This window comes from Benincasa hispida, chromosome 3 (genome assembly GCF_027475165.1).
Source record: "Benincasa hispida cultivar pf3 chromosome 3, pf3_genome.v1.1, whole genome shotgun sequence".
Classification (NCBI taxonomy): Eukaryota; Viridiplantae; Streptophyta; class Magnoliopsida; order Cucurbitales; family Cucurbitaceae; genus Benincasa; species Benincasa hispida.
In genome coordinates, this window is record NC_143480.1 from 28,313,090 (window position 1) to 28,457,268 (window position 144,179).

Consider the following 144,179-nt stretch of genomic DNA (forward strand, 5'->3'; position numbering starts at 1 on the left):
CTCATAAGTCATCAGACTGCTCTTCGCGTTGAACAGCCAGTACAAAGAGATCTGTCCTGCAAAATACCACAAACGTACTCAAACAATAAACCGTTAACCAATCCCCAACAATGGTTCCATAAAATTGTAACACAAATTTTGATCTAAGCTACAAGCTCATGGCCCCATACCAGTTCCCCAGCAATGGTGCCATAAACTTGTAATGCAAAAGCTATACAATGATGCACACAAGGTACAAATCCATGTGATACTACTTCTAGATATGTGTTAATTAACAATGTTCTTGTAGTATGTTGTGCGTTGTCACAAGTTTCCTTGCATTGAAACCAAGTATAATTTCATCGCAAGTTTCTCGGTGTGATCTGAGGTCGAACACAGGGACTGTTTGAGGTTATTGCGTTATGCTTGTGATACATGCGACCAGGGGTTTTTCCAATTTATAAAAGAGTTTGTGTACGAGAAATTAAACATGCGATAAAATAAAGTAAGGTGGTAAAAATGCGATAATAACATAAATTGCGTTAAATTAAATCTAAGCTAAGATGATACAAAATACAGGTTTTATGATACAAGATACTAAGGTCAAGGCTGGCTGTGAAGATATACAAAAATCGTGAAACAGAAAGAGAAAAGATAATTAGTACAAACATCGCAAGTTCCTTAATTACGTTAAAGGCATAAATACGGTTCCATGTTTCCCTTGACGTACACCTCTCGGTGATCGGCCGCGCTCCCACATCTCTGTGGTAAAACAGGGATAAACGTGATGAACGCAAGGTTGCTTCCATCTCTGGAAGTACTTCTTGCTTTAGTTAACGCATTCTTCTAACCTTCTCTTGAAAGATCAGAATGGCATCTTCACTTCTGCTCTCACAGGTGAAGATGTCGTCTAGCATGCTTTAGCTAAATATTCTTATTTCTTTAGCACAAAGTAAGTTACTTGTTTAATTCATATTAACTACCAAGGGATTAAGAAGACTTTATGAAGAAAGTGATAAACAGAGAATGGAAATAAACAAAGAAGGGGATTTGAAAACGATCAAGACATTCAATATTTCTATTCAGCGTCTGATACATGATTTGTGAATGAAGAGATTAAGAAGATGAAATACAGTGATGAATAGAGTTAGAAACAAATACAAATAAACACCAACGTCTTGGCGTCGATCTGGATGGAGATTTTCTTGCCAATGTGGATGGATTGTGCAGACGGATGAGCTTCCCTCTTAGGCTTGTTCAATCGGTAGCAGGGATCTGAGTATAGAGCTTCGTGGCGAGGATCTGGCAGAATAGCACTGAGACTCACCTCTCGGCCTTGTCTCTTTTCTTCTCAGATTTCTTCCGATCAGTACTCAGTTCAACCTCTCTCTCAGTAATTTAGCAGTAATTAGCCATCGTATCAATTATACCCGTATCAAGTATATCTTCTCTGAATTCTATGGGGGTATTTATAGGTGAAAATCTTTGACTCTTGGCTTATGGACCCCACTTCTTGTTATGAAAATTTCGGAGATGGAAGAATAAATATTCCTTCTGTTATGCAATCAGACCGTCAAATCTACACAACGGTTAGTTGTACACGTGTCGCAATCCTCTGCCTTTCTGTTGCCCATTTGCATCTTTCGATCAGTTGCTCGCATGCGGTGTTGTTTTTATTACCGCATGCGGTGTAAATTCAGCTCAGGATCGACTGTCACATTGTGTCGTCTTTGCGTTAATCGTCTCTTCATTGTTAATTGACGGGCACAATGTAACAGAGATGCGTTGTTCAGTTTCTCGTTGAGCCTTGATCGCAAATGGTGACTTGGTTTCCTGCAAAACAGAGTAAAAATATCCTCTTCTACCATCTTGATGATGTTAGTGGGTGTAATTGCGTTAATTCATAATTATTATATTTCTGAGTTAATTTTCATACAACCAACGGTATTCCTTCTCTTTTGGCCGCAATATCTAGATAAGGTAGCATAAATAACTTGTATTTCTACAAGTTATCACCCGCCACTTGATAATCTCCTTTTTGACCACCTCCTTCATCGTAGGTTAAGTCTATGTTGATTTTCAATAGTTGCTTTGTGGTCGTCCTCAAGACGAATGTGATGCATGCAGTACGCAGGGCTAATTCCTCTGATGTCAATGAGCGTCCAGCCCATTGCTCGCTCATGTTTCTTGAGAATGCTCATCAACTCATTCTCTTGATCTTCGTTGAGCGCAGAGGAAATTATCACTGGCAGCTTCTTATCCTGCCCCAGAAATGCGTACTTCAAATGTGTTGGTAGGGTTTTTAGTTCAAGGGTTGGTGGCTCCATGAGGGAAGGTTGCATTGCTTTTCTTTCTTCTTTTGGCTCTTCTTCTTGCATTGCGATCGTCCTTCTTCCTTGTTTGTTTTTGCTACGATCACATTACAGGCAGCTATGGATGCATTGGCATCCTCTTCTTCACATTCTTCATCAGACTTTTCTTCTTTAATCAAATTCAGGTCATCATTAGAATCTTGCAGGTCTTCTTCATCCAGAAATTTCATGGCACGAATTATATTAAATTTGAGCTTCTGTCCGTTGATACTCAGTGTGATTTCTCCCTTGTGCACATCAATTTGAGCACGACCCGTTGATAGAAAAGGTCACCCCAAAATGATGGGTACATCTTTTTCGGCTTCATAATCTAGGATGATGAAGTCAGCTGGCAGAATAAATTTATCAATCATGATCAACACATCCTTCACCTTACCTTCTGGATGAACCAGAGATCTATCAGCTAATTGGAGAGTCACTGATGTGGGCACAAGTTGCCCCACATTTTATTGTCTAAAAATTGACAATTGCATCAAATTTATGCTGGCCCCCAAGTCACACAGGGCTTGCCTAATATAGAGTCCTCCTATGGAGCAAGGAATCATGAAGCTCCCAGGATCGCTCATCTTCGGTGGAATAACAGATTTGGAACTTTGCGTTAATGTCACCGTGGCAAATTTTCCAGCGCCTCTCTTTTTAGTTACCATGTCCTTCAAAAACTTGGCATAGGCAGGCATTTTCTCAATCGCTTCACTGAAAGGAATATTAACATGTAATTGTTTTAACATAGCCAAGAAGTGTTGGTATTGTATCTCTTCGTTTTTCTTCCTCTTTAGCCTCTAAGGGAAGGGTGGTAACTGAACTTTCACGGTTCTCGTTTCATTTGACTTTGAGATTGACGCAACCTTAGGTTCTACTGCTTCATTTTCTTTTTCTTCTCTTTGCATTGCTGCAATCTCAGGCTCAGTTGCGATGGAAGTTGATTTGTTCTGCTCCTTCTTTTCTCCTTCCATAGTCTTTCCACTGCGCAATGTCACAGCCTGACATTGCTCTTTTCCTGGTCCCCCTGGGTTGCATGGAAGCTCGGTTGAACTTGGCAATGCCCCTTGCGATCTACTTTTAAGCTCATTTGCAATCTGGCCCATTTGCAATTCGAGGTTGCGAATGGACGTAGCCTGACTTTGAAGCACTGTCTCGTTTTTCTCTATGTATTGCTTCAATAGGCTCTTTAGAGAAGAAGATTGCATTGGTTGTTGTGAGCTACTTGCTTGGTTGCTCTGTTGACCGTTGTTGCATTGAAAGAATCCTAGGGGCCCTTCTTTTTGCACTATAGATTGAAAGTTTTGTTGTTGATTCTTACAAGCAAAATTGGGGTGGTTTCTCCACCCGGGGTTGTAAGTGTTTGAAAACGGATTATTCTTTACAAAATATACAGACTGTGGATTTTGCGGGCAATCTTCCATCGCTTGCCCATCACTGCAAGTCGCACACCTTGCGGTGTTTTGACTTATTGCGTTAATTTGCCCACCTTGCGGTGTTGGACTACTGATCACCATTCCTTGAATTAAATTCATCATTGCGGTCACTTGGTTTTGTAATGAAACAATGGCACCGTTATTTGCATTGGAATCTTTGAGTCTCAATCTTTGGTCGCTCTCCCTCCAGTCTTCATGGTTCTTGGAGATGCAGTCCAGAATATTCTTCGCCTCCTTGTAAGTTTTGTCAAGCAGACCACCAGTGGCTGCCGCATTGGCAACGGTCTATGAAGCAGGATTCAAATCGTGATAGAAAATTTCCATTTGAAGGCAGTCTGGTAGCCCATTATACGGACAATCCCGGACCAACCTTTCAAAACCTTTCCCAAGCATCGCTGAGTGATTCGTCCATATCTTGTTCAAAATTAGTAATAAGTTTTCTTCGTCTTGCATTCTTGGTAGGTGGAAAATACTTTTTCATGAATTTCTCCACTACCTGCTCCCAAGAAGTAATCTTTCCTAGTTTGAATGAATAAGCCCATTTCCTAGCCTGATCACAAAGAGAAAATGGGAACAACGTTAGTCGAACTTCTTCAGCAGAGATGTTCGGGAACACAAAAGTATTGAAGATTTCAATAAAACTTCGAAGGTGGGCGTATGGATCCTCGCCACGCCTTCTTCCGAATTGACCTGCAATCTGGATCATCTGCAGCATTACCAGTTTCATCTCGAATCTACTTCCGTCGAGGGCAGGCCTCATGATTCCCGGAGAGAAATCATAGAGGTTTGGCGATGCATAGTCCCTAATGGGTCTATTGCGATCGTTTGCCAACAGAATCGAATTCGCCATGACATTATTATCATTTGGTGCTCCACCTCCAAGCTGCTCTGCCATCTCTTCTTTATCAGATTGTGGTTGCTGTTGGTGGTCTCATAGTCTCCTTTGAAATGTTCTCTCAATCTCTAGGTCATAGTTCGCCAGAGATTAAGAGTTCTGCAAAGAAATCACAAAAATTACCGTTAACAACTATTTTACCGAAGTCCCCGGCAATGGCGCAAAAAACTTGATGCGTTATTTTTTTTATGGAAATATGGATGATATGTGTTGATGGATTACATTGTGCACTCAAGTTTCCCCAGCAGAATTCAAGTGTAAATTCCTCTGAGTTTCCTAGTAAGTCCAGGGTCGAACACAGGGACTTGTGAAAATAGTTGCATTGGTAATGTTTATGAAAACTTTATGGTAACCAAGTAAATAAATAAAGTGTGGGTGTGTTGTTGCGTTGATGAAAAAGAAGTAAATAAAGGCAGTGGATTTGAGAAAGATAGTTACGTTGATAGATGCAATGAGTATGCGATGAACGGGTTGAGAAGAACTTTAGCTAGTGTTACTCGGGAATGTGTCAAACTTTGCGATCATGTTACAACCATGCACAGCAAGTCATTTCCCAATGTAAATGCGATGCTCCTAAGTCTAGGACGCATGTGTTGAATGCAAAATGTCCATAGAGCTTATCCCTAAGTCTCTACTCTTGTCCTATGCGTTGATGCAAAATGCATGAAAGCAAGGTGACCGCATACAATCATATCTTATTGCTAAGATGCATGTGATGCATTAATAACAAATAATGCTCATTCCTAAGTGCCTATCTCCCATTTATGCATTCTAATCTGGTTCTTCCAAACCTAGATTCTGACCTGACCTTTCCAAGTCTAGATCCTGTCCTTAGACTACCCTCCCAAGAATTTCTAATAGAAGAATGAAGCGTACATAAATAAGATAATTGCAAAGATGAAGATTCCCTCGTTATGCTAGCTAACTACTTCTCAACCCATTCAACTAACTTAGCTACTCATGCATAAATAACAGAGAGTGAATAGATATAGAGAAAGACATTCCATTCTTATAATTGAGTTGAGTACAAAATGACAATGGAAAGGAAAGGTAGAAAGCCTGGTAGCAATTCCTTGCTGACCGAGGCTTTTTTACACTGAATCTCTATTCTGATCTACAAATGTTCCCACTTTCGCAAGCGTCAGCCCTCTCTCTGTCTTGGAGCTTCCAGTGTTTCCCAAGCTTACCAGAACGATCTACCGGCACACCTTCTTCCTCGCGTCCGCCTTAAAATGAAAGAAAACTATGGACAGAGGCATGAACTTGTAAAGTGATGAAGTAATTGACTACTTAACCCCTCCTCTAAAGAATGCACTTGGTATTTATAGAGTTTCCATGGTGAAAGGCGGCTTCTCTCTCCCGGTTGTATAGATGGGGCAGTTTTAATTCCTGACTGATGCGTCGGACAATTGTCACCGATAAAGCTGAATGTACTTCGTGACCGTTATCGGCAGTCAACTTAATTTGGATCTGACTGTTGTCAGCTTTCTATCCCATCGCTCTTAATTATCCTTTCACCTGGATGCGCCCACCATGTTGCACTGACCAATTGCGGTAATTCTTCTTGGGTGAACATTTGCGAGCACGATCAACACAAAGTCTTGCAGTGAAGTTGCGCTCGACCAATGTATTCCTATGATCGCAATCTCTGCATTGCATTAACGCATATTCTGCACAAAAATGTAAAGATCAACTGCTCTAATGTGTTGGATGCATGCGACCGCAATATTATAGAATTTATGCTTAATGGATGCAATTTAACATATTTCATCAACGCAATCCAACATTGTTTAAGAACTTAGTACTATGATAACGTGCATTTCTGCCCATTATCAGTTGTTTGTTAGATAGCAGTAGGAATAGGATTAACGTAGCACTATCCCTTCCATTCTTTTATTCAACAGTCGCATGCATAATCACCGCAAACATATAGTTACAAGTCCCTGTGTTCGACCTCGGATTACTCGAGAAACATGTGTCCATGTTATACTTGGCATGAACGCAAGAAAACTTGTGGCAGGACGCATGGTCATCGCATACATTTATTAACGCATATTCATTCCAACACATGATCATCGATGCATGACTATCAACGCATATCTTAGGAACATGCATCGCATACCGCTTGCAAGGGAAGTTGGTTTTCGAGTAAAATTGACTTCTAATTTCCCGTCATCAATTCCAGGGCTTGAACGATGTGGCGCCACATACCTTCTCTTGGCCTGAGAGGTGTTCACACATAGTTGGACTATGTTGTATTATTCATTAGAGGGATCAGTGGTACTTAAGAACTGAGATGTAACTACAGGGGCAAAACGGTAAATTGATCCAGCTGTACTTACGAGCATCTGTGAAGGGTCATCGTACTCGTGATTGGTTATATCTGATGGGCACAGAAATATATCTATGGTAAGAAGAGTTCAGCTGTTAGTCTTTAGTGGAATGCCTGGCAGTTAACGGATGGTGGATCTCATGGCTAAAGAGTTTAGTCAGCTATTCACGTACCATTGGAGCTTCAAGCCATAGGTCCATAAAGTCCCTTGGTAGCTTGAATAAAGTTGAAAATCAGTTTTTGGGTTAGTTTGAAATGTTCAAATTGACAAGAGGTGCCTTATTTCTATGTCCATCGGATATCACCAATCATGAATACGATAACCCTTCACAGATGCTCATAAGTACAACTGGGCTAATTTACCATTTTACCCTTATAGTTACATCTCATTCCTTAAGTACCACTAATCCCTCTAATGAACAATACAACATAGTCCAACTATGTGTGAACATCTCTCGGGTCATAAGAAAGTATGTGGTGCCATATCGTTCAAGCCCTGGAATCGGCCCTTAAGGGAGCTATCTATCTACTTACCACTACTTTGGGCAAAGAGTGAGTTCCATCTTGTGTAGCTGAGTTTTCAGCTCCCAAATTAGATGAATCCCCAAAGTGGTAGGTTTGAGTCGGCGGCCTGGCCACTCGCACCCATGCAAATCAAAGGACCGCCCTCAATGGCAGGAGTTCCCAACTCACTCAGGATAATGGTCAGGTTACCTATGGTCATCCTAGTGAAATAAAATCTCTGTCATGAACTGTGTTATATAATGAGACGTTAACACTTCATAGTCAAGTCTTATACAAACTCTTTGTATAGGACGCCTCCATTCGCATGTCCTCTACACGAATGATCAGGATCAGACCATCTGTGACAAGTCACAACACTTGGAACTATTCTACGGATAAGGTTTCCCTCCTATATCCATATACTATAGACCATTTTGGTTATCACTTAAGACATGATCCAGTTATATGTCACCACATACATGCTTAAGTTACATAAAGACAACCAGGGATTTTAGTTTATTGGTTTGTGGTAAAGCAAATAAAACATCCAATATGAGCAAAATCAATAAGTAAAGTAAATATCATTTATTATACATGACAAGTGTTCGTACAAACTACAGGACACGAGACTTTAGGGCATCATCCCCGACTGAAGCAACATTTGCTTCTCACTTCTTCTCCTTGCTTTTCAACAAGGACTGGAAGGTCTATAGCTCATTAAGTAGGGTAGTCAGATTGTAGCAATCCTATTCAAAACAGCATTGCTACAAAAGTGCAGGAAACTTTCTGGTAAAGATTCCAGAATGATGCTAACCTGGCTAGCCTCATCGATGCTTGACCCGTTCATCTTCGCCACGTTGAAGTGGATCATCATGTTCAGAACGTGTTCTCTAACAGATGCCCCTTCTTACATACAGGTATTGAAGATGTAATTGAGAGCGTCGTGTCTAAGCTGTGTGGACAGTTGTTCGAACATTCCCGTCAGAGACTCCATGATCTCACGGGCAGTAAGCATGGGCTCATGCTTCTTGGCCAAGACTTCGTTAAAGCTAGCCAAGATATACGCTCGGGCCTTTTCGTTTGCCCTTGTCCAGTGCTCGTATGCTTCCCGAACTTTTTGAGGAGCATTAGAAGGTGGAATGGGAGGACACTTCTCCATCAGGACGAAACATAGGTCATCGAGTATAGTGGGTCAATCCTCTTTTCTTAGTGCAAGGCTATCGCAATGCTTGTCTATGAGCTGAGTGTCTATAACCAACTGCCCGAAAAGGTAAGTAGTGGAACTCGCTAAGCAAAGTAAGCAACGTTTCTAGAGATAGGAATAATCTTATGCTTAATGCAACTTGGTGCGAGGAAATGTAATTCTGATTTTGATGTTGATATGCGTCGAATGGTCATGCACTGATCATGCATTGATGAGAAAAATATGCAATAGGGGTATATCCGATGATCACACGATAATCTAAAGGATATGCGGTATGCGCTAATCGTGTATGCGATGACCATGCATTCCGGCCACAAGTTTTCTTGCCCTCTCACCAAATATAACGAGAACACAAATTTCTCAAGATGATTTGAGGTCGAACACAGGGACTTGTAACTAAAGGATGTTTTTAAAGTGATGTGTTTGAGGCGGTGAATAAAAGTAAAAAGAAAGAAGTTAACGCGTAATGAGATGCATGGAGGAGTAGGGTTGGGGGATATAATTTTACCAAGTTGTTAAGTTGATCGCAAGGTAATCCCAGCTCGTCGTTGATGACATGTAGAAATGTATGCCATCTTAGGCCTTTTACTTAGAATTATGAAGGTTGTTAGACAAAATATGCGTCGATCATGATAGGAATTCACAAGAATATGAGTTTGTGTTGATCAGCATGTCGAATCTCAGCTAACACATTATTTTGCGTTAATTATGCGTTTAATGTTCTATTTTTGTAGCCAATGCAGGAAATGAATGCAAACGCGGAAACTAGACCACCGCATAGACGACCGCATGCGGAGAAACACTCCATCGTAAAAGAAAACGCATCAATCAATGCATGGATGTTGCGGTAATTACCCTTATGCGTCCATCGCATGGGAGCTGCGCTCTTTAGGCGATTGCGGTCATCATGTAGAGTTGCAGTATTAAGCGAATGCAGCCATTGAATGATTGCAGCTACGCAACAATGCATTCTAATGGGATCAACACAAGGTTGGTGGAAGGAACGCATCAACGCATCTACCTCAAGAAAATCCAAAAGATGATGTTGACATTTCACCTACCACACTGTTAATAGCAGAGGTTCAGAAAGGACGAACGCGTCGAATGTCAGATTCAGAGCAGTCCAATTAATGTTATCAGCGATCTAAGGTTTTCGCATGAGGTTCGCCTAGGGCGGATCCTTGCAATCTAGACAAATGCGTGAGAAGATGGTTGAGAGTTCTTCACCTCCTTCATCCATTCCGAGTGACAATCGAAGCCTTCAACCGGAGCTAGATCTCGAGAGAGTCAGATCCTCCGCCCATCCATGGCACCATCAGCAACCTTGACGCACATCCGCTGGAAGAACATTTTTGCTTCCTGATAACTTATAGAAATACAAGTTATTTAGACTGCCATATCTAGATATTGTAGCCAAAAGATAGTAAATATGTGCCGATTGTATGAAAATTAGCTTCGAAATACAACAATTATAAATTATCGCAATTACACCCACTAACATCTTTAAGATGGAAGAAAATGAGATTTTACTCTGTTTTGCAGGAAACCAAGTCACCGCTTGCGCTCAAGGCTCAAGAAGAACTGATCAACGCATCTCTGTCACATTGTACCCGTCAATCAAGATAAAGAGACGATTAACGCAATGACGGTGCAATGCGATAGTCGATCCAGAGTTGACCTTCAACCGCATGCGGTAATAAAAACAAACACCGCATACGAACTCACGATTGAAAGAGGCAGCTAAACAATGCAAAAGCGGAGGATTGAGACACGTGTACAACTAACGGTTGTGCAGAATTGACGGTCTGATTGCGTAACAGAAGGAATAATATCCCTCCATCTTCGGAATTTCCATAACAACAAGTGGGGACCACAAGGCCAAAGTCAAAGATCCTAACCTATAAATACCCCATAGATTTCAAAGAAAACATATGCTACTGGATGCGGGGCTAATTGGTGCTAAAGTATTGAGAGAAAAAGTTGAGCTGAGTGCAAATCTGGGAAGAAGACGAGACAAGGTCGAGAGGTGAGTCTCACTTCTATTCTGCCAAATACCCACCGAGAAGCTCTGTGCTGAGAACCCTGCTACCGGTTGAGCAAGCCTGAGAGGGAAGCTCATCCATCCATCTGATCCATCCAATCCGGCAAGCAGATCTCTACCCTAATCGGTGCCAAGACGTTGGCACTTGTTTGTATCTGTTCTATCTCTTTTCATCATTTTATTTCACTTTCTTCATCTCTTCATTCACTCATCATGTATCAAACGCTCAATGTTTCGATTACTTTCATATTCCATTTTCTGTCTACTTCCGTTCCTCCGTGAATCACTTTCTCCATGATGTCTTCTTAATCCCCTGGTAGTTAATATGAATTAAATGAGTACTTAACTTGTGTTAAAGAGATAATTGTGTTTAGCTAAATCATGCTAGCCGGCATCTTCACCTATGAGAGCAGAAGTGAAAATGCTATTCTGATCTATTGAGAGAAGGTTAGAAGAATGCATTAACTAAAGCGAGTAGTACTTCCAGACATGGTAGTAACCTTGCGTTCATTACGTTCGTCTCTAATTCACCACAGAAATGTGGGAGTGCGGTTGATCACTGAGAGGTGTACACCAAGAGAAAAGCGGAATCGTACTTATAAATTCAACGCAATTAAGAAACTTGCGCTGTTTATATTAGTTATTTTTCTCTTTCTGTTTGTACATAAGACTTGCCGCCGCATTCCATGTTCTTTGCATAACCTTCACAGCCAGCCTGGACCCCAGTATCTTGTATCATGAAGCCTGTATCTTATATCATCTAGCTTAGGTTTACTGTACTTATTTTATTATCGCATTTTACTACTTTCCTTTACTTTACCGCAATTTTATATACTTGTACAAACACTCTTTAAAGATTGAAAAACATGGTCGCATATACCACGAACATACCATAATAACCTCAAACAATCCCTGTGTTCGACCTCAGATCACACCGAGAAACTTGCGATGGAATTACACTTGGTTCCAACGTAAGGAAACTTGTGACAACGCAAGGCATACTACAAGAATATTCATATCTAGAAGTAGTATTACATATTTGTCCACATGCTTAAAGATGTAAAATTTGCATCAGTGCATTGTTTAATAAGATCATTTTTTTGTGTTACACTTCCAGCCAGTCATTTCTTTTCCTTTCTTTTCCTATATTGTACCGTATGACATTTTGAATTAAGGAATTAATACAATTTGTTTTCAATGAATTTCTCTGTTCCTTCAACTCCATCTCCATCTTCTTTGCTTAGCATCTTTACTTTCATTGCAACACTTAGTGAGATTGCTTGGATGTTGCATACTTAGTCATGTGGATTAGGGATATGAAACATGTAGCAACCTACCAAGAGGTATATGTTGCATGAGTGCGTGAGTAACCTTATTTGCTTAGTGTGAAGTTGCGGCAATGCCTGTCTATAGGCTAACACATTGCTTGTCTATGAGTAAAGTCAGCAACAACCAACTGCCCGAGAGGGTAAGTGGTTGGTCGCATTAAGCGATGCATGCATTGTCCATTAAAGATAGGAGTAATCTTGAGTCAACCAAGTTCATGCGTTTGTCTTGTTTTATTTTGTGCCCAACACCCCTTTAAAGCTACTAGAGAGAGAATCTAAAGAAAGAACCTAATGACTCGAGAGAGCTAAGTTAGAATTTAGACTCGAGAGAGCAAGATTAGATCAGCATAAGCAAGAGATAGAGACTTAGAGATAAGCTTTGTTTGTCAACACTGCATCACATGCACCCTAGGAATAGGTATGATATTATGTGGTCGCATATTTGTGTGGATATCATCTTGTCATCGCATAAATAGGAATAGAGGCTTATGTGTAGGCCCTGTAGACTTAGTGCATATATCGCATGCGTTCTAGCATTAGAAGCCATAGCATTCGCACCGAGAGGTGGTTTACAGTATGTGGGTTGCATGATCGCATGGCTTGCGTTGACTAAGGTTGCCCTTGCGATCACTCTTAAGTATTGCAATGAAAACATCTCTGCATTTTATCTATTTTTCCCATTCATTTATTTCATGTCAAGAGTTATCGTATCTCTACCTCTCATGCATATTCTCATTGCGTTGTCTGTTAGATAGGAGTAGGAGTAGGATTTTCTTAGCAACATCACCTTCATTCTTTTATTTATATCGCCGCATGCACATCACCGCAAACATATAGTTACAAGTCCCGACCTCAGATTACCCAAGAAACTTGCGTTGGAATTATACTGGGTCCAGGACAAGAAAACATGTGGCAGGACGCATGGTCATCGCATACATTCATTAACGCAATATCATTCCAACGCATGACCATCGACGCATGACTATCAATGCATATCTTAGGAACATGCATCGTATACCGCATCCACGGGATTTTGGTTGTCGAGTAAAATTGACTTCTAATTTCCCGCCATCAGTCGCGTATCGCACACCTCTCGGTGGTCAGCCACATGCTTATATCTCTATAACGCATGGTTGCGTTAAGCATAAGATTATTTCTATCTCTAGGAACACTGCTTACTTTGCTTAGCAAGTTCCACTACTTACCCTTTCGGGCAGTTGGTTATAGCCACTCAGCTCATAGACAAGCATTGTGATAGCCTCGCATGCAAAGAGGATTGACCCACTATACTCGCGCAACGCACACCTCTTGGTGATTCGCTACATGCGTCCTATCTCTAGGCCGCATGATTGAGTATGTGATAGCTCTTGCAATCTACACTTAACTCATTGCAATGAAATTTAAAGATGATAAAGTAGAAGAAGATGATGAACATGGTGTTGAAGGAACTAAAGAAATACATTGATTACAAAATGTATTAATGTCTTAAGCCAAAATGTAATACAATACAGAGGTAAAAAGATATATGGAGGGCTAGACATAGGCAATCTCTTGCTTCCATTAGATGTATGTCAAGGCTGCCGGTGGAGCCATGGATGGGTGGTGGAGTAGTCTCTCTCTCGATCTCTATCTCTAGCGAAGCTTCGATCGTCACCCGAAAAGGGTTGTGGGAATGAAGAATTCTCAAAGACTGTCTGCTCATGCTCTTATCTGTGATCACAAGAATCTGCCTAAGGTGGAGACTTGGATGCCTTGAATTTGGGCTCCAAGGCTCTATTTATATAGCTCAAATCCCATGTTGAATCTCTGCCATCCTTGTCGCGGTGGGTGAAATGTCATCATGTCCTTATCTCTTTGACAATCCCGAGGTATGCGTCATGATTGCGTCTTCTGAAGTATCAACGCATCCCACCCACTTTGCGATCATCCTCCTATCATGGCTATCACTCTGTAATTGCATCATTTCATGCGACGAACTTGTCTTCATGAAAATCAATGCATGTGATCTATTCCTGTAATAACTACAAAAATAGACATTTTGACGCAAGATAATGCATGATATAAGGTTAGCAGGAATTTTCAATGTTGATCGATGCAAGCTCATTTTTCCACATGAATTCTTATCAATATCAATATATAATCTGCTCATCAACCCTCATAATTCAAGTAAAAGGCTATAATAGCTTGTATTTCTACAAATTATCATCTATGCCTTTTGAAAACCCTATTAATTAATAATTAAGGCATTCTCTCAAAAAAGATACCTTCCATTCTCTTGTCTCCGACGATTAACCTATTCCAGAGCATTCTGGTGATTAGCCTATCATGCACTACTCAAAGTCTTCGTTGTCTGTAGTGGAGGTTACTGTAAAGAGATCCTTGTACCAGTGAAGATTGCTTCCAGTGATCCGAAAATCCAAAATTTAAAAAAAAAAACATCGATTTATTCCAACACTCCGGATAGGCGAAAGGATCTATATCTATCCCAACTTCCTTTCAATCCACGTCGGCAAATTGAGGCTTTCTCTATTGGGAGTCATCAAAGCAACAGTGTTTGTCACGCAAATACATTATATTATTTGAAATTGAACAAAAGTCCATTTTGTAACTTCTGAAGGACAACTTACATTTAGGCGTATCTTTGAACATTTATGTACTTGTTGGGTTTGTTTCGATACAAGTATATTAAAATACCCAAATCCTGAAATGTAAACTAGTCTTACAGCACTTCTATAATCCAAAATTGTTTCTCATATAGTTTGAAAGAAATAATGTTCAAAATGCAATATTTATTGCATGTCCTAAGCAAAGCTTGGCAACAGTGTGTAACTTTTAAATGATGTGACTATGTCTAATAAAATACTCGTCATTAATTGACCAACTCCAACAAATCAAATTTCTCCTATTACTTGACAATTTCTCTCAAAATTGTATTTAATGCTTGAGTTGGGTTATAACCCCATCTTTTTCAATTAGGCGCAATACAATAAACTCTTGTACAAATTATTATGATCTGATTATAATGTCTTGATAGACATACCTATTTGATTTAAACTTTAATCTAATTTCTTTTAAACATTTCAAAGAGAATGAGACTTGTGTTGCATTAGATGAAGATACTTATATACCAAATATTCATCAATCACATTGATAACACATTTATGATGTTAAGATGACTCTTACATTCTTCATATCATTTAGGTTAGAATACATTCTTTAGACCACTTAGGTTAGAATATGTAAGCTTAACAAGTTCTTTGGCCATTTATCTTTATCTAATAAGGTTTAATAACTCTCTTGTATGAAAGATAAGATCTTTACATAAGTAAAGTAGCTTAACTCTAATCTTTAGAGAATTACTTATAGTAGTCATTAAAATTGATAATAATCAACTTTAAATGCCAAAGAAAGGTATTTTAATGAGAAAATTTTGTCTTTTCGTTCTGGATTCATAAATCCTTAACCTCTTAGTATAGTAGTTAGACATGTTAACTTTTAACAAACAAATTTTATTTATTTAAGGCTGAACATATTTTCAAACAACTTTTGAAAATATGTTTTCTAAAACAATCCATACTCTATGAATTATGTAGTACTAAAATTAGGAGAAATTGAATTTCTCATATGGTGATAAAAGCACCATTTTCAACATAAATAAGTAATGACATTTTAATGTCTCCTACTATTTTAAATGAGATGAGCTTCCTAGTGCCAATTTGTAGAAGCTATTCTACATAATTAAATATTTTGGAAGATATACAATTTCATTGTACTAAAGAAAAATTTTGATAGTGAATCCATATCCATCTATCTTGGTTTGAATCTTTATTCTCGACCAAGAAGTCAATAAATCAACCTTTATTCTTATATTCTTCCATTTTAAGGTATTTCTAAAATTTCTCATAATACTACTTCTCGAGCTAACTTGGAAACAATTTCCTTATTAGCTTCAGTCACAGAAGTTATATTTTCTTAGACTATCATAATAGTTAATCTTGAGAGTATTTAAATAATTATCTAAATTAAACTTATATTGACTTTAACATCCTATATTGTTGTCTGATCCTTTATCCTCTAAGTTGGACATCTAATATGTCTATTAAAATATAAATATAAGTTCTCTCAACTTATGATTCATCAATCATATAATGAATTGGTAACAATATTTTGATAACGTTTCCAATTCAAAGACAACCTCAAAAAAATTACATTTCCACTTAGTGTCAATGACATTTTTCAAGTAGCATCCTTATCTATTTATTTGACTTGTATCAGTAATCAAAAATTAAAACATGTGAGAGAATAGACATAACTTTGAAATATATAAAATATGTTATTCGACGATATGTAATAAATTATCCATTCAAGTTCAGCATAGAAATTAAAAAAGTGAACCCTATAGATTTAATATAAATCTCATTCATATTAATTAATTATTTCTATTGCTATGATATTCCAGTGATTTAGAACAAATGCCACCGAAAGATGGTCAGTTATTCTTTCATTGGATTGAGACATTCTCAACCAATCATTACATCAAAATAACTCTTATTCCTATAACGATTAGTTACTATTTATTCAGTCAAAAAACCATTGACTTGCGTAATGATTTCTTGTAAGTGTGACCCTTCATTCTAGATGATCCTATAATTTCGCCCCGATAAGCCTGCCCAAGGGAAGGACAATAATGGTGTAAAAACTATAGTGACCCTATCCATTTGTGGAGTTTACCTTGATATTAACTCCATGCAAACACCTTCCGAAAGGAGGACGTGCCTAAGGCAACACGAGGCCGAGCATGAAGTCTTACATTATCCACCAATGAAGAAGACCATAGTATATGTTGACAAATGTCATTCTCCCACTTACTATAAATACTGTAACATCCAAACCTTCACAGTATTCCTTGGGTGGAGAGAAGAACTCAGAATTCAAGCCCTGGAAGGAAAAAGTTTGACTAATTACCTAATCTATACCTTGGAGAAAGAAAAGTTTCTAAGTGTTGGAGGCATAATAATTTGGAGTCAAAAATTTGGTTGTCCAAAATACGCTATGAGAATAAAAGTTGGATTCATAGCATAAGAGAAAATGGAAAATCTTGACTAATTTCAACTCATAGTGTAGTTGAGGAAGTAGGTCATAGCATAGGTAAAAAGTCATAGCATAGTTGATAGCATAGTTGACCATGTCATAGCATAGTAAGCCAAAGCATAGCAAGTTGGACACATAGTAGGTGCATCCTAAGGGTGACTTTGGATAACTTTGGATGCTTAGGGGATGTTGAAAACTATGCTATGAGAAAAAAAAATACTATGCCATGATTATAAGGAGATATGCTACGAGCATAAGAGACTATGATGTGAGCATGAGGGGCTATGCTATGAGAAGCTATGTTGTGAGTATTAGAAGCTATGTTGTGAGCTTGAAGAGCCATGATTTGAGGTTAGGGACAAGATGAAAGCATGGGAAAAGATTTGGTTAAGTGTTGAGTGAACTTTGGGTTGAACTATGCACCATCAAGAGAGGAAGTTAGAGTTGGATGCATAGAAGAAGATTGGTGGGTGCATAAGGTATTCAAGGGAGAGGAGTGGGCTAAGTGTTGGACAATAAAAGACATTAGAAGTGGAGAAAACCCAAAAGATTGGAGTATTGGATGCATAGATGGAGAAGAGGACGCATAAAAGTCCATATGGACGCATATTTGGAGGTGAAGTGAGACAAAGAGGAATGCCTTGAGCTCAAAGGAGAAAGCATGCTTTGAGAAGAAGATAGAAACCAAGGAATAATGAAGGGAGGAAGAGTTGGACGCATAGTGCAAGGGTTGGACGCATGGGTGGATTTTGGGGATTCCCTTTTGGGTCTATGAAAAGCTAGATGAAAACATGAGACAACCCTTTGGAAAGAGTTACACCAAGGAAGTCCAGTTGCCCTAGTTGGATGCATACCTAGAGGGGAGGGTATAAGTTGGACGCATATCCATGCTATGAGCCAAAGAGGGAAGCTATGCTATGAAAGGGAATCAAGTTGGTAGCATAATTAAGAAACCCTACGTCCAAACCTAGGGAACCATGCATTCAAACACTATGCGGGCACATAGAGAGTGATGTTGGATGCATATAAGGTGGTTGGTGAGGCAACCATGTGCTCAACATAAGCTACCATTGACTTGAGTAAATTTGGGGAGCAAAGTCAGATTGACAGCAAAGTGGAGTACGTGGCTCAACCAAGTGAAATCTTGGTCGAGCCAAGAATGAGGTGGGAGCAAAGAAGGATATCAAAAGGTCGAAATTCCACTTCAAGGGTAGCTATGAATTGGCCTATACATGGTATGGACACTTAAGCTTTTCATACAAGTAGAAGGTGTCAAGGGTGTTGTGTTGGTCGTTGCATGTTGTCGACACATAGGGTTCCCATGCACTTTAGGCGTAATGCATTGAGGGCATAGGATGAGTGACAAGGACACTTCTAAAGTCCTATAAATACCCCGGAAAGGTTTCATTTCATTCGCGGGGAAGCCTACCCTACGCGCAATGGTTGTTCATCAGTTTTTTAGGGCCTAGTTTCATATCAGTTGGAGTTGGCTCGAGATCTAGGAAGAAACTAGGGGAAATCAGGGAATTTGGAGAAGAAGGGAGATCCCTACTAACAAACTGTGAGTGGTATTCTCTAAAGGTTTCTTGTGATTTTTATAGTTATAGATGTATGTGTAGCTTGTTATGATGATGAGAACATGCAGCATGGGATGGTCAGGGGGTCAGAGGACCAAGTTTCTGAGCCTGTGAGGGGAACCTCATAAGGGATGGTCGGAGGACTAACGGGTCTAGCTTTTGAGCCTATAAGAGGGGTATCCATGTGCACATAGTAAAAAGAGGAATATGTTTAATTATCTATCATGTGTGTAGGTAAAACAGGGAACGAACTCATTCAAGCTTGAGGTTTGAGTAATAACCTCGTTATGTGGAGATGTTGATTGAGCTATTTGTTTCTTAAGGTTGAAAGAGACCCTGTAAGTTGTTTATCATTCACTGGGCTTCTAACTTGACTTTTCCTTTATATTTTTCTTTTGCAGGTAGTAGAAGATTCCAGGTTGCTACAAGAAGATGAGGCTTGCCACAAGTTAAATTTTTGTTATAGTAGTGGTCTAAATGGGTTGGGCAAGTATTTTGTAAAAACCTATTAAATGTATGGAACTTGATTTCTGTTAAATGAAAACTAGAAGTTAATTTTATTCCCAGCTTAGATGAGTTAAAGTTTGTTATGTAGAGATGGGTAGTAGGTTTCACAAAAGGGTAGTATCTATTGTCTGCACGCCTCCTGTTACACTTAAAAAATAAACTCAGGAGGAGGTGTGACAAATACTTTATCCATTCCCCTTGATATTGATCCATTAAAATTCCGGAGGGAGGTTGCACCTAGGGTGACACAAAGACAAGAATGAATCTCACAGTGTGAACTTATACGGAGAGGATAAGAGAAAATGACATATCATATACATTTTTTTCTCCCACTAAGTATTTTAAAATTGAGGGTTTAATACTTAAGTAATTTAGGCTAAAACATTTATCTACATGAATAAATTTTTCCCAATATAACATTTATATTGGATAGTTTTACTAAATATTTTAATAAATTAAAACATGATTGCATGCTTAATAAAATATTGACTAATTCAACCTCCAAGTCGGTTCCCAGGTGGGGGTGTTCCCTTACGGTTAACTTAAATACCTCAATCTTAGACAGAACCTTCCTAGATAGGGTTTCCTTATAAGCAATAATGTATTATTAATCTTTTATTTTCTCATTTTAATCCTGTTAAAACATAATAAAATATTTTAAATTTAATCTCATTAGATATAAAATTAAAGATTAATTAACTAAATTTTAAACTATTTAAAACAAATTAATTAATCTTATCCTAATCTCATTAGGGTAATATGCAACTTTATTTTAAGTTTTTCATTCATTAAACATACAATATAACTTTTATATTTATATTAATGAATTAAAACTTATTATGTGCATTACTATGATATTATTATTAATTAAATATAACTACTATATTCTAAATAATAACAATCATATTTTATGCATATCAATTTTAACATAATATAACTCTTATATAAATATTGATGAAAAACTATATAGTAGGCATGCTTTTAAGCATACATTAAAACTATATAATATAACTCTTATATTATAAACATGCAAACTATATAGTAGAATATGCATATACCTATTTTAGAAAATAAGCTAAATTTTAAATATAACATTTATATTTTAAAATGGCGCATGATCATGCATTTTCATTAATTAAGATAACTCTTATATTAAAACTAATGAAAAAACATAAAAGATGTTATCATATAATATAACACTTATATATTACCCTGCACATCCGGGATGTTCTTCATCAGATATAATTCATTGATGTCCTTTGCACTGAAAGGCACCACTTCCCCTTCATGGTCACCGTATCTTTGGTGCCATGGAGTCGTCCATTACAGAAGTCTCACACTACCGTTGGGATGATGATGAATGGACATTGGCAAAATGTTTCCTATCCATGTTCCAATACAACACTTGTGATCAAGTCCGGTAGTGGCATTGGCGCAGGGAAGAATCCCATCTCCATCATCATATCATCATTCTCTTTCTTCTTCTATGGTCGTCCCTTAGCCAACGCAGGCTTACTGCTTTCTACTACTGTTGTGCCCTTCTCTTTAGTCAATGCAAGGCGGGATCTTTATTTTTGTTTCCTTTCCCTTTCCTTGCGTTGTTCTTCCTTCTCCCACTGTGCAATTTCTTTGACCTTCTTTTCTCGAATGCGCTGAACATTTGCTCGGCGCCTTTTCTCCTTCTCAACCTTCTTCTTCTTTTCTTCCTCCTCTTCTTCTCCCATTTCTTTTCCAAAATCTCTTTCAAATTTCTTTGAGGCCAGCAAAATGCACTATTCTTCCTCAAGCCTTATTGTTTCCTCTTCTGTCGATATTGCGTTATTGCGGCGCACCTCCTCATCTTGTAATTTTCTTCTTCGACTACCTTCTACGATGATTTACTTTGCCCGCAACATCTTCTCTTATTTTTCTTCCTTCTCTCTTCTTCTCCTCTCCTTTTCTTCTACTGCATTGTGCAAAATTGGTGGGTCGATTGTTGACCCTTGCGGCGCATTCTCCTTGCAACGCCGCCTAGGGGGGTAATCTGAATCTTCACCATCATCAGTCGCAACTATTTTTACTTGCGTTATTTCCTCCTCAGGTTGCGCTGATTTTCTCAGTTGCGCTGACTCCACCTTATCCACCTTTGCGGAGGTGGATTCTCCGTCAATTTCTGTGCTCTCAACCCTCTTTCTCCTCTCTTCTTCCTTCTTCAAGCGCTTTTCCTCCCGCCTGCATTCTCTCTTCTCACCTGTCCTTCTTTCTTTCTTCTTGATTGGATGGACTTCCTCATCTTCTTTAACCCTCTTCTCTTTGATCTTCTTCTTCTTCTTCTTCTTCTCCTCCTCCTCAACCACTTCAGGCTGCTTCTCCGCCACTGCTTCCTCCAAAGCGACCCTGATGGGTCCCTAATAGGACTCTGCTTGAACAATTTCCTTAGGATCCGAAATGGCCAAGGCGCTCCTTCTTTAAGCTTCCTCCATCTCTTCCTCCGAAGGCAGTGGCTGATTAACAACCCCTGGTTCAGGCAGCCCTCCTTCTTTTTCCATGTTACTCAAAATACTCCCGAACACTTCTCTGTCGTCTTTTCTTTTTCTCTCGCTCTCAAAAGACAATGTTGGGAGTGGGGCACTCTCCGTGCTCTACCCCTCTCTAATGCGGAGTGGCCCGGCTACTACAGGATTTCACCAAGGTTTTTCGGCGATTCGATGGATGGTTTGTGGCTGGGTAGCAAGACAGCGGTTTGTTGCAAGGATTGCCACCTCTCTTGCAATGATTTTGGCTTACGACGATGATGAGGATAAAGAAGATGGATGGGAAGACTGGTCGGCCATGGATGAACTGAGTAAGAAAGCTGGGAAACTCTTAGGGTTTTAGGAAGAGAGTAAGTCCGGGTATGCAGAGCTACTAGGGTTTCTAATTGAAAAAGACTCAAATAGGATCTCAGACGAAGGAAATGGGAATTTATAGGTTGGGCCTTGATGATCCCAACACAAATTCTACAGTGGCAGGCCTCGAGGTAATCAAAAAGCCTGTCGCCGTGCTCCTCACATTTATGACTCAACAGAGAAGTACGTCCTTTCATCTACTAAATCATCATTTCTTAGGAAGCCTAAATGATTGGACTACTCTATTTGCAAAAAGAACTTATCTTTGGTGTTTTATTCGGATGGGTGCAAGGTTGAGAATCAACGCAATGCTTCCATCAACGCAAATGCATCTTTGCAGAGAACGAGCAACGACGCATGTATCAATGCAACACGGCTCAACGCATTTCTGGAGGATGGACGCACTGTATTTCTACTGGCGCAACACTACCTCAACATAGCACGTTTTTGCTAAAGACGAGCGAAAAATACATACGAGTGCAACACACCCCTCATCGCAATGTATTTAGGTAAGATGAACGCAAAGTGTCTCTTGTTAGCACAAGATGCACCCATCATCGCAATGCATACCGGATGTTGATTGTTATTATTTTTTTTTTCATCAACGCAAGCCACAAGGACTTTGCGGTAATAATTCTCTTCTTATTAAACAATCATTCACCAAAATTTAAGAATACGCAATTAATATAGAAAAGCAAGGAAATTAAAGAGAGCACGAAAATTAACGCAAATGAATTAAATGAGAGATAATTTCATAAACAATAAAAGCAAATTTAAGGAAGCAATAAATAACACAATTCAGAAAGCATTAAAGAAGGTAATTAAGAAAGCAAGTAAACATAGAATTTAGAGATATGAACTGGAAGAAAGTTTCCCATGATGAACGCAATCCACACCTCCGCAGGCGGTCAAGCTTGCCTGCACAATGTCGTCAAGGACATTGCTCCTTCCCGTGAGATCGTGGGGCTTCGAAATTACCTGGCAGCGTTCCAGGTGTTCTATTGCTTTGTTCGGAAGCCAGTTGCCCAACTTGGACCTCCAAGTTTCTGATTGAAGACGCCTGCGATTGCATTACACCATCATTTTTCTCAATATATTGCTTGAGCAGGGACCAATGAATTTCCAGAGGTGTGTGAGGAAGATGGTTGGTTTTGCGGTTGTCTCTGATGACCCTGATTCTAGTTTTGACGAAAATGTGGAGGGTTTCCTCGATTCCCAAAGTTACTATTCTGATGGTTACTCGGCCCACCTTGGTTATGATTTCCTCCCCAACCGAAGTTAGGGTGATTTCTCCAACGAGGATTATACGTGTTGCTGTACGGATTATTCTAGATAGCACACACTTGCTATGGGTTTGATGGGCACATTTCCACCACATGGCCCCCTCAGTATTGGATGCAACTTATTGCTGCCACTTATGCCGACGCATTGGATTGCGTTGATCCTTGGTATAGGGCACCTTGATTAAATACCATCGATTGTAGAAGAGAGGTCATCATGGCCATCTGTGCAACCAAAGTTGTCATTGTGTCCGCAAGTACAATGGCATTATCATTTCTTCTTCTCTCTGCACCTCTTCCTCCGTTTCCGTCATCTACCCAATCATCTATATTCCGCGAGATGCGGTCAAGGATGATCTTGGCTTCAGTGTATGTTTTATCCATAAATCCTTGATAACTTGTAAAAATACAAGTTATTTAAGCTGCCTTATCTAGATATTGCGGTCAAAAGAGAAGGAATATGCGTTGATTGTATGAAAATTAGCTCAGAAATACAATAATATGAATTATCGCAATTACACCCACTAACATTGTCAAGATGGTAGAATAAGATATTTTTACTCTGTTTTGCAGGAAACCAAGTCACCACTTGCGATCAAGGCTCAACGAGAAACTGAACAATGCATCTCTGTCACATTGCGCCCGTCAATCCACAATGAAGAGATGATTAACGCAATGACAGTGCAATGCGACAGTCGATCCCGAGCTGAGTTTCAACCGCATGCAGTAATAAAAACAACACCGCATGCGAGCAACCGATCGAAAGATGCAGCTGAGCAACGTAAACGCGGAGGATTGTGACACGTGTACAACTAACCGTTGTGCAGATTTGACGGTTTGATTGCATAACAAAAGGAATATTTATTCCTCCATCTTCGGAATTTCCATAACAAGAAGTGGGGTCCACAAACCAAGAGTCAAAGCTTTTCACCTATAAATACCCCCATAGAATTCAGAGAAGATATACTTGATACGGGTATAATTGATACAAGGGCTAATTGTTGCCGGATTATTGAGAGAAAGGCTGAGCTGAGTACTGATCGGAAGAAATCCGAGAAGAAAAGAGACAAGGCCAAAAGGTGAGTCTCAGTGCGAATCTGCCAGATCCCCGCCGTGAAGCTCTGTGCTTAAACCCTGCTATCGGTTGAGTAAGCCTGAGAGGGAAGCTCATCCATCCGTTCACTCCATCCACACCGACAAGCAAATCTCCATCCAGATCGGCGCTAAGACATTGGCGCTTATTTGTATTTGTTTCTAACTCTATTTCATCAAGTGTATTTCATCTTCTTAATCTCTTCATTCACAAATCATGTATCAGACGCTAAATAGTTTCATTGAATGTCTCGATCACTTTCATTACCACTTTTCTGTCTATTTCCGTTCATCCATTAATCGTTTTTTCCATGAAGTTTTCTTAATACCTTGGTAGTTAATATGGATTAAACGAGTAACTCAAACTGTGCTAAAGAGATAAATGCGTTTAGCTAAGGCATGCTAGATGGCATCTTTACCTGTGAGAGCAGAAGTGAAGATGTCATTCTGATCTGTTGAGAGAAGGTTAGAAGAATGCGTTAATTAAAGCGAGTAGTACTTCCAGAGATGGAAGCAACCTTGTGTTCATCACATTCATCCCTGTTTCACCACAGAGATGTGGGAACGTGGCCGATCACCGAGAGGTGTACGCCAAGGGAAAAGCGGAATAGTACTTATATCTTTAACGCAATTAAGGAACTTGCACTGTTTATATTAGTTATCTTTTCTGTTTCTGCTTCGTACATAAGACTTGTCACCGCATTACACGATCTTTGCATAATCTTCACAGCCAGCCTTGACCTCAGTATCTTGTATCATGAAACCTGTATCTTGTATCATCTTAGTGTAGATTTACTTTAACGCAATTTACTTTAACACAATTTATGTTATTATCGCAATTTTTACCGCTTTACTTTACTTTAACGCATGTTTAATTACTTGTACACAAAATCTTTATTAATTTAAAAAAACCCCTGGTCGCATATATCACAAATATAACGCAATAACCTAAAACAGACCCTGTGTTTGACCTCGGATCACATTGAGAAACTTGCGGTGAAATTATACTTGGTTTCAATGCAAGAAAACTTGTGACAACGCATAGCATACTAAGAGAACCTTTGTTAATAACACATATCTAGAAGTAGTATCACATATCATAAGATAAAATCTTGCATGTCAAGTTTATGACGCATAAGATTAAATTTTGCGTGTCAAGTTTATGGCGTCATTGCCGGGGAATTGGTAACAGGGACATGGACTTGAACCTTACATGCATCATTGTATAGTTTATGTCATGTCAAGTTTATGGCGCCGTTGCCGGGGACTGGTTAACGGTTTATTGTTTGAGTACGTTTGTGTATTTTTCAGGACATATCTCTTTGTATTGACTATTCAACGCGAAGAGCATCCTGACGGCTTAGGAGTGCTGGAGTGATCCAGAAATTCTAAGGGGACCCAGAGATCGAGTGTATTATTCGCGCAAGAGTTCATCAGGGCCGAATTAAGTGGTGAAGAAGCATGGCTAATAATAACGAGGTTCCCGCAAGGAATTAGAGGGAAAATGGGCCAGCGCAAGGCTTCATATTTCTTGCTGTTGATCATGACGTCCCAATGAGAGACCATGTGGCGTTGAATTTCTATAACTTCTCACCAGGAATCACAAGAAAAATGGTTTACGAGAATGTAAACATTGAAATAAAACCAATTATGTTGCAGATGATTCAGAATATGGGTTAATTTGGAGGATTACAAGGAGAAGACCCACATGCGCATTTGATGAATTTTGTAGACATGTGCAGTGCATTCTCCTCACCTGATGTGACTCAAGAAAGACTTAGGTTATATCTTTTCCTGTACACACTGTGGGATGAAGCAAAGTGGTGGGCTCAGTCATTAGAGCCAAATGAGATTAAAGCATGGGAACAGTTGGTTGATAGGTTCATGAATAGATTCTTCCCTCCAGCCATCAACGCAAGGAGACGGAGGGATGTGCTGAATTTTGAGCAAAAGGGTTATGAAACCTTGAGCACTGCATGGGTGCGATTCCGACAGTTAGTGAAGAGTTGTCCGCATATCGAGATTTTCGATAGTATTCTGATGGAAACCTTTTACAATGGCTTAGACCAATCAACGCAAGCATTTTTCGATGCCTCCACAGAAGGAGGACTAATGAATAGATCATATACGGAAGCAAAGAATATCTTAGATCGCATCTCGCAACATTCTGATGAGTGGTTTGATACCGAGCTTGAGGTAAGAGATCTAGAGCAAGAAAGAGTAGAAAGTGTCGATGTGTCAACTGATACAAAGAGTGCACTGGTCGATCAAATGACCACGGTGACCTCACTCCTCCAAATGGTGGCTAACCAACAGAGAACTCTCTCTCAAGGATCAGCGCAAGTTAATGCAGTGACTCACATGGCCGCAATGAATTGCATTCAATGTGGAGAGGGACATCTAGTAGAAGTCTGCCCATGGAATCAACAACCCGTATATTCTGTCTACGACGAATCGGTTGGCAACATCTACAACTCTAGTTGGTGGGATCACCCAACTTCAAGTTGGGACAGGAATCACAACCAGGGGGGTCATAGTTTCCATCAAAACAGTTATCAAGGAGATAGAGGCAACCCTCCAGTCTTCATTACTCCGTACTGTAACCCAAGTAATTCTCAAGGTATACCACTCTGTGACCAACCCTTCTTATATGATACCTCTTGCAGCACCTCGTCTCTAGAGACATCGTTAAAATATTACATTGAAAAGAGCGAGGCAATGAGGCAATCACAAGCTGACTCCCTTAAAGAATTAGAAGAGCAGATAGATCAGCTTACGAGGGAATTAAAGAAGAAAATGCATGGTACGCGGTACAGCAACTCAGGAGAATCGGGGCAGTGAGATAAAGAACAATGTCATGAAGTGACATTGAGAAGTGGCAAAACAACGGCCCCTATGCCATAGTACTAGATGCGACAACAACATCAGTAGATTTGACTGTTGATGATGATTAATCAACTAATAGTGGAAAAATTACCAGTTTAGAAGCAAGTTCACCTACAAAAGATGAAGCTCCTCGAGACTTGAATTCTCAATCAATGCAACCTCCAGATAATGAAACACAGCAAGAACAGAACCTCAACAAACAGCCAATGCAACAAGAAGTAAGGCGAAATCCTCCACCTTTCCCGTCCAGGCTGAAGAAAAAAGATGATAGTAAGCAATTTCAGAGGTTCTTGGATATTCTTCGACAACTACACATTAACATTCCCTTAATAGAAGCACTAGAGCAGATGTCGAGTTATGTAAAATTTCTCAAGGATATCCTTGCCAATAAAAGAAAAATCGGGGAAAATGAAATAGTTGCGCTTACATATGAATGTAGTGCACTATTTCAAAACAATATCCCCACTAAAATGAAGGACCCTGGGAGTTTTACATTGCCCTACACGATAGGAGGGAAGATGGTCGGGAATCCGTTGTGCGATTTATGGGCAAGCATAAATCTAATGCCCTTGTCGATTTTTAAGAAGCTGGATATCGGCAACGTAAAACCAACTACGATCACATTGCAGTTGGCCGATAGATCAATAAAGCATCCTGAGGGCAAGATAAAGGATGTACTCATGCAAGTGGACAAATTTATCTTTCCAGCAGATTTTGTAATATTGGATTACGAAGCTGACAGAGAAGTTCCTATCATCTTGGGTCATCCATTTCTCGCAATAGGACGAGCCCTGATCGATGTGCAAAAAGGGGAATTGACCATCAAGGTCGACGATCAGGAAGTAAAATTCAACGTGTTCAATGCGTTGAAGTATCCATGTGACATAGAAAACTACGAATATATTGAGGAACTGGGGGAAAAACATTGGCATGAACCCCTGAAAAAGCTGGAGGAAGAAGATCTTGGAATCGGCGCAATATTAGAGAAGGACTGCACAAAATTCATACTGAATCAAATTTTGAACCGCTCAATTTATCTGAATGGACCTCACAACGCATTAAACCATCTTTGGAAGAACCATCTGTGCTAGAATTAAAGTCGTTGCCCATGCACCTTAACTATGCTTACTTAGGAAGTAACAACACGTTACCGATTATCATTTCTGCATTGCTGAGTAAGGAGAAAGAAGATGCACTCATACAGATTCTAAGAAATAACGCAAAGGCCTTAGAATGGACCTTGGCGGATATTTGAGGAATCAATCCCTCGTATTGTATGCACAAGATTCGTCTAGAAGAAGGAAAGACAGGATCGGTAGAAAGCCAATGCCGCTTGAACCAAGCTATGAGGGAGGTCGTAAAAAAGGAAATAGTGAAGTGGTTGAATGCAGGAGTCATCTACCTGATATCTGATAGCAGCTGGGTGAGCCCAGTGCAGTGTGTTCCAAAGAAAGGGGGATGACAGTTGTCACTAATGACAAGAACGAATTAATTCCCATAAGAACGACTACGAGGTGGAGAATTTGCATGGATTATCGCAAGTTAAACTTGGCCACCAAAAGGGACCATTTTCCACTCTCATTGATCAGATGCTAGACAAACTTGCGGGGAATGAATTCTTCTCTTTTCTTGCGGCTATTCAGGGTACAATCAAATAGCAATTGCGCTAGAAGATCGGGATAAGGCAACATTCACGTGCCCATTTGGTACGTTTGCATTTCGACGCATACCATTTGGACTCTGCAATGTCCCAGGCACTTTCCAACGATGCATGAAGGCAATATTATCAGATTACTTGGAGGATTCAGTCGAGGTATTTATGGATGATTTTTCAATCTTCGGTAATAATTACGACTCCTATCTATCTAACCTTGAAAAGGTCTTGAAGAGATGCGTGGCAAAAAACCTTGTTTGAACTAGAAAAAATGCCACTTTATGGTGGAAGAAAGAATAGATCTGGGTCATAAAATCTCTAAAGTATGATTGGAAACTGATCAGGCAAAAATTGACGCAATTTCCAAGTTACCCCCACCAGTGAACGTAAAAACACTTAGGAGCTTTCTGGGACATGCTGGAATTTATAGAAGATTTATTCACAACTTCTCCCATATCGCAAGGCCCCTAAGTGCGCTCCTTGAAGCTGACCAAGAATATAATTTTGATGATGCGTGCACCAAAGCATTCAACACATTAAAAGATGTGTTCGTCACTGCACCCATTATGGTGGCGCCAAACTGGACGCAGCCATTTGCGTTGATGTGCGACGCTAGCGGATATGCTGTGGGCGTAGTCTTAAGTCAGCGCAAGGACAATGTATTGCATCCCATTTATTATGCGAGTAAAACATTGAATGATGCGCAGGAGAACTATACAACCACAGAGAAGGAAATGCTCGCAGTGGTATTTGCATTAGAAAAATTCCAACAATATTTAATCGGAACAAACGTTATGGTGTATACGGATCACTCTGCGATCAAGTATTTGATGAGAAAGAAGGATGCAAAACCCAGGCTTATACGGTGAGTGTTGCTACTGCAAGAGTTTGATCTAGAAATCAAAGACTGGAAGGGCACCTAGAACCAAGTCGCGGATCATTTGTCAAGATTGGAGAATTGCGAGGTTCAAGGTAAAGGAAAAGATATTGAAGAAAGGTTCCCCGATGAGCTGCTGATGTCATTAGGCATTAATGTTCCCTGGTATGCGAACATCGTGAATTTCATTGTTTGCGGTCAAATACCAAATGACTATACTTATCAGAAGAAGAAGAAGCTAAGACATGATGTCAAATTTTATTTTTGGGATGACCCATTCCTATATCGACTTGGTCCTGATCATATATTACGTCTATGCATTCCTAAGCACGAAGTCAAGCACATTCTGGAGATGTGTCATGAGTCCCCTTACGGAGGACACTTTGAGGGGCAGCAGACTGCCGCAAAGGTTCTATAGTGTGGCTATTTCTGGCCAACACTATTCAAGGATGCCCAAGCCCATGTTGTGCAATGCGACAGATGTCAGAGAACGGGCAATATGTCAAAGAGAAATGAAATGCCATTGACATCAATCTTAAAGGTGGAATTATTTTATGTTTGGGGAATTGACTTCATGGGCCCGTTTCCACCATCAGAAGGTCATCACCATATCCTGGTTGCGGTTGATTATGTATCCAAATGGGTTGAGGCTATCCCATGTGCCAAGAATGATGTGGCCACAGTGGCGAAGTTTCTTAAGAAGAATATTTTTGCTCGATATGGGACGCCACGGGCCTTAATCAGCGATGAGGGCTCTCACTTTATCAACTGCATAATTGCCAACCTATTGACTAAATTCAACGTCAGCCATCGAGTTGCGACTGCTTATCACCCGCAGACTAATGGGCAAGTGGAGATTTCTAATCGAGAGATCAAAACTATCTTGGAAAAGGTAGTCAATACTTCCAGGAAGGATTAGTCACCCAAGCTTGATGAAGCACTGTGGGCATACAGGACAGCCTATAAAACACCAATTGGCATGTCCCCGTATGCCCTGGTCTTTGGAAAAGCTTGTCATCTGTCGCTCGAGTTGGAGCATAAAGCGATGTGGGCATGCAAGAATCTGAAGTTTGATTTAGCAGATGCATGAAAAGTCCGGAAGTTGCAACTGAATCAGTTGGTCGAGTGGTGAAGGGACGCCTATGAAAATGCCAAGATCTATAAGGAGAAAACCAAAAAGTGGCATGATGATCGTATAAATGACCGGACATTCACCGAAGGTCAACAGGTACTACTATTTAACACTCGTTTGCGGTTGTTCCCAGGAAAGTTGAAATCTCGCTGGTCTGGGCCGTTCAAAATCAAGACTATCTTTCCTCAAGGCACAGTGGAACTAACAACTTTAGATGGGAACAACGCGTTTAAAGTCAATGGTCAACGGATTAAATCGTACTACGAAGGCGATTCGAGTGACGCATGGACACCATTGACTTGGGCAAGCAGGATTAAACTGCTTGGGGGGGTAGCGATTGCGGTAATTCTGAGAACTTCTTTCAATCAGCATCCCTATTTATGTTTACGTGTTTTATTTACAGTTTTCTTTTACTGCTTTCTAAATCTCATTATTTACTGCTTTTTAGGAGTAGATTTAATGCTTTCGGTAATTCTCTTCAATTTAATTTTTCATGTCATGATTAAATTCCTTTAATTTGTATAAATTAGTAGCGTTGTTCTTTAATTTCTGTGAATGATTGGATGAAACATCAGACACCGCAAAGTCTTTTCGGCTTGCATTTTTTATGACTTAAAAGGGGGAAAATTTTGGTATATAACGTGATGATGGGTGCATTGTGTGTTAACAAGAGACACCTTGCGTCCATTACACTCAACTGCATTGCGTTGAGGGGTGTGTTGCGTGCGTGTGTGTTCCCGTCCTTAGTGAAAAGGCACTATGTTGAGGTAGTGTTGCGTTGGTAGCAATATCGTGCGCCCGATCCTCCAAAAATGTGTTGAATTAAGAAGTGTGTTGCAGGAGTGCATGCGTTGTTGCCCCTCCTCAGCAAAAATGTAGTTGCATTAATAGGAAGCACGGTTTTAATTTTTAATCGTGCACCCGTCTGAATCAGATTCAAAAGATAATTCATTATTTTTCTAAGTTAATGATATTCTTTGATTCTTTGTATAGGCAACAATTTTTGTATTGCGTTAATTTTTAATTATTTGTATACTTTGTTAATATTCAATACAAATGAGTACATATTCACTCCTTTTTGCTTGTGCCTTTTTCTTTATCATCCTTTGTCAATATTTGCGATGTTCTTAAACCTTTACTTTTGCATTATTCATTGTGTTGCCATGATGTAATATATGTTTTTACTTAGAAAAATTTCCCATACTTTGTAAATTCTGACCAACACTTAGTTAATTCTTAGTTTAGTAGTACTTTACCTTTTATCTTTCAAAGTTCTGCTCAAACCTTCTTTTTGAAATTTTTATTCTAAGTGTTTGTCTAGTCTATCCAAACAACGCAATGAGAACCTTGCTCATCTTTAAATTTGGGGGTGCGGAAGGTCTGAGTAGATAAGATCGAGAATATGCGATCTTCAAGAAAATGCATTCATTTTCATTAAAAAAATAATAATTTTATGCAAAACTCCAATGTCAGCGCAAGGGAAAACTTCAAAAATGTTCCCAACCTGATAAGAGTTTAGTTGTGAAAGGAGCCTGCTTGTAGTTGGATGTTTGTATGACACCTGTAGGAGTAAGCCAAAACGAAGGTGAGTTTCCAAGAACAATGCAATATGAAAGAAAATAAAAGAGTATACGAGACAACTCCTCTGAACATCATGAGATAAAGTTGAAATTGGCACACAACCGTAGATGGATGTTCGCATGACACCTGTGGGACCAAACCAAAATGAAGAGTGTTGAGAAAGATAGTTATGTTGATAGATGCAATGAGTATGCGATGAACGGGTTGAGAAGGTCTTTTAGCTAGCGTTACTCGAGAATGCATCAAACCTTGCGATCATGTTACAACCATGCACAGCAAGTCATTTCCCAATGTAAATGCGATGCTCCTAAGTCTAAGACGCATGTATTCAATGCAAAATGTCCATAGAGCTTATCCCTAAGTCTCTACTCTTATCCTATACGTTGATGCAAAATGCATGAAAGCAAGGTGACCACATACAATCATACCTTATTACTAAGATGCATGCAATGCGTTAATAACAAATAGTGTTCATTCCTAAGCGCTTATCTCCCGTTTATGCGTTCTAATTTGGTTTTTCCAAAACTAGATTCTGACCTGACCTTCCCAAGTCTAGATCCTGTTTTTAGACTACCCTCCTGAGTATCTCTAATAGACGAATGAAGCATACATAAACAAGATAATCGCAAAGATGAAGATTCCCTCGTTATGCTAGCTAACTACTTCTCAACCTATTCAACTAATTTAGCTACTCATGCTTAAATAACAGAGAGTGAACAGATTTAGAGAAAGACATTCCATTCTTATAACTGAGTTGAGTATAAAATGATAATGGAAAATAAAGGTAGAGAGCCTGGTAGCAATTCCTTGCTGACCGAGGTTTTTTTACACTGAATCTCAATTCTGATCCACAAATGTTCCCGCTTCCGCAGGCGTTGGCCCTCTCTCTGTCTTGGAGCTTCCAGTGCTTTCCTAAGCTTGCCGGAACGATCTATCGGCATACCTTCTTCCTCGCGTCCGCCTTAAAATGGAATAAAACTATGGACAGAGGCGTGAACTTGTAAAGTGATGAAGTAATCGACTGCTTAACCCCTTCTCTGAAGAATGCACTTGGTATTTATAGAGTTTCCATGGTGAAAGGCGGCTTCTCTCTCCCGGTTGTACAGATGGGACAGCTTTAATTCCTAACTGATGCACTGGATAATTGTCACTGATAAAGCTGAATGTACTTTGTGATTGTTATCAGCTGTCAACTTAATTTGGATCTGACTACCGTCAGCTTTTTGTCCTATCGATCTTAATTATCCTTTCACCCAAATGCACCCACCATTTTGCGCCAACCAAGTTGCGGTGATTCTTCTTAGGCGAATGTTTGCGAGCACGATCAACGCAAAGTCTTGTGGTGAAGTTGCACTCGACCAATGTATTCCTATAATCGCAATCTCTGCATTGCATTAACGCATATTCTGCACAAAAATATAAAGATCAACTGCTCTAATGCGTTGGACGCGTGCGACCGCAATATTATAGAATTTATGCTTAATGGACGCAATTTAATATATTTCATCAACGCAATCCAACATTGTTTAAGAACTTAGTACTATGATAACGTGCATTTCTACCCGTTATCAATAAGCATTGTTTGCTATTAACCCATCACATGCATCCTAGAGATAGGATACGATTGTGTGCAGTCACCGCAGCGTTGTGTGCATTTTGCATCATCACATAGGTGATAATGGGCAGAAATGCACGTTATCATAGTACTGAGTTCTTAAACAATGTTGGATTACGTTGACAAAACATGTTAAATTGACGCCATCAAGTATCAATTTCATAATATTGCGGTCGCATGTATTCAACGCATAGGAACAGTTGATTTTTGTATTTTTATGCAGAATATGCGTTAACGCAAGGCAAGAATTGCGATCATAGGAAATCATCGGTCGAGCACAACTTCACCGCAAGGCTTTGCGATGATTGTGCTCGCAAACATTCACCCGAGAAGGATTGTCGCAACTTGGTCAGCACAACATGGTGGGTGCATCTGGGTGAAAGGCTAATTAATCGTGATGGGACAGAAAGCTGATGACAGTCGAATCCGAATTAAGTTGACAGCTGATAACGATGACAAGTACATTCAGCTTTTCGGTGACAAATATTCGGCGCAGCAGTCAGGAATTAAAGCCGTCCCATCTGTACAATCATGAGAGATAAGCCGCCATTCACCTTGGATGTTCTATAAATACCAGAGGCATCCTTTAGAAAAGGGGTTAACCAGTTCACTATTCTTTGTTCCACAAGCTCGCACGCCCTTGTTCATAGTTTTCTTTTGTTTTAAGGTGGACGTGAAAGAGAAGGTTGTGCCGATAGATCATTCTGATAAGCTTAGGAGCGCGCCAGAAGCTTCAAGGATAGAGAGAGGGCTGATGCCTGTGGAAGTGGAAACATCTTTAGAACCGAATAGAGATTACAGTGTAAAAGCCTCAGTCAGTAAGGAATTGCTACCAGGCTCTCTACCTTTAAATTCCATTGTCATTTTGTACTCCACTCATTTATCGAAATGGAATCTATTTCTCTATATCTATTCACTCTCTGTTATTTACGCATGAGTAGCTAAATTAGATGAATGGGTTGAGAAGCATTTAGCTAGCACAACTAGGGAATCTTCATGCTATGCGATTATCTTGTATTATGTATGCTTCATTCGTCCATTAGAGATACTCGGAAGGGTAGTCTAAGGACAGGATCTAGACTTGGGAAGGTCCGAGAATCTAGGCTAGGAAGAGTCAGATTAGAACGCATAATCAAGAGATATGAGCTTAGGAATGAGTACTATTTGTTATCAACGCTTCGCATGCATCCTAGAGATAGGATACGATTATATGCGATCACCTTGCTTTTATGCATTTTGCATCATCGCATCATCGCATAGGACAAGAGTAGAGACTTAGGTATAAGCTCTATGGACACTTTTGCATTCAACACATGCGTCCTAGACTTAGAAGCATCGTATTTTGTTTATTTTCTCATTAACACAATCAACAACAAACCAACAATTTATTTATTTGGTTACCACAAAGTTTTCTGAAAAATTACCAACGCAATTTATTTTCACAAGTCCCTGTGTTCGACCCTGCACTTACCAGGAAACTAAGAGGAATTTACACTTGGATTCCACTGAGGAAACTTGAGTGCACAACACAATTTCATCAACGCATATCATCCATATTTCCACTTCATAAAATTATAGGAAAAGAGTAGAGATTTAGGAATAAGCTATATGGACACTTTTGCATTCAACACATGCGTCCTAGACTTAGAAGCACCACATTTGCATTGGAAAATGATTTGTTGTCCATGAGTGTAGCATGATCGCATAGCTTGTGTTGACTAAGGTTGCCCTTACGGTCACTCTTAAGGGTTGCAATGAAATCATCTCTGCATTCTATCTATTTTCCCATATATTTATTTCATGTCAAAGTTTGTCATATCTCTACCTTCATGCATACTCTCATTGCGTTGTCTGTTAGATAGGAGTAGGAGTAAGATTAACTTAGCGACCTCCCTTCCATTCTTTTATTTAAATCGCTGCATGCACATCACCGTATACATATAGCTACTAGTCCCTTTGTTTGACATCGGATTACCCGAGAAACTTGCGTCCATGTTATACTTGGTGTGAGTGCAAGAAAACTTGTGACAGGATGCATGGTCATCGTATACATTCATTAACGCATTATCAGTCCAACGCATGACCATCGACGCATGACTATCAATGCATATTTTAGAAACATGCATCGCATACCGCGTCCACGGGATTTTAGTTGTCAAGTATAATTGACTTCTAATTTCCCATCATCACATGTTCTAATAGTTACTCTGACCTTGACCCTAGTGGTGAAAAACTGGAGGATTGCCTCTATTCCCATAATGATTGGTCTGCATGTTTCTATGGCCCCCTTAGTCATTGTTTCCTCCCTAACTGAATTTGGGATGATTCCTCCAACCTGGGTTATACGTGTTGCTAAATGGGTTGTTTTGGATAGAGTACACTGACTGTTGATTTGATGGGCAAACTTCCACTGAATGACCCCTTCCACATTGTACACAGTTTACTACTGCCACTTGCATTAGCACATTGGCTTGTGCTGCACCCTGAGAGAGAGTTCCTTGATTTATAGCCATTTTCGGGAGGATCGAGGTGACTGTGGCCATCTGGGCGGCCAGGTGGTCATTGTATCAGCTGGTACAATGGCGCTTTCTGCTTTCCTTCGCTCTGGACCTCTTCCTCCATACCCTCATCAACCCAGTCATATGTATTTCGCGAGATGCGATCTAAGATGACTTTTGCTTCAGTATATGTTTTATCCATAAACCCTCCTGCCACAGAGGCATCTGCAACTACTCGTGTCGCTCTGTCTAGGCCATTGTAAAAAGTCTCCATCAGAAAGCAATCGGGAATCCCGATATGCAGACAGTTTTTCACCAATCGTCTAAATCGCACCCATGCGGTGCTTAGAGTTTCGTTTTCTGTTTGCTCAAAATTTAACACTTCCCGTCGTCTTCTTGCGTTGACAGTGGGAGGAAATAATTTCTTCATAAACCATTCAACCAACTGATCCCACTAATTTATCTCATTTGGCTCCAAGGAATGAGCCCACCTCTTTGCTACGTCTCTAAGTGTGCAAGGGAAAAGATATAGTCTTATGCCTTCTAGAGTCACACCTGGGATGGAGAATTTGTTGCACATCTCTATAAAACTGGCAGATGTGCATGCGGGTCCTCTCCTTGTAAACCTCCAAACTGACCAGCATTCTTAATCATTTGAAGTATGACAGGCTTAATTTCAAATCAGGCGTTCTCTTCTACTGTAGGCCTTGCGATACCCGGCAAGAAGTTGTATAAATTAGGCACCGAATAGTTTCTCATGGGAATGTTGCGGTCAGCAACCAGAAAGACTGGGTCTTGCAGTGGCTAATTCATTCTCTAGTTCCCCTCGGGCCTCTCATTATTGTTTGCCATATTTCTCCTACGCCTAGTACGATTTTGACGTGCTCTTCTACAAAAGGTTCGCTCGATCACTGGGTCGGCATCGAATTCTGGTTCTGTTCTAGTACTCATGCACCGTCAGCCTGTTCTTCGAGTAAACAGACTGTACAATAGAAATCTGTCTGGCAAAATATCACAAAAATATTCAGCACTAAAATTGCCAATCCCCAGAAACGACGCCAAAAACTTGTTGAATGAAATTGCGGCGAACGAACAAAACGTAATGCAATGCAATGCAATGCCACCGCAAAGATGGAAATGAATGGAATGATGGTGATGTGGATGATGACGTGTGGATGATGTGTCACGCTTCTCAATAATAAATGTGATACTACATTCTAAAATAATGTATGCAATGCTGTTGATATGCGTTCATGTAGTACACGTGTGTCACAAGTTTCCTTACGCTGGAACCAAGTATAATTCCAATGCAAGTTTCTCAAAGTGATCTGAGGTAGAACACGGGGATTACGATATTAATGTGATATATGCGATTGAAAACAAAATAATAATGAATTGTATTGGAAAAGTAAAATGCGATAACAGATAAATAAATGAAATGCAGTGATAAAATGAAATGCAATGATAAAATAAAATGTGGTGACAAATAAATAAATAAATGGCTGACTGTGAAGATGTGCAAGTATCTGATGGAATGCGGTGGCAAGTCTTGTGAAATGTGTCAGAAAGAGAATGGGTTGGGGGAAAGGACATCGCAAGTTCGTCAATCCTGTTGAGGACGCAACTAAGGTTCCGCTTTCCCTTGGCTTACACCTCTCAGTGATCGGCCATGTTCCCATATCTCTATGGTGAATCAGGGTTGAAAGTTGCGAACGCAAGGTTATTTTCATCTCTGGAAATATTTCTTACTTTAGTTAACGCATTCTATCAACCTTCTTTCGAGAGGAGGATTAACATCTTCACTTCTGCTCTCATAGGTGAAGATGTCTTTGAGCATGCATTAGCTAAATTTAGTTGATTTCTTCAACAAGGATTAACTTACTCGTTTAATCCTTCCCCTTACCCTGGGGAATTAGTTACACATAGTGAAAGAGATGGACGATGAATGTATGGTGGAGAACAGAGAAATGACGATGAATATGATAATGATATTAAGAGATAAGATAAGCGTTTGTTACAGATGGATGAATGAAAGATTAGAAATGAATACAGTTGATGAATAAAAAGTGAGAACAAATAAGGAAAGCATGTCAATGTCTTGACACGGATCCCGATAAGAGACGATTTTCTTGCCCGCGTGTAGGAGGAGTGAGGTGGAAAACTTCCTTCACAGGATAGTTTCCCAGGTAGAATTGATCTTTGAAAAGAGCTTCCCTTCGGGTTTGTGAATGAATTTCTGGCTCCCGAGACCTCCCTTTCAGACTTGTCTCGTCTTTCTCCTAGATTTTCTCTAAATGTCTCTTCAGACCAGCCTCCTTTCTTTGGAATTGATGTAGCTATTTATAGACCTTAGCACCTCCTTCGTCAATGGTCTCACTCTGAAAAGTTACTTTTTCTGCCACGGCTTGGTGGATACATCCGCTCTGCTCCACATTCAATTTGTCAGATCGTACAACAGAAAAGCTGTACAATTTCAGAAATCCAGGCAAATGCGTCGCTCTTTTTATCTACGATAGATCACCACATGTGATGCAAATGCGTTGATCTTTTTGTCCACGATCGATCGTCGCATGCGGTGCAAATGCGTTGTTCTTTTCGTTCACAATCGACCGTCGCATTCGGTGCGAATACGTTGCTCTTTTTGTCCTCGAGTGATCGTCGCATGCGGTGACCTGTTTCCTGCAAAACAAAGACTTGGACATCCCTTTTTTTCGTCGCAATGGGTTTAACGGGTGTGCTTCCGACACTTTACAACTTTTGCGTTTCTAAGCCAATTTCTATACATTTGACGCAACTTTTTCCTTCTTTTTGCCGCATATTCTAAATAAGATGGTATAAATAACTTGTATTTCTACAAGTTATCAGTAGGATATGGTGTCATCTTTTTTATGTGTGGGAGCACATGAGCAAGAATAGAGACTTAGACATAAGGCCTCTCGACACTATCGCATGCGTCTTTGTCAAGTGTGTGTAGCATAATCGCATAGCTTGCGCTGGTTGGGGTTACCTTTGTGATCAAGCTTAGTGTTGCGGTGAAGTCATCCTCGCCATTTTATCTAGTTTCCCATGCATTTTATTAGCGTTAATAGTTATCGTGTCTTTATCTCTCATAGTCATACTTCCACTGCTTAATCTGTTAGTTAGGAGTAGGAGTAGCGCATAGCCCATAACCTTTAATATTCTTTTATTCTTCGCCGCAAACACTTTACTTCATAACATTTAGCTACAAGTCCCTGAGTTCGACCTCGGATCACCTGAGAAACATGCGATCTTGTTATACTTGGCGAGAGAGCAAGAAAACTGGTGGCAGAAACGGAATGCATGGTCATTGCATAGATTCTTAAACGTATTTTGCATATCCCTTAGATCAACGCATGGCCAGCGACGCATGGAGAACGAACAATGAATGCATATTTATCTACTCCATTTTCCCATACCATTAGTATGCAGGGTGTGCGATCGTTTAGGCGATAAGGCGCTATCGTACAGGCTCTCAGCTCAGCGATCGTTATGTTTTCACACTGTGAGCGATTTTTTTGAACTCTTTGCAAAAATGAAAACAATTTTCATTTTATTCTTTAGTTACAATAACCGAAATTTATCTTCCCACGAACGCACGATTTAGGAGAAATTTTCGGCCAATTATCACATTATTGCCTAATTAAACAATAAATGAATATAATCATATTATATTCTTAACCTATAGTTTGATATCATATATCTACTATAGTAATTTCTTCTCTACTTGATATAAATCACATTTATATCTAATTTCCTCCAAAATAATGTATCTCATACATTTAGTCGATTATATTATATATAATTAACCAGTTCAATTATATCATATATAATCAAATTCCCTCTAGTCAATTTGAACATTTCAAACTGACCCAAAAACTAATTCTCGACTTTATCCAAGCTACCTAGGGGACCTTATGGACCTGTGGCTCGAAGCTCCAACGCTACGTGAATAGTTGACTAAACTCTTTAGCCACGAGATCCATCATTCGTTAACTGCCAAGCATTCCACTAAAGAACAACAGCTGAACTCTTCTTACCATAGATATATTTCTGTGTCTATCGAATTTAACCAATCATGAATACGATGACCCTTCACAGATGCTCGTAAGTGCAGCTAGGCCAATTTATTGTTTTTCCCCTATAGTTACATCTCATTCCTTAAGTATCACTCATTCCTCTAATGAACAATACAACATAGTCCAACTATGTGTGAACACCTCTCGGGCCAAGAGAAGGTGTGTGGCGCCACTTCGTTCAAGCTCTAGAATCAGCCCTTAAGGGAGTTATCTATCTACTTGCCCCTACTTCGAGGAAGGAGTGAATTTCATCTTGTGTAGCTGAGTTCCCAACTCCCAAATCAGACGAATCCTCAAAATGGTAGGTTTGAGTCAGTGACCTGGCCACTCGCACCCATACAAATCAAAGGACCGCCCTCAATGGCAAGAGTTTCCAACTCACTCAAGATTAAGTTTATGTTACCTATGGTCATCCTAGTGAAGTGAAGTCTTTGTCATGAACGGTGTTATATAACGAGACGTTAACACTTCATGGTCAAGTCTTATACAAATTCTTTCTATAAAACACCCCCGCTCGCATGTCCCCTACACGAATGATCAAGATCAAACCATCTATGACAAGTCACAACATTTGTGACCATTCCACAAAGCGGGCCGCATCCATAGCATTACCAGGATAAGGTTTCCCTTCTATATCCATATACTACATACCATTTTGGTTATCGCTTAAGACATAATCCACTTGTATGTCACCACATACATGCTTAAGTTACATACTGATAACCAGGGATTTTATGTTTATTGGTTTGTGGTAAAGCAAATAAAACAAACAACTGAGTAAAATCAAGATGTGAAGTAAAATATCATATATTATACATCACAAGCGTTCATACAAACTGTTTACAAACTACAGGACACGAGACTTTAGGTCATCAACCCCAATAGTTGCGTCCATGGATTTAACCATTACTAGTAAGTCGATCCTTTATGAGAAGTTTGTAATGAAAATTGGGTCAACTTACTATTTTACCCATGTAATTAACTCTAACTGCTTAACTACTACTGATCCCTCGAATGAACAATATGTTTATGGTCCTACCATAAACCAAGATCCTCTAAGGGCGGTGAGAGGGTAGATACTCTTTGCTTAGGACCCAGAATCAACACTTAAAAGAACTACTCCTATACTTACCCTAAAGACGAGAAGGAGTGAATTCCATCTTGTGTAGCTATATTCCTAGCTCTTTACTCGCAAAACCCCAAAATGGTAGACTTATTAAGTTGAGTCTCATGCCACTCTCACCCATACAAATCAAAGGACTAAACTCATAGATAGGAGTCCATAACTCATTCAGGATTGAAATCGAGTTACATGATTATCCTATGAAATATTAATATCTTTGATTAATGGCATTACAATGAGAGATTAAATATTTTGCGGTCTGATCTTATACAAACTTATTATGTAGGATACATCCACTTGCATGTCTTCATATAAAGATTTGGATCAAATCGTCTGTAATACTTGCTACATTTGTAACAATTACAAAGTGGGTCATATCCATAGTATTACCAAGATAAAGAACTCAACTTTAATCCATAAAATATAGACCCTTTAGGTTATTACTTGAAACATGATCCAACTGTATGTCCACTACATATTGTTCAAGTCTCATGAAATAACCTTGGATTTTTCATGTAATGAATAACTAACTATTGCTATACAATAATTGATTAATATATCGAATAACTAATTAACTATAAGGCTTTAGGGCATAAGTCCCAACATATGAGATATGAAAAATGGACGTCAAAACTGCCTTTTTGAATGGTAACTCGAAGAGACCATTTACATGTAGCAATCAGAAGGATTCATTGAACAAGGTCAAGAGAAAATGGTTTGAAAACTTAATTGGTCCATTTATGGATTGAAACAGGCATTTCAATCTTAAAATATAAGATTTGATATTGTGATCAAGTCTTATGGTTTTGACTAGAATGTTTATTAACTTTGTATCTACAAGAAGATCATCATCAGTTCAGTAGCTTTCTTAATGTTATATGTGGATGATATCTATTGTATGTGGGTGATATCCTACTCATTGAAAATGATGTAGGTTATTGACGGATGTAAAGAAATGGCTAGTTATCCAATTCCAAATGAAAGATTTTGGTAAGGTGCAGTTTGCTCTAGGGATCCAGATCATTAGGGATCGTAAGAATAAAATGTTTGCCTTGTCTCAGGCATCGTATATTGACAAGATGCTTGTCAAATATTCAATATACGATGCATAATTTTAAGAGAGTTTATTACCTTTCAGGCATGGAATTTTATTGTCTAATGAACAGTGTCTTAAGACTCCTTAAGAGGTTGAGGAAATGCGACAGGTTCCTTATGCATCGACTTTAGGCAGACTTATGCATGCCATATTGTGTACAAGGCCTGATATTTGCTATGGCAATAGGTGTTGGGATTAGTGTCCCAATTCTCCCGGAGTCTCATTGTTTGTAATGATACACATTGTTCGATGAATAAAATAAATGTTATTTCATTCTGGCATTTACTCATATCCAATAAACAAAGCTCCATGGTTATCTTATGTGAACTTAAGCATGTATATGTGATATACAAGTGAATCATGCCTTAAGTGGTAACCTAAATAGGTCTGTAGTATAAGGATTAAGGTTGGATACCTGATCCTAGTGACTACTTTGTAGAGGTTTACAAGTGTTGTAAACTACTACAGATGGTAGATCCTGACCATTCATGTGGAGACGTGTGAGCGGAGGTGTCCTATACAAAGAGTTTGTATAAGACCGGACCACGAGATGACTAGACTCTATATATAACGTCATTGATACTAGAGACTTACATGTTACCTAAATGACCATAGGTGACACGACCTCAATCCTGAGTGTTTTGGGAACTTCTGCTTTTAAGGGCGGTCCTTTGATTAGTATGGGTGAGAGTGGCCAGATTTCCAACTCAACATGCCTACCTTTTTGGGGACTTGTCTGATCTAAGAGTTAGGAACTCAATCCAAAAGATAGAAGTCACTCCTTTCTCGAAGCAGGGATAAGTAGAGAGATTGCTCTCTTAAGGGTTGATTCCAGGGCTTGAACATAGTGGCCACGGCTTCTCTTTGGAAGAGACGACTCAGTTGATAACTTGTAGAAATACAAGTTATTTATGCTGCCTTATTCAGATATTGCGGCCAAAAGAGAGAAAATATGTGTCGATTGTATGAAAATTAGCTAAGAAATACAATAATTATAAATTTTTGTCAATACACCCACTAACACCATCAAGATGGTAGAAAAGAATATTTCAAGTATGTTTTGCAGAAAATCCAGTCACCGTATGCGTTCATGGCTCAAGAGAAAAAGATTAACGCATCTACGTCGCTTTGCGCCCATCATTCAGGAATGAATAGACAATCAACACAATGAAGGCGCATGCGACAATCGATCTAGAGTTGAACTTCAATCCCATGCGGTAATTAAAAACAACACCGCATGCGAGCACACGATCGAAAGATGCAAATGAGCAACACAATCGCAGAGGATTTTGACACGTTGTGCATTTTCAACGGACTGATTGCATAACAGAAGGAATATTTATTCCACATTTTTCGGAATTTACATAACAATAAAGTGGGGACCACTCAAATCAGAGAGTCAAAGCTTTCATCTATAAATACCCTCAAAGAATTCACTAAAAAGATATACTTGATACGAGGCTATTGAGAGAGACTGATCTGAGTTCTGATCGGAGAAGATCTGGGAAGAAAAGAGACAAGGCCGAGAGGTGAGTCTCAGGGGGAATCATTCCAAATCCCTACCGTGAAGCTCTGTACCTAGATCAACTCTACCGGTTGAGCAAGCCTGAGAGGGAAGCTCATCCTTCCATTCACTCCATCTACGCCGGCAAGCAATCTCTCCATCCAGAACGGTGTCAAGACATTGGCACTCTTCCGTATCTGTTTCTAACTGTTATTCATCAATTGCATTTCATCTTCTTAGTCTAAATCATTCACAACCATGTATCAGACATTTGATTTTATAATTAATTGTCATAATCATTCTCATTTCCACATTTCTGTCTATTTTCGTTCCTCCATTAATCACTTTCTCCACGATGTTTTCTTAATCCCTTGGTGATTAATATGAATTAAACAAGTAACTTAATCTGTGCTAAAGAAATAAAGATGTTTACCTAAAGCATGCTAGACGACATCTTCACCTATGAGAGCAGAAGTGAAGATGCCATTCTGATCTGTCGAGAGAAGGTTAGAAGAATACATTAACTAAAGCAAGAAGTACTTCTAGAGATGGAAGCAACCTTGTGTTCATTACGTTCGTCCCTATTTCACCATAGAGATGTGGGAATGCGGCCGATCACCGAGAGGTGTACGCCAAGGGAAAGCGGAACTGTACTTATATTTTTAACGCAATTAAGAAACTTGCGCTGTTTATATTAATTATCCTTTCTCATTCTGTTTCGCACATAATCCTTGCCACCACATAACACAATCTTTGTATATTCTTCACAGTCAGTCTCAACCTCGGTATCTTGTATCTTGTATCATCATAGCTCAGGTCTATTTTATCGCACTTTACTTTCATCGCAATTTACTTTATTATCGCATTTTTATCGCTTATCTTTACTTTACTGCACAATTTACTTTACCGCATTTTTTAATACCTATACACACAACACTTTTATTAAATTGAAAACCCCCCGGTCGCATATATCACAAATATAACGCAATTAACCTAAAATATCCCTGTGTTCGACCTCGGATCACACCGAGAAACTTGCGGTGAAATTATACTTGGTTTCAACGCAAGGAAACTTGTGACAACGCATAGTATACTACAAGATTCTCATGAATAACGCATATCTATAAGTAGTATCGCATAAATAAAGTGTGTCTGAATAAGCATAACATAGCATCCACCTTCCATTTCCATTCCAAGTCATTGAGTTTATGGTAACATGAGCTTGCATGATCCATCATTCATCACAATCCATATGCCTATTAAGAATCACCACATCTTAAGCGTTGTATGGCATCATCATTATATGCCTTAACAAGTTTATGGGGCCGTTGTCGGGGAATTGGTAACAGGGACATGGACTTGTAGCTTAGATTAAAATTATATGTGTCATTAGTCATAGTAGGACTATGACATATGTTCATTAGAGAGATCAGTGGTACTTAAGAAGTTAGATGTAACTACAGGGGCATAACAGTTATTGGCCGAGCTATACTTACGAGCAATCTGTGAAGGGTTATCGCACTGTTGATTAGTTAAGATGGACACATAATATATCTGTGGTAAGGAGAGTTCAGCTATCGGTCTTTAATGGAGTATCTGGCAGTTAACGGATGGTGGATCCCGTGACTAAAGAGTTCAGTCAGTTATTCACGTACCGTTGGAGCTTCAAGCTATAGGTCCATAAGGTCCCCTTGATAGCTCAATGGATTCAATTGAGGATCAATTCTTGTTGTTGATTTGAAATGTTCAAATTGACAAGAGGTAATTCGATTCTATATGATATGATCAGTATGATGTATGAGATACATCTAGTGGAGGATTAATGTAAATGAGATTTATATTAAGTACCATGGAATAGAAAAAGAGCTATGGTTTATATGTTTCATGAGATAAAATATTAAAACTATAGATTATAAATACAGTATTATAAGTTGGTTATCATTTATATTTATAATAATAATTATTATTATTGGATAATTAATTCTTTATATTTATGAGTCCAACAACTCTGCCTAAAGCTCCAAGAGCATAGTAGGGAAGGCTTTGAGGTGGTTCACGTTGATATCAAGTGAAGACAGCAGCTGAACAGATGTTTTCTTGGAGAGTTCATCAGAGGTAGGTTCTAAAAACCCACTTTTTAAGAAGAGCATGCTTTAGTTTTTATCAAAATTAGTGAATTAGAATGCTTATGGGTCCTTGATACTTCTGCTGCATGTTTTTTAACTCTTTCAACTTTTCAATTTTGAAATTGATTTTCAAAATCAAAATCAATTTTAAATTTTAATTCTTTAATTAAATTGAAATTTTATTAATTTTACAAAAAAAAATAATTCAATAATTAATTTTTCTTAATCGATTCTCCAATTCAAAAAAATTAAACGTAATTATATCACATATAATTACTAATTTCCTTAATTCGTATTTGAATGTTTCAAATCACTTATCAGGCTATTCTAAGGCTTATTCCGTTTGTGAGTTAGTAGAAGGACCTAATGGACCTACAGATCATGGGTTCCAACAATCTGAGATTAATCGACTAAACTCTTTACACTGAATTAACCCCCATACATTAACTACCGAGTCACTCCACTAAAGCCCAATAGTTGCATTCCCTTCACTGTAGATATATTGTGTCCACTCAATATAACTATAATTAGTAAGTTAATCCTTCACAAGTTGTTTGTAATAACGGTTGGGTTAAATGATTGTTTTATCCCCGAGATTACCTCGTATTCCTTAAGTTCCACTGATCCTCTAATGAATAATTTGTTTGTGATCCAATCAACAAACAGAATCCCTCTTGAGCTAATGAGAGGATGGGGCCTCTTGTACAAGACCCAAAGTCAGCATTTAAGGGAACAACCTCTTTACTATCCCTGAAATGGGGTAGGAGTGAGTTCCATCTTGCACCCTATGTCCCCAGCTATCTACCCGGTCTTACCCCTGAAATAGGAGGCTTATTGAGCCGGCGCTGTTGAGTCAACCCTCACGAATGCAAATCTAAGGATAATCCCGAATAAACAGAAGTCTATAGTTGGCTCAGGATGAAGGTTAAGTTACTTAGGTCATCGTTATGAAATAGTTAGTCTTAAACAATAAACATTGTTATAAAGTAAGAGTAACTTATTTCTTGGGTCGATATGCAAATTTATTACCTAGGACGTCTCCACTCCTCATGTCACCACATGAACGAATAAGGATCACTTCATTTGTAGTACTTTACAACTCCTTGTAACAACTACAGAGTGGGTCGCATCCGATAGTATTACCAGAATAAGGTATCCAATTTTATTTGTATACTATAGATCATTTTAACTATTTACCTGAACTCGATCCACTCTTATGTCTCCACAAAAAGTTTAAGTACCCATGTAATAGTCATGGATCTTTTAGTTTATTGGATTTATTTCTAAACGAAACAAACAATTCATATATTTAATAACAACTGTATTGAACAAACTTCAATAATAACTTTATTGAATTTAAAAATAAGTTTATTATTTAACAAACTACAAGTTTTAGGACATAAAATCCAACATATATAGATACACCCTAACTAACCATACACTGATGCAGTTTAGGCCACTGACCGCGATCTCTCTCTCACTCATAGTCATCAGACCAGTTCTCCCTCCGCCAGAATCTCTATCTCACTCATAATCGTTGGACCAGATCTCCTGAACTAGATCTCCCGAACTAGATCTCTCATCTTTCACCTCGATCTCTCTCTCACTCATCGGACCAAATCACTCACCTCGATCTCTCTCTCACTCGTCGAACCAGGCTCCCTCCGCCAAACCAAATCTCTCTCACTCAAATCTCTCTCACACAATCTAACTCGTCGGACCAGGCTCCCTCGACCGAACCAAATCTCTCTCTCACAATCTCACTTGTCAGTCATCGAACCAAGCTCCCTTCACGGGACCAAATCTCTCTCTCACAATCTCACTCGTCGAATCTCTCATTGTTTGATTGAATATAAATTTTAAAACTATATTTGGAAAAGATTGTAAATAAAAATGGAAAAATGGAAGGAAATTTATTAAAAATTTAGAAAATAGGGGGAAAAAGAACAAAACCGCAACCAAACCAAGCCAAACCACAAACAAGCAGTTCAATTGGGTTTCATATAATACATTTTTAAAATTTGCAGTTTGGTTTGGTTTGAGCCTCAAACCAAACCAATCCGAACCGTGAACACCCATAATATATATATATAGCTATATTGAAGAATGTAAAAATGTATTATAATATAGTAACTTATGACAATATATTCTACTCGTATTTTTTTCTCTAAATATGAAAGAAAAAGAGAAACTTTCAGTGAATAACATTAAACAATAATTACATTACTCGGTTCTAAAAAAAAGAGAAACAAAAAAATCACATTGCTCTTATAAATAGGCTTGCTTTCCAAGCATATTACTTCAAAACTAACATTACATATGATTATTTTCAATTTAACATATGATCATCAGATCAACATCTCCATAATAGAATTCCAACGACGAATAAATCCTCTTTCAGAAAGAAAGTAAAATAAACTGAATGATCATGCTTTATATAATATTTTGTTATTTCAATACTTCAAAAAACACTTTAAAAAAAAGATATTTAAAAAAAAAAAAGTGTATTGACTACATAAATACATGTGAAAGTGGGTGGCCTTGAGAGTTTACATATTCATATGTTTATGGAAGAGATAATAATTGTATTGATTATTACAGTGTAGAGTGGGAAATGAAGAAGTTTAGCACAACAACTGAGAGTAGAGAAACAAACAAGTTAGCAACATTTGATACAGCGGCTGATGATTTGGCGGCCGGCCCGTCGGCAGCATCGGAAGGATCGGTAGACGACATTTTGATCACCCCCGGAAGCGGTGGATCGACAATATCTTCAGCATCCAATGGCGGCAACGGAGGATCGGTAGGTGGTTTAGCCTCCGGAGCCACCATACTCATCAGTAGACCAATTTCAGGTGGTACGATTATATACGGAGCTCCATTCGGGTTTGGCTGAGTTGGTCGGCACGGACATGCTACAATCAACAAATAATTGTCAATATATGTCTTAACCAATTGAATTATGTTGTCTGTTAGCATTAGAAGCGGGATAACTTACTAATGTATCGTTTTGCGGTATTGGGGAATTCGGTAATGATGCCATCGACGTGGAAGTAATCGACAAAGGTAGAGATTTCCATGGAGGCTTCAGAGTAGTAGTCAAAGGCCAAGGAAACATATTCATTTCTCATGACATAAACAAAGACAGAGAGATTGGAAGCCTTGATTTCAGCAACTACTTTAGTGAGACCAGTAGTGAAATAGTTTGTAATTTCAATGATAGAGCCACGAGGAATGGCTACAACTTGAGCAAAGCGTTTGATTTCTTCAAGAGCATCTTCTGGGGCATCTCCAATCTTTGAGTCAACAGTTAAAACTCTAATGTAACTTGGGAACTTTGTCTTGAAAAAGGATAACACAGAAGTATCATCTGATCTAATGAAAACTTGTTGTGTTGATTGTTTGTCAAAAGTAGCATTGGTTAAGGCAGAAGATACAGTTCCCACCATGTCCAGACCTTTCTTTGAAGCCAAATACGCCGCATTCTGACATATGAAGGCTATAGGTTATTAGAAGCGGGTATTGGAATCTGTTTGGAATGACTTTTAAAATGAAACTAAATTAAGAATCATAAAGAAATAAAGGGTTTTACTTGGACGTTGATCATAATCCCAGAAACAGCTTTGGCTTTAGCAAACTCCAGAAACTCATTAAGAGTCATGAACTTGCCTTTGTTCTTAAAGGCTGGATTACGAGCAAGACCAGAAGAAGCCATGAAAGGGTTTGAAATTTGAGCTGAAACAGAGAGACAAAGACAGAATTAAAGGAGAAACAAAGTGTAAAAAGTTTTAAGAAGAGAATTAAAGAAGGGCTTACGTTTGAGAGTTAGAATCTCAGCCCAAGTAAGATCAAAAGAGAAGATTCCAGCTTCAGCTTGGACTTCAGGGATAGTTGTAGTTCTTGCTGAGAAAGCAGTGACAACAGTTGTACCTGTCAAAAGATCTGCCATCTCCATACAGAAAGGAACTCCATCTTTTGATAATTGAACTGAACAATCAATAATATCAGCCCCATCATCAATTGCTCTTTGGTAAGCAAGATCAGTTGAGCCTGGGAAATCCCCACTTGCTCCATTGCTGCTTATCACCAATGCTTGCTCTAATCCTGTTTTTGTTTATGTTTAGAAAATCCATTTATTACTACTAAAACAATGTTCGAGCCTCTAACACCCAAGTCCATGATTCAAAATCCAAGATTCTGAAACCTAGGTCTGGAGCGTTATAGGAGGCAAAACACAAAAGGCTAAAAACGAAAGGGTTATCAAACAAAAGTAGAGAGAATGATTAGCGAGATCGTTACCAGGCTGAATTTTGCCATTGTTGCGAAAACTCGAATAGCAGGCTGCAAGAAGGACAGAAGGGTAAGAATACAACTACTTGACATAGAATGAATGAGGAAGAAGGGATATATATAAAGAGAAAATGCTAACCAATGGCTTGAGAAGCAGCAGGAGAGAAATCAGAAAGGACTCCATCAACAGCAAAATGGCCATTGTCAAAATATTGAAGGTACTCACGGATTGGATCGTAGCTATAATTGTAACCAACAATGGCATCATTTGCAAAGCCAGAAGCATAAACTTCCAAGCCGAGCTTATGAGCATCCATGACAAGAGTTGTTGCAGGCTGGACATACTTGTCTTGACCAATTGGCCAAATGTATTCTTTTCTTACAAGAATTCCTGAGGCGAATGTCTTAATCATGGGAAGCTCTTGAGCCAATGCACCATATGTTTTCTTTGTTGTTGGCTCTATTTCATTAGCTTCTAAGAATCTGAAGATCAGCTTTGTTCTAGCTATGTTCACACTCCCACTTATCCCTTTCAATATTCCAATCTCTGAAGATGACACAAAGTTTATTCGCGTCGTTCTCAATGCCTTCTGAAGGTACGATGATACGCTCAGATCATGTTCTGCATAGAACGCTTCGTGCTGCAATAACGTTGTCAAATGAGCCCTTAACAAGACGAAAAGAAAGTCAGAGAGCGAGAGGGGTTAAATACCTCAGCATTCAACCAAAACTGACTCGGTTTAATCCCAATGACATCTTCAACACCCGCGATCGGTAAAGTACCATCATAGAGACTAGGTCGAGAGAGGCTACTTTGAATCACTGATGATGAAAATCCAATCCAACAAGTTAAAGAAACAAAAAGGGGTAATTAAAAATGGGAAATGTTATTATAAATCAATGAACGAATGAATGAATGAATGAAAATGAACATACTGTAAACTCTGTTAAAGAGATCCTTAGACAAGTAATCAACAGAAAACCATCCTTTGATTTTTTTTCCATTAACAATATAAGACTTATGCTGCCTAGGGAAGACATCTTCAATATTGGTTGAGTTTTGAAGCCTGAGATCAGTTAAGCAAATGCCAACCCCATCTTTGGTGAGTTGAAGATTGCAATACAAAGCTGTGTTACGTAAACCCGCAACCAAAGCCATTTGATTTGCAAAAGGGCTTGATTCTGGAAACACTCCAGATAATCCTCCTCTTGCTATTACTAGTGGCGGTTCCCCTGCATAAATGTCGTCGTATTATTTTACGGTGGCGACGGTCTCCTTGAATAATTTCTTTTTGTTTTCGTTTGAATTCCGAATCGAAGAATAATAAAGGAATCACCTTTCAAAGTGAGCCATTGTTCTTTAGGAGGGAGACTGTGTTGTGCAAAAGTGGAGGAGAAGATCAACGAAGCTATGACCAAAAACCACTTTAGCATTGTGAGTCCCAACACTGTTTTACATGAAAAATCAAAAACAAGAATCAGTAAAATGGAAGAAAAATTATGGAAAAAAAAAACAAGACAAAAGAAAAGAAATTAATGGGTTACCTTTGATCTGTTAATAACTACAAAACTGATTAGAAATACCAAAATTTTAAATTAAAAAAAAATGAAAAATTAAGTGGAAGACATGGAAAAATGAAATGAGAGAAAATGAAGGAAAAACGGATAGGAAAAGGGAGAGGGAGGAATTAAGTAAAAGACAGAAAGAACTCAGAAAGAGCATTCCCTGTCAAGTTTCTTAGGAAAAAAAACTCTCGAGGGAATGGGGAAAAAATTTTGTAAAAAAAATTCTTTAAAAAAAAGAAGAAGAAGAAGAAGAAGAAGAAAGAAAAAACAAGAGATGAAAAATAGTGTTTTTATTTATAGAAATAAGGAGACAATAAAGGCGTAAACAGTCCTAAAAAAAAGGGTGTGTTTTTGGGTCCTCTGGTCTTTAAGGTTGTCCCTCTCCAATAAGTTAATGAAAGAGATGGAATGAATTAATAGATCCAAATGGTTTACTAATTAAAGGATTAGTCAGTTTCTGAATTTAATTGTTTTTTTTAATTACCTTTCATCCTCAAGTTTTTTTATTTTTTTCAGTGTCTGTTCCGCGGGAAAACAGACAATTTCTCAACCTTTGAACCTTAACCGCCATTTTCAACGACTATTTTCTGACTCTCCTAAATGGGAATGTTTTGTTCTTTTTAAAACCCTTTTTCGCTATCTTTTTCTCTCTTTTATCTTAATTTTCATCTCTTTCTTCACCTTTCCCCATTCAAACTTTAGCCTCACTTTTTCAATTTTCTGTCAAAATTAAATAAGTAGTTTATTGAAAGAAAGAAAGCAAACCGGGAAAAAAAAAAACGTTTACTTTATTTAAAAGTTAATTGATTTAAAAGATATATCAAATTGGTTTTCATCTCTAACGGGAACATAAACTTGTAAGGTTGTGTTTATTAAGTCTATAAATTTAAATTTTTTTTAGTAGATCATTGATCTATTATATACAAATTTGAAAACCCAATATTAAACATAAAAAGAGAGTTTAAAATTTTATTATATACTTTCTAAAGAACACAAAATTGAAAGTTTATGAATTTATTATATTGTTTTTAAAATTTAGGGACTTAATATAAATAAAAATTGAGATAGATTAAATTTGTAATTTAACCAAAAATTTTAATATATATTTGATAAATAGACATTTGATTTGATACAATTTGTTATTCATGTCAACTCAACTGAAAATTATTTATCAACTTAAAATTGTTGTTAAAAATAAACTTGAAGTTTAATGGTGATTTAATTGAAGTTTGAGAAACTTAAAAATAGTTTAATGTTAGAATAATAAAGTGCCTTTATTATTAATATAACCTGCCACTTGAATCATTAGAGATGAAATAGAAAGAAAAAAAAAAACTGTCTTGCCTCCTAGAACACAATAAGTCAAGGGTTTGATGACAATAATTAGTATTAGAGGCTAGAAGCTTACAAACTAGTTTGCACTTGTCTTTTAACTTTAAAAAATGGTTTACATATTTCGATTTTTCAACTTTCGGTTTTTGTTCAATTTTATTTGGTACTTTTAAAAGTTCATCCATCTTCATTTTTTTAACTCGCTTTTTTTCTAAAATTTTGTAAATAGGGATCAAAATAGTCATTTTGAAAATATTGAAAGTAATTTAAATTTAAACTATAATGAATGTAAAAAAATGAATCATAATAGTGAGAGATACTTAATGAATCAATAAATTTGATAAAATATTTATTATTCACTCTTTAGCATTTTGTCTCTTTACAAACCATTTAAAATGAAGGGATGTCTATTTTAATGATCTTTTTAATTCGATAAATTTTGAATGATGAAATATATATCTTTATATAACGATTCCTCTCTCTCTCTCTCTCTCTCTCTCTCTCTCTCTCTCTCTCTCTCTCTCTCTCTCTCATAAAGAATAGTACAGTATTTATTTCATTGTTCTAATTCACTTTAATAGATGCTTGTGCTTTCAACGTTGGTTGGGCAAAAGGGGCTCTTACCTCTTCAATGAATTAACTTTCATAAGATGTAACATTTAGTGTAAAAAAAATCAGTTTTTTTTTTTTCATTAAACACTTCATTTCAGTTTTTCGTTTGCTTAAATTTAATTAGATAATTTAATCACAAATAACTGGTATAATATTCAACCACAATTGTAAATTAAATTTAGTTGTCATATTATTGGTTGTGGTTACCAATTGCTTTATGTAGTAAGTTAAATAAAAATGTGACAAAATATAAATTAAGTTTTTGGAGTGATTAATTTAGACCCTATTTGATAACTATTTTATTTTTTTATTTTATTTTTTTATTAAAATTAGACCTATTTCATCCACATTTCTTAATTTGCATCTTTAGATTCTTAGTCAAATTTTAAAAACAAAAACAACTTTTTGAAAGATTTTTTTTTTTTTTTTTAGTTCTGAAATTTTGATTTGATTTTTTAAACCATTAGTGAAAAGTAATTAATAAATGAAGAAATTTGAAGGTAGAAGTAATGTCCATAGACTTAATTTTTTTAAAAAAAATTATCTAACGGGATCTTATTAAACAAAAATAATATTTCTTATTAAAGAATAAGAAAAAAAGAGTCTAGAATTTTACACCACCTGTTTTTTAAGAATATTACAACACAAAATAGTTTAGAAATGATTCTTTAAATGAGCCACTTAAGAGAGTAAGATTCATGTGAGCATATATAATCCACCAAGACTTCATCATACATAACTCTCAATAAGAAAAATTGACAGTTGAAAAAAGATATCCATTCCAACATGAAAGCGGAAGACTAAAAGTATGTTTTGTTTTAACTTTTTAAATTTAAATTTGAGGATAAGTCGTTTTGAAAAAAAAAAAAAATGAAGTGTTTGAGAATCAATTAAATCAAATCAAGAGTTTAAATAAAAATATTTTTTTTATAAATACTTTTTTTTCTAGTCAATTGTAAGATTTTGCACCTGATCAAGCAAATTTCCAAACCTCACTTCTCACCGACGTAAGTTTGGATGATCCTAGAAGCTTCAACCAGATTTATATAGAAATTAACTATCACTAATACTAGTTGGGGTTGGATACAATGGTGGATGGAACTTCGAACCAAATATCAATTGTCAAACGAGGTGAGGAAAGGAAAGCAATAATCCTCCACTAAAGGCGACGAGTAAAGACGACATTATTAAAAGAAAAGAGATGTGGTGGGCAACACAGCATGAGAGCTTAAACTACTTCAATAATCCTTCACAGAGAGATGATCAAGCAGTTATTGGCTCGGTGGCTTTATTCAGCCATACCTTCTCAGATTCATCCAAATATGGAGCAAGAATATCCCTACATTGTGAATGATAAGTGTTCACCCAATTCAATTCTTCAGATGTGAGAAGACTTGTATTTATCAACTTTCTTTGGTATGGTGCCTGTTCAACAACAAAAAGTTACAATGATTAAAAATTATTTCTCAATTTCAAGAAAGATCGATGAAAATAGAAGCTTTACCCATGTTATGTGCTCGAATGCTAAGTAGCCTTTATCGCCAAAATTAAATTTTGTATCAGCATCCTTCACTACAAGTACATTCTCCAATCTAATACCGAAGGCACCATCCTCGTAATAGCCAGGCTCTGAGATTTGCAGTTAAGAGATATCAACAAGAGATGGTTCTAGTACTAGATATTTAAGCTATTTATGTTTCTGACATCCAACTAAAAACCCAAGTTTAGAAAACTATCAAATTCGATTTGGTTAGCTCTTTGTACAAATATTCGTACTGAAAAAACCTGACAAACTCCAGGGAAAGAAGGGGAAGGGTATAGATATCATGAGGCAACCATATATGGAAACTGAAACTATGTAACACTTTTGCTTTAAACCAATTTCAACCATGTAACTCCAGGTTGGTTTGGTTCAGGCTCTTTCACCCCTATGCGACAGAAGGAATCGGTACTAAGTGTAATGATTACTTACCATCTGTAACAGTCATTGAAGGTTGAAGTGGAACATTTCGAGCCTGTGGTCTGAAACTAATTAAATGGGGTCCTGAAGAAAATATACAAAGAAATCATTACTTTGATCACAACTACTACTCAATAAGAAATGTGAAATCATTTCGAGCCTGTAGTAGTTTTCTTACCTTCATGAACATTAAGGAAAGAACCAATTCCATGGCCAGTGCCATGTCGATAATCCAGACCATCCTTCCACAAAGGAACTCGAGCAAGAATGTCCAATGAGTGGCCTATAAACAGGAAGTTCATGTATAATCAGCTCATTGGGAAAGCAAAATACAAAGTTGAAAAGGTGAGAACTCCTACCATTTGTGCCATTTGGAAATCTTGCATTTCCCAAAGCAATATGGCCTTTGAGAACCTACCAAGATGTCGCTTCAGTCAGATAAATCCAAATACAGAGTATAAATTTAGGTAGGTCATATAGGACTTAACTCCCTCTCAGACAAATAGTACCAGAACATATTGATAATCTTCACTCTTATGTAACGTGCACACCAGCAAATTCTAAAATGATCATTGAGCGGAACTTTTAAAGAGAAATCGGGACAGCGTGTAATGACAGTTTGCTAAACACATAAGTCAACAGCTATTCCATTCATATTATTCAAAACCATATGATTTATAATTCTTTTCATATTCTGCAGCAAGTATACTTTTTCAAACTCTTAATTAATTCATTAAATCAACCATTTTACTCCCATTTCTTCCAACATAAATACATTCATAGCCAACCTAGTAATAGCTCAACTGGCTAAGGTATAGCAAGAGATCAAGGTTTGAGTCCCCTCACTTCACATGTTAATAGTGTCACTTCACAAACTCTATCCGTCCCCAATCAGAACCCATTTTTTAATGGTGGAACCAAACAGGACTCTGACCAACCTAGCTAAAAGTAACAATCCTGACAAGAAAGGTTATATGCCTCCAGAAACCCACTCTCCTAATCATAATACAAACTGAATGGACTTGGTATCATCCAGGAGTTCCAGCCTATTTTTTCTGTGGACTGTTAGGAAGGGCTAGAAAAGCACTTGCAAATAAAAACTCACAGTACACGGGAGTAGAATTAGAAAACATTACAAATATGTCGAGGCTTAATGATTTCATCATTCTTTGGAACTAGAGGAGTATCTTTTTCTTCCAACAGCACAAGAAATTTGGAAGATGTTCATGTCAGGAAACGATGCTCAACTCTATGAGCTCAAAGGGAAAGTAACGAAGGAACAATAAAACCTTTCAAGGTAACTCTTGAAAGGTGTCTGAACAATGGGATATCAGTTTCATGGCTTCTGACTGCTTTATGATCTGATTCTTCTCTGACCTTGACCAACTAGGGTAGCTATTTTTGTAATCTCCTTTGACAGTAGAGCATTCTGCTCCTTTCGTTCTCCCCATACATTGACGAAAAGGCAGTTTCTAGTTAACAATATTAACTACATTTTAATCACCGTTAATAGCACACCAAAATCCAAATTCTACTAAGGTTCATTAATTTGTAAAGTCAGTTGATATAGAGTCAGCTACAGAAAAGAGAACAAATGCATAGAGCAATGAACTTTTTCCCTGAATGGTTAAAGTAACTCACTGCAGTATAACAAGCTTTTTCATGTGCTGAAGGTAATCCAAAATGGACTGTCCGCGTGATATCGGTTGTACCGTCCAAATACTAGAAAATACACAAACAAAAAGGGAAGAATTGAAACAGGATTCATCAATGAAAATACGACAATTAGGGGTAGGGGGAGTCAAAAAGCAGAAGGTAAAGATCATCATTAACATTATTTTAGGTTTGAATGCCCAACTAACCTGAGCTCCCGAGTCAAAAAGATAGATACTCTCCGGATCCAATTCGGCACATGTCTCTGCTTGTGGTCCATAATGAATAATTGCAGCATTTGAACCAACAGATGAAATAGTAGGGAAGCTTAGGCCTCTAAAATGCTGAAAAGTACAAACAAAATGAACGAAGAAGTGTGAAAATGAAGGGGGAAATGTAGACGTGAAGAGTCAAAGTGACGTAGTTAATTAGGGAAGAATTATCTTTTCACGTCAGTCGGTTATTAGTGAAGTCAGCAAAAGAATGTGAAGTTAGTTAGCTGATGTCACATGCTGGGAACTGTATTTATACTGAAGGCAGAAGGGAAAGGGTTAGGCTACTAGTGGGTAGAAGCTAGAATAATTTCTGGATCTTGGAGAGAGAAACTTTTCACGCTCTATCACAATCAATCCCTATCATTTCCAAAATTAACACAATGCATGTAGGAACAATTAGAGTGGGCATTTTTCTTTTCAGCCAATGTCAATTGTGCGCTTGTTATGTACATGCTAGAATGCAAATTCAAATAAGTACAAGTTCATTTCAGTGTAGCAGACATTTACAGAGAAGAAACATTACTGTCGCTGTTCATGTTTCTCTATTATCATGGAACTAATCCTCAAGAAAGCCTGGATTTTAGGTTTTAGGCTTATCTCTTTTTGTGGCATGACTACCTAATATTCTTAGATACATGAAACATCCTTTAGGAGGTTTTTAACATATTCTGCTTTTCTGAAGCTTACCTGCAGATGAAAATTCTCAAAAAGGCCAACTGATATCTGAACCTCTGAAAGAAATGAATACACCAGATGTGGGAGGAGAAGAAAATGTTGGCTACTGAAATAAAAAGGCTCCACAATGCCACATAATTCTTGGCTGGGCTACATTAGAATAACTTATTTGGCTCTTAAAGATGTGCTTGTTTCTCCAGAAGTATGCTAGACATGAGGTCCAGAATAAAATTTAATCACCTTTTATTCTTAGTTTATATCGTATATTTACTTTAAAGAGGGGGAAAACATCCACAAACAATAAATAATGAAGCTACATCTAGGATGGGCTACATTTGAATGACTTATTTTGTCCAGAAGTATGCAAGACATGGGGTCCAGAATAAAACTTACCCACCAAACATTATTAGTTCATATTGTACATATTTATTTTAAAGAAGAGAGGGGAGAAAAGATCCACAAGTATACAGAGTGGAACATATTAGCAATGAAGCTGACCTCCTTTGATGCTCGGAAAGCCTCAAGCTTATCGCTTACACTAACTTCTGTCAGTTTCTTCAAGTCCCTAACAAGGTTCATTTGACATCAAAATATGATTAGTTGGATGTCCGAAATGTAGTGAGCATGTTGAAGTTGGCATTCATTTTTTTCTTTTGGGGGGGGGAGAACATTTTTGCTCCAATGAATTGCAACGATGCTAAGACTTAATCACAAAAATGAGTATAGAACTCACGACGGTTTGGGCTTCCTCACACCATCCCCTTCCAGAAAGTAACCAGAAGCACCATAAGTCTCTTGCAGCTGCAATTTTTAAACCAAGCTAGAAATCAAATTTGTAGAATGAAACGTCTATATCTGTTTTTTGGGGCTCAATAAAAGGCTAAAAGGTCAATTGAAGTGAATCTAAATGTTTTGTCAATCAGCATGATACAAACTTTAAACGCTATAGGTTTCACATACCTGCTTGTCCAACCACACAAGAAATTGTACAACGGCTGCACCATCCCGAATGTGTGCCTTCTTTAGTCCGTCCAACTCAACAGAGTTCTATAGAATAATTGGTTGATCAAAGTAGTTAAGAAAGGAGAAAAAAATAGACTTCAAAAATTTCCTCTTGACCATGGTCAAGTTTCAAGAAGATGGTTGAATAAATTTAAAGTTGACTGCCAGGAACAGAAAATAAGATCATGTTATACTTAATTCATCTCAGACACCAGTGTAATGGCTTAATGCTTGCACATGATTAAGAAAGTTAACAAACACCACCATATCCATTCTTTGAAGGGGAAAAAAGAGAGATGGAAAATAATAACAATTGACAAGGAAATCAAAATGCTACCTTTAGAGCTTTTGCAAGGGCCAATGGCGATTGTTGCAGGAGGACCTTATCAGAGTTCAGTTTAGAATACAAAGCATAGCAGCATTGGGCAGGATCAACCCATATGAGGCCAGAACTCTGGCTTTCTACTTTAATTCCATTAGATCCTGCTATGTCGATTGAACTAAGTTCTACTTCCACATTAGCCCTAACTTCAGGTCCTTTCGCAGAAGATGACAAGTTAAGTTGATTAGATGCAAGTAAGGACACATCTGTTAATACTGCACTATAATCCCGAACTTCAATTCCATTTTGCTCCATGTACGAGCGCACCTGAAGATGAGATATTCACTTTGAATGAGGTTTAAACCTTAATAAAGAGAGTTGACTATAAAAGAAAACAAAGCTCAAAATCATGCTCCAAATATTTAACTTCTTCTTTTAAGAGAATAACTACTGAAATCAAATACTATAATGATATCCAAATGTGATTCCTTTGAAATTCGATATGTGTAACTTTTATGATACAAAACATGGTGCATTTGTCTTGGCACACCTCATCAGACACCTTCCTTTTGTCCACATAAAAGAATGCTGAATTGAGTGTCACAATTGCAAATGCATGTACAACTGGACAGTATGACACATCACTCCCACGGATGTTGTACAACCAAGCTACCTGCACATTTCCATTTTTATGATCATATTAGTAAACAGGAGGAGTTCTTTGTAAGAAGTAGATAAAACATCTAAGACAGAAGCCCCGTGGTAAAATAAGACAAACCAACACAAAAACACGATACTATTAGAAAAAGCACCCTGGAAAGAACGAAAACTCACTTCATCAAGTCCGGTCACAATTAAACCATGAGCTTTCTCTTGCGAAAGCTTTGTTCTCAAAGTCTTCAACTTATCTTCAACAGAGCGACCAGTATATTCCAGTGGGTGTATCATGACAGGATTTATTTCTGGTGCTGGTCGGCTCTTCCAAACTTCATCAACTAAGTTCGTGGTGGTTTGAACCAGCTTCTGCTGCTTCTTGGAAAATGCATGAATCCACTTTTGTGCTGTGTCCACTGACACACACCAAGGATCCACTCCAACAGCTGCATCTGCTGGCAGATTCTGATACAAAATTGAAAAAACTAACTTACAAAAGAATATGAAACTAATGAAGAAAATATCACAATTGCACCAAGAATCATAAAAGCTTTTAGAATCTCATTAAAACCCAAAAAGCCTACTTTAAGACTAGTAAAACAAGATTTAACCAGACCTAGCCATTCATGTATAGAAGCAAAGAACAACAACCATAACAACCATCAATACAACAGCACAGTAGCTCTGAATAATTGTAAGTAAGTTCAAAAGGATCGTTTGATATTGCATTTGTTTGCCCAACAGAAAATAATTTAAACAATGAATGGAAAATGCAAAGAGATTTCTAACTAGTTTAGGAAGTTTCTACTAGCAACTCAAATAGAAGGATTACGGGAGTATTTGAAGAGTGCATCTTCACTCTCATTAATTTCAATATATATAATATATATATATATATATGAACTTAAATTTAAACTTTCCCTTATTTTAATGTGAAGTGAAATGATCACATACATCTGCCATCCAGAGATCTACAGAAGGATCCTCTCCCATTCGCATAAGTTTCCACTGATCACTAAGCTGTTGAATTGCCTGCAGAAAATACCGCCCATCGGTCCAAAGTAGTGCTTCTTTCTGAGTTACAAGTGCCAGACCTTCAGAAAAGAAAAGATAGGATCCAAAAGATCAACGGTTGACAAGGATCAGAGTGAACGTGAACGATGATCAAACAGACTAAATAGATTACTCAGAAAGCATTTTCTTTTGTCTATTAAATTTGCAAGTGGAACCAAATAATGAACTCCACTGTAGCAACAAAAAGAAAACGCTTTGCGGCAATGCTTACCAGCACTCCCCGTGAAACCTGAAACAAATTCACGTCGTTTATCTCTCGCAGATACATATTCACTCTGCAACAACACGAAGACGACGATTATTAGCCACAAAATTACTCGCATGATAAGAAATCAAAGAAAGTAAAAGAATACAACAATAAGCGAAATGTCGAATTAGGAAGACTTAATACACAAGAGAAATAACTAAACAAATCATTTCAAAGTTCGCGTATCGCGACCTGATCAATTACGAACATGCCATTTCAGACTTTCAACCATAGCTCAAGAATTGAAACGTAGAACAAATAGCTCAATTCAGATCCTCCGAAAAAACAACCGATGATTAACAAAAAGAAATTGGGAATTCGCAATAGGTAGTTATTGATTGATACAAGTTATCGGAGAAAACCTGGTGATAGTCCTCGGAAGGAACAATCAAGGCGTCAAGAGGAGGAGTATGAGACGTCATTAGAATTCTCAAAGCGCTCAGAGTATCCGCCATTTCTCTTTCTCTAGCTTCTCTCGTCTCTCTCACTCTAGTTTATTTGTTCTAGAGTCGTGTTTCTCAAGATCATATATACATATAATGGGAATAAATAATTATATTAAATTAAATCGAATATCTGGAAGGGGAAAAAAACAAAAATAAAAATATGGAAGGGATGGAACTTGGGCTTAAATAACTTTTCTTTTTCTTAAATATATATATATATATATAAGGGAAAATTGCAAAATCTGCCCCAAGTTTATTACAATTAAATTGTGTCGATTTTTTTCAACTTTTTATTTCATCCAATTTGAATTTCAAATTTAAATAGGCATTATAATGTCAATCTTAATCTTTAAAGTGTTATAATTGATTACCTTTTATTTGTGGGTTTTTATGTATTAGTCAGACTCACAAAGTTGTATAAAATTTGATTGTATCGGAAATTAGTGAGTTTTAGGGATATTTTTATATTATTTTTCATGTTAATTAATTCGCATAAATGGAACGAAAGAAGTTAAAATTTGCAACAAATGTTTCAGTTTAGTGTCTAATGTGGTAAAATTTAAGAGTTATAAGAAATTTGGTTATAACTTAATGTTTGCCTGTAAAAATCTTCCATAAAAAAAAAAATCTTGGTACTCTTAATCTTAACTGAATTTCAAAAGTAAATTAAAACTGACTAATCTTAAGTTACGAATCTTATGATTTAAAGAAAAAAGAAAAGAATTATCATTAAATAAAGAAAATGGTATTGTCAAATACACTAATTTACCTTTTCAAATTTTGATTTTTATACATTCCTCGTTTTAGTTCATATCCATTTGATGAATTTGAAAGTGTAAGTAGAAAGTTATTTTTAGATTGTTTTATTTCAAGGGGATTGAAATAAAAATGAATAAGAGTGGAACGATATAGTTTATTAAAATGTATGAACAAAATCAATTGGTGGGATCCATTACAAATTCAAGAATGTCATTTTCATTTGCTATGGTCTAATCAATCACATTTTCATTCTTTATTTATTTTAAATGGTTAACTTATTTTATTGTCACTATTGCTTTTTTATAGTCATTCAATTTTTAAAATTAAATATATCGTTATTAATTTGTTAGCATTAAAATAAAAATAAAGACCAAAATAATTATTTTTTAAAGTTAAAAAATTAAAATAAACGTTTTAAAAGTTATAAGACCAAAATAAAACAAACTAAAAATTTTGACTAAAATACATATTCTGAAAGCAACAATAAAATATTGTAGCTTTTTGGGAGCATCAAAAGTATCATGATCGATGCTCTATTCAAGTCCTCTTGTTTATATTTAGACAATATATTCTCAGATTTTTAATCAAAGTCTTCCTTCTACACTCACTACATAAGTTTAATTGTTCAGCATCGATTCTAATAACCATTTTTATAAAACTAATCAACTTGGATTAAGCTAAAATAATGCAATCAATTTATTGTCTTAACAAGTTTGTTCATACCAAACATAAAAGTTCAATCATTCTAAACAAAAATCTATTAGCTTGATATGCCATTAAACAAAATAGGAACATTACCCCTAATACAATCATACCATCAACAAAATGAACATGACTATTACTTGTGATCACATCTACTCACGAGACCCATTTCTCAATCCGGCAACATCAGAAAGTACTCCGTCTCGAGTCAATCGATGACCAACATCTCGCCTCGTCAATGCCCGCCCGTTGGCTAGTTGTCAAACCATGAGCTTTCAACACCTCGTCCAACACGCACTGCTGGTGGTTATCTTCGCCAATCTTGGTTTCATGCAGCAGTTTTTGCTAGAGATGTTAGAAGTAGGACATAGTATGTTAAATGCTCTATTACAAACTGAAAAAGAGTATGTTTTCTTTCCGTTACCAAGGATAGAGAAAGAAAGAATATTCACTCTATTACCCACCTATTACGGAAGTTCGTAATAAATATCTTGTATGTCCCAACTCTTTTACTAGAAAATAGAATAAATGTCGTAAACTAACTCTTAAAGAAAAAGAAAATACATCAAATAGCTCTATTGCACCGGAACCATATCTTTACAAGAGTTCGAAATAACTCTGATATTACAAGGGAGGTTGGATTAACAACTGATGATGATACACTCTTTATACAACTTCACTGTTCAGTAGCCAAAAACATTCCTTTTGGTATCTGTTCCATGGTGTTGACAATACAGTTTAGCGCAGCATCAATATTACTAGCCCTCTTCCTCTTGCTATTTCTTATGTTCTTGTCGTACCCATCAATGCGCCACCTTCGTTTCCAAGATTATCAGAGTCCATCCACATACACCTTGTTTCACATTCAGAATATTCAAACTTTTAGGTCTTGCAGTAGCATCCCCAAGTACAACATTAGTCAGTTTAGTCATGTTACAATTTTTCATAGTTTTATCGTATAAATAACTTCTTCTTCTTCTTACATAATTTCCAGTATAACTGTATAACAAGGTTTCATCAGATCTCATTGACCGTTCAAATGCCAAAGTTAGGTTACAAGAACAATCCCAACAAAATCACACCCAAAAGGGAAACAGAACAGAGAATGAATGATTTCTCAAAGTCTGCTGCAGCCAGATCTGTTCCAAGCAAAAAAAATATACACTGATAAATGTAGAGGAAAAGGAAAATAAAGAAGAAAAGGCACCAACCTCAAGTGTGGCACAGATGGGCAATTAGAAGAAGTTGAAGCTTGGATGAACCCCTGCAAGAAAAAGAGATGGATGGATGAAAAGTTAATCAGAGATATTTGTATAGTGACTAGTGACTGGGGAAGAGGGAGATGTACAATTATGAAAATTAAATGTAGTTATTGACAATAATTAAGGTTGCTTTGTCATGTTACTAAATTATGACTGTCCTACTTGAATTTGGCAGATGGAGTGATGAAATCTGAAGCTGCTTTTATGAAACAGAATGGTTGAGTGATGAAAGAAAATTACATTGTGAATGGACAAGCTTCTGTGGAATTGAAGAAATGAGTATGAAACCCCACCCCGTGAGCCATGATCGATTACCAATCCGAACCCCCTAAAAATTTGATATTCTCATTCGAATAATGAATACAAGTAGCCAAGTACCACGAAATTGTTTGATATATAATAGGAACAGTAAAATACCATAAAGAAAATTCAGAATATAGACAGCTAAAGACAATAGTGCCATTTGAACCTCCGACTGAATTACATTTCCAACAAAAAAGAAGAACGTTTAATAAGAAAAAATTCCACATTTCACAACATTATTTGACAAACACCATATCCATGAATCATAAACCATGTACAGAGAGACGACGGTAAAAAAATCCCACACAGGGCATTGTATATTTTGCACAATCATGTGACGTAAAAAGAATGCCCAAACAAACACGAGACAACTATACTTTGAATGAAAACATGACAGGGAAGAAACAATCTTAATGGGGGTCGATTGCTGCAATCTAAATGGATTCTTTTTTTTTTATCAGAAACAAGGCATTTCATCAAGCCTGGAAAAGCTTTTTGACTGTAGCAGCCATGTATTTGCCCTGGTGCTCTGCAAGTGCCAACTCTGTTTCGCTTGGCTGTCTCGAGCCATCACCAGCAAAAGCTCCTGCACCATAAGGAGACCCCCCTCGTATTGTGTCTATCGTGAACATACCAGCACCAAAAGTGTAGCCAATGGGAACAAACAGCATTCCATGGTGTGCTAACTGGGTAATTGCAGTCCATCTGCAACAAAAAGTGTGAGTGCAAGGAGCATTTAGGATCAACCCATGAAAAATTGAACCAACTCATAATTTTTAGAGTCGTGCAAGAAGGGCTTCAATTTTTACAGAGGTAAATAAATAATCGTTGAGTTGAGAGGAAGTGTATTTTCACAAGAGAACCCAAAATGATCAACGTGATAACTACAGACAATCAATAGGCTAAAAGATTTTATAGCAACTCCGAAAACCTAGATAATAAATCCTCCTCTAAGTGCTAACAGGCTTCAAATTGGACAATAACCGCAGTAGAAGGAAATCCATTGCACCAACTTATGAATTTAATTTTTCTGAAGCAAGCCTCATGGATAAAGAAACCATTTTCTGAAGCATAACTGCCTGCAATTTAAATAAGACAAAAGGTTAAACCCGAGGCAAGCGGGTTCTATTGGACAAAGGAAGACCAAACTAATGACTGAGTACTGATATCCACCATTTTTCAAAAGTCAACTCTGAGCCTCTGCCATGAATATATCTGGTTTTTCACTTATCTTTCATTAAGCTCTCCTTCACATAATCTCAAGGCCTAAATCACGATTACCAAATGTATAACAAACAAAAAAGTTTGATTACCTCCACTCAGAATTCCTTTGCGAGTCAGAAACAGAACGAATTGCAATGAGTGGAACGACAATGAAGGGTAAATTCCATTGTTTACCTAAAGATTAGTGCATTAAGAGTCTTAATTAACCAAACCAGCTGGAGTTCCACTTTGAACTGATCATTACATTATATGTGGAACCATATATATAATTAAACCATCCACATACCCCTAGGCCATATCAAATTGATCAGTATCTAACTTAATGAGCCACAAACGAATTAGGACTTCGCATTTCCAATTGCTACACAGGCAAAGATAAAAATAGGTTGTACAGAATTGGCTTACGCAGTTGTTTCTTGGCCGCCCCCTTGAGTTCCTGTGCTAACAAAGAACCCAGCAGGCTTCCCTGCAAGCTTCTGCTCCTTCCAGAGCTGCCCCGTCGAATCAAAGAAAGCCTTCATTTGCGCTGCCATACATCCAAACCTGGTGGGAAAGCCAAACAAAATGCCATCAGCAGCTACTAATTCCGCGGCTGAAATCTCGGGGATGGACGGGTCCTTGGGTGGCGCTTTCATCTGGTCCAAAACCTCCGCCGGCAAGGTTTCCGGCACCCGATACAAAATCCCTTCAAACCCATCAACCCCATCAACCCCTTTCTTCATCCTCTTCGCTAAGCTTTCGACGTGGCCATACATGGAGTAAAACACTATGAATATCTTCAATTTCTCAACTGGATGCGACACCGAGACAGAGACATCGGAAGTGGCATTGCCCGATGAACCAATTTGTGGGTGATCTTCTTCAACAGAGATCGGGGGAGTTGTTTTGGTGTCGCGAGGTCTTGCATCATCGGTGGCGTCGGCGGCAATAGATGAAGGGACCTTCTTCTTGCTGGGAACACAACCCCCTCCCTTCCCCATGAAGAATAGGAAATTGTGGAATGATGGTGAAGTGAAAATGGAAGTCCAATGGCGGAATTGGAGATGGAGAAGGGGTAAAGAGGATTGAAAATCAAAAGAGGATGAGTTCGTTCGTATCTGTAAAGGGGATGAAATTTCAACCTCAAGGTCCCACCGGCGGAATCCAAATTTCCGAAAGCCTCCGAGTAGGACTGGTTTGGAGGCTTTTCGATCCAAATTTCTTCTTTGACTTGAGGTGCTAACAATTTGGATTATTTACGTCACCTAAAACTACCAAATTTATAAATGAGTAGCAATTAGCCATTTTATAATTTTCGCTCAAATATAACGATTATTTCAAAATTACCCCTCTACTCTCCAGAAGTTGCATATTATCCCTCCACCTTCATCAACGTTTCAATACTACCATTCCAATATAAATTCTTTAGAATTTTCAGAAATCGAGATTTTAATGGTATAATAGTGATCTAAATTTATATGATCATCGTCATCTAAATTCTCGTTCTAAGTCACTGCGACATCATTTTATATATTAAATTTTCAAAATTGTAAAGAATTTCTACTCAAAAGTTTTTTCCTTGATATTTGTGAAAATTCAAATGTAATTCTATCATTTTTAAAGTATAGGTCACTATAATGTCATTTCATATCTCATTTTTTATCCAAAATTTAAAAATAAAAAAAAAATTCAAAAGTATTTTGAAATGTTTGTGAAAGTTCAAGATTAAATTACCTCTTTTGAAAGTATATGCGTATTATAATTTTTAAGTTTAGTTCCTTAACAATCATGTTCTTATACTTTAAAAGTTCTTAATAATTACTTGCACTTTAAATTTCAAAGTTGAATTTTGTGTATAACGAGTCTAATTTTTACATTTTTTTAATTTTAAAAATTACATCAAATAGATCTTGACATTTTTCAATTTCACTAGCACGATAAATAGAAAATTAAAATTTGATAATCTATTAGACACTATTTATTTTGTTTTTTTTATACAAAATATTTGTTGGTTTTAAGAACAAAATTTATTATATGTCATAAGCCTATTTGATACGAAATACAAAAATTCAATAACTTAGTTTACATTTTAAGATTTTACAAATTTGGAGAATACGAAATTGAAAGGTTGATGACTATAATTTAACTCATAAAATTTGATTAATCCAAATATTGAAATTTGGTGATTTTTAAAAAAGATAGTTAAAAACTAATCCAAAGTTTCTTCGAGAAAGAAAAAAAGGGGGAAAAAAACTAATTCGAAATTAGATTTGATTTTTTTTTTTTTTTGAGTAATATTTTTGAATAACCAAATCACAAAAAAAAGAAATAAAACCGGGTAAATAGGTAGGAAATGTCAAATATAGGGATGAATTTGGTAATTTTACAAAGAGGATAAATTATGATTCAAATAACACGTGGCAGGTGGAAAAAGATGGTCCGAAATAATGGCAGACACTTCGGGGCTTTGGTTTTTTTTGTTGGGCATGTTGCCAGCTATGGACCATTATGGTGTTTTTCGTAATTACCGCAAATTACCCTCCCCTTTTTTTTCTTCTAGAAACATATTATTTTCTCTTTTTTTTCCATTCTTTATAAAAAAAAAAAAAAGCTAGCTATATCAATGGAATTAAAACGGGATGAATAAAATAATACCGTACTTTTAAAAACAATTTGATTTGAAACTATTTACAAAAATATGGTTTTTTTTTTTTAATATCTCGAGTGTTGAAAATTCGACCAACCAAGGTCGAATGTCGACCTTTACATTTTTTTTATTTTCCATTTTATAAATATTTTTTAATATGAAATTCGACCTACTAGGTCAAATTTTCAACATTCGATCTCTACCTTTTTTAATTTTGTATTTTATAAAAATAATTTCTAAAAATATTTTATTATTTTATTTAACTTAACTCTAAAAAGAACAAATTAAAAAAATAATATCTCATAAAAATAAAAAAAGTGTAAATTAAAATATCTCATTTATATAAAAATAATTACAAAAATCAATGTGTCCCACAAGACGGACATCGTCGATTTTTTAGCTGGTTTTTGTTGTTGACTTCGAACTTGAGGTTTCTCTGGTTCTTCTTGATGTTGCTCTGGTACCTCTGCAAACGCTTCATAATATAAATATTCATTATGCTCTCCACGACCCCAACCATGTCCATGCACGTATGAAGAAGAATGACCAGCCTCTGAGTCATAATGTCTTGAACCAAATGTTGGCATCATCATTATCGGACTAACATAATCAGTTTGACTCTGCGTCTGCATTACAGGAGGCAACTCATCCACATTATGGGCAACCTCATCAAACTTATCCTCTTCCCGAACAAGTCATCTACGTCTAGGAGCTGGTGGAGGAACAATAGGTATATCGTATATATAATGTATCTCCTCCATATAGTTTTGGTTATCACTACATATAGCAAGAACCTGATTCGGATCATTCACAACATCACGAAGTCTACTGTTATTCGATCTCTGTGAATTATAAAACAATTAGATAATATTTAAAATAAATTTAAAATAAAAATAATTAGATAATATTCATTCATTTACCAGATGACCCACAGTTGCTCCCGGACAAGTGACGTAGCGCCTTATGATATTATTATACCAATTAATGTAGTCTTGAGTGACATCCCTATCAAAAGATTCAATAGAAACCCCACCTGCAATAAACCTTGCACAATAGGCCATCGCACTACCAAATATGCAACTTGTTCGGACTATTTTACAGTCCTTAAGTCGATATCATGCAGTACGGGTTCAGTATTACAAGGCGATGGGACATCTTGCTGAAAACCAAATTGTCTCATCACCCTGTCAGGAAGATGTCACTCACCAATGTGAAAACATATGAGAGGACTCATCGTCCGCCATATGTTTTGACATTTCGTACAGAAATTGGACAAAGTATGCATAATAATATTGTACGGCTCCCAAATAACCTAAAACACAAAATATTATATTGGAGAACATTAAAGACAAATACAATAAAAGTTTGTATAAAATCATCAATTTGGTTAAGTGTAATGTACCTAATCAGGTTGAAGCAGATACAAACATGTATCAGTACTGGCTGACTACATGTGTGGTTGTTCTAGTCACACAAAAATTTTCTCTCCACCTAGATTTTTAAATTGATAATTTAGATTCTAAATTAATTAGATCAGTAGTATAAAAATTAAATTGGATTAAAATAACATACCGAGAATTGTAGTCTCGTCCAGCTAACTAAGCGTCATTGACATGTTGTAGCTGTGGAGCGATTGTTGGAAATCGCTCCCAAGCCCATAGTTGCAAAAGTATAAGAGACCCAGCTATCTCACGAACCTCAGGTCTTGTTGCTTTGCATAGTTGTCTATACACAACCATGCCAAACATGCTCCACCCCACGAATACCGCCCCGCATCATAGAGGTTAGCTAATAGTGGCAAGAACATCTAGTAAACAAAATGACTTGATTTGTCAGAAAACAAACTTTCACCCATCATTTGTAGTATATATGCTCGTGCATATCTTATGACAGTTTTCTCGTCTGCATCATCTGTGAGCTAACGTAATTATGTTCCTAACCATATCAAACTTAACCTCGATCCTTTAATTTTGTCAGCAGGTGGGGTCACATCGAGGTACAATTGATAAACTTGTGACTAGTCATCGTACATCACTCCGTTGACCGGTTCACCGTCAACCGGTAACCCCAACAACACTTCTATGTCTTGTAGAGTGATAGTGCACTCTCCAATAGACATATGAAATGTATGTGTCTCATGCCTTCATCTTTCGACCAAGGTCGTGATCATATGTCAGTCTAAGTGAATAAATCCCAATCAGGCAACCTTATAAAATTTAGATGTGCGGAGTAGCAATAGTATTCGAGGGTGGAATGGGATAGTGCGCTGGAGAATTGCCTCTCGACACCTGCAAGATATTTATCCAATAGTACGATCTCGCCATACAACAGATGATCGATGAATAGATTGGTTGTACAAAACATCGTGATGTCTTGGGTTTAAAGCCATGATCTGAAAGAAAAAAATATTTATTTATCAATTAAAAAAATGTTTATTTCTCAATTAGAAGAATAATGTACAACTTAATTAACTAAATTAAATATACATGATAAAAAAATTATTTATTTATCAATTAAATAATGTACAACTTTATAAATTATAATAAAAAATTTGAATATACAATAAAAGTATATACACTTAATTAAATATACATGATAAAAAAAATATTTATTTCTCAATTAAAATAATAATGTACAACTTTATAGATTACAATAAAAAAAATTGAAAATACAATAAATTGCACATGACGGGCATATTAGGGTGCGTGATCCAGTTCTGTATTATAGTCAAAGCTCTGTGATGTGTGTGCAATCATTGATGAATCCAATTGCACATAACGGGCATATTAGGGTGCGTGATCCAATTTTGTATTATGGTCAAAGTTTTGTGATGTGTGTGCAATCATTGATGAATCCAATTGCACATGATTTTGATTCAGTTCTGAATAAAAACATGTATATTGCTCATTGTACTTAGTGATCTCGAATAAGCCATGCGATTTTTTCTTTATTGCACGAAGTCTCCACTTGCAACCTTCCTCCCACTTCTTACACCGAATCATCCAAATCGTCAATAAATTTTTTTAAATTATTTTTTCAAATTTAATACAAAAAATAAAATAAAATATTATAAGAAGTATATTAAAAAAATCACAATAATTTTGTATTAAACTAAAAATATTAAACTTTTTAATTTATAAACATCAACTTTTTAAGGTTTATGAACATCAACTTTTTAAACATAACAATATATTAAACTTTTTATAACCATTTTTAAACATAATAACAAATTAAACTTTTTCAAACTATTTTAAACTATATTTTCAAAGTTAATACTAAAAAAATCAAATATCATAAGAAATATATTTCAAGAAATTATAATAATTTTGTATTGAACTAAAAATATTTTAGCATAAACATCAACTTTTTAAACATAACAATAAACTATACTTAAATACAAACAAAAACAAATAAAATATAAATAAAATTAACATGTTGGTATAACATCTCAACCATAAGATTAACACTAATAACAACTCCTAAGATTAACACTAATTGAGAAAGAACTACTAACATTAATATGTAAATATTATTGAATTCAACATGCTAGATCTACTAAATATAATAAAACTAGTAATAAATAAATAGTAAACTCACAAATTTAACGTTGCCTTTTTTGTTATTTGTTTCCTAAACAACAACAAAAACTATAAAAAAATATATATATATAATAGTATGAGAATAGGAACAAAATGTATAGTTCTTTAAAAAATAATGAAATTTTGTATAGTAAAGGTACAAACCTCACAATTTAATAGACGAATGTGGGAGAAGAAGAAGATTTGTTGAAGGCAGTGAGAATGAGAGAACGAAGGCTGAAGGCAGTGAGAACGAGAGAATAAAGGCAATGAGAAAATGAGAGACTGAAGGCAGTGAGAATGAGAGAACGAAGCCAGTGAGAAAATGAGAGGAGATGAGGGGGGTTATAAGCTTAAAGGTCGAGTTTTCAAAACTTGACCCACGGGTTCGGTGTTGGGAAAACTAAATGGATGGGACGGGACGAGACGCTGACACACTGCAGAGATTCTAATTCGTTTTAAAGAAGGTCAAGGGTTCAAATCACTCTAACGCGCACTGCAGAGATTCAGATTCATTTTAAATCCATCGCAGCGTCTAATTGTAATAGCTGAGCGATCATGTAGTGAGGAAAGAGAGCTCTCGTGAGTGGAATTTTGGAAGACGCTGTTGTGGAGAGGCCATCGCAGCATGCCGCTCATTATGTACTTCCACTAAGCGATCGTGTAGTAAAGCTCAGCGTTCGTGTAGCACTTGGTAAATGATCGTATAGTAAAAGGTAGGCGATCGTATAGGTTTTGAGAAGGCGATCATCTAATTGTAATAGCTAAGCGATCGTGTAGGAATTTGTGGGCGATCGTGTAGTGAGGAAAGAGAGCTCTCAGAATGGGAGTTTGGAAGACGATGTCCTGGAGATGTCATTGTAGCGTGTCGCTCATCGTGTACTTCCACTATGCGATCGTGTAGTAAAGCTCAGCGATCGTGTAGCACTTGGTAAACGATCGTATAGTAAAAGGTAGACGATCGTATAAATTTTGAGAAGGCGATTGTCTAATTATAATAGCTAAGCGATCGTGTAGTAAGGAAAGAGAGCTCTCGAGAGTGGGAGTTTGGAAGATGTTGTCGTGGAGAGGCCATCCCAACGTGCCGCTCATCGTTTACTTCCACTAGGCGATCATGTAGTACTTAATAGACGATCGTATAGTAAAAGGTAGGTGATCGTATAGGTTTTGAGAAGGCGATCGTCTAATTGTAATAGCTAAGCGATCGTGTAGGAGTTTGTGGGCGATCGCGTAGTGAGGAAAGAGAGCTATCGAGAGTGGGAGTTCGGCAGACGCTGTCGTGGAGAAGCCATCGCAACGTGTCGCTCATCGTCTACTTCCATTAGGCGACTGTGTAGTAAAGCTCAACGATCGTGTAGCACTTGGTAGATGATCGTATAGTAAAAGGTATGTGATCGTATAGGTTATGAGAAGACGATCGTGTAATATTAATAGTTAAGCGATCGCGTAGGAGTTTGTGGCCGATCGCAGAGGATTTAGTAAGCGATCGTTTAGTCATACTAAACGATCGTGGAGAGATTGTAAACGATCGTTTAGCGTTTTGTAAGCGACTAATAAATCTTGTTTGATTCCTATCGTCTAATAAAGAAGTTGTTCATCGTTCACTTGTTCTTTCCTGAAGTTTGCACCTATTGTTACGTTAATAAAGAATTACTAAACGATCGCATAGTAATTTTACTAAATGATTGTGTGCGATCGTGTATAATTACTATAACACCCCGTATATTTTTTTTAGTAATAATGTAATTTCATTATTTGGAATTTCAGTAATTGTTATTAGTTGGAGGGCATTTTTGGGATTTTGGACTTCAAGTGTAAGTGAGAAAATTTAATTGTGGGCATGAAATTATTCAATTTGAAAATTAATGACAGAAATTAATTTCTTTTCGAGAAGGAAAGTAATTTAATAATATAAAGTAGAATAAAATATAATTATACTTATTTCCTTTTTAGTTTTTATTATTATTATTATTTTATAAAAATGAAAGATTTCCCTTCTTCTTCACGCATCCGCGCCCCCCGCCCCCTCAATTTTTTTTCCGTCACCGAAGCCCTACCTCCAGCCGCCATCGACGCCACATCTGCACTGCGTCACTTCGCCGCCGCCAGTTGCGAAGCTGTTCGTCCACGCCGCTGAATGCCTCGGTGTCGGTAGCCGCGGCGCGCCAAATCAAGAGGGTTCCAGCCGTTCGTCCGCCCCCACCAGTGCCCGTCGATCGTTCGCGCTTGGCGTCCGCAGCTGTCGTCCGACGAATCGAATTCGCTGTCGATCGTTTCGCGCTGCTCTGTTCGCCATCCGCCACCGCCGTCATCGTTGGGTTTTGCCGGATCTGATAGTTTTGGATAAGATGTTTTGTGAAGTTTTGGGGAGAAGATTGGGCCCATTAAATTTGGAATGAAAGTTAACTTATTCGAATTATTTTTGACTTTATATTTGAGTCTGAGAAATGTTGGAGTGGCTGTTCAGCGGATTCAAAACCATTTTGTTTTGGTTGATGTTGCTGTAAAATTTGGACTTGAAAACTTAATAACAGTTTATGTTTTTGGTTGGCTTTGTTTGCAAAGTTTGGGAGCGAGTTCAGCTTAAACTTCAACTTTGGAACTTTGATCCAAGATTATTCCATTCTAGGAGAAGATAAACTTGTTAGTTATTTAGGGTTTAAGTCTGAACTAAGTAATCTTACTACTGGAATTGCCCACGAGTCAGACATTAGATGTATACTAGCATGATAAATGAATGTTATGGCAGAATGACAACATGATAGTGATAATATAATATGATCAAAGTATGTTCTGGTACAAGATTTGGATTATTTATTTGTGCATATAGACACTTGAATGCTAGTATGAGATGATATGTACTTGAATGCTAATATGAGATGGTATGTGCTTCCATATGGTTGTATTTGATATGATGATGTTGAGGTATACAGTGATGATTATGATGTTGAGATTGTGCAAATGTCCATTAGTTAGATGCCCATTAGAGTTTGTGTTTCCTTCGGGATTCATTAGTTTGTGTGGATTCACCAGTTTGTGTTTCCTTCGGGATTCACCAGTTTGTGTCTCCTTCGGGATTCACCAGTTTTGTATCTCCTTCGGGATTCACCAGATGTAGTGGGCATATTTAACTATAGTAGGATAGAACTCAGTCTCCTTTTGTTTCATATGTATATGTGTCCCATGAGAACTAGAGCAGTTTATATGTTTCATTAGAGGACATAAATGCCTAACCTGACCCCAGTAGTGGGGTTACTTACTGAATGTTTTATACTCATGTTGTTTCAGGTAAGGGTAGAGATGCACTGGCGATGGACAAGGGGAATTCGTGATCGAGCCACTGGAACTAGTTTTTTTTACGCTTCCGCTCATGAGATTTAGAGTTCTTTTCATGTTTCTCTTAACTTTTAGTTTTGATGTTTAAAACTTACTTTTAAGAATCGTTTTTCAGACTTATTTATTATCCTTTATGATTTATGAGTACCCTACTATTATTTTAATATTTGAATTTAATGAAAGTCTTTTGAACTTACCTTATTTAATTAGTATTTATTTCTCCATAACCGAGTGTCGTTTTGAGTTCCATGCATGTATATATTTAGTAACGGCCTAACTTAAGTCCTACGGGGTCAGGTCGTTACAATTACTAAATGGTCGCATTGTAATTTACTAAACGATTGTGTGTGATCGTGTATAATTACTAAACGATTCTTTAATTTTCTTTAGGTCGAGGGTTGAACCCTCGTCCTCTTCTCAATTTCCTTTAGGTTGAGGGTCAAACCCTCGACCTTTCTTTTCGACGACAAAATATTTTACACAAAACCCCCGCCTCGAAAACTCCAAAACAACCATAGGTTTCTAAATAGTTTCAAAACCACTATATTTCCCTAAATTGTTTTCCTAATCACAATACTAAAATAAAATTTAAAAAAAAAAAAAAACTCCAAATTAAAACTCAAAATAATATAATATATAATACAAAAATAGAATAATTACATATATAGAACAAAAAATTATAAAATACTAAAAAATCCATGCCTAGTCACTATTTTGTTCGCTTCTTCCTTATTTTCTCAAATTAAAAGCTATCACTAATAGCTGCTATCAGTGGTAGCTTTTAATTTGAGAAATATTAATACAATCTCGAAATATTAGCTTCTAATTTGCTATCAGTTACTGATGGCTATCATTGATACACTTCGATCAATTAGAATAAATCTTGAAACATTAACAGCTAAGGTTGTTGGTGATAAACTTTTATAGGTAGTTATCAATATTGAAAGAAAACTAACAACTTCGAAAGCTTGAGCTATATCGGTGATGGAAAACTATTAGTGGCTATCATTAATATACTTTCATAAATGACCTTTGAAAGATAAACACAATAACTATCATTAATAATCTTATATTTTGGCTATCACTGATAACTGCTATCAATCGCTATCACTAATAAATTTTCATCAATTATAATCAACCTTGAAATATTAGCACTTAAGGCTAGCAATGATAGACTTCTATAACTAGTTACGAACTTTCAAATAAACTCGATATATAGATTTCACCTAACATGTATCACCAATATCACTAATATCACTCATATCGTGGTTATCGACGATACATTGATAACATCACTGATAAGATGCTATCAATGATAGCTCTCCATTACCGATAACATGTTATTAGTGGTAACTTTTATCACCGATAATGCACTATTGTCGTAGCTTCTATCATCGATAGTGTGCTATCAGTGTTAGCTTCAATCATCAATAATATGCCATCAGAGGTAGTTTCTATCAATGATAGCTACTGACCACCTCATGGTCCCTTCCCTTGTCCTTTCCAAACATTCGTACGGTCCCTTTTCTTTTTGTTACCTCTCAAGGACACTTCTGTAAAACACAACGAACAACCAAACCAAACCCTTATTTTTCATTTGATTTTGTAAACATCCAGTACACAAAATACACAAATATTTCAATTCGTACCCTTCATTTTGGGTCATCTATGCCATTTTTTCAAGCTTATTTCGAATAGACATCATACTCTTAAATAAAAAGGAAAAAAACTATGTCTGATATCGTTCGTAGTTTTCATTTTTTGATAAATAAACTTGTTTAATAACTGTTCTCGTTTTTTTATTTCAAACTTTTAAGAAATGTTTATAAAAATGGTGCAAATTTGTGGACTAAAAGAAATAGTTTATTTCAAATATGCTTTCATTTGCTATTTATATTTAGTTATAATAATCACACTTGATGATTGTTGGTGTTAAGTCATTCATAAATTGGGTACTTTCAAATATTGGGTACGAAATTCAACTTCATAATTCTTATATGAAAAAAAAAATAAAAACTAGAGAAAGGAAAGAAAATTAAAATAAAAAAACAAAAATAAGAGAAATGAAAGAAAATAAAATAAAGAGAAAGGAAAGAAACAAAAAGTGGAAGCAAAAATCGTAGAAAGAAAAGAAAAGAAAAAAGAAAAAAGAAAAAAGAAAAAAGAAAGTGAATTAGAAAAAGCTGGAGAAAATAACGAAAATAAAAAATAAAAAATAAGAAAAAGAAGCAAAAATCGAACACACTTCAATCATTTATGATGATCCCTCCAAACAAGTACAAGCTTATCGACAAATGTCTCTTCTTTTACGAAGACCGTCGGGCCGCGAAGCTTATCCGGGAGATGTTTTTTATCTGCATTCACGCCTTTTGGAAAGAGCCGCTAAATCAAGTTCTGCTTAAGGTGTAGGAAGTATGACTGCTTTACCAATAGTTGAGACCCAATCGGGAGATGTTTCAGCTTATATTCCTGATATCCCAAAGAGAAGAAGTATTCCTAATTTCTTGATTTTGTATGGGAAAATAGGAAAATTTTCATATGTAGTTCATCTACAAAGATAAGACATTAATGATGAATCAAATCAAGTGTCCAGTTAAGATTCGACGATTTTTTTCAGGAAACTCCCAACAAAAAATAGACACTATTTCTTCTTTTCTATCGAATCGATCATAACCGCTACCTACATTCCACAAAATTGTGTACCACAAATTGGAGCTAATAAAGAGACCGACAATCCCATAGAAAGACATTAGGAAAATAATTGTTGTTGTTGTTTTTTAAAAAGAAGGCGTGAAACAAAATAAGGCAACAAACAAAGGGAGTGAAATTAAAAATTAAAAAAATAAAAAAATTGACTAGTCAAAATTTTCATATTTACAAATATTTTAAATATGTGATATATTTTTAGATTTTTACTCTCATTTTACCCTCCATTAGAAATATCCTATGTACCGTAAATTATATCGAAAAGGGAAAGAGAAGTGGGAAAAGGAAAATCATGTGGTGTGCCTTTATAGAAAAATCTCAAGACTTTTCCATTTTCAGCTTATGCTAAAATTTAAGATATAAAATATATTCTCAAATTAATTGCTTCCCAAAAATTTTTTGGGTATACTTTAAAAAAAAAAAAAAAATTAGAAAAACATATTTGATTTCCAACTTGTAATTTTTAAACTTAAATGTGAAAATTATTATAGAATAAGGATACAAATTAAAATAGAAAATCGAGTTGGAGTGAAGAATTCAATTGATGAGATTGGTGTTATTGCGAGACGTATGGGAATGATCTCTTTTTCTTTTTGCCTTTGTGCTTGTAATCAAGTTGCTCATAGCCTCACTGTATAGCTTGTTTTGTTTCTAATTACTTGAATTCTTATTTTTGTTTTATTCCTTTCAGTTTAGAAGCTTTTGTTGGGCGTTGGCATTCTTGCTTTCCTATTTAGGTCCAACGTCCAAGATGTAATTATCGACGACCTTCATCCTTTGGTTCCTCCGTAATTGGAGTGAAACAAATGGAAATCTATCATTATATGAGAAACTAGATTTCAATCTCACAGTAGAAATTGTCTTTATTATAGACGAGTCTTTGCAAGAATAAAGTTTTGGATAGTTGATCGTTTCGTTGGAGTTGTAACTTAAAGAGGAAGGCTTTACACCCCTAATAAAGTCTATTAAAAAGTTATAATAATTAGATGAAAGATATATGAGTTTTTTTTATAAAGGTCAATTTCAAATTTTAAAATCCAACATAAATTGAAAAAAAAAACTTTTTAAGAAAAATTAATTTATAATCAATTTTATCCTGCATTAAAAAGCATTAAAATTTTCACATAGTCACTACAAACATTTGTAAAATCAAAATTATTACCAAATAGACTCGAAAAACGGAAATAACATTTTAAAAGTACATGTTTTAGTTTTCAAGATTGGATTTTGTTTGAAAATGATTTCAGTTATTTTTTCCTTTTTTTAAATATAAATTGTGTTTCGCCCCTTGTAAGCTAAAAATTATTAGTTTCAAGTATTCTTTTAGAACAAAGAATGTTATATGAGATATAATTTAAATAAAGAAAAACAAACAACTAGATGTTAATACAAGCTTGATTTTATAATTCAGAAACGAATTGTTATCAAATAGCGTATTTTATTTATTGTTTTTATTTTGTTGCAACGGGCTGTTTGCAGATTTAAATTTAATTTAAGTCTTCCTTTATATATATATATATATATATATATTTCAATTGAGTTGTCAATGCCAAATGATGGATATTTTATTATTATTATTATTATTAATTATTAGAACAGCACATGCTTCATTGACATAAATCTAGTTTAAAAATATAGGACAATGCTCAACATTCAAGTTGGTTAGATAACCATTTTTGTTTTGAGTTTTCTATTTTTATAAATTAAGTTTATAACCACTCTTTATATTTATAGTTATTTTACTTTTTCTTTTTTTTAACAAAGGTATTAGATTAAATTGAAGAGATGGAAGAATCAAAACTTTGATCTCGAAATTGATAATACAACACTATGACAGTTGAGCTGTGCTAATTTTGATTTGGTTCTTTTTCTTCCTACTCTTTAAACATGTTTCACAAAATTAAGTTAAAATTTGAAGACTAAAAAAAGTAATTTTTGAAAACTTGATTTTGTTTTTGAAATTCTACTTAGATTTTAAATGTGTGTTTTTTTAAGGTAAAGAATTTATACAAAACTACAAGCATAACTTTCAAAATAATCAAAACACGAAAAACAAAATAGGGATTTTAAAATATTTTTATTTAAAAGAAACTTTGGGGAAGGTGCAATGATTTTATTTATCCTTTTGTCCTCTTTTCATTACATTACCATAACAATGTGATCTTCCAATTGCACAACGATACTAAATTGGGCCGCCAGGGAATACCCAAAAACCAACGAACTGGGCCTCCGGGAGAATTGGGCCCAATGGGCCTTTTCGATTTAAAACTTAGGAAATAGAAAAAAAAATTGTGATTTTCCTATGTGTCATTTTTAGGGTGAGTTTTATGGTTTTCTTTTTTTTTTTTTTTTTTTTTTTTTTTGGATGTGAGTATATTTTAGGCTAAATTATACAAAATACAAATACTCTTGAACTTTCAAATATTTCAAATGTCATTTAATAACTTCCAAAAGGGAGTACAAAAGGTAATTGTAGCAAATGGCAAAATCATACTAATTATTTACAAAGATAATAAAATTTTTAAAGTTAGTGCAAATCAGGCAAATTAAACATCTATTAGAGTCTATCAACATACAGTAGGTTTTGGTCATCTCTTTGGTCTCAAATTATCGAGATGACTACATATAAAGACAAACAATAAGTTTATCACCAAACACAAAATCTCAAACCAATAAAATATTAAGTATATAAGTGATTGGATCTCTATCACTAAAATCAAGAATTTGACTTTTTAGTCATTTGTTATGGTATAAAGCTAGATTTTGCTATATTTACAATTAATTTTAAATTTTGTTATTTTTGTAATATTATAACTTCGTATTTCCATACATGGAAGAACCCTAAAGTATTCAAAATTTGAAAAATAAACTTATAACATGCAAAGAAAAAGACACATTTGTATAGTTTAAAAGGCTATAAAAACTCCATTATTCTTTCCTAAGAACATAAACCAACTATAAAAATGTTGTCACCCATATATTTATTTGTCGAGAGAACATATTTTAAGCTCGCTTTAATTCAGTCACACTTTCAGACAAAGTACTTCTAGTTCCTTCCTACTTTTAAATTTATTTATGGCCTTAACCATATAAATATTGTTTCTTTAACATATATCCAATTCACGTAAATTGCAGAAAGCTTTAATCTTTTTTTCTTAATAAAAGTAATTAAATCAAAAAAAAAATCGAAACAAGAATATGCATTGATTCTCGTAGTGAAAAGAAAGGAGATCAAGTTGGGAATTGAAAATTAGAGGGCCACGTAAGCATATCTGGAAGACTTAGTAGCCAATAAATAAATAAATTATTTATTTATTTATTTATTAAAAGTGAGGGGGAGGGCATGTGCATGCCAAAAAAGCATATCGCCAAATCAAATACATTTAATTTAATCACTCGGAAAGCAAGGCCAGCTTGGAAATTATAAACCCTAATTAATTTTTTGTCTTTAATTTAATCACTTTCTCTACTAATCAAAACCATTTTTCATATCATTTTACATTCTCGCTCCTCAACCTTCCACGTTTCCCAACCATTATTTTATCAACCTCACCAACCAAATAATAATAATAACCACGATGATAATAGCCAACGAAACGTCTTAGCGGATAATTGACATCTACTCTCTTTAAAAATTTGATAAGCTCATCTTATTATAATTGTTGTACTAAAAAATAAGTTAACTAGTTAAAATGTCATTGAACTTTATATTATGTTTTAAAATATATATCTAAACTTTCAAAAGTTTCAAAGATATTCTTTGAACTAAAAATGATAAAAGAAATATACCTGGTTAAATAATGATGAAAAATTACAAATTTAATCATTAAACTTTCATATTTTTTAAATGCACGATCTTATTAAATACAAAATTGAAATTTTAGAATTTTATTAGACGAAATTCAAATCTATATCTAATAGATAAATTACTTATTAAAACAACTAAATATGTCATAGATCCATTAAATATAAAATTGAAAATTTATATACTTATTATATACTTTTGGAAGTTCATATACCAAATAAACACAAATTTCAAAACTTAATGAATAATTTTATAGTTTTATTTGATTTATTAGTTACTTTTCAATTCATGTCTATTTGATTTTTTTTTTTTTTATTTTTTATAAACTTCAAGACTGTCTAAAAAGTTCTTCAACATTCAATCCTACATTAAAGTTGTAATTGAGTCTCTAAATTTTCAATTTTGTGTCTAATAAATCTTCAATGTATTTATTTTTTTTTAAAAAAATTGATTGATCTATTAAATATAAAATTAAATCTTATGTCTAATGAGACTTTACATTCTAAATTTGTTTCTAGTAAGTCTGTAAATTTTAAAAGTTGTCGAATAGGTGAATGATTTAATAGTGTATATTAAAAGATTTGAAGACAAAATTTATAAATTAATATAAAAATTTAATTAAAAAAAGATAGGCAATTAAATATTTTGGGAGATTGGCTTTGATTTGCCCCAAATATGGGGACTGATAGCCTACTTTTGTATCATGTCCTTGGGATGCCTTAGGCCTTAGGGCCTTTGTTTGTTTGGATGTTTGGGTGCTGTGGCTTTTTGTTAAAAGCGACAACTTAGGTCTCTATGCCCTTTTATTCAATAAGCCTATTAGTTTATAACACCTTAAATTATATATATTATTTTTTTAAATTTTACTTCTCTAATTGATTTTTTTAATGTCCAATAGATATCTAAATTTTGGTTTTATTTTGATATTAAAAATTTGGAAGCAACAAATACATTCTTAATCATTTTATCTAGCATTTTATGGGTCTGGAAACATTTTTGACATTTTTGATATCTTTAAAAATTTATAAACTTTTTTATTATACAAAAATTTGTATGATTAATGTGTTAACTTTTAGAAATCAATGTGCCGATCACACGTCAAAAGTTGAAATTCAACTATTTTGAGACCATTTTAACATTCAAGATTCTATTCTATTATAAAATGACTAAAAGTTTAATACCTTATTTCGATACATTTAAATATGACGGATTTATTAGATAAAAACTTAAAATTTAAGATCTCGTTTATCTATCACTTGGGTTTTAGTTTGTAGTTATTCTAAATTAAGTTTATGAACACCATTTCCATCCCTAAATTTCTTATTTTGTGATTATTTATCAATATTTTAGAAAATCAAGCCAAGTTTTGAAATTAGCTAAAAAAATCTTTTTTTTTTTTTTAATAATTTGACTAAAAAATCCATTTTTTTTTTTTACTAAAGAAAGATACAAGCTATTGTAAAAAAATTAAGAGAAAACCATTTAAATTTTTCAGTACAAAAAATCACATGGTTATCAAATCGGGTATGAGTGATTCAACTTCTAACTCAATATCTTTATCATATTATTTCTCTTGGGTTGTTTTTAAATATAAAAAACTTATTTATCAATGTAACAAAAGGCCTATCACTTTCTATTTTAGACAGTGACATTTGACTATAGATATTTTTAATAGTTTTTCATTTAAAACAATTTTTTTTTTTTTACAATAATCAAAATAATTATAACAATCAGAAAGATGCTTCTATGAGATTAATACTTATCTATAGATTCATAATTCTATTTGTTTGCTTCTAATTAACACATGGGATTGTAGCTCCAACTGATCCAAACTCTTCTGACATTGCACATTTTACACTTTCTAAGGGCTAGAGTGAACTTCAAGATTGATTTTAATACACATTTGAATTCTAATTAACAATTAATCATATAATGATGGAGTGGAAACACATCAAAGTGACCAAGCACAATAATAATTATAATAAAACTATTAATATTATTATAAAAAAATAAATAAATAAAGGGTATTGTAATAGTGGTGATATTTGGTAGATTACCACATCATCCAACAACACCCAAGTAGGGTACAAACCATAATACCTGCCTTCCAAGTGTGTGGGGGTCCCCTCTTCCCACCCTTCAAAAAAATCTTCTTTCTTTTGAAAAATTAATGATATAGTTTTGCAAATTCAGCCCCTATAATTTTAAAAAATTAATTTCACCTCCATAAATTATGCTCAATTTCACAGTTTAGTTCTATTTTTGGGGGATTGAACCCAATGTGATAAGAGAAAACTAGCAACTCATTTTTTTAATTAAAAAAAAAACTCATATAATTATTATTTTATGAATGTGATTAATTCCAGATTATATAAAAGAAAAAAAAATGATTAATTAGCATATGATCTTGAAGTTGGAAGATGGGGAAACATGGGTTGGATGTGTCGGGATAAACATGACACCCATTAGTTTGAAACCCTCTTTTATTAATTATAAACACTTTAAAATTATATTAATCATAAATAAATAAATAAACAGACAAAGGGAATCACATCTCCCACGCTCATGCGTCTCTCTTTTTCTTTTTCTTTTTCTTTTTTTTCTTGCCTCGCTGTATTTCTTCATTATTAATTATTAATTATCAAATATTATCATTATTTTTTTTTTAAAAAAAACCCTAGATTAAGCAAACGCATTAATTATATAATGTTCATCTCTCTTCTTCTTCTTCTTCTTCTTTTGTTTTTTTTAACATATAGTGTCGTAATGCTATTTGCTATTGTAAACTTCATCCTTATCCAAATCTTAATGTGGGCAAATTCCAAGAAGGGGAGCTTTTTTTAGGGTTATTACTTTGTTTATTTTCTTAACCAAAAAAAAAAAAAAAAAAAGAAAGAAAAAAGAAAAGGAAAAAGCTGATGTGGTTAAATTAAAGTTAAAAACAACCCAATTAATGTTGGGGGTAGCAAAAAAGAAACAAACAAAAAAGGAGGGTTGTTTGGCAAATCCACGTTTGATATGATTGCCATAAGAAGGTAAAAGGAGGGGAAGAGTTATCCTCAAATCAAAACACCCTTCAAGTTATTGAATTAGAAAGAGGTGAATTATACCAAATATTCCCCCAACTATGCCTTTTACAAAAGAGAAAAAATCTACCATTATGGTACTAAATATTTCTATCTTTCAATATTTGGTATGTCATGAAATAAAATAATAGTTTATAAAAAAAAAAATACTCGATTACCATCTTAAGTTGTATCCAATTCAAAAACATTGTAAGACGGAAAAGGACGGTTGTTCGTTCACTTTCCAAAAATAATATAAACTGATTTCAGTGTTATAGGGAATATTATGTCTCCTGATCTGTAAATATCTACAAAAATGGATTCAATTGTTCATGTGACAATTTTTTCCTCGTGTGATTGTGATTGGAGGGAGATGCACAATGGACGATGTAACACAAGATGCGCCCAAGTATTGCTCCTATTTTATTTTATGAATTTTGTCCAATTCTTAAATTATGAAAAATAATGAATATGGTATAATAGTGCATGAGGAGATTTGCATCACAAACTTATTAATTGTCAACATATATTACATGTCAAGTTGAACAATAATCGCTTTGGCATAATGAATAAAAAACTTTTTAGAAACATATTAGATTAGGAAAATTTTCTAATACCTTCCTTTATTATTTATCAGGTAAGACAACATGCTTTTAAAAATAATGTGAGATCCAAAAAATAGCGTGGAGTCTAATAATATATACGAACACTTCGAAGAAGTGATACTAGGGTAGTACTAGAAATTTTATAGGGAGGAAGTTGTGAAATTCCAGGTGTCATTCATTCAATCCGGTCCAAATCACCATTGGAAAAGAGTTTCCACCTGTCACAAAACAGCCTGTAAACTCAGTATAAAAAAAGAGGCCTTAATTGGACAAAGGAACTAAAAACACTAAAACAGCTTTACCCTTTTTCTTTCTCTTCTCTCTTTAACTTTTGAAAGTAGTTGTGATGAAACCGACATGGAAAATAACTCCAAATGAGTACGTATACATATATACACACACACACATCTATAACAACACTTCATTTCATCATCATTTTCTTCAATGCAATGGTCCAGATACAATTCACTGAATTTTACCAAAAATAAAAATAAATAAATAAATAAAAGTAAGATACATTTTTACGCATCACCAAAATGAGGCAAAATGCCCCCCCTCCTCCAAAGTGATTCCCTTAGGGATAAAACTTTGCACAAAATAAGAAAAGAAAAAAAAATCCATTACATATCTTTTTTTAGAGGAGAAAAAAAAGAACCCACCAAAAGGAGAGCGACATTTGAGTCATTTTCATACATCTCCTTCAATTACAAGAAACATTTTTATTAACTTAATTACAAAGAGATAGGTACAGTTCAAGAAATACAACTAGATATCCCTATGATTTGATACTTGTATATTGTTATTATTATTATTTAATTGAAAAGGAGTTTAATTAATGGGTAAAACAAAACTAATTAGTAGAGCTAGATTGAAAAAATAATAATAATCAGGGTTATGTTTCAAGAAAGGGATTGCGGCTGTGGAAATTGTGGATGAAGTCTTTGAGAGAGTGAAGAGACATGATTTGTGGTCCAATGTAGTACAATTTTTGGGGGTGATGACACGCGTAAAAGGCTTCTTTAAGTGCAACCCATGTGCAATTTTTTCTTCTTTTTAAATTTTGCACTAGTAGCAAAAATCATCCTTGAAATATGGTGATAATTATGATTACACCTTCAAATTTTTAATAGTAAAGTTGGACTCACAAACCTTGCAATAGTCGTAGAAATTAGACTCCCAAATAATAACAAAATGAACCCTCAAACGTATATAATTGTTTCAGTTTCTACAAAATGTATGTAACTACTACCATACTTTATAAGTTTTAGGGTATAATCGCAATTACACCTTCAACTTTTGTTTTCTTAAATCACCAATTGACCCAAAAGCTTAAATTGATGGATAAAGTAAATATAATTATATATCATCTAACACTCCCCTCACTTGCTCTAATACCATCTTAAATCACCAATTGACCAAAAAACTTAAACTGATAGGTGAAGGTAAATTTAATTAAATATTATTTAAACTTAAATCACGGATTGATTCAAAGCTTAAGTTAGTGGATAAAGATAAATTGAAGTATATATCATCAAACATATTTTTAAAAAGAAAAATTGGGGTTTTGTAGGTGGCAGAAGAAACGACCCCGCTTTGTCTTTGTGTGTGTCCTATGTGTCTCCAATCAAATAATAAACCCTTTTTATCCAATGGCATGTCGCTGTTACTATCTTTGACTTCCTGCCCCTCTTCCTTCTTTGCTCATCTTCAACTAAACCCAAACTTCTTTCACTTCTTTTTTGTGTGGGGGTCGCCCTTCTCTAACTTGATGTGCTTCAATTGCTTCTTTGGACCTACCCCTAACAATAATATCAATATGTTACATATTGATTGCTATTTTTGAAAATCGATGGTTCAATATGTACCCATGTATTTAAATATTTTGTACTTGGGTATGGGTTAATGATTAAATTTAGGGTAAAAAGATTTTTTTAGAATTTGGGTTTAGTTTGTATTTAGTTTTTTTTAGTATACAAAACTATCCATTTTGGATCTTCTAAGATTTTATATTACTTGGAATTTCAATTTGTACCCGTGCACTTGAGATTTTCATGATTGGTTCTTGAGGTTTGTATATTTGATTGTTAATTGATTAAGATGAGTTAGTAGTTGAACTATGAGTATACAAATTAAACCCTAATTCACTAACATACAAGTCAATAAAGTTTAATCAATATATACATTCAATTGTCATGTCGTCATTTTGTTAATTCATTTTTTAAACATTATGATCTAAGTATGTGACTTTTGAAACCTTGAAAATAACTAAATTCAAATTATTGGTCCAAAAAGAATATAGTTCAACTAGCATTAAGTCTGTACTATGGATTTCGAGATTAGATATTCGGTCCGCTCATTTCACATTGTCCCACAAAAAAATCAAACTTTTAGTATATAAAAAATGTTGGTTTTGAAAACTCAATGATAAAAGAGAAATTAATTTCAAATCTCATGAATTGAAAGTGTATGTAATCTACCCTTAAAATTTATCATAATTCATCACCTTAAAAAGAGAGATTTTATATTTGAACTCCCTATGATGTCAATTTTTGTTACTAATACTGATAAAGCACTCGATAGAGTTTGTGCTAGTTTTTCTAGTCGTATGAATAATAGAGAGAACATTAGGAATAATGTGTGTGAAAGATGTATTTATCAAGTATATTTTTACAAGGAACTGTATATGGGTATAAATATAGTATTAACACCCTAAGAATAGAGTCTACCCAAATTAACCAAATCCTAAAGACTCTTCAAATAAGAATCTCCAAAGGAGACCTAGTATACATTCACACCTTCCCTCAAACTCAAGGCGGAAGGTGGGAGGTGGGAATCAACTTGAGTTTGTTAAGTAGTTGGAGAAAACGACTAGGAGGCAAAGCTTTGTGAGAATGTTGGCAGGTTGCTCAGTGGTGGAAACAGAGTGTTACATCAAAGTTTCACTCAGGAGATGATGACGAACAAAGTGACAATCATTCTCAATATGCTTGGTACGTTCATGAAAAACATCATTATGAGTAATCTGTATGGCACTATGATTGTCACAATGAAGTATAGTGGCAGACGACTAAAGGACTCCCATATCAGTAAAAAGCCAACAAAGCCATAAGAGTTCTGACGTAGCATCAGGCAGAGCACAATATTCAGACTCCGTACTAGAACGGGAAACAATACTTTGTTTCTTATTGCGCCAAGAAATGAGATAATCACCAAGGTAGAAACAATAACAGAAGGTATAACACCGGTCAAAAGGATCACCAACTCAATCAGCATCGAAATAGCCTAATAAAACTAGGGAAGACTGGAAAGAAAACCATGCCTTAAAGTACCTTTGACATAATGGAGGATACGAAGAACAACAGTAAAATGAATGGTCCGAGGGACAACCATGAACTAACTAACAAAGTGAACAACATATGCAATGTCAGGACGAGTGACTGTCAGATAAATAAGATTGCATACAAGCTGACGATAGAGACTGGCATCCTCAAGTGAAATTCCATCAAACGGAGTCAAGTGAACATTGGGATCGAGTGGTGTTGAAGTTGTAGCAGAGTCAGTAATATCAGGGCGCACCAAAAGATCTGATGCAATACTTTACTTGAGACAACGAATAACTGGAAAAGCTCAATGATACTACAAGGCCAAGAAAGTAACTAAATGAAAGTCCTTCATCTCAAAGTGTTCACCAAGATAGCGTTGTAGATAAGAGATAACTTGAGGATCATCCCCAGTAATAATCATATCATCAACAAACAGGAGAAGAAGAACAATACCATGAGTTATCTGCTGCGTAAATAGTGTCGTCATGAGAACTGGACGTATATCCAAGTTGAATGATAGTGGAACTAAAAGTTGCAAACCAAACTCGAGGGGCTTGCTTCAAACCATACAATGCTCGTCGGAGGAGGCATACTTTCTGGGATGGACAAGAGACACCTGGGGGCAGTTGCATGTATACTTCCTCAGAGAAGGCCCCATTAAGGAAGGCGTTCTTGACATCCATTAGAAAAAGTGGCCACTGGTTAGCTGCAACAACTACTAAGAGACACAAAATAGATGTCATTCGTGCCACAGGTGTGAAGGTCTCTTTGTAATTGATCCCATACTCTGGAGAATATCCTTTTGCCACCAACCGAGCTTTATAACGCTCAATAGAACCGTCAGAGTGAGTCTTAATCTTGTAGACCCACTTGTAACCAATGGGTTTCTTTTTGGGGGATAAGTCAACATAGTCCCATGTGTGCATTTTATTGAGAGCCTAAATTTCTTCTTTCACAACTTGCTGCCATAAAAGATTTGTATTTGCCTCACGAAAAGAGATAGGTTCAACCAAGGAACTGATAGTAGAAAAACAGTGAAAATTTCGAAGGTGAGTAGGAGGTGCCCTTACCCTAGTGGAGCGTCGAACAAAAGAGGCAGAGTCATGAACAAGTCCAGATTCCACAGGTAGGACAGACGGTTGATCAAGTTCAACATAGATAGGAACAGATTGTTCGAGTTCAGAATCATCAGAAGATGCAGAATAAGGGAAAATGTCAAATGAATCGTTAGAATCATAGGGAAGGACTCAAGAGAGAATCATGAAAGGATGACGGACTAGAGAATATAGTGTACTCCCAAAAAGTGACATGGCGAGAAAGCGACAGAGGGTCCCAACAACAGAAACCTTTGTGTTCAGTTCCATAGCCAAGAAAGCAACAGAGACAAGCACATGGTTCTAATTTGGTATGTTCATGAGGGTAAAAAAGTATAAAATATGCACAACCAAAGATCTTAAGATTAGAATAATCAAAAGAAGTACCATATAAGCATTCAAACGGAGAAGAATTTTGAAGAACAGATGAAGGAAGATGATTGATTATGTAGATAGAGGTATGAGCGACTTCTCCCCAAAACTTTACTGGACAGAAGGCGGATAATGGTTGAGCCTGGACAGAGTCTACAATATGATGACGTTTTCGTTCTACTTGCCCATTATGTTAAGAGGTATGTGGACAAGAGCGCTGAACAAGAGTGCCTTACTGGGTGAGAAATGAAAAAAGCCTAGAGTCCTTATATTCCAAGGCGTTATATGTACGCAAAACCTTGATTGGGGGAGAAAATTGAGTGTGAACCATGCTAGCAAAATCCATATATATTTAAGACAGGGAACAATGGTGTTTAAGGAACTATGTCCAGGTAAACCGAGAGTAATCATCAATGAATAAAACAAAGTAGTGATACCCATTGACAGTGGAAATAGGAGCGGGTCCACAAATATCAGAGTTAATGAAGTCAAAAGGACTATCGCTTATAGAACTAGACTGAGAGAAAGACAATGTGGGTTGTTTTGTAAGTTTGCAATTCAAATAGTCAAAAGATACAAATTTGGAGACATTATTCAAATTATGACTAGAGATTAAATGACGGAGTTTCTCGGAAGAAGCATGACTGAGATAGAGGTGCCACTGATAGATAGCAGAGTCGGCGACAGAGGCAGAAAGAGAACAAACAGAAAGCCAAAGAGATGTGAGCTCAAACAGTCTTCCCACTTTGCGGCCCGTACCAATCGTCTGTCCCAACCACGGATCCTGAACCTGAAACCCAATAGAAGAAAAAAAAACACAATTAAACCAAGGTCACACAATTGCCCAACGGAGACAAGATTAAAGGACAGATTTTAAACACAATAAGTATTAGAAAGCTGTAACAGGGAAGTGTCAACGGAGCCAACATGGGATATGGTTAGGGGTGTTCAAAAAATCCGGTAATCCGACCAACCCGGACTACCCAACCCAAACCGCAAGGGTTGGGTTGGATTAGATTTTATTTTAGGTTGGATTGGGTTAAAAATGTCAAAAAAATATTAAATTCGGGTTGGATCTCGGGTTACCCCATTTCAGGGTCGGGTTAACCCGATCCGACCCGAATAAATATATATATATATATAGTATATTATATATATATATATATATATATAAAGTTAAAAAAAACAGTCAAATTAAAAAAAAAATCTGGTGACCCAACCCGAAAATTTTGGGTTGAGTTAGGTTGGGTTGACCCTCCAAAAAAGATCTAATAGGGTTCATTATTAGCTAACCCGAATTTTTAGGTTGGCCCACAAAAATCTTCCAACCCGGCCCAACCTGGACTATGTACACCCCTAGATATGGTCATGCAATTACCATCAGCAACATAAATGGGTGGAAGAGATTTGGCAGGAGTGGGTGCAGACAGAAGAGAAAAATAAGATGTCATATGGTTGTAACAAGCGAAATCAAGAAGCCATCTATTAACTGGGGAGACCGCAAGCGCGGAGGAATTGGATGAAATCACCTGTTTAAGCAAGTCTTGTAAGTCACTCATTTGAAAAGTAAACGGGGAAGGTTCAAAGGTAGCAACAACAGCAAAGGCAGAGACAGGATTAGGATTAGGCATAAAAGATCGAGACTTGTAGATATGTTCTAGTGGTCGCAGTGGTCTTATAGGACAGTTGTCCAGAGTATGACCTCTTTTGTGATAGTATCTGCACTCAGCTTTTGGACAGTCAACAAACTTATGCCCAGTGAGCTTACATTTTTACAAAAAGAAACTCCATAAGTACTAGGCATATGAGTGCTGGCGAGTACAACCTCCGATTATCGGGAAGAAGTGATGCCAAGACGTTTTTCTTCAAATAAAATTTCCTGAATTGCTGCATCTAGAGATGGAAGGGGACTATGGTGGAGCAAAGCAGCACAGATTGACTCATATTCTGGACAAAGTCCTATAAGAACCTTAATAAGACAAAGATGATTAGTACTAATTTTAGCTTGATCCAATTGTATCCAAACTGACTGAAGTGTAGCCAAGTAGTAATTAACAGATTGCCCCGTCTGTGCAGTTGATAGCAGTAAGCTAAGCCAACGGACTGAAACCGGATAGACAGAAAATCCTACAAACTCTTGGCATCATGAAACACACCGAATTGAATGTGAATGGCTGGTATAGATGTATTTCGATCCAAGTGATGATTTGATAGTTTTGTTGTCCAAATCCTCTAATCGTTCAACAAATTTAGTATCATCCTCAGTGGGTATCTTGACTGGCTGGGGAATATCACCAATGACAATTCTTCGTAATTTACGCCCGATTAGGAAACTCTTCACTTGATGGGCCCAAAAAATGTAATTTGTCTCATCAAGAATAGTACTAATGGGACGAAATACATGATATTTTTCCATGTGGCGTGACGGCTTGGAAGGAGAAGAAAACCAGGGACAACGAGGGCGGCTTGGCGGCTTGGCTGAAGGGATCAAAGGTCAAGTTCTGGACTGGGAATCAGGGATCAAGTTCGATTGAGGATCGAGTTCTGGACCGAGAATTGGGGATCGAGTATCAAGTTTTGGATCGGGGATCAGGGGTCGAGTTTTGGATCGGGAATCGTGGATCGAGTTTTGGACCGAATCGAGTTATGGATCGGGAATCAGTGATCAAGTTTTGGACTGGATCGGGGTCTGGACTAAGAATCAGGGATCAAGTTCAATCAAGTTTTGGACCGGAGATCAGGGGGTCGAGTTCTGCACAATGGGGATCGAGGATTGAGTTTTTCACAGTGGGGATCGAGGGTCAAGTGTTTCACAATGGCTTCAGACAGGGGATCTAGATGGTTCTTCTTCACGCCGGACAAGGGTTCTGGGTGGTCAGCCGATGACCGGACGGCAGCGATGACAAAGAACAAGAGGAAGAAGGAAATAGCTAGCAAGGCTTTGATACTATGTGAAAGATGTATTTACTATGTATATTTTTACAAGGAACTGTATAGGGGTATAAATATAGTATTAACACCCTAAGAATAGAGCATAACCAAATTAACCAAATCCTAAAGACTCTCCAAATAAGACTCTCCAAAGGAGACCTAGTATACATTCACAATTTGAATGAATAACAATCAACTTTACTACAACCAATCAAATTCAAAATTTTAAAAATTCTCAACAGTATAAAAACAAAGAGGCAAAGAAAATGTATGAGTTTGGTCATTTATAAACCATCATATCATATATATAAAGAAAGGTTAATTGTATTTTTTGTTGGAAGAAAATGGAATGTTTTTGCTTTTTGTGTTTATTAATACATTTGATGAAGTTTGAGATGATGGATGATGTGAGTTTTTCTTTTTGGATTGTGTCACGCTCAACCTCTATCCATTGTGTGCCGGTGAGTGTGATTGTGATTAGAGATCGAATATATAAAAGGAAAGAAGAAGGAAAAAAAGATAAAAAGAAAAGAAAAGGAATCACAAATTCAATCAATCTCTATCACTTATTTTCATTATTATACATAAATATGCACTTCAAAGATTCAAAATTTCAACTTCATGGCAGCTTTTTTTTTAGTTATATGTCAAACAACTAATTCTTCTTTTAAGTTTAGCATGTGTTAATGGTTTGATAGAATCCTAAAAACCTAATTTGGTGGAGAAGAGATTTTAGAAATATAAATAAAATCAACAAGCAAAGAAAACGTAAACTATAAAGAACGATACAAAGATTTATATGATTTATTAATAGTATGTTAGCTATATTCACAAACAAATGGAGAGAACAATTTTAATCATATAAGAAAATATCAACAATGTAGATATATAAGTGCCAATGAGATTATAGGGTTTATATATAAGGAAAATTGCAAATATAAGAATCAAACACAAAGTATTTGTAGATATAGCACAATGCAATTTAGATCAACTCTCTGAGTCAATCACTGATAGAACATATCGTTGATAAAAGTCTATTAGTAATAGAGTCTATCACCGATAAACTCAAAGAACTAGATCTAAATTTTATTGAAAGAGATTCCGGAAACTGTATCTAATAGGAGTCTATTAACGATATAATATATCACGGATTGATTTTACTATATTTGCAAGTCTGTAAAAAAGTTGCTATACACTTAATTATTAGTCTTAAAAATGCTACCCATTGTAATTACCCATATATTATATGATACATCTCTGAATCTTAGATCGAAAATCGTAAATTATATATAATTTATATGTATACTATAAATAAGATTCTATAGTAAGTAATTCAAAACGTCAAATAACAGATCGTACAAGTTTAAGAGAATATCTACGTCGATAGACAATAACATATATATTGAGTAAAGATTAAGAGAATATCTACGGTCCCGACAATATTATCACGAGTTAAGGAAAGAGAATCAGACCGAAAAGAAAAGAAAAGGAGTTGGACTTTTAAAGAGACTCTCACGTTGATAATAGACAGAGAAGGGGCAAAGGGGGATGGGTGGTGATTCAGCAGCCACAAGATTGCCTTTCATCCAGTCATTTCATATTACCCTACGCCAAGCTCCCTCTACACTAGGCCCTGCAAAAAGACTGTTAACCCCTTACATTGAAAGCGACTTTATTAATTATTCCTTTAATTTACTTAATTTACCTTCTGCATCCTCTCATCGTTTTAGTCATTAAACTTTTTAGAAAGTATTTATTTTGATCTCAAATATATTAAAATTTTATTTATTTTTTAACCAAATAACGAGGTGATTTTCATTTTTAAATGACTAGACTACTAAATATGTTAACTATGCTAAAAAAGTTTAGAGTTTCAATTTTGAATAAGGTAGCAAAAAAGGAGGATTTAACCGACATTTTCAGTTCAAAATTTTGGCATTGACGTGTTGGTTATTGACATTTTACTTCATCTTCATCTTGCTCAATACGTCTAGAGTCTAGTCATCCAAAAATACAAACTCTCTCACATTTCTGTTGAGAATTAAGATGATTTTAATATTAGGGACCAAAATGAATACTTTTTAAAAGTTTAGGGACTAAAATGAACGTTTTTTTTTAACTTATGAACTAAAATAGAACCGACTTCAAAATTTAAAAACTAAAATAGGGTTTAAATCTATTTATTACGAATGTTTTATCCAAAAGATTAAGTTTTAATTTTCTCATGTTATATGTGAGTCTGTGAGATTTGCCGAGCATATTCGTGTATTATTATTATTATTATTATTATTATTATTATTATTTTAACAAAATGTTGTAATATGAAGGAATAAATGAAAAAAAGGAATACAAGCCTTAAGAACGACTCAAACACGGATTAAACCACAATGATATTATATTGTTAGGCTAAAATATGATATTAGTTTTTATACTTTGAATTTTATTAGATTTTTAATCCATGTATGTTTTAAGTATTCAATTTTAGTTTCTATATAGTATTATTCTGATACGGCTATATTTTTTCTTACAGACAATGATGTTGGCGATTATACTCTACACCTTATCCTATATTTTGTCAAGCATATTGACGTTCTACCCCATGTAAATTCTATAGTCATTTAGGCTAAGTTGTAATCTAAATATATCTCTCACTGTATGAAATTTTGCTATAGTCATTTAGACTAAGTTGTAATCTAAATATCTCGCAAAAGCTTATGAGTCTTTGAGAGGTATTTTATTCATTAGTCTCGAGGACTTCTCCAGACTATCTTGACATGAAGTGGAGTTTTTTGGTGAGAGGGATTGTCACACTTAGTGGAAGTTAATCATGACTACATTTAAGAGGGAGTCTCCCACATAGGGGGAGTCAAAGTTATTTTTCACTAGAACTAAGTTGTTTATTAGTCTTCGTAGAAGACTTTTTTCAACAAATAAATACTACATTGTAATTATTCAACTTTTACTTTATATTAGCAATAAAGTCGCTTTTCTTTGAGCACATTGTCTCCTAACACATAGGTGACATTGCATTGATTCAACTTACCAATATTTGTCTCTCAAACTATTGCTTTATTATTTATTCCATATGCTATTATTCATCTTGTTATAATATAGTGCGTGACTTGTGTTGATTTATGATATATACATCTATTTTCATTATGCTTTCAATAAATTTTAATTTTAGTTTTTCAAAGTTAATTTTTTAATCAAAATTTATAAAATAATAATAACAATAACAATTTTCATACCTAAAAAATACCGTATAACTTCCAAAATCTAAAGTGAACTAAATACTAATAGAATAAAAAAATATTTTTTAAAAAAACTAGTCATAAAAATATAATTTAAGATTTATTAAAAGTACGAAAAATTCAAATTCAACATTTTCAAAGACTTAGAATAAAATTACATATCAGCCTAGATTATTAAATAAGTATATACCCAACCAAAAGGGGAAAAAAGTCAATTAATTACACAAGATTTATGGATAAATTCCGTGCATTTTCCACATCCCATATAATTAATAATACCATAATTTATCTTCACCTCGAGCCAACACCAAAAAAAAAAAAAAAATAATAATAATAATAATAAATAATAAATAAAAATGAATGGGACATGACATGGGAGAGAAAGAAGGGTAAAGGCCACGGGACAACAAAAGTGGCAGTGGGTTACATTTTTTCAAATGTTTAGACAAAAAACCGTACTACATTTCTTTATTGTCTTCTAGGTGGTAGGTTTGTAATTTCCTTTCTTATTATTTTTATTTTTGGGATCCCCAGTCTATAAGCCAATCCTGAACCCTTTCTTTTTCTTTTATTTTTATTTTTCTCTTTTTGCTATTTCTCCTGTTTGGGAAAGCCCATCTGGACTACGTCATCATATATATCATCAAACTTATTTTATTTTGTTCTATTTTATTTGTGTACGTATACTAATCTTAAAATTAAAGTTGTACAAAAATACTAACTTACTTACGTACTTGACTATTTCTACTAGCTCCTTATGTATGTGTTATATTGGAATCTAATCATTGATTTTTAACTTTACAATTTCTCTCCCTCTCTTTTTGTTTTACTTTCGTTGAAATTTGACATTTTGATTGTCTACAAACCTAAAAGTTTTTTTCTTCTGAATTTTGTACTTAATGTTTGAATAATAATACTTCAGTAACAATCTCATTTTTTATTCGGTACGGTCGGTATGTATATTAAGAGTCAAGACAATAGTGTCGTAGTCAAATGTTAAGATTTTTATTAAGTGAATGGTTAGGTACAAGTCATTCTCATATGTACTTGTCAGTTTAAGTCAATAATTTTTTTTTTCTAGACCTAATTAGTTAAAAATCTTATCCACCACTTGAGTTGTGTATGCCATGCATTAGTATTAAATGCTCTCTTTATCTTTCATTTTCTTTTTGTTTTAATTATGTTTCATTGTCTTTTAGTTAATTATTGGAATTTTATCCTACATGCATGCACCCTGTAAATTAAAAACTATTTACCTTTGTCAATGACATTTTTCACAAGCTTGTAGATGTTAATGGGTTAAGTTTTTTTTTTTTTTTTTTTTATATCTTGTAAATTTATTTCGACTATTTTCAAAAGTTTATTTCAATTAAAGTTTTTGCTAACTAATTATCTAATCATACAAAAATTAATTTTCAAAATATTACTAATTAATTGTGTAACATGGGTTAGAAAAATGAAAATTTCAAACCATTATTAGAGTGATATAATATTGGAGAATGTCTTAATCTGATATGAAAAGAAAAAACACTAGGTAAGAATCGCATAGTTTATTTTAAAATGTCATTAACTTTGAAGATTAAATCATGTGTTTAATGTGTGATCATTGTGTTAAAAAATAAAAACAACTTCTTAAATTTTAAAAATGTCTACTAGATCCATAAATTTTTTATTTGGTCCAATTATAAGGTGATTCCAAACATTTTCAGTTTCTTATATAAAAATATTTACGAAATTTTAAATGTGTTCAATAGGTCAAAGAACTACTTAGGACGTTTTTCAAAATATTTTAGATAAAAAATAAGAGTTTAGGACATCTGTCCGAAATCTTTTAAAATTGAGAAATTTTTCAAACGAATTAATTAACCTAAAAGTTTGATGCCTAAATTTATAATTGATTATTTTATTTCGGCCTGATCCTGATTGTAGGTAAGCAAATAACCCATTATTCTTCCTAGGAAGGAGACAACAAGTTGCATTATTTAAATATAAAACGTATTAATTCAACATATATATAATTTTGAAGTTTTAAATTAGATTAGGGTTCTTAATTAATATTAAAGTTAAATTAATAAACTAACCATTTAATCTTGGCAGTGTCAAGATAATCAACTTTGCAAGTCAAACAATTACCACATGGTTTAAATTATTAATTCCACTTTTTCTTATTTAAATAAAAAAAGAAAGAAAGAAAGAAAGAGATCACTTAAATACAAGGCTATTTTCAAAAATAGCATTTCATTTGGCTAATAGATATAGATTTATGATGTAGTGTGTAATTTTTTTTAAAAAATAAATAATTATGAAAAAAATGTTTTCTATACAAATGTCATAACAAATGAATTTTACAAAACAAATCACAAACTTAATTTGTAAAGAGTAGTTTTACTTCTATAATCCACATCATTACCAAAAACTCTTAGAAATGTCACAATTTATAAATAATTTAATTGGTTAAGAGATTATATTATTCACTTAAAGGTTAAAAATTCGAATTTCAACACCGTTCCATAAAAAAAGTGATTTGAATTCTTTTAAAAATAAAAAATGTAAAACCATGAAAGAAATGATTGTTTTCAAATATAGAAAAACGAACCAAAATATTTACAAATGATAACAAGGTATCGCACTCTATCTAAGACAGATCGCGATAGACACTCTATCTACAATAGACTGCGATAGACTAGACATAGATAATAATCTATTGCGGTCTATCGCGGTCTATCAGAGATAAACTATGATATTTTACTATTATTTGTAAATATTTTAAGTAGTTTTGTCATTTAAAATAATTTTTCTAAAAAGAAACAAAAATCAATAATATATATATTATTTAACAATCAAGTATTTACATCATAAATAACAATATCGAATAAAAAAAATACTAATTGAATCCCTTAAAAAATGATGAAATTTGTTTACAATAGATAATAATATAGATAAAATATTAATCGAATAAAAAAATTACTAATTGAATCCCTTAAAAAAAGTATGAAATTTGTTTACAATAGATAAGAATATAGATAAAATGTTTCATCTCCACCCAAATATTTTATGTAAAAAAAATCTATCCCTAATGTTTCATAGGTGTTATGAGAGTGAATCACGTGTCTTGATTTGCCTCACTTCTTTAATATTTAATTTTTTCAAGCAAATTTTTATACTCAATACTCCAAAAAGGGATTCCATTTCCAACTCAAAATTAAATATTTAATTAGGTAATTACCAACACACCCACACCCTCACAAAGATAAAACCGGGCACAACTGTGATTACATGAAAATATCGAGGCAGTTCTGCGAAAATAGTAAAATAAAAATTCTTCCATAATTCAAAATTCTCCACATATTTCATTTTATTCCGCTATAAATAAGTTGCAACGCAATCCCCGTGTAAACCATCCACCAAACTTCTCATACCAATCCACATACCAAAAAAAAAAAAAAAAAAAACAAAGAAACGAAAAAAAAAACCTTCACCGCCGGTGACAATGGCCGCCGTGAATCTCCGACCCGACGGTGACAATTCACTACTCATTTCCCATCTATACAACCCTGAAATTTACACCCAAATGTTACCCCAACAAGGTAATTAATTAATTAATTATTATTTATTTTTTTAAAAAAAAAAATCATCTCTATACGGCTGGTGACAATGGCCGCCGTAAATTTTTTTAAATCAATTACCTCAAAAATTCATTACTGGTTATTTAAATTTTTAAATTTTCGTTTTCAGATACGGCAGAGGGAAATAAGCCGACGAAGCGGCGGCGGAGGAGGAGCAAAGCGAAGGAGGGCGGGGGGGCTGGGGCGGCGGGGTTGAAGAAGAGGAAGCTGAGTTCAGAGCAAGTGAAGCTGTTGGAGATGAATTTTGGGAGTGAACACAAATTGGAATCGGAGAGGAAAGATCGATTGGCTTCGGAATTGGGACTTGATCCACGGCAAGTCGCGGTTTGGTTTCAGAACCGCCGTGCACGGTGGAAGAATAAGAAGATGGAAGAGGAATATTCCACTCTTAAAAAAGCTCATGATTCTGTTCTTCTACAAAAATCCCATCTTGAATCTGAGGTTAGTTATTGTAATTTTCAAGTACTTTTAATTTCCATTTTCATTTTTGGTATGTTTTTTTTTTTTTTTTTCTTTTTTTGAATTATTCATCAAACTTTTTTCTTTTTCAAATTACGTACGGTCTTGAGAGTTATTGTTTGACCTTATCGTTAAATTTTTAGTACTAAAAATTAAACTAGCTTTTGATTTGCTTATCTAGTAAGAAATGAACAAAATATGGTAATAAAATAACAATGTTTTTGTGTGTGTTTTTTCCCCCTTTTGAAAGGAATAAAAAGAAGAACGTGCATGAGCTCTTGGCTCGAAGAATATGATGCCACCTTATATGGTTTGGAATTCGTGAAATAATAATAATAATAATAATAATAATAATAATAATAATAATCAATTCCTTCCCTAAAAAAATTGTTTTTTTTTTCATTGACGTACTGTTTACTGCCATCTGAGGCAACTACAAATGGGATAACAACCTTCCCCTGTCTCTATTTTAGAGAATGTTTCCGTACACCGACTTGCTAAAAAAAATATCCGGTAATACCTATTTTTGTGTACTCTACTTCAATATCTAATTAAAGTTAACTTTTCTTGTTTTGAAAAAAAATATTTTTTATATATTTTTTATTTTATGATCGAAGAAGGGTTGGACTTAAGTATTTTGGCTGCATTTCATCTTTTTGCAATCCACCCAATTTTGATTTGCAATCCACCCAATATGTACTCTAGTTAGTAATAATACATAAGGGATCAAGTCTCGGAATATTTTAACATATAGTAGTTGGAAAGTAACAAGATTGGTGGGTAAAGAAACTCTCACATGAATAAATAAATAAGAAAAATAAAATAAAGCGATACACAGCTGAGAACACGACAACGTGGAAGGAGAAAAAAATTCACAAACCAACAAAAAATTTGCCATGTGAAAAATGATTAAAATCACCCAAACATCTTTCCCCAACTCCAATTATCAAAGTACTCTCCCAAAAGCATTATAACACTCACACAATTGAGTTAGTATACCGAACTTAAAATACTTCAAATTGAAATCATTTGAAACCAAAGATAGATGGTTTTCTAGTACACGCAGAGTACGTTACTTTTTTTAACGTTGTTGTTATGATAATTTGCCAAAACTCGAAAATAAACATTAATTAGTTTATTTGTTTGGTTGAATAATTAGATGGTGAAGCTGAAAGAGCAATTGGCAGAAGCAAAGAATGAAATTAAAAAATTAGTAGAAGGAAGCGAGAGAATATCAAGCAATAATAGTCCAAGCTCTTCGGTGACAATGGAAGCAATGGAGGAAGCAGTGCCTTTGGGAGAGCTATTTTTGGAAGAATATGAAGATGTATTCTATTGCATGCAAGAACACAATTACAATCAAGGAATGGACTGGCTTAATCTTAATTATATGTAGATTAATTTAGATATTTATTATGTAATTCACTAATTAATTACTCTTTAGTTTTGTGGATATAGTCATAGAATATTAGATCATCTAATGTACATCTCTCTCCCTCTCTTTCCTTCTCTCTAACTAGTGTTATTTTTCAGAACTTGGAATTAATTAAGGATATAATTAATTGTCTAATTATCTCTCTCTTCGTCACCATTTTTTTTTAAATAACCTTTTCTTTTCTCATTCTCATTTAACTATGCTTTCGTTTGCGATTGGCTGCCTAAAAATTTGCTAACTTCTTTACTTTTTTAATAATATTATTTCAAATTAATATAATATATTAGGTCTATTTTCAAATTCTAATTTATTATTCCTTTATAACAATTATTTTTTCTAAAAAACAGTATTATCAAATAATTTTTACTAAATAAAATTAGTTAATATTTCAATCCCATACAATTTTAAATTAATAAATCTAATTTGATTCATATAACTAAATTATACCGATTTAGTATTAATTTACCAAACATTGTAACTATTTTTTTAAAAAAAAATTAAAATTAAAATTTACCAAACACTATTGTACTTCATTTCGCATATATTTTTTTTTTTTTCATAAAACACAACTGTAAGTAATTATTTTAAAAGCTACAAAAATTTCGAAAAATTCCAAACGGAACTATCCACGTTGTGGAAGTACTTTTGTTTATTTCTTAATGAATAGCCAAAATATAAACAATAAAAATTTATCTTAAGGTTATAAAACCCTATTTGATTAATCATTTGTTTTTTTTTTTTTTAATTTCTTTTTCTCTTCCAAACATTAAAAATAGGTTAAACTACAAGTTAAGTCTTTCAACTTGTAGATGGTACATGAAAATTTAAGGTCCCTAAGTAAATAAAAATTAATTAATCTATTAGATATAGATTTAAATTTTACCTCTAATGAAATACTAAACTTTTAATTTTCTTTCTTTAAAATTCATGGATTCTTTTTTAAATATTGAATAGGTAAATGATCCATTAATTACAATCGAAATTTCGTATATAAGTTGGAAGACATAATTGGATAGATAGTTGAAAAGTTATTACACTTTTGGAAGTTAAAAAAAAATGGATACGTTTCACTTAAAAATACATTTTATTAGATTTGAATAAATTATTTCTAAAAATGAAGTGAAGAAACATTCAATGGTAAAAATTTGGGAACTTGGGAAGAGAATCGAGAGATGTCCACATCAAAATGCAATTGGGCTTTGGGCCTGTCATGAATTTTGAGCTCGGTCTGCCTACTGTTGATGGGCTTCAACATTGGTCCATTAGTTGTACGATAATTTTAACAGAAATATGGAAATAAAAATATTGTAAGAGTAATTAAAAAAAGAAAAAGAAAAAAACCCATTTCCGTTACAAAAAACAAAACTCAATCAAATTAATCGAGAATGTTTGTATATTCATTATTCTAATCTATCCTGATCCAATAGAGCATAAATCCATAACAAATGAATGGATGATGAATAAGATAAAGTGCACCTCACAATAATATTGTCAATGCTAAAATCAGCAAAAATTACGACAATGTCAAAATAACCATATCGTTTCTGAAAATCCCATTAATGAGAAAAATGATAAATGCTATCTCAATTTTTCTTTATTTATTCTTCTAACGAAGTCGTATCATTGTTTGGAAGGAAAGATTCGAACCTTTAATCTCTTAATCAAAAGTTCATATTTTATGCTAATTAAGTTATTCTCGGATCGACCATATTTCTTGTTTCTGACTATAAATTGAGTCAGATTTTGATCACAGTGATCTGACTATAATATATATGTAGCAATCAAATAACAAACTTAGTCTCTGATTTTTATGATTTATTTTAATCCTATATATGTTTTTATAAAGCCTATAAACTTAAAAGAAATTTGTATATAATTAATGACTCTATTTAAAGATACACGTGTTTGATTTTTTAAAGTCGTTTCTTATAAATTTTTTGTGTGGACTTTGTTATATATCTCAACGTGCTTATGCCATAGGACAGTTGGAATCAACATGGTAAACATTGAACGGTTTAACTAATATTTCAACAAGTATCTAATTTATATGATGATTTTTTTAATCATTGTTATAAAAGTATATTGATGATGCAAATGCAACTTCGAAAATTCTATCATTTGATTATTATTATTATTATAAGGAGCGTTTCTCATACTTATTTTACATGATTATATACAAATTTTAAGAATGTATTTAGTAAGTGATTGGAAACATAATTTTGAATGAAAAGTATTTCATGTTTTAAGTGTTTTTTAATATACGTTTAATAATGAGTTTTAAACAATAACAAAAATGGTTATAGTTTACTAATTAATTATCTTTGTTAAGATGTTAACTAAACCAAAGCTCCTAAATTTGTAGACTTTAAATTATTATGCATCTAAAACATCTAAATGTGAGACTTTCATATACTTCTCAAATATTGATCATGATTTTTACAAATTTTATAATAAATTTATACGCAAAATGAAAAGGTCTAAATTTTATTAGATAAATTTGATTTCGTGTCTAATGAATTGGTGAATTGAATAAAACAAAAAGTCAAACAAGTAAAAGACATATTAGACACAAAACTAGAGTACATAAATTTATTAGCATTTTAAAACTTCGATAACCTAAAGAAATTTACAAAGATGTTTAGTCTAAGGAGTTGGAGGGAGTAAAATTGTGAACTCCATTTCTCGTCTAGTCCAAAAAGTTCATAAACTCCATGACTAGAATAAATGAATAGAAGTGAGAGTATAACTGCACATGATCTTTGATCATAAATTATATAAATGAAAAATATTTAGATGCAATAATAGTGAAAAATTGACTCATGACTATTTTTTTAAAAAATAATGATTAAGAAAATATATATTTTTGGTGGATATAGAAAAGGAGAATATAGTAGTTAGATGCGCGTAAACTTTACTAAGCATTGCTCAACATAAATATATTGTCACGTTTATATTTACGATCAATAAAATGATTTTGAGGCATACGCAACGAACGAACGACCAGTCGTGTCTCCCATTCTCCGATTACGTGGGGCCCACCGTACGGACTTCCCCCAAGAAAACGTCCAAAAATTTCCCGAATATTTCCGTATTACCATAGCCATACTCCTCTACGTCTCTCCCTTTTCCATACCACGTGAATCCACCAATCAACATCGTAGTTTTGAATCACTGGACACGTGGCTACATCAGAACGATTCAATGAATGCAGCGCCGTCGCAAGCGTAATCACAAGCAAACAAAAGCAACCAAAATTTTTAAATCATTTGACTAATTCCAAAAAATTTATTGGTTTCTTTCACTAGAATGTACGTCTCAGATTTTCGGGTTTTCGTTTTTTTTTTTTTTTTTTCCCTCTCTCTTGGCTTTTGCCTCCTCCTCACTTTTTAAAATCGTTTCCAAATGAATTACTTTCGATTAAGGCCTGATTAATTCTTATTATTATGGGTTTCTTAATCTCTTCATTTTATTTCTACTTTTCGTGTTTCATGTTTTTTATTTCTTATTACCCTTCATTTCCAATGGAATAGACTCTCAGAGAAGACTGAAACTTAGTGGGGCTGCTCCAACAATGGCGGACCATTCCGATGAACAACACTCCTTCAGAACAATTACCACTGCTTTCATTCCTTTCATTGGGGACGATGATTCTGATGATTTGGGTTCCGAGTTCGTCTTCAACATCGAACCCACTTTGCTCATTGATCCTCATTGTTTGAAGATTGGTGAAGTTATCGGGGAAGGTTCATGCTCCATTGTTTATGAAGGACTGTAGGTTTCTTTATCTCCCTTTTCCTCACTTGGGTCTTTCTTTTTCATTCTTGGGTTTCTCGTGCCATTTGATTTCGCTCTTGGTTTACCATTGTGTGTTTTGATTTGATCTTGGTGTGATTTATGCGTTGGGAAATTTTTTATTGTGTTTTTAATTATTGGGTCTGCAAGAAAGAACAAGATACGTCTAATGCTTGTTGCCATGGATGAATTCAGCGGTTGATTGTTAAATGAAATGTGTTGTATCTGTTTATTCTGTATTTAAGTATTCAAAATGTTGTGGTTTTGTTTTATTCATAATGCAATGCAGTAGGCCAATGCAATTTAGATAAGATAAAGTTTTTGATATTGTATAGGTATGATTATCAGCCTGTTGCTGTGAAGATTATACAGCCAATTAGAACATCAGCTATCAGTCCTGAAAAGAAGGAGAGATTTCAGAGGGAGGTTATGTTGTTATCAAGAGTGAATCATGAGAACGTTATTCAGGTAATTCTTTTTGCTAAAACTCAGAGAATTCACTGTAGCTTCTCACTATTGTTAGTTATAAAGATTCTAGATAGCTGTAACAGCTTGTAATGCATCTCTGTCTTGTGGTCTTTTATGTTGTAAATTGAATGTCATGTATGTATTGCTTTTGGGGAAATGAAAAGAGAGTGAAAAAAAAAAAATAGTATGTTTATGAATTTTTCACATATGTATCCTGTCTCTCTTTCTTGGTCAATCTCAATGCTTCCTTGATGAGCGTGCACTTCTTGCTTAAATATAACATTTTATCTCATAGATTAGAGTTAAATTACTTAAGAAAAGCTTAAACAAAAGGCTTTTTTATACTTTTACGTATCTTCTATTTATGAATTTTGTCACTGTTAAAGCTGATTAACCTCCTTTAAGAAAATGCTAGTCATCGATACAAAGAATTTTTGTTCACCCCTTTTTCATATAAATATAGTTCCACCTATCATTGTAAACACAAACTCATTATCTAGCTTGAGTATGCATATAGAAGTTGTAGTTCTTGTCTTTTTCTGATTATGATGATAGGCAAGCGCTCAAACCATAATGCTCATCCATGCCTAGAGTTGCTGATATCATATTCTACTTAAAACAGTTCATTGGCGCTTCCGTAGAGCCAACATTGATGATAATTACTGAGCTTATGAGAGGTGGAACACTCCAGAAGTATTTGTGGAGCATCCGGCCAGAGACCCCAGATTTGAAGCTTTCCTTAAGTTTTGCTCTAGATCTATCACGAGTAATGGCATACTTGCATTCAAACGGCATCATTCATCGCGACTTAAAGCCAAGTACTGTGCTGTTTCTCATCTTCGTTACTCTATCCTCTTCCTGTTCATAGTGCCATAAGCCTTTTGTTTTTTTAGATAACCTGGTTTGTACTAATCCTTGCATTATAATCACAGTCCCCATCCCCTCTAGTTTTCGAGCAGAATGCTTGCTCCAAAGCCAGCTCTTAAGAGATGAGAAAATATTTTCAAGTTACTAAAATTTCAACTTAGGGACTTGAACTAGGATGTTGAGGCTATTTCTAGACATCTTCCGAGTCCTTGCCATTGGACACGGAGATATAATCACCATATGTCTCAGTAAACACTCTTCTTGTTTACTCAGGCAATCTACTGCTGACAGAGGACAAGCAACGGGTTAAGCTGGCCGACTTTGGGTTGGCTAGAGAGGAAATATCTGGTGAAATGACTACTGAGGCTGGTACCTACCGTTGGATGGCCCCTGAGGTAACATTTTTTTTTTTCTTTTTTGTATGGTTTGGTGAAAGTTCATCTTCTAGCTAGTGTTACGTTTTGTTAATGTATCTGTTTTCTTGTCAGCTATTTAGCATTGATCCATTGCCTGTTGGAGGTAAGAAATGCTATGATCACAAGGCAGATGTCTACAGCTTCTCAATAATACTTTGGGAATTGCTGACAAACAAAACTCCATTCAAAGGCAGAAATAATGTAATGGTGGCATATGCCACAGCCAAGGTTTGATTTTGACATTTGAAATTTCCTCTAAGGTGGCTGATACTAATAAAAAGTACTTTTAGTGATGCAATTCATCTGCAATGTAAGGGTCAACTAGAAGTTATATGTAAGAAGTTTTGAAATATTAAGAACAGACAGTAGCAGGCTTTTGTTGAGAAATCCCAAGAATGAACTGGATTTTAGGTTCTTTTTAAAGCTTGAGAAGTACTTAGGGGTGTTTGGGTTAGGAGTTAGGGGGGATGAAGTGAAGTTTACTTGTTTGGCTTAGAGGGTCATTAAACTACCTTGGCCTATTAACATCAATTTTATGACTTATTAACCCATTAAACTGTAGGTTCTACGACTAAACAACTTCTCATATTAAACAACACCTCGCACTTAACAACTTCACCTCTTGCCTCAAACGGCTCCTTAGCTATTTGTTAGAACACCAAAAAAAAAAAAAAAAAAAACACTTTCCAGCAAAATCCGAGTTTAGAAAACAGCACAATTATGAATCATATATAAAGGCTATTCATCATTGACTCCTTTTCCAAATCTAACTAAAAGTTTTTCTGTTGCTGTTATCAATTGAGTTAAATTCTCCAATGACATTGATTTACCATTTCTTCATTCAGAACATTAGACCAAGTCTTGAGGAAATCCCAGAAGATATTGCCCCTCTCTTGCAGTCATGCTGGGCTGAGGATCCCAATGGCCGTCCAGAATTTACAGAAGTCACAGATTCTCTTAATAACCTTCTTCAATCATTTGTCTTAAAAGAATCTTCACTTCTTAACATAGACGACAAAACAGAGGAGGAGGTCGAGTGTGCATCGGACACATCGTCTTCTCAGAGCAAGAGAGAGCCAAAGGCTGGAAGACATAGAAACTCTTCATTTTGCCTCAAATGTTGCCAAAACATCTGCTTGTCGGATTAACTGACAGGTTCTGTTTGGGGGCTATGTTCTGGCAAATAGGTGTAAATGGTTGGTTAGATTTATTGATTTTTCTCTTGTAACTACAGGTTCATAGGAGGCGGGTTGTTACCCAGATTCAGTTTTGTAAGAGACACTGTACATAAAGGATACGCAAAAAGAACAGCGAGTTATATAGCAGCTTTTGATCAACAGGATGCTTTTTTGATCTCTTTTGAAATAGTTTGTGAGTCTGTGTTTTTTCTTATTTTGCTGTCTAGCTAAGTTCATCAAGTCAAGGCTTAGAGTGGCTTGTCATGCGGACAAATTGTACCTGATTGGAGAACTTTGAGATGCAAAGAGGGTCACACAGTTTTAGCAAATTGAGTTGTGTTGATTTTGTTTTCTTCACGTTAGAGTAAGATGGTGAATACGAGCATACCATAGTTCAATTGACAAAATATATCTCCTCAACTATAAAGGTTCCATATGTTTAACAAATCTAACTGAGTGGAGAATTGTACGATACAAATAAGATCCCATTTCTCTAGCAAATCAATAGTTGATTTATGTTAATTTTGACTTTGTTTTTGTTATTGTTTTTCATGTTAGAGTATACTTGCCAACATAACATGAGCATAATAGTTCAACTATAAAATATGTCTCAATTATGAGGGATCACATATTCTTGGCGAATCTGTAGCTTATTAGAGATTTTATGGTTAAGAAATGATCTCATATGTTTAGCAAATCAATATTTGAGTTTTGGTGATTTTGTTTTCTTCATGTTAGAGTAAAATTGTAAACACAACGTAGGCATAGCATAGTTCAATTAACATAAAATATATCCCATCGAATATAAGATTCCATATATTTAGCAAATTCAATTGATTGGAGAATTGTACGATAAAAAGAAGATCCCATCTGTCTAGCAAATCAATAGTTGAGTTCTACTGTTTTTATTTTTGTTACTATTTTTCATATTAGAGTAAAATTGTCAGTATAATATTTAGCATACTAGTTCAATCATAAGATATGTCTCATCAATTATGAGAATTGCATATTTTTAGCAAATCAATAGGTTTTTTTTTCTCTCTCTCTTTTTTTTAAATAATTTTACGTTATAAATTGCCAGTATAATATGAGTATAGTTTGAATGATATAAAATATGTTTTCAACCTTGACTTTAGGATATCCGAAATTATCCTCTCCATATTGTGAAAAGAAAAAAAAAAAAAAGGTTAAAAAGAGTGAAATTTAGTTAAAGAATATGGGTGTTAATAAAAATTTACAAAAATACTAAATCTAAATCTAAAGTAATATTAAAATATATACATATAGAGGCCAACAATGCCAACAAAAATATGGCTTCTAAGAAAAACTTTATCATCGACATACGTGGAAAGTCACACTTAAATAATTAATTATTCCATATAGTAAGCACTTCTAATAAATTATGATTTCCATCACTGATAATTGATAAACACGAAACAAAAACTGCTAGAATTTAAGAATTAGGTCATTTTCGTGATAATTATACAACACTTGCAAATAAAATAGTCGAATTATTAGTACATTTATTATCGAAATAGTTATATAAAGTATTATCATGAGAGATAGTGGACATTTTTGTAATATTTCCATGAAACTATGTTAGATTCTTGAAATAAACAACTTGATATTTTCTGTTTATTGAATTTTCAACGGATTATTATAGATTTAATCTATTTTGGAAACTTATTTTCATACATATTTAAATATTGGATATTTTCATATAAGAAATTTAATGCTATTTTCGAACAAAAATATCCTTTATAGTAGGCTGATTGAGAGAGAAAGTACATTTATTATATACTTTTTCATATTTACGAAGTATTTTTAATGTTGGAGAGAACAAATGCATTTATTATATTATATTAATTATTTGAGATTTCTTTCAATTTCAATTCGAGAGAGAAAATGTATTTAAATGAGTTTTACTAAACGATCAAGCACAAAGTCTATACGATAGACAGTTCACTCTCTCACTTGCTTGGTCGTATGTAGTTTGCTTCTTCCCTCTACCAAATCCAACAGAGCCCACACCTCCTGGATTCTCACTCTGAGAATATCAAGGTAACCGAGTGATGGTGTCCGAGAGGTTGTTTGTTCGTGGAGAAGATTGTTCATGATCTAAGCGACAGCGAGAGATTTGGGTAGACAATTACAGCGATAGTGAGAGGTTGCTGGTCCATACTTCACGAGAGCGAGAGAAAGTCAGAAGAAAAGTTCTTCAAAGGTATGCCTCTCATTCCCTTTGTATTTATCTACAAAAGCATGTCGTAATTTGTTTTGAAATGCATAACTAGTTTGTATGTTTGTAAATGTTTGTAATTTTGTCACAATGAATTTGGATCGATCGTGCTTCCGCTCATGGGTTCTTCTTGATAAGAGTTCCTTTAATGCATGCATTAAGCATATCCATGCATCATTTTTATATTATAAGTGTCATAGTATAAGGGTGTATGAAAGCACGTATGCTTGTTTCATTACAAATTATATAAGTGTTATATATAGTAATGAATGAACATTGCATGAAGCATGACACATAGGTTAATTTATAAAAGTTATAAATACCTAGTATAGCTTAGTAATGTGGATGGTTTTAGTTGTTTCTTTTTATAAGAGTTATAATAGAAATTTGAACTAAAATCAATAAGAAACACATGCATGCAAACTTAGGTTTAATAAGGTTTTGAAAAAGTTTTAAAATTTGATTGAAATAGACCTAAGATCACAGTTCTAATGAAATTAGAAGCGTAAGTTTAATATTTTAATCAGTTTAATAGGATCAAATTGACTAACAAAAGATTGAATATGTACCAAATCTATCTATAAGGGATCTTTTGTCTAAGACGGGTTCTGACTAGGCTGGGGTATTTAAGCTAACGAAAACGAAACACCCCTACCTAGGAACCTACCTGGAAAGGTGAATTAGATAGATTTGCTACATGCATGCAAATTTGATGATAGTCTGTTAAAATGTTTAATGGGACTTGATTCAAACTTGCTTAATTATCAAAAGCAAGAGTTGTTTTTGAGCAAATTAAACTCTCACTTAGATAAAATCAGTAGTCGGATCGTCTAAGTTAATGAATCTCTAGGTAGAACATTCAGTGGGAGGTACTTGGGGTATATGATACTTCACTTAAACCTCTACACGTTTCTCCCTAAAGTTCATACTGTGAGATCTATCCTCGGCCTCGTGGCACCCTGGAAGTGTCCTTCTAAAGGATGATGTTTGGCTAGGTCAATACCAAGGTGAATGGAGAGAATGTTCATAGTAATTGGGAGCGGGATGTGTGACAACATATCCCATGGTCTCTCTCATTAGGTTGGATAACGTTTTGTGCATCGCTTCGAGGCACTCTAGAAGTGTCCTACTAAAAGATGGCAGTTTTGTGCAACTCTTTATCTGATCTCATAAAAAGGATAAGGTTACTTTAGTCTCTCATCCTAATCTGCTTTTTCCCTACGGTGGACGCATTAGGGCAGGACTTTAGGGCCTAAAATGAGGGTTACACTTACGCGAAATTGTTAAATGTTAACAAATTTTGGACCGAAAAAATTGTGACTATTAGAGTCAATTACAAGAGTTGTTTCTATCTAATAGTTGAGAATGTCTCATCCCAATGAAGGGGCACTTGATCACCCCAACGGTGACTTTTGTCTTGCCTCATTGGGGAATCATTGCAAAATAGATGTCTTTTGACTTAGGGTACAATCGAACTATTTTGCTCAAACCTAAAATTGGTGTTAAAAGTGGTAATGCAAGTAGACTTATTAAGTTTTTTCCTGTTTTTCCAGAAACTTTAATTATGGCAACCGCTACATTAGCTTTATTAGTTATCGACAAACTAACTGACGATAATTATGCTAGTTGGAAAAACTCAATACTCACAATACTAATCATCAATGACCTCTGATTCATCCTTATGGAAGAGTGTCCTCCTATTCCACCTTCTACTACTGCTTGAAACGTTTGAGACGTGTATGAGTGATGGACACGAGCGAATGAGAAGGCTTGAGCATACATCTTAGCTAGCATAAACCATGTCTGGGCCAAGAAGCATGAGCCCATGGTTACTACACGTGAGATCATGGAGTGCCTGAAGGGAATGTTCGGACAACCGTCTGGGCAGCTCAAGCATGATGCTCTTAAGAGCATCTTCAACTCCAAAATGAAGGAGGGTACATCTGTTCGAGAACATGTTCTAAACATGATGGTCTACGTTAATGAGTTGCAGATGTTCTAATCCTTCTTGAAAAGCAAGAAGAAGATAGTTGGTGAGGCAAATGTTGCTTCATCATCTAAAAAGTTCCACCAAAATTCGACCTCAGGAACTAAGTCTGCACCTTCTTCTTCCAACACTAACAAGTGGAAGAAGATTAAGGGTAGTAAGGGGAAAGGGAAGATATTGGCTAACCTACAACTTGCTGCACAACGGGGTAGGCAACCAGCGCCCATTGAAAAAGGAAAATGTTTCCACTACAACTAGGATGGGCACTAGAAGCGGAGCTGGCCACGTTGGTTAAAGGAGAGGAAGTAGGCCAAGGCCAGACAAGGTAAATGTGATTAACTAGTTTTGGAAACTTGTTTAGTGGAGAATGATGATTCTGCCTGGATTATAGACTCTTGGGTCACTAATCATGTCTATTTTTCTTTCCAGGGGATTAAATCCTGACGGTAGCTTAAGGTTGGTACGATGACGATGCGAGTAGGCACCGGACACATCATCTCAGTTGTGGCAGTGGGAGGCCTCCAGTTAACTTTATAGAATAGATTATCATTTTACATGACGTATATGTTGTTCCTGAGTTGAAAAGGAACTTGATTTCTGTAAAGTGTTTGCTTGGATGTAAATATACTCTCAATTTTTCTATGAATGAAGTGTTTATTCTAAAAGATGGTGTTGAGATATGTTCAGCTTTACTGGAAAATAATTTGTATGTGCTAAGACCGTTAGCAACAAATTCCCTCTATAACATAGAAATGTTTCAAACTGTTGTAACTCAAAATAAACGACTTAAACTTTCTCCTAAAGAAAATGCTCAAACTTTGGCACCTTCGATTAGGGCACATCAATCTCAATAGGATTGAGAAATTTTTGAAGAATGGACTTCTAAACGAGTTAGAGGAAAATTTTTTACCTATGTGCGAGTCATGCCTTGAAGGAAAGATGACTAAAAGACCTTTTACCGGAAAAGGTTATCGAGCCAAAGTGCCTCTAGAGTTAGTGCATTCAGACCTTATTGGTTTGATGAATGAGCGAGCCAGAGGAGGCTACGAGTATTTCATCACTTTTTCTGATGATTACTCAAGGTATGGGTATGTTTATTTGATGCAACATAAGCCAAAATCCTTTGAAAAGTTCAAAGAGTTCAAGGCTGAAGTTGAAAATGCATTAGATAAACGGATTAAGACACTTCGATCTGATCGGGGTGGAGAGTTTTTTGGATTATGAGTTTCAAAACTATTTGATAGAATATGGAATTGTTTCCCAACTCTCAGCACCTGGTACACCTCAGCAGAATGGTGTATCAGAGAGAAGAAACAAAACCCTGTTGGACATGGTTCAGTCGATGATAAGTTACGCTTTTTTACCAGACTCGTTTTGGGGTTTTGTAGTAGAGACTGCAGCTTGTATCCTCAACTGTGTTCCTTCCAAGAGTGTTGTCAGAATACCTTTGGAGTTGTGGAATGGGCGTAAAGCTAGTTTGGGTCATTTTCGTGTCTGGGGTTGCCCAGCACATGTGCTTGGGGCTAATCCTAGGAAACTAGAACCATGTTCGAGGTTGTGTCTATTTGTAGTCTACCCCAAAGGGACGCGAGGGGGTTACTTTTCTGATCCTAAGGAAAATAAGGTGTTTGTTTTGACAAATGCTACCTTCCTTGAGAAGGATCATATAAGGGAGCACAGTCTGCGAAGTAAAATTGTATTGAGTGAACTTTCTAAAGAAACTACTGAAACTTCAACAAGAGTTGTTGAAGAGCCTTCTACACAAGAGTTGTTGATGGAAGTTCGTCTAGTAGGTCAAATCCACCTCAAGAGTTGAGAGAACATCGACGTAGTAGGAGGGTTGCGAACCCACCTGTTCGCTATATGGGTTTAACTAAAATCCAGGCCATGGTAGCCGATGGCGAGGTTGAGGATCCGTTATCTTATAAGAAGACAATGGAGGATGTTGACAGAGATGAATGGTTCAAAGCCATGGATCTGGAGATGGAGTCTATGTACTTCAACTTAGTATGGGATCTTGTAGATCAACTTGATGGGGTTACACCTATAGGTTGTAAATAGATCTACAAGAGGAAATGAGGTGCTAATGGGAAGGTGCAAACCTTCAAGGCTAGATTTGTGGCATGAGCAAAAGTTGACTATAAGGAGACTTTCTCACATATTACCATGCTTGTCTATCCGCATCCTCCTGTCCATTACCTCATACTATGACTATGAGATATGGCAAATGGATATCAAGACTGCCTTTTTGAAGGGTTTTATAGCCCAAGGTCATGAGCAAAAGTTTGCAAATTGAATTAGTCTATTTATGGACTAAAACAAGCGTCTCGATCTTGGAACATTGTAAGAGTTAGATAACATGCAGTGGAAGTATCAAGGATCCATGAGCATTTAAATTCACTAATTTTGGTAGACACTAAAGCATACTCTTCTAAAAAGAGGGTTTTAAGATCATACATTTGAAGAATTCTTCAAGAACTTGGTCAATCAGCAGTATTCTTCACCAAAGATCACCGTGATCCACCTCAAGATCTTCCCCACTATCCTCTTGGAGCTATAGACCGAGTTGTGGGACTCAAGAACAACTTGAAACGATGAAGAATAGGGAAAGACTCACAACAGCTCACTTTGAAGAACACTTTCTTCTCACTGAAATTTTCTCTCAAAATTTCTGTATTATGCATACCTTCAATTCACTCCAATCTTCTTTATTTATTGCAGATGAACATGCAAAGAAGAGAATTGCATGGCTTGCAACTCATGCTTGGAGTATTAATGAAGAGAAGGAAATGGGCTTTGTGTGAGCATGAAGAAGATGATATTGGAAAATCAACATTTTCCATTTTAATGCATGCAAACAGATTTTTCAATTTTCTTTTAAAATCAATATTTTTTATTTCAAAACCATTTTTATTTATAAAACTGAAAAATAGTTTTCTAAAATAAAATTCATAAATTAATTTAATATCAAATATTAAATTAATTTTTGCAAAATAATCATCTTCATGTATTTAAATCATATTTAAATATATATTTTTCTATTATGTTTAATTTGAATGTTTCAAATTAATTTCTTAAGCTACTCTAAAGCTTAACCATTTACAAGCTAGTAGGGGGGCCTTGTGGACCTACAGATCATGAGCTCCAACTATTCGAGGTCAATCGGCTAAACTCATTAGTCCGATCTAACCCCCATTCGTTAACTAATGAGACACTCCACTATAGCCCATAGTTGAACTCTTCTCACTGTAGATATATTATGTCCACTTAATAACCATAATTAGTAAGTCGATCCTTCACAGGTTGTTCGTAATCACAGCTACGTCAAAATTACAATTTTACCCCTGTGAATACATCTTATTCCTTAAGTTCCTACTGAACCTCTAATGAACAATTCTAATTCATAATCTCTATGAATCAAATCCTTTCTCTATCATGAGAAGGCGGGGCCCCGATTGTCAAGACCTAGAATCAGTACTTAAGAGAACAACCTATCTGTTAACCATAAATAGGGTAGGAGTGAATTTCATCTTGCAAGGCTATGTCCCCAGCTATTCATCCAGTTTTATCCCAAAAAATGATAAGCTTATTGAGCAGTGCTGTTGGACTACTCTCACCGTTTGTAGATCAAAGGATGATCCCGAACAAACAGGAGTTCATAGCTAGCTCAGGATTAAAATAGAGTTAAACTAGGTTATTTGATAAATGAAATAGTTGGTTTTAACAGTAAATGGTCGTTGTAAAGAAAAGTGGCTATTTTCGTGGTCTAGTCTCTATGCAAACTCATTGCATAGGATGTCCCCATTCACATGTCTCAACATGATGATTTGGGGATCACATTGTTTGTAGCATCTTACAACTTCTTATAACAACTACAGAGTGGGCCGCATCCAATAGTGTTACCAGGATGAGATACCCAATTTCATCCATATACTTATTAGACCATTTAGGCCATAAACTGTCAACTTGATCCTGTTTATGTCACCTCATAAAATTACAGTATTCAGACTATAGCCAAGGATATGTTTATTGGATTTCCATAATAAGATGCAAAATTAACAAGTCATTATTATTGATAAATAGAATGTTTAACATGAATTGCGAGTTCTAGGACATTCCCAACAAATATAAAGTTTAATACTGCAATCAAATCTTATGGCTTTGACCAAAACATTGATGAGCCTTGTGTTACAAGAAAATCATCAATAGTTCAGTAGTTTTCCTAGTGTTATATGTAGACGATATTGTACTCATGGGAGTTATGTAGGTTTATTGACTTCATATGAATGATTTAGGAGAGGCTCAGTCTGTTCTTGGGATTCAATTCTTTTGGGATCGAAAGAACAAAGTGCTAGCACTGTCTCAAGCATCGTACATCGACAAGATGTTGATCAAGTACTTGATGTAGAACTGTAAGAGGGGCATTTTGCCTTTTCGTCATGGACTTACATTGTCTAAGGAGCAATGTTCTAAGACACCTCAATGGGTTGAGGAAATGAGATGAGTCCCTTATGCATCTGTCGTTGGCAGTTTGATGTACGTGATGTTATGTACTAGACCTGACATCTGCTATACTATGGGGTTAGTCAGTAGATATCAGTCTAATCCAGGACAGGGTCACTAGACTGCCGTAAAAAACATTCTTAGGAGAACGAGGGACTACATGCTTGTATATGGTTTTAAGGATTTGATTCTTACAGGATACACAGACTCTGATTTTCAAACTGATAAGGATTCTCAAAAATCCACTTCAGGATCAATGTTCACTCTTAAAGGAGGAGCTGTAGTGTGACGAAGCACTAAGCAGGGGTGCACCACTGATTCCACTATAGAGGTCGAGTATGTAGTGACTTGTGAAGCTGCTAAGGCGGCCGTTTGGCTCAGGAAGTTCCTGACTTATCTAGAAGTTGTTCCATACATGTCTAGGCCCATCACCCTTTATTGTGATAATAGTGGTGTTGTGGCAAATTCCAAAGAGCCTAGGAGTCACAAGCGCGACAAGCATATCGAGGGAAAATACCATCTCATCATAGATATTGTACATCGAGGGGACGTGATTGTCACGAAGATAGCTTCGGAGCACAATGTTGCTGATTCGTTTACAAAGGCTCTCACGACTACAGTATTTGAGGGTCACCTTCAGAGCATGGGTCTACGGGGCCGTCCGCGTCTGGACTAGAGCAAGTGGAAGTATTGTTGTATTGGGCTTTTGTGCCCTAGTTTATTGTTTTGTACTTGTATTTTTCTTGTACACCCCACTAGCTTTAGGACAAATGGGAGATTGTTAGGGTTGATGCCCTAAATCTCATAGGGTCCAGTAGTTTTTAAACACCTGTATGAACAAACATTTTGTGATATAATAATATGAGATATTTTATTCACTTCAGTCTTTGAAATATGAGATATTTTAGTTGCATTAACCACAAACCAATAAACTAAGAACCTTGGTTATCGTTGTAACTTAAGCATGGATATGATGACTACAAGTGAATCGTGCTTTAAGTGATAACCTAAATGGTCTGTAGTATATGGATAAAGGAGGGAAACCTTATCCTGATGATGCTACGAGTATGGCCCGCTTTGTAGATGTTACAAGTGTTGTAAAGTGCTACAAATGATCTAATCCTGACCATTCATATATTAGACATGCGAGCGGGGATGCTCTATACAAAAATTTTTATATAAGACCGAACCACGAAATGTTTAGTCTCCTTATATAACGTCGTTCATGACAGAGACTTTCATTTCACTAGGATGACCATAGGTAACATGACCTTAATCCTAAGTAAGTTGGGAAATCCTGCCTATGAGGGCGGTCCTCTGATTTCCATGGGTGCGAGTGGCTAGATCGCCAATTCAAACCTATCACTTTGAGGATTCGTTTGATTGAGGAGCTAGGAACTTAACTACACAAGACATAATTCACTATTTCCTCGATTTAGGGTAAGTAGATAAGTTGCTTCCTTAAGGGCTGATTCCGGGGCTTGAACAATGTGGCGCCACACCTTCTCATGGCCCAAGAAGGGTTTACTCATAGTAGGACTATGAAGTATTGGTCATTATAGGAATTAGTGGTACTTAAGGAGTTAGATGTAAGTACAGGGGCAAAACGGTAAATTGGCCCAATTGTACTTACGAGCGATTTGTGAAGGGTCATCATACTGTTGCTTCCTGATATCTAATGGACAAAGAAATATATCTGTAGTACAAGAGTGCAACTGTCGGTCTTTAGTGGAATGGCTGGTAGTAAACGGATGGTGGATATTGTGATTAAAGAGTTTAGTCAGTTATTCATGTACTGTTGGAGCTTCAAGCTACAGGTCCATAAGGTCCCCTTGGTAGTTCAATGGGTTCATGTTGAGAATCAGTTTTTGGGTTAGTTTGAAGTGCTCATATTAATAAGAGGAAATTTGATTATATATGATATAATTAAATTGCATCAATTATATGAGATATAATTGACTTAATGTATTAGATACATTAATTGGAGGAATTATTATTAAATGCTATAAAGGAGAAAAAGAACTATGGTTTATATATTGTATGAGATGTGATATTAAAACTATAGGTTATGAATATATTATTTATTTTTAATTAAATCAATTATGGATAATTGGTTTCGGTTTTTTCTCCTAATAACCAATTGAGTGGGAAGTTGCGATCAATTATGGCAACTGATGGATAAAATGAAAATAATTTTCATTTTTTTTTATTATGCGATCATTAAACAATTGATAATCGAATGCACAAAAGAAAATAGCTATACGATAGCTTGAGAGCACAAACGATCGTGCAATGAGTTTTTTATACGATAGACACTTGTTTTCTAAACGATCGAGTACTCAGTCTATACGATAGACTTTAGTCATCTCCCACTTACTCGATCGTCTATACAATCTGTCAATAACTCATTCCCTCTACCAAATCCATACAGAAAACTCCTAAATTCTCACACTGAGAATATCAAGGTAGGCTTCTGGTGGTGTCTGCTTACTGTTCGAGGGTAAAATGTTATTTGTTCTTGTTCGAGGAGATTGCTGAGCCGAGACGTTCATGCTGTTAGATCGAAGGGAACGAGAAGAAAAGTTCTTCAAGGGTAAGTTCACTTGATCTTAAGTATTTTCCTTTGAAAGCATGCTATAATTTTAAGTTTATGCATACATGTTGTTGTTTGATTATAAATGTATATGTTCTATCACAATGGGGTTTGGAATGATCTTGCTTCCGCTCACTGGCTCTCTTTGTATAGAGTTTCTTCACAGGGAATGAGTGAATTTTGCCGTGTAGTTGTGTTCCCAGCTCTCAAATTGGATGAATCCCCAAAATAGTAGGCTTATTGAGTCAACGATCTGACCATTCTCACCCATACAAATCAAAGGGTCACCTTCATAGGTAGGAGTTCACAACTCTCTCAGGATTTAGGTCATGTTACCTATGGTCATCCTGGTGAAATGTAAGTCTCTATTATGAACGGCGTTATATAATGAGATTACTCCTTTGTATAGAATACCCCTGCTCACATGTCTCCACATGAATGATTAGGATCATATCATTTGTAGTACTTTACAACCATTGTAACATCTACAAAGTCGGTTGTGCTCATAGTGTTACTAGAACAAAGTATTTAGTCTTATCCATCTACTACAGACCATTTAGGTAATCACTCAAACGTGATCCACCTGTATGTCACTACATACATGTTTAAGCTACAAATGATTGAAGGGATTAAAGCAATGGAAAAAATATTCAGATCTAATTCTAGTTTGAATGCCAAACATATTTGCATTGTAAAACATACCTAGGCTAAATATACATTTTCAACAAAATAAAGAAAAAGGGAATCTCTTACCTTTAGACGTCTTGATCAAAACAACTCCCAAAATACCTTCACTGGTATCCTCTGATGGATTTTATTAGGCGGGATGGTGGGATCCCCTCTTCACAATCTTGGAGTAAGGGAAAAAGAAATCGGAAGGACAAATTTTGGGAGAGAGTTTTTTTTTTTTTTTTTTTTTTTATTTTTTTTGTTAACCCCGTAACAACTATAACCACTATGAGAGAAAACGACTCCCTCTCCCCTTGAAAAAACGTAACTTCCCAACGTGAGGAGTTACAATTTTTTTTAATATTGATTTATTTATTATTATTATTAATTAAAATAAATAAATCTAATTTTAATATCTAATTTTAATTTATTTTAATTAATTAATTAATAATAAATATATTTAATTTAACTAAATAAATTAAATCGAATTTAATTTATTAAAAAAATTAAATTAAATAATTATTAATTAATCAAATTAATTAATAATAATTAAATATTTCCCATATTTAATTAAATGTGTATTAGAATCATATTCTAATACATCCCTCTCACATAGCTTATAGTTTCAATTCAATTAATTTAATCAAATCATATATGATTAAATATAATTAAATATAATTATTTTAAAATAATTAATTCTTCAATTAATTAATCATTAAATTAAATATCACATCTTTAATTTAACCTTATAATTGAATCACATTCAATTATCTTTCTCTCATATAATCTATAGTTTTAATGTGTATCTTATCCGCATTATTTTTAACCTATAGTTTTAATATGAAATTAATTCATATTACATTTAATATTTGAAATCCTTCAAATATTTAATTCTCCCATAAATTAATTTTCAAATCAAATTCAAAAATAAATTTATATAATAAAGTTTAATTAAATTATAAATTTTATATTATAATGTATCAACATACATTATATTATTTTCTCTTAGTAAATTTGAACTATTCAAATTACTTTAATTTCCTCAACACCCTTAAATGAGCTACCATTGGGACCTAATGAACTTACATATCAGAAGCTCCAATGATATAAGATTAATTGGCTAAATTCATTAACCGAGTTAATCAATATTCGTTAACTCTGGGTACACTCCACTATAGACTCACAGTTGCACTCTTCTCACTATAGATATATTTCTGTGTCCATGGATATAGACCAATAACAACAAGTTAGTCCTTCACGAGTGTTCGTAACACTAGTTGGGTCAAATTATCGTTTTACCCTTGGGTTACTTTTACATCCTTAAGTACCAATGTTCCTCTAATGAACAACCTGTTTGTGGTCCAACCAACAAAGAAAGATTCCTCTCAGGCCAATGAGAGGGCAGGACCCTATGTTCAAGACCCGGAAACACCACTTAAGGGAACACTCATCTACTTTTCTAAAGCAGTAAAGGATTGGAGGATACTCCTCTGTTAAAAGGAACCGTAGATCATCAATAACTTGAATCATATTCAAGTTAGATTTCCATGTCGTATAGTTTTCACCAGTTATTTTTCATTCTTTAGCAAGGAAATAATTGTGGAAGACATTCTGAATAGAATAACAAACGATTAGTCACATTAGTTATATTTTCCTTAATCCATTATATAAAATACAATCATCCAAGCAATTCAACAAAAATAAGCAATCAAAGAACCCTAATTAGACTACTTATTTAGTTTTGCAACGATACTTCAAAGGTTTAGAGCAACAATCACCGAAGAGTGATTAGCTACCTTCCCCTAAATTGAGACAATCTCAGCTAATTACTAATACCAGAATAACTCTTATTTCTATAATTCTTAGCTACTGTTTTATGACCAATGATTTATTAACTAGCTTAATTCATCTCGTAAGTATGACATTACCATTTTTGGATCTTATAGGTATGCTTTAATAGGCTATTGTAAGGAAAGACAATTGTTGAAGATTAACCTAAGAAACCCTATCCATTACTGGAGTTTCCATTGTTCCAAATCCTATGATCAGGCCTTTCTAAGGGGTGGTCGCTCCAAGACGACGCACACGCAAATCATAAGAATCTCATGGTGCAACCTAATGGAGGAGACCATAGGATACGTTGACATACGTTCTTCTCCCACTTACTATGAACACTTTCTCTATTCACCTTGATATTGACCCAGGCAAATACTTTTTGAAGGGAGGTCATGCCTAGGGCGACACGAAGTCGAATATGGATCTCATGGTGTGAACTCATAGGGAAATGAGAGCTAAAAATTGATATATCCCATATACTATTTTTCTCCCACTAAAGTGTTTTACCGTTTTAGGGTTTTATTATACTTAGTTAAATTTTGGCTAATGAATCTACCTAAGTCTATGTCTATTATAACTCTTATATTAAGGTTTTTACTCTGTTGTTCTAGGTGAATTAAACCATTTAATTAATCTAATGATATTGCATGCTAATAAGACTAAAGTTAATTCAACTCAAGTTCCAAGTTAGTTCCCAGGTAGGAGGTGTTTTCGTAAACTATCATATTAAGTACCCCCAACCTAGACAGAACTTTACCAGTAGATTTCTTTTATAACCTAAAGTCTTGTTTGTCCTATTTAGTCATATTTTAAATCCATTAAAAAACAGGACTTAATTCTAATGCTATTAGAAGTAATGTGAGCTAAGATCTAAATTAATTTTAGACATTTTAAAATTAATTCAAATTCCCTAAGATCCTATGTTTGCATGCAACTCTTTATTATTGGTTGACAGTTACTAAATATTAATTTTATATTTATTACAAAATTAATTATTAGTCCTATAATCATGCTTTCTATGGTTTAATTTATTAACAATCAAATTGTAATTAATAAGAAAACCATATTACATGAATTTCATGACTTTAATATAACAATTATATTAAACTATGGATGTGTCATGCTCAATGCAAATTGATTTTCAACTTTATTAATATAACACTTATATTAAACAATTCATGAAGATCAACAATACATATACAAAATATTAATAAATATAACCCTTTATATTTACCTAAGTAATATTATGCATAATGCTTTTCTAATTTCATATATTTAACATATCAAAATATATTAAATAACTCATGAAATTATATACTATCATGTATTGATATCATACACTATAACCTTTATAATATATTAAAGTGCAGGAACATGCTTAACCTATGGTGGAATTTATTTAATATGACAACCATAAAGCATTTAAATAGAAAATGAATTGGTAATTTGACCCTTGGATAAAATACGGTAATAAATTATAATAATTTTGCAAATTTTATCCTAAAACAACTTTTACTACTCTAGAATCGGATCAGACCAACCTTAATCGACCCGAATCGCTTTGAATCGGAGTCCAAAACCACGAACCAAGCCAACCCAACACAAAACTGGACCAAACCACCTTGACCAGCCGAACCGGATTGGACCACCCTGAACTGCAATGGAACCGTGCATAACGCAAACCCTTGCGTAACACATGTCGTATCATTGCAATGCCGCAACATCATGAAGCGATTCTGTGCAGATCGTCAAATGTACTTCCGTTTTGGCCAAAAAAGTTCTTGATCTTCATCATAAATAACCTTAATTTTAGATACGGACTTACAAAAGACTTAAATTACATGATAAAATGCTCAAAATGCAGGGGCCTTCACAAATTGATCAAATTAAACATGTAAATCTGAGGCCAAAATTTACCATAAACATTCATTCGCAAACCACATTTAAAATGTAATTCTGCCCACCAAACCAATGCAAATTTTGAAATGTCTAAATTAATTATACAAGTTGTTTCTGATACCAATAATATGGATAGAAGTTGTAATGTAGCAGAATAAGCAAGGTCTAACTTGAAATCAATTGAGAAATGGAAATACCAATACATTAGCAAAAACTACATAATAGAATGGGGAAACCTAAGAACCTCAACCTACTGTAAAATTTAGATTAAGCATGAATTTCACGAATATCACTAATTGATGACTTGGTGATATTCGTGAAATTCATACTTTCATTGATGACTTGAAAGAAAAAATGCAATTCTCCTTTAGGATGAATTTCACGAATATCACCAATTGGGAAACCTCCCTATTCTTTGAAAATTTAGATATGGTTTGTGGGAACCAATCTCAAAAATGGGGAAAAGAAAAAGAGAATTTTTCACATAACCCTTCTACAAAATTTTTGTTTGTTTGTTTTTTTTTTTTTTGTTTAAAAAATCTACGTTCTTTAATTTTTTTTGGAGGTATTTCAACCATTGGAGAGAGATAGAAATGTGGGAGCTATCCCACGTTTCAGATAACTCCTCTACGTGGGAGTTATTTATTTGATTTAACAAAAATCAAATAATTAGTTTAATTAATTAATTAAAAATAAATAATAATTAATTAACATAATTAATAAATAATTAAAACAATTAATTTAATTTAATTTAATTAATGATTTCATTTAAATCATATGTAAATGAAACATCTCTCACATAACCTGTAGTTTTAATTCAATTAATCTTCCATTTAGTTAATTACCAAATTAAATATCACATATTTAATTTAACCTACATGTGAATCATATTCGATTGTATTTCTCTCATAACCTATAGTTTTAATGTGCATCTAATACGTATTAATTTTAACCTATAGTTTTAATATGAATCCAATTCATATTAATTTAATATTTGAACTCCTTCAAATATTTTATTCACGCATAAATTAATTTTGGATCATATCCAAAATTAAATTTATATTATAAAGTTTAATTAAAATATAAACTTTATATTATAATGTATCATTATACTTATAATATTTCCCTAAGTGAATTTGAACATTTCAAACTCTATTTAAGACATAATTACCTCAATTCCTCTTACGAGCTAGGAAGGGAACCTCATGGACCTACATATTAGAAGCTCCAATAATATGAGATTCATTGGCTAAACTCACTAATCAAATTAATCAATATTCATTAATAGTGGATACATTTTACTAAAGACCTACAACCGCATATTCTCACTACAGATATATTTCTGTGTCTATGGATATAGACTAATAACAGCAAGTTAATCCTTCATGAGTGTTCATAACACCAATTTGGTCAAAATTACCGTTTTACCTCTGGGTTATTTCTTTATCCTTACGTACCGGTGCTCCTTTAATGAACAACTTGAACAACTTGTTTATGGTCCAACCATTAAACAGAAACCCTTCTTAGGTCAGTGAGAAGTAGGGCCTTTTCTTTAAGTCTCGGAGACACCATTTAAGGGAACACTCATCTACTTACCCTATTTATCGGGAATGAGTGAAATCCATCTTGTATTATTATGTTCCTAGCTCTCCATTCAGTCTTGTCCCAAAATGGTAAGCATATTGAGTCGGCAAATTGGCCACTCTCACCCATACAAATCAAAGGACAATCACTTGTGAACTCAGTTCATAATAGACTTAGGATTAAGGCTAAGTTGCCTAGATTATCCTATTGAAATAAAAACCTAACTAGTCAATGAAGTTACATCTAGTGATTACTATTTCGCGGTCTAGTCTTATGAAAACTCGTTGCATAGGATATCCCCACTTACATGTCGCCTACACAAATGCGTTGGATCATTGTGTCTATATCAAATACAAAGTGGGTCATACCCATAATGTCATCAGAATAAGGTACCCAACCTTATCCCTATACTATAGACCCTTTAGGCTGTATCTTAAACATTGATCCCTATATGTCTCCACATATAGTACAAGACTCATAAGATAGCCTAGGATGTTAGTTTATTGGATTTAGGGTTATTAAGACAAAACGAATTCAACATAATCAACAACACTTATTGAAAAAACATCGGTAACTGTTTATTGATGACAGTCAATTATTTACATTTTCTATCTACGACTTTAAGGCATAAAACCCAATATAAGGGGTTGGACCTGCGTGGGTGGGTTTTGCTATGATGGGTGTGCTAAGTTATCTACTATGCCACAGGGTTCTTTAGTTTCTCGATCACTGTTCTCTGACTGCTTCTTTTATCACTACAGTTAATGCAGTATACTCGGTCGAAACAATAGGAAGAATTGGTGTCTGCGTGGGGGCAGTTGGATTCATGGACGGACCTTTTGTTTGCACTCTTTGCCCTTCTGACCTAGAAAGGTCATGTGGTAGAAGGGGATTTCTGGTATAGAAAGGTTTTGGTCGCCTGGTTTTTGCACCCTTGGCGTGGAAAGTGAAGGAAGTGGAATTTCCGCAGTGGAAACGAGTGATCACATTCATGTCTTATAGTTTCATTTTGGAACTTGAAATTAAACAGAGAAAAACGGAAACATGGATAAACAGACATAAGCCTAAAGCATGCATTTCTACTGTAAATTACAAAGAGAAAAAGGATAGAGATAGACTTGCCCTTGAAGAACCGTTTCTTCTCGAATTCTTTTTCGACGGCAAGATCATGAACAAGATCTCCTTCTCACGAACACCGCTTCACAACAAGACCTTGATCACAACAACGAAGTCACCACCACAATGATTAACTTGTTATTCTCAAGACGAGAATCAAAGAGAGTTGTGGGCTTCCTTGGTTAATTTTGGTGGAAAGGAGAAAGAATGATTTCTAGAGAAAATTTGGTAGAGAAAGGAGATGAAGTTGGAGAGTGTATTATGTGAAATGAAAAACACGTAATGAATCAATAAATCTCATAAGTCCTCTGCACTCCACATGAGAGATAACTCCCCACATTGTGAAAAGTAACTCCCTGAGAGTTATTTATTTGAATTCAAATTCAAATTATAATTATATTAAACTAAATTAATATAATTAAATCTAAACTATATAATATATCCTATATAACATATAACCTATAGTTTATATTATATCACATATAATATAACCTATAGTTTATATTCTCTCATATAACCTATAGTTAATATGAATAATATTCACATTAATTTTAACCTATAGTTTTTATATGGATCATATTCATATAATTAATATTTGAATTATATTCAAATATTTATTTCTCTCATTTCAACTTTATAATATAATGTATCACATACATTATATTAATTGTATATCATACAATTAAATCTCTTTAATTATTTTGAACAATTCAAATTAATCCAAATTAATTTATTCTCATTAATCCTAATTGACCTAACAAGTGGACCTTATGGACCTACAATTTAGAAGCTTCAATGGTACGAGATTAATTAATTAAACTCTTTAATTAAATTAATCCTCATTCATTAATTGTCGGTCACTCCACTAAAGACCGACAACTGCACTCTTCGCATTGTAGATATATTTATGTGTCCATTGGATATAACCAATCAATATTGCATTGACCCTTCACAAATTTCTTGTAAGTACAGCTGGGTCAAAATTACCGTTCTACCTCTATAGTTATATCTAACTCCTAAAGTAGCATTGATCCCTCTAATGAACAGTGAGTCATAGCCCCACTATAACTAGACTACTCTTTGGTCAGTAAAAGGGTGAGGTGCATCATTGTTCAAGACCTAGAACCGGCCCTTAAGGGTCTGTTTACCATAATAATGGGAATGAGTGAATTCCTTCTTGTGTAGTTATGTTCTCACCTCCCCGTTCGAATGAATCCCAAAAATGGTAGGCATATTGAGTCGACAAAACTAGCCACGCTCACCCATGCAGATCAAAAAACCACCATCATAGGCAAGAGTGTTGGGTTTTATGTCCTAAAAACTCGCAGTTTATAAATGATAAACATTTTTTATAATCAATATACTTGTATTTAATTTCATAAATTGTATGAATGTCAAAATCCAATAAACTAAGACCCATGACTATTGTATGAGTACTTGAACTTTATGGGGAGACATAAGAATGGATCAAGTTCGAGTAAATAGTCAAAATAATCTATAGTACATAAGTAAGGTTGGGTACCTTATTCTGGTAATACCATTAGATGCGGCCTACTTTGTAGTTGTTACAAAGAGTTGTAAAGTGCTACATATGAAGTGATCCTAATTCGTACATGTTATGACATGAGGAGTGGGGTTGTTCTATGCAATGAGTTTGCATAAGATCAGGACCAAGAAATAAGTCACTCTTACTTTATAACGTTGTTTATTGTATAAGACTGACTATTTAACCTAGCTGACCTAGGTAACTCGATCTTAATCTTGAGCTAACTATGAACTCCTGTTTTTCGGGATTACCCTTAGATTTGCATAGGTGAGGGCTGGCTCAATAGCGCTGGCTCAATAAGACTCCCATTTCATGGGTAAGACCGAATAGATAGCTGGGGACATAGGGTGCAAGACGGAGTTCATGCCTACCCGATTTAGGGATAGAAGAAAGGTTGTTCTCTCAATTATTGAATCCAGGTCTTGAACAAGGGGCCCAACCCTCTCACTAGGCTAAGAGAGTTTAGTTTAATGATTGGATCATAAATCAGTTGTTCATTAGAGGATCAGTAGGGACTTGTGGAATAAGATGTAATCTTGGGGGTAAAACATATATTTGACCCAGTCGTTATTACGAACAATCTGTGAAGGGTTGACTTACTAATTATGGTTAAATCATGTGGACATAATATATCTATAGTGAAGGGAGTGAAACTGTCACACCCCGCCCCATACTACCCTCCGAGCCTAAGAAAGGGCGTGACTTCAGCAGTTATTAACTCTTTAGTTGACACTTACTGCCTAATAACTCTTGCGGAAATAACTCTGATACCAATGTACAAATTCAACAATCAACTGATTAAATAGGCCCATTTTATTACAATAACATTTATACAACTCCAATACTTAACTAAAAACTTACAACGACAACTGTAAAACCCTCCAGAAGTGTAACTGTGGCACATGGTAGACCTTGACTGTGGCACATGTTTCAAGAAGCTTACCATAAAATCTTAGCTCACAAATCCTCGTGATTTGGCCGGAATCTCAAAATCTTCAAGACTGGCCCAAGCTTACCCGACAGCCTGACCCTTCTATATTTTTCTCACTTTCCAGCCCGATTCATTGGAGCTTCTTCTCCGGCAACCCTATCATGAAAACTAGACTATTTTATCTTCCAGATGGCTTTGAAATCACATCAAACACACAAGTATTCTGGGCGAACTTCTCGTTCCAAGTTGATGCTACTTTCTGTCTTTGCTGCTTGACAGCATCTCCCTTCTTGGAACTTCTTGACCAATGTATGGTCTTCTCCCACTTAGTCCTTACACACTCTTCTTTATGTCCTTTGAAGAGAATTTGAGTTCTCATATGAAGTCCTTGGCCCTATTTATAGGCGTTCAAAGGCCCTCCAAAATCGATACCTACTCCTCCATGTGTTACTCTTAAAGATGGCCAACCTTCAACTCCTTTCACCTCTTGTTTGAGGTGTCTACTAATGAAAGGTTTGGTCCATGCAAGTGTTGGATGTCTTCCCTCTACATTGCCAACGCATGAGACCAAATTTTCATGTCCTCTCAAGCCTCCACCTCAAATTCTTAAGTCTGAAGGTTTCTTCTTAACGAGCCACATGTTAGGATGACGTCTTCCTTATGAGCTCATCCTCTTATGCGTTCATTCCCTTCAATATGCATTCACTAGGGTGATTCCCAAGGCATACAACTAGCCTAAGGTATCAACGCATAATGTACTCAGAACACATAGTAGATCCTCAACGCATAGTATGATTCCAACGCATAGTAACCCTTAGTTTCCCTTAATTTCAGACATAGCACCATCGCAACCTTTAACAATCACAAGAGCCATCACCATGCGTCCAACCTAGCCCATCGCATGGCCTATGTCCAATGCATCCCTCGTGCAAGCCATCACCAACCTCCAACGCATGGCTTAGCATCAATCACATGGCTCACTTGTCATCAACGCATTGCTCGCATGAGTCGCTTGGCATAGGCGCTTGGCCGCATCTACGTACACTCGCTCGACCGCATCGACGCATAGGCACTGGCATCGATGCATGCGTGCTTGGCCACATAGGCGCTTGGCAGCGCTCGGCAGGGATCGACGCATAGGCGCTCGACAGCGCTTGGCAGTGCTTCGACACATGGGCGCTCGACACATGGGTGGGCATTTGGCAACGCTTGGCCCGCTCGATGCATGGGCGCTCGCATCGACACATGCCACCCTCCAGTGCATGCCTTGCCCGCGTGCTCGCCTACCCTTGCGTCTGTATGCCTTCTGCACAGCCAACCCTCGTGCCATCCCAACCTTCCAACACATTACTTTCAACTTTCTTCCTTCAGCCGTATGGACGCATACCACCCTTCCAACGTATCCATCGCATCCAACACATCCATCATCCAACGCATCCAATGCATCCAATGCATCCATCATCCAACACATCCAACGCATCCAACATATCCATCATCCAACGCATCCAACAAGCCTATGCGTTGGTCTAACCTCTAAGGCATGCATCACTCTTGACCCTACTTCAACTTTTCCCTTTGTCCAAGTAATCTCTCCAAGATCTTATGGCCAACGCATAACAATGTCTAGTCCAACACTTAGCCAATTTTCATCAATTAAAACTTAACTCAAAACTACTCAAGGAAAATCTATTCAACACCTAGAAATTTCCTTCACTTCAACATAGAATTTAACTTCCACCTACTTAAGTAGGAAAAATGGAAATCTGGGTTTCACAGAAACTATGGTCTTTAGTGGAGTTACCCAGTTAACGAATGAGGATTAATCTGGTCTAATGAGTTTAGCTAATTAATCTTGGATCATTGGAGCCCATGATCTATAGGTCCATGAGGTCTCCCTACTAGCTGATAACTTGTAGAAATACAAGTTATTTATGCCACCTTATCTAGATATTGCGGCCAAAAGTTAGTAATTATGCGCCAATTGTATGAAAATTAGCCTAGTATTGCAATAATTTTAAATGTTTGCGATTACACCCACTAACACCAAAAAGATGGAAGACAAGCCGAACTTTACTCTGTTTTACAGGAGGCTAAGTCACCGCTTGCGCTCAAGGCTCACGAGAGACTAATCAATGCATCTCTATCACATTGCGCCCGTCAATCAACAATGAAGAGACGATTACAGCAATGACGGCGCAATGCGACAGTCGATCCAAGAGTTGTGCTTCAACCGCATGTGGTAATAAAAACAAACACCGCATGCGAACCTATGATCGAAAGATGCAGCTGAGCAATGCAAGAGCGGAGGATTGAGATATGTGTATAACTAACGGTTGTGCAAAATTGACGATCTGATTGCATAACAGAAGGAATAATATCCCTCCATCTTCAGAATTACCATAACCAAGAGTGGGGACCAAAAGGCCGGAGTCAAAGATCTGCACCTATAAATACCCCATTGATTTCAAAGAAAAGGTATGCTACTGGATACGGGGCTAAGTGCTGCTAGATTGTAGAGAAAAGGCTGAGCTGAGTGCTTAAGAGAAGAAATCTGGGAAGAAGACGAGATAAGGCTGAGAGGTGAATCTCAGATCCAACCTGCCATACACCCAAACAGAAGCTCTGTGCAAAGATCCCTGCTACCGATAGAGCAAGCTTGAGAGGGAAGCTCTTCCTACCATCAAATCCATCCTATCCGGCAAGCAGATCTCCATTAAATCTGTGCCAAGATATTGGCACTTGTTTGTATCTATTCTATCTCTCTTTCATTGTGTATTTCATGTTTTCTTTATCTCTTCATTCACGCACCATGTATCAAACGCTTAGTAGAAATATTAAATGTTTCGATAAATTCCATTTACCATTCTCTGTCTATTTCCGTTCACCTACCAATCACTTTTTCCATGATGTCTCTTAACCCCCTGATGAGCAATATGAATCACTAAGAACTTAATCTATATTAAAGATATAAAATACGTTTAGCTAAAGCATGCTAGACAGCATCTTCACTTGTGAGAGCAGAAGTGAAGGTGTCATTCTGATCTATCAAGAGAAGGTCAGAAGAATGCGTTAACTAAAACGAGTAGTACTTCTAGATATGGAAGCAACCTTGCGTTCATTATGTTAGTCTCTGTTTCACCATAGACATGTGGGAGTGCGGCTGATCATTGAGAAGTGTACGCCAAGAGAAGAGAGGAACGGTATTTGTACCTTCAATCCAATTAAGAACTTGCATTGTTTGTATTATTTGTCTTTCTCTTTCTATTATGTTCATAAGACTTGTCACCGCATCCCATGTCTTTGCATAACTTTCACAGCCAGCTTTAATCCTAACATCTTGTACATGAAATCTGTATTTTGTATCATCTAGCTTAGGTTTATTGTATTTTTATGTTTTTATCGCATTTTTACTGATTTTCTTTATTTTATTGCAATTTATATACTTGTACAAACATATTTTTAAAGTTTGAAAACCTAGTCACATGTATCATGAACATACCACAATAACCTAAACCATTCCCCGCATTCGACCTCGGATCACACCGAGAAACTTGCGGTGGAATTACACTTGGTTCCATCGTAACAAAACTTGTGACAACACATGGCATACTACATGAACATCCATAATTAACGCATAACTAGAAGTAGTATCGTATCATTGTGAGCAATTTATATCATCAATCCAAACCCGTTATAAGTTGGAGCCCATGATCTGTAGGTCCATGAGGTCTCCCTACTAGCTCGTAACGGACTAGCTTTAGAATAGCGTGTTAAGTTAATTTGAATCGTTCAAATTAGAATTAAGGGAATTAGTAATTATATGAGATATAATTACATGTTTAATTTGAGAATTAAACGGAATAGGAGAATTTATATATTTAAATATGATTTAAATATATAAAGATGGATATTTGTTAAAATTAATTTAATATTTGATATTAAATTAATTAAGTTTTATTTAATAATTAATTTATGAAATTAATTAAAATTTTCATTTTTAAAATCAAAGTAGATTTTAAAAAATCAAAATTTGATTTTGTGATAAAATTGAAAGAAGTGAAAAACAAAAACACAAAATGGAAAAAGTTGATTTTTCATTATCCATCTTTCAACTTGCTCACTTAAATGGCATTCTCTTTACCTTGTCTTCTCCAAGCATGAACTGCAACTCATGCAACTCTCTCCTTTGCATGTTGATCTGCAATATAGTGAAGAGATTGTAGTGAAATTCGGCATCCAATCTGTAGAGAATTTTAGAGAAAATTCGGGTTGAATGAAGGGTTCTTCAACAAGATTACTGCAGTGAGCATTTCTCCTTTATCCCTTGATTCAACAAGATTACATGATCGTTTAGCTATGATGCATGCTAAGCGATAGCGCTGAGTGATCGTTTAGATGTGGAGCTAAGCGATCGTGTAGACAAAAAGCTAAGCAACTCGATGATGTTCTATACGATGGAGCTAAGCGATCATTTAGCTACGATAGATACTAAATGATGACATGAAGCACTAGACAATGGTGTTAAGCGATAATTTAGTTCTATACGATAGAGCTAAACGATAACTAAGCGATCGTTTAGCTTCGGTAGACACTAGTGATCGTGTAGTTCTATGCGATAAAGTTAAGCGATTGTTTAGTTGAGGCAAACACTAAGCGATTGTATAGTTCTTCACAACACAAGTTGATGGAGCTAGACGATTGCCTTCAGCGCTACACGATCAGCCTTTGCAAGAGCAGCCAGTTCGATCGATTTTCTCAAGGTCCATTCTAGTTCAGCCTCAAAGTGATTTAGCTAGTCCGGTTCAGAGTTTGATGGTCTGGTTTAGACTCATCCAGTCTGGTTCAAGGTGCTTGGGTTCGGTTTGGAGTGGTTCGAGCGGTTCAAATATGGTTTTAAAGCTGATTGTAATAGTTAGGCTTCTGTTTGCTTGTTTTTTCCAAAACTAAAAGCATATCAGTCTGTGTTTAATTATTTATGCATTTGATGTATGTTATAATTAAATAAATCTTGTATGTGCATATAGTATGCCATTTAGATTTAAAATCCCACCACAGGAATCATGTTATAGGCATTGAAAGTATGTTATAATTGTTATAATATATAGTATGCATGTTAGGGTTTCTTGTATTTAATATAAGTGTTACATTAAATATCGAATGCCTTATGTATGTTATGGATGTTTAGCATGTCTAAAGTTTTATAAGTTTTTATAAAATTGGGTTAGACATTTAAAATCCATAAACAACAGCTGCATGCTCACATAGGTTGACCACCTATTTTAATTGTTAAAACTTATAAAACCTATGTTATAAACTCAACCGGTATATAATCCTGTCTAAGGCTGGGGGTACTTAAGTTGACGGTTTACGGAACACCTCCTACCTGGGGATTATGGCTGAATTATTGAGCGTTGGTAACCGGTTTTATGAGCATACGTGAGTGATATGAGGTAATAAATTGGTTTATCACCTAGACATCGTAGGTTAAAATCCAATTATAAGAGTCATACCTGGATAAACCATATAGACTTAAGATTATTTTATTAGCCGAAAAGAACCCAAGTATAAATCTACCCAATTAGAACACTTCAGTGGTAGTTTAATAACTTCTATATGATAGAGTTATTAGAAAACTTCATTGAGAGATTAATAACATATACGATACGTTATTTTTAGCTCTCACGTCTCTAAGAGTTCATATCCAGATTTAAGCGGTACTTCATGTCACCCTAGGAGTGACCTCCCTACAGAGAGTATTTTTTAGCTTAAATCTAGATTTCGGTGAATAAGAGGAAGTTGTTCAAATATAACTCTATTATACGTTAAATAGATTTCAACTGCCATGTCTCCACATAGTTTACATCGTGAGATTCATATGATGCTTCGTGTCACCCTGGGAGCGACCTCCCTATGGAAAGTGTTTAGTATGAGTCAATATCAAGGTAAACGGAGGAAGTAGTTCAAGTAAATGGGTGAAGAATATGTGTCAATATATCCTACGGACTCCTCTATTAGTCTGAACCGTGAGATTCCTATGTTGCGCCTGCTGGTTAGCTTTAAGCGGCCTTTTGCTAGTCATTTAGCGACGGTTATCCCTACGGAGGGTTGTAACATAGGATTCAGAACAACCTAGGCTTCAGTAAAATGATTGGGGTTTTATAGTTCCGTCTTGGATATTGTCTTCTATTTTAGAGGCAAGTTCATACCGTTCTATAAGATCTGAAAATGGCAGGTCACACTTACAAGAATTACTAAGTTGTTAGTAAAGATTTTGACCGAAAACGATAACTAAACGACTATAAGGAATAAGAGTTATTCCGGAGACAATAAGAATAAGAATTATTCCGGGGATAGTGTTTGGTCAAATTTGTTTGTTTTAGTGAAGGAGTATATGACTGCCCCACGGTAGCACATATTCTGACTCACTAAAGTATCGTTGCAAATAAATAATGGTTATGGGTAAATTATTATTTTTTGCTAAAACTTGATTTTGGATTTAGTTACAATTTGCTAATTAGAATTTGTTTGAATTTTATCAGCATGTCGAATTCTTCTAGAATACTCACTTCCGATGTTATTAACAGTAAAATCAAATCAACAAACAAATTACTAGCGGTTGATTACGCCAAAAGAGTTTTAACAGAGGATTGTTCTTCATCTCCCAATCATCTAAAATTATGAATTATATAGATGAGAGTGTTGAATTCGAACAATAAGATAAATATGATTTACTTGTTATCAAAGCATGTTTAATGGAAAACGATAAAATCTGGATAATTGATTCAAGTGTCGCTAATCATGTATATACTATCTCATAGGAAACAAGTTCCTGGAGTTAGTTGACAGAAGGTTAAACAATCTTTAAGGTAGGGACCGGGGAGATTGTTTTAGCCAAAGCAGTGGGAGATATGAAGTTATTTATAGGAGATAAGTACATTTATTTGAAAACTGTATATTATATTTCTTTTATGATAAGGAATCTAATATCTGTCTCTTGTTTGCTAGAACAAAATTATAAAGTTTATTTTGAAAATGATGAAGTGTTCATCAATATCAGAAATAAACAGATTTGCTCTGCAAAATTAGAAAATAACTTGTACATGTTAAAACCAACTGAGGTCAAAGCTGTTTTGAACATAGAGATGTTTAAAATTGCTGGGACTCATAAGAAGAGGAAGATTTCTCCAAATGCCTATCTTTGGCACTTGAGACTGAGTCACATAAATCTCAACAGGATTGAGATATTAGTTAAGAACGGTCTTCTAAATAAGTTGGAAGACAGTTCATTACCACCTTGTGAGTCCTGTCTCGAGGGTAAAATGAAAAAAAGATTTTTTTTTCTTAAAAGATCTTAGAGCCAAAGAACCCTTAGAGCTGATTCACTCAGACCTTTGTGGGCCTCTGAATGTTAGAGCGAGAGGAGGGTATGAATATTTCATCAGTTTTATAAATGATTATTCCAGGTATGGGCATGTTTACCTAATTCACCAAAAGTATGAAACTTTTGAAAAGTTCAAAAAGTATAAGGCTGAGGTTGAGAACCAATTAGATAAAAAGATTAAAACACTTCGATCAGATCAAGGTGGTGAGTATATGGACACAGAATTCCAGAACTATTTGATAGAACATGGAATTCAGTCTCAACTCACAGCCCCTAGCACACCTCAACAGAATAGTATGGTAGAGAGGAGAAACAGAACCTTGTTGAACATGGTTCGTTCCATGATGAGTTAAGCTCAGTTACCAAATTTTTTTTGGAGACATGCAATTGAAACTGCGGTGTATATTTTGAACATAATTCTCTCGAAAAGCATTTTTGAAAAGCCTTACGAGCTCTAGATGGGACGTAAAGAAAATTTACGTCATTTCAGGATTTGGGGTTGTCCAACATATGTGTTGTTGCAAAATCCTAAAAAGTTGGAACACCGTTCAAAAGTATGCCTATTTTTAGGCTACCCAAAAGAAAAAAAAGGTGGTTTCTTTTATGTTCCTCAGGAAGATAAGGTTTTTGTGTCGACAAATGCAATCTTCCTGGAGGAAGATTATATAAAGAACCATCAACCTCGTAGTAAGTTAGTAATAGAAGAAATGTCCAAAGAAATGACAAATGCATAAAAAAGAGTTGTTGATTGATGAGGGGAAATTAGAAGTAAATTTTACTCGACAACCAAAATCCCGTGGACGCGATATGTGTTGATAGTCATGCGTCGATGATCATGCGTTGGAATGATAATGCGTTAACGAATGTATGCGATGACCATGCGTCCTGCCACAAGTTTTCTTACGATGGAACCAAGTATAATTCCAATGCAAGTTTCTCGGGTAACCGAGGTCGAACACAGGGACTTGTAGCTATATGTATGCGGTGATGTGCATGCGGCGGTATAGATAAAAGAATGGAGGGGATGTTGCTAAGTTAATCCTACTCCTACTTCTATCTAACAGAAAACGCAATGAGAATATGCATGAGAGGTAGAGATACGACAACACTTGACATGAAATAAATGTATGGGAGAATAGATAAAATGCGGAGATGTTTTCATTGCAACCCTTAAGAGTAACTGCAAGGACGACCTTAGTCAACGCAAGCCATGCGATCATGCAACACACATACAATAGTAAACCACCTCTCAGTGCGAATGCTACGGCTTCTAATGCTAAAATGCATGCGATGTACGTGCAAAGGTGCCTATAGGGCCTACACATAAGCCTCTAATTCTTTTCTATGCGATGATACACAAACAAGGCGACCACATATCATCATACCTATCTCTAGGGCGCATGCTATGCATGTTGACAAATAGAGCTTATCTCTAAGTCCCTATCTCTTGCTTATGCCGATCTAATCTTGCTTTCTCGAGTCTAGATTCTAACCTAGCTCTCTCGAGTAATTAGGTTCTTTCTTTAGACTCTTTCTCGTGTAGCTCTAAAGGGGTGTTGGGCACGACATAAAACAAGACAAATGCATGAACTTGATTGATGCAAGATTACTCCTATCTCTAGTGAACAATGTATGCCTTGCTTAATACGTCCAACCACTTACCCTCTGAGGCTATTGATTGTTGCTGACTTTACTCATAGACAAGCAATGCGTTAGCCTATAGACAGGCGTTGTAACAACTTCACACTAAGCAAATAAGATTACTCACACACTTGCGCAACGCACACCTCTCGGTGGGTTGCTACATGCTTCATATTCCTAATCCACATGACTAAGTATGCAATACCCAAGCACTCCCACTAAGTGTTGCAATGAAAGTAAATATGCTAAGCAAAGAAGATGGAGATGGAGTCAAAGGAACAGAGAAATGCATTGAAAAAAAATTGTATTAATTCATTAATTCCAAAATGTCATACAATAAAATATGAGAAAAGAAAGGAAAAGGAAATGACCGGCTGGAAGCAAAGATTTGCTCCCAGCGGATGTGCGTCAAGGCTACCGGTGGTGCCATGGGTGGGCGGAGGAGCTAACTCTCTCGAGATTTAGCTCTGGTCGAAGGCTTCGATCGTCACTCGGAATGGATGAAGGAGGTGAAGAACTCTTAGCCATCTTCTCACGCAGTTTGTCTGGATCGCGGGGAAAATCCCCGGTTTGAGGGATAATCTCTGGATAACTTGAATTTCTGCTCATCGGCTTCTATTTATAGAGCTTGGGTCGCCGACAGCATTAATTGGACTGCTTTAAGTCTGACGTTCGATGCATTAGTCCTTTTTGAACCTCTGCCACCAATGGCGTGGTAGGTGAAATGTCAACATCTTCTTTTGGTTTTTCTCGAGGTAGATGCGTTGATGCGTTCATTCCACCAACCTTGTATTGATCCCATTAGCATGCGTTGTCGCGTAACTGCAATCATTCAATGGCCGCATTCGCTTAATACCACAACTCTACATGATGATCGCAATTGCTTGACGAACGCAACTCCCATGCGATGGACGCATACGGCTGATTACCGCGACATCCATGCGTTGATTGATGTGTTTGCCTTTGCGATGGAGTGTTTCTCTGCATGCGGTGATTCGGTTTCTGCGTTTGCGTTCATTTCCTGCATTCGCTATAAAAATAGAACATTGAACGCATAATAACGCAAAATAACGGGTTAGCTGAGATTTAACATGCTAATCGACGCAAGCTCACTTTCTCGTGAATTCCTATCATGATTGTCGTATATTCTACCTAACAACCTTCATAATTCTAAGTAAAAGGCCTAAGATGACATGCATTTCTATATGTCATCATTGATCAAACAGGTCCTTCAACAAGAGTTGTTGATGAAATTGATACTTCATATCCTTCTCAAGAGTTGGGAAGGCCTCGTCGTAGGAGGGTTGTGCAACAGCCTGATCGGTATGTGGATTTAACTGAAACTCAACTCATCTTACCAAATGATGGTTTAGAGGATTCATTGTCTTTTAATCAAGCAATGAAACGATGTGGACAAAGACCAATGGATTAAAGCTATGGACCTTGAAATGGAATCTATGTATTTCAATTCTGTCTAGGATCTTATAGATCAACCTGAAGGGGTAAAATCCATCGGTTGCAAATGGATCTATAAGAGAAAACGAGACTAAGCTGGTAAGGTACAGACCTACAAAGCTAGACTTGTGGCAAAAGGGTTTATCTAAAGAGAAGGGGTAGATTTAGAAGAAACCTTCTCTCCAGTTGCCATGATAAAGTCTATCAGAATACTCTTGTCCATAGCCACATTTTATGATTATGAAATATGGCAAATGGATGTCAGGACAGCTTTTCCGAATGGCTATCTTGAAGAGAGTATCTATATATCTCAACTAGAAGGGTTTATAAAGCAGGGTCAAGAGTAAAAGGTTTGCAAGCTTAATCGATCCATTTATGAATTAAAACAAGCTTCTAGATCCTGGAATATGAGATTTGATGCTGCGATAAAATCTTATGGCTTTGAATAAAATGTTGACGAACCCTATGTATATAAGAAAATCGTTAACAAAATTGTTGCTTTTCTGGTGTGGATGATATTCTACTTATTGGGAATGAGGTAAAATATCTAGCTGATGTTAAGAGATGGCTGGCTTCACAATTCCAAATGAAAAATTTGGGAGAAGCATAGTATATTCTTGGAATCCAAATAGTTCGGAATTGTAAGAACAAAACATTGGCATTATCTCAAGCATCTTATATAGACAAGATGTTGTCTAGGTATAAAATGCAAAATTCCAAGAAAGGATTTTTACCTTTCAGGCATGGAATTCATCTGTCTAAGCAACAAAGTCCTAAGACACCTTAAGAAGTTAAGAAAATGAATGGAATTCTATGTGCATCAGCAGTAGGGAGTTTGATGTATACAATTTTGTGTACTCGTCCTGATATATGCTATGCCGTAGGAATTGTCAGCAGATTTTAGTCCAATCTTGGTCATGACCATTAGACTGCTGTTAAAAACATTCTCAAGTATCTTCGGAGAACGAGAAATTATATGCTCGTGCATGGTGCTAAGGATCTAATCTTTACCGGATATACTGATTCTGACTTTCAGACCGATATTGATTAAAGGAAATCAACTTCAGGGTCAGTATTCACTCTGAATGGAGGAGTAGTTGTGTGAAGGAGCATCAAACAAAGTTGTATTGTAGACTCCATAATGGAAGCTGAGTATGTAGCTGCAAGTGAAGCAACAAAAGAAGCAGTATAGCTCAAAAAGTTCCTGACATATCTGGAAGTAGTTCCTAATATGCATCTGTCTGTCACTCTCTATTGTGACAATAGTGGAGTAGTTGCAAATTCAAAGGAACCACGAAACCATAAAAGGGGAAAGCATATCGAATGGAAGTACCAACTCATCAGGGAGATTGTACACAGGGGAGACGTTATCATCACTCAGATTGCTTCCCAAGACAACTTAGCTGATCCATTTACGAAGTCCCTCTTGGCTAAAGTGTTCGAGGGTCACCTAATAGGACTAGGTCTACGAGTTTTGTATCACTAGGGCAAGTGGGAGAATTTATGGGTATTGTAATGCCCGAGTTTATTGTATTTGTACAGTCTATTCTCTCCATGTAAACTCAATATTGTATATATTTGTATATATTGATCCACTGGAGTTTTAATCCAAGTGGGAGTATTGTTGGGTTTTATGTCCTAAAAACTCGCAGTTTGTAAAATGATACATTTTCTATAATCAATATACTTGTTATTGATTTCATAAATTGTATGAATGTCAAAATCCAATAAACTAAGACCCATGACTATTGTATGAGTACTTGAACTTTATGTGGAGACATAAGAGTGGATCAGGTTCGAGTAAATAGTCAAAATGATCTATGGTACATGAGTAAAGGTTGGGTATTTTATTCTGGTAACACCATTGGATGTGGCCTACTCTGTAGTTGTTACAAAGAGTTGTAAAGTGCTACATACGGAGTGATTCTAATTCGTACATGTTATGACATGAGGAGTGGGGGCGTCTTATGCAATGAGTTTGCATAAGATCAGGACCAAGAAATAAGTCACTCTTACTTTATAACGCTGTTTACTGTATAAGACTGACTATTTCCCCTAGATGACCTAGGTAACTCGATCTTAATCCTGAGCTGACTATGAAGTCCGGGATTACCCTTAGATTTTCATAGGTGAGAGTTGGCTCAACAGTCGGCTCAGTAAGACTCCCATTTCAGGAATAAAACCGGATAGATAGCTGGGGACATAGGGTGCAAGACAGAGTTCATGCCTACCTGATTTAGGGATAGGAGAAAGGTTGTTGTCTTAAGTACTGAATCCAGGTCTTGAACAAAGGCCCCATTCTCTCACTAGGCTGAGAGAGTTTGGTTTAGTGATTGGATCACAAACCAGTTGTTCATTAGATGATCAGTAGGGACTTAAGGAATAAGACGTAATCTCGGGAGTTAAACAGATATTTGACCTAGCCGTCATTATGAACAACCTGTGAATGGTCGACTTGCTGATTATGGTTAAATCATGTGGACATAATATATCTACAGTGAGGGGAGTGCAACTATGGGCTTTAGTTGAGTGACCCAGTTAACGAATGGGGATTAATATGGTTTAATGGGTCTAGCTAATTAATCTTGAATCGTTGGAACCCATGATCTATAGGTCCACAAGGTCCCACTACTAGCTCGTAACGGACTAGCTCTAGAATAGCGTGATAAGTTAATTTAAATTGTTCAAATTAGAATTAAGGGAATTAATAATTATATGAGATATAATTACATGTTTAATTTGAGAATTAAACGAAATAGGAGAATTTATATATTTAAATATGATTTAAATATATAAAGATGGATATGTGTTAAAATTAATTGAATATTTGCTATT

At 35.5% G+C, this 144,179-nt stretch overlaps 5 protein-coding genes, 2 long non-coding RNA genes and 1 pseudogene across 7 annotated transcripts; 2 read left to right on the forward strand and 6 right to left on the reverse strand.

Moving 5' to 3' along the window:
• Positions 1-49,082: 49,082 nt before the first annotated feature.
• LOC120072907 (glycerophosphodiester phosphodiesterase GDPDL6-like) lies at positions 49,083-52,798 on the reverse strand. The gene is made up of 10 exons (XM_039025438.2): positions 52,509-52,798; positions 52,301-52,411; positions 51,900-52,196; positions 51,676-51,785; positions 51,103-51,604; positions 50,973-51,014; positions 50,490-50,777; positions 50,266-50,408; positions 49,672-50,158; positions 49,083-49,588 (listed from the first exon to the last, which is right to left on the reverse strand). Exons 2-10 carry the CDS (start codon positions 52,395-52,397, stop codon positions 49,269-49,271), a joined length of 2,286 nt encoding a protein of 761 aa, XP_038881366.1. The 5' UTR covers positions 52,398-52,411; positions 52,509-52,798; the 3' UTR covers positions 49,083-49,268.
• Positions 52,799-55,491: 2,693 nt separating this feature from the next.
• APP1 (aminopeptidase P1) lies at positions 55,492-62,969 on the reverse strand. The gene is made up of 16 exons (XM_039027315.2): positions 62,698-62,969; positions 62,300-62,363; positions 61,969-62,108; positions 61,195-61,479; positions 60,911-61,033; positions 60,376-60,687; positions 59,997-60,083; positions 59,770-59,837; positions 59,535-59,601; positions 58,296-58,430; positions 58,075-58,155; positions 56,793-56,847; positions 56,612-56,716; positions 56,446-56,517; positions 55,978-56,102; positions 55,492-55,898 (listed from the first exon to the last, which is right to left on the reverse strand). Exons 1-16 carry the CDS (start codon positions 62,788-62,790, stop codon positions 55,737-55,739), a joined length of 1,974 nt encoding a protein of 657 aa, XP_038883243.2. The 5' UTR covers positions 62,791-62,969; the 3' UTR covers positions 55,492-55,736.
• A 1,987-nt stretch (positions 62,970-64,956) lies between these two features.
• On the reverse strand, positions 64,957-65,879 carry LOC150037174 (uncharacterized). Its single transcript, XR_016528189.1, has 3 exons — positions 65,745-65,879; positions 65,454-65,506; positions 64,957-65,095 (listed from the first exon to the last, which is right to left on the reverse strand). It is a non-coding gene; the product is annotated as an uncharacterized LOC150037174 (long non-coding RNA).
• Positions 65,880-65,961: 82 nt separating this feature from the next.
• Positions 65,962-68,286, reverse strand: LOC120073991 (Quinone reductase family protein). The gene is made up of 2 exons (XM_039026945.2): positions 67,437-68,286; positions 65,962-66,512 (listed from the first exon to the last, which is right to left on the reverse strand). Exons 1-2 carry the CDS (start codon positions 68,009-68,011, stop codon positions 66,284-66,286), a joined length of 804 nt encoding a protein of 267 aa, XP_038882873.1. The 5' UTR covers positions 68,012-68,286; the 3' UTR covers positions 65,962-66,283.
• Positions 66,581-67,260, reverse strand: LOC150037175 (uncharacterized). The gene is made up of 2 exons (XR_016528190.1): positions 67,121-67,260; positions 66,581-66,886 (listed from the first exon to the last, which is right to left on the reverse strand). It is a non-coding gene; the product is annotated as an uncharacterized LOC150037175 (long non-coding RNA).
• A 1,732-nt stretch (positions 68,287-70,018) lies between the features above and the next one.
• LOC150037176 (uncharacterized) lies at positions 70,019-70,718 on the reverse strand (annotated as a pseudogene).
• Positions 70,719-101,021: 30,303 nt separating this feature from the next.
• HB40 (homeobox protein 40) lies at positions 101,022-103,378 on the forward strand. The gene is made up of 3 exons (XM_039027197.2): positions 101,022-101,310; positions 101,459-101,790; positions 102,968-103,378. Exons 1-3 carry the CDS (start codon positions 101,214-101,216, stop codon positions 103,202-103,204), a joined length of 666 nt encoding a protein of 221 aa, XP_038883125.2. The 5' UTR covers positions 101,022-101,213; the 3' UTR covers positions 103,205-103,378.
• A 3,208-nt stretch (positions 103,379-106,586) lies between these two features.
• On the forward strand, positions 106,587-110,143 carry LOC120074427 (serine/threonine-protein kinase STY17-like). Its single transcript, XM_039027544.2, has 6 exons — positions 106,587-107,014; positions 107,371-107,503; positions 108,126-108,321; positions 108,644-108,765; positions 108,859-109,014; positions 109,632-110,143. Exons 1-6 carry the CDS (start codon positions 106,815-106,817, stop codon positions 109,932-109,934), a joined length of 1,110 nt encoding a protein of 369 aa, XP_038883472.1. The 5' UTR covers positions 106,587-106,814; the 3' UTR covers positions 109,935-110,143.
• The last annotated feature ends 34,036 nt before the right edge of the window (positions 110,144-144,179 follow it).

What these genes read in the sequence shown, in the direction of transcription:
- LOC120072907 (XM_039025438.2), bottom strand. Translation starts at nt 52,397, where the DNA reads ATGCTAAAGTGGTTTTTGGTCATAGCTTCGTTGATCTTCTCCTCCACT. An exon ending in AGTTTTGGTTGAATGCTGAG is followed by an intron (nt 51,605 to 51,675) that starts GTATTTAACCCC and finishes ACGTTATTGCAG; the next exon opens with CACGAAGCGTTCTATGCAGA. An exon ending in GGATTATGATCAACGTCCAA is followed by an intron (nt 50,159 to 50,265) that starts GTAAAACCCTTT and finishes TTCATATGTCAG; the next exon opens with AATGCGGCGTATTTGGCTTC.
- LOC120074427 (XM_039027544.2), top strand. Translation starts at nt 106,815, where the DNA reads ATGGCGGACCATTCCGATGAACAACACTCCTTCAGAACAATTACCACT. An exon ending in TCCATTGTTTATGAAGGACT is followed by an intron (nt 107,015 to 107,370) that starts GTAGGTTTCTTT and finishes GATATTGTATAG; the next exon opens with GTATGATTATCAGCCTGTTG. An exon ending in TCATCGCGACTTAAAGCCAA is followed by an intron (nt 108,322 to 108,643) that starts GTACTGTGCTGT and finishes TTGTTTACTCAG; the next exon opens with GCAATCTACTGCTGACAGAG.
- HB40 (XM_039027197.2), top strand. Translation starts at nt 101,214, where the DNA reads ATGGCCGCCGTGAATCTCCGACCCGACGGTGACAATTCACTACTCATT. An exon ending in CCAAATGTTACCCCAACAAG is followed by an intron (nt 101,311 to 101,458) that starts GTAATTAATTAA and finishes TTTCGTTTTCAG; the next exon opens with ATACGGCAGAGGGAAATAAG. An exon ending in AATCCCATCTTGAATCTGAG is followed by an intron (nt 101,791 to 102,967) that starts GTTAGTTATTGT and finishes TTGAATAATTAG; the next exon opens with ATGGTGAAGCTGAAAGAGCA.
- LOC120073991 (XM_039026945.2), bottom strand. Translation starts at nt 68,011, where the DNA reads ATGGGGAAGGGAGGGGGTTGTGTTCCCAGCAAGAAGAAGGTCCCTTCA. An exon ending in GGCGGCCAAGAAACAACTGC is followed by an intron (nt 66,513 to 67,436) that starts GTAAGCCAATTC and finishes TTTTTGTTGCAG; the next exon opens with ATGGACTGCAATTACCCAGT.
- APP1 (XM_039027315.2), bottom strand. Translation starts at nt 62,790, where the DNA reads ATGGCGGATACTCTGAGCGCTTTGAGAATTCTAATGACGTCTCATACT. An exon ending in CTTTCCGAGCATCAAAGGAG is followed by an intron (nt 58,431 to 59,534) that starts GTCAGCTTCATT and finishes TGTACTTTTCAG; the next exon opens with CATTTTAGAGGCCTAAGCTT. An exon ending in TTTTTGACTCGGGAGCTCAG is followed by an intron (nt 58,156 to 58,295) that starts GTTAGTTGGGCA and finishes TGTATTTTCTAG; the next exon opens with TATTTGGACGGTACAACCGA.